Below are 144,179 nucleotides of genomic sequence, written 5' to 3'. Positions count from 1 at the left end.
AATCTCTGGCGGCTCTAGAAACACCAGAGGCACAAACAATCTTCTGCTAAAACCTCGAAGATTCCGGAAGGAAAAAAACTTATAAACGCTCTTTCTCAGGAATGGCACCCAGGATCTGGAACTCACTCCCTCCTGAAACTAGGCTCATCTCCTCCATTACTCTTTTTAAGAAAGAAGTGAAAGCTATTTTTATGGCCAAATACACTTGACCTATTAGCATGGATCTAGAAAGACCCTACACCGATCTGTATTATTATGTTCGAACTCTATGACTATGTATTTCACCTGTATTATTGACGCTACTGACTATCTATGCACACATTTAACTGTAATATTTATATTATTGATTTGTTGTACTAATTTGCTCCCTCACGTACCTACCCTTCCCACCTATTATGTTTTAAATTCACTCTCTTGTTGGTATTCCCGGCTTTGTAAAGCGCTCTGATATCTGCAAAGATCTTGTTCGCGCTATATAAAACTTTCAAAATAAATAAATAACTACCATCAGGATACAGACTCTTTCATCATTGCTACATAATTTTTGCACAAAAGTGCAAATGGAATCGACCAGTGGGGTGAACGCTTTCCCAGGAGGGATATATACATTTACCACATACAGAAATGTTGCACATCCCAGGTTGTCTTGTTCCAATTTTAACTTTGCACAGATACAGCAATTTGAAGGATGAATAAATATCTCAGGGACCCATACTAACTCATAACTTAGCAGAATGGCTAATCCTCCACTTGCATGCCCCTTTATAGATTTTTTTGCTGCACTACAAAACACGTAGTAGTTATCTAACTGGAATTCATCAATTGCCCACGTTTCTTGGAGGCAGATTATTTTGGGGTCTAGGTGTGCTAAGGAAATAAGCTTAGAATGATCTTTTCCTAGCCCCGCCATATTCCAAGACACGATTGTTCCTAGTAGGCTACCTGCGCTCTGTGGGGATAGTGTTAGTAGATTTAGCCCCATTCAAGGCACCTGAAATCCAGTTCCATTTTGACACCTCATCTCAACTATCAATGCCAAAAACCTCATGAGCCTCGGGTGCTACTACCATTATTTTTCTTACACCCGATCCCCTCCCAACTGTAATTTCCAATTCCTCAAATTTTGTGGTCTTATTTTCACCCTCATGGAGATTTAATCCTATCCCTTGACAAAAATGAGAAGTTTCGAAATGCTGCAACGGAGCACCCTGAGGTGCGGGGCAGACAATAACATCTATTCCTCGTTTCCTAAAGCCATCCACACTTGCTAACACGAGGGAAGATACCACCCCTGATGAAAAAATTGCTTTGGTGACAGGAGGTTTGTGCCTCCAATCTAAAAGGACTAGTTTGATATCTTTAGAGGCAATTAACTTTAGATCCTCTATTTCCGATAGGATTCCATGTAGGGCCCTTCTATTTAGTGTCATTGGCTCGGCTTCAAAAAGAGGGATAAAAATTAAAGCATTATTCACATGTCTAGGGGCCTCAATACATCCGTATCGTAAGGGCTCCTCGTGGAATCAGTGGATTTACCCCCTTTATTGTTGTTAACCGATGTAGCCATATTACGACTAACTCCCCCTCCCTTAGTTACATCAGGCTTCATGAAAATCGGAGCGGGACCCACTGAATCACCTGCGGTCCCACTTAATTCTTTACTCGGGGCTGGTACAAAGATTTTTATATTATCCTCCGCTGCTCCTGAGCTGCTACCCAGATTAGAGTCCCTTCTTTTCCTGGCCTCACCCAACCCATTTTCATTCTGGCAGATACTAGACCTACTAGTCAAAATAATTGGCTGGGGTACATTATCTTGCTCCTCATCTGTAGTCGAATTTATCCTCTGTTTAGCTACCGCTGATGTGTTATTTTCATCATCAGGAGCGAAATTAGAATGATCTGATAGTACTAAGCTTTGGAACCGCAGCTTTGTCTGCTTACGTTTTGGGAACCGGTGATTTTTCCCCTTCTTTTTCCTCCTACACTGGTTTTTAACACTTCCCTTGCCTACTAATAAATGTCCCCCCCCCCCCCCGATGCTTCTAAAATTTTTATTTTTTCAGATGATTCATGAGGTTTGGGTTTTTTACACTTGCTCATGTTAAAGATTGGAAAAACACGCACAGCATCTATCACTGGAGAGACTTTCACATTTACACTTTTCCCCTCAGTGGGGACCGTTGTAGAGTCATTAACAGTAGTTTTTGATGGGCTAGGAGTTAGATTTCTTCTAGGCATCAAACATCCAACGTCCACCAACTGCTTATTCGGTTCCTCTAGACCTAAGCTATTAGCAGCTTCATGAATACTGCCATTAATTTGACAAAGATTATTAAGTATAGGGGAGGAACACTTCGTACATACTTGGCTATGTTGTTTAAGGTCTAAAACCCCTCCCAAAATGGGTGTTAAGACTTCGAGGATGTGATCCGAGTTAGAGGCACTCTTCTCCAGCAGGGACAAAATTGCAGCTAAAATTTTTTCCAATGTAGTCAATGTATACGTTAGCCCCCCTGATCCTGCAATCTCATTTTTTGACAATGAAAACGCGGAATTTGCTACCTGGATATCACGGGGCATCGTTAAATCATGGAAATCTGATGTCAAAGAGAATTTAGTAGGAGTACTGCTATACATAATTGGCATGTGTAAGTGAGTTCCTGCTTGGGGAGACAATATTTCCTTATTCGGATGGGGGTCTATAACCAGACATTGAGCACCCGATATTTCTAACTGCTTCAGTCGTTCTGCGTTCTTTTTCAATTGAATGGCAATATCCGGAAGAGTGAGGTCTTCTGATTTTGCCTGCCCATTAAGTTCACTATGGACTTTCTGACGTTCACTTTTAGAAGAAAAATCGCTTCTTTTTATTGATGATGAGCAGTCTGGTAAACTCCTTTGAGATACACTTACATTGTCATGTACTTTTTCAAAAAGGGTTATCAAATCTGCTAGTGGAGAAAGAAGGGTGACGTCTTCACTTTCGCCGCCCTTACTCTGCGTGGGAACTGCCACCTCTTTCCTAGATAGGGCCAATTCCATCTCCAAACCCGAATTTTTCTCCACCCCTTCTTGATATGACACAACAGCTTGACTTACGATAGAAGGGGGTGCTACATTGCCTACGTCCCCATTAGGTTTCTGTATTAATATTACAGGAAAGAGTGCTTCTGGTCTTGTTAAATGGCTATCTACTCCGTTCTTAGCTATTATTTCGGAGTCCATTATCACCTCCATTGAATTATCCTCATTTCCCACAGCTCCAAGATCTTCGTTGTTTTCCGCTGTTACGCTGTTAAACCTTCTTCCCTTTTTAGAGAACATTGATGTAATTGATGGGTATGATTTTAAAAGGGATAGATGAGCACCAATTCTACGTCTAGGGATTAATTTTTGAGGTTTTGGAGGGCTTCACGAATTCTTGTCACTCTTATCACTATGGTTAATGGCTTCTAGAGGGTTTACAGATTTTATTTTAGACTGGGAACTCAGTTTTACCATGGGAAAAGAGGTTATCACCACTTAAACTTGAGGTTCCTCTAGCTAAAGATGTAACAAGGCTAACAGGAGAGAGCAATTCATTCGCTCCAAGAAAAAGGATAACTGAATAATAACTGAAAGAAGAGAAATACTACCTCAGGACAGATTTTACATGGCATTATATCCGACACAGAGTATTCCTCAGATGGCAACCAGATACCTCCGAAGACCCCCACAGCTCTTCACATGACACCTTACCCGAGGCCTGGGCAATTCAGCGGTAGCCCAATCAGTGCTGCACGCCGACCCCCGTCTGGCAATTGGGGCTATGGTGACTATGATGACCGTGGAAGATTTCTCTGGTCGAAGTGACCACTCGGAGATTAGAAATAAAACCAACACACACCAACCTAAATATTATACAGGACTTATATCAAGATTGTATCTGAGATTAGTCAATAATTACTCCCAGTGTCCAAAACAGTCAAGGCAAGAACGCCTGAGCACCAAATTCAAGTTCAAGGTTCAAGGACCAAAATCCAAGGTCCACAGGTCCACGATCCACAATCCACAGACGGATGCAAACCACTGCAGAACCACTGACACAGAACCACAGCAGACCTGAGGTGATCAAGGCAAGTCACCTGCCGCAGCACAATATAGCACAGAGCGGATAGCACTGAGAAGGCGAGCGAGGAATGAGGTCGCTCGGGTCTCTCTTCACTCGACGTGGACCGCAGCCTGCTGGCCAAGCACCGCAGGCTTGCCTCGGGTCACACTTCCCCCGACGCGGTCCACCGACCGCTGGGCAAGCACCCGCCAAGCTTCTGCTGCTGCGATGGGGGGAGGGGTTTAACGTATTTACAGGGGTCGCGGATTGCGGGTTGCGGAGAAACAGATTACGGGCGAAGATATTTTCTTGATGAGCCCGCTACACTCCACACCGCTTCTACTGCCGCTTACAAGCTCCTCCTCCTACTAACCGGGACCCAATACTCGAGTCCAATCATCCAATTACTATCCAATTTTAATCAATAAGTGGTTGAATGACTTCTGAGGAGATGGTGGTTTGCTGTATGCTGTATAGTTGTTAATAGGCTTTTTAAACTGATATTTTACTTTAAGAAGGCTGTTAATGGCTTGTTATCAAATCTAAGCTTTTCTCAGCTCCCAATTCACAGGTCACAACGGTCAGCATTAGAAAAGTGAAGTCAGGAGATAATCTGAGGTCGGGGTCAGGTTACCACGGCATTGCAAGACGACACTCCTGGCACCCACATTACTTACGGCACTCGCGGCCCCCCCGGCAACTCGTTGCAGCTCCTGATCTCCTGATCTCCCGCGGCGCTCCCGAAGGCTATTCTACTCTTCCACGGAGTTTGCAGCGCCGGCACCGCCCGAGGCACTCGCGACCCCCGCCTTCACTTTCCCCTCTGCCTTCGCCTTCACTCGTCGACGCCTACAATCACGGCAAACCACAGCGCTATGACACAAGCACTTTTCACCTTTGAAGCTCGCCCTCACCGCTCTGGGGAACGGCGGAACGGGGGACGGGAGTTAGGTGCTGGGTAGAGCAAAGACCCACTTCGACTTGCCGTGGCACCTCTGCTGACACAGCCGCCGCCGCCGCCTCTTCTCTTTGATCAGCTCGCTCTGACAACTGGTAGGTCAGAAGGACACTGCTCTCAATCAGCCACTCTTGAATCAGCCGCCACCGCCGCTGCCCTGACTTTCACTCCCAGCTGCTCCCAACACAGCGCAGCACAGCACGGTCCTCGGCCCTCAGGCATGCAGGTATCTCCGCGCCATTCCAAAGTTTCCTTAGTTTCCTCAGTTTCTCACAATTTCAGGTCCCGGAGGCTCTCGGCTCGGCACTCGATATTCAGCAATATTCAGCGCCGATTTTAGATAATGTCGGCACTGACGGGCCGCTGCTCCTTCTTGCCTCCCTGCCTCCCTGCCGCTGCCCTGCTGCTGCCTCGGCTGCGGGAGCGGAGTGGTGCGGCCCCGGAGCGATGTAGTATGGTCCAGTGCTGTGGGGGGAACCAGCGGGTCAGTTGCTAACTGCTGGTTGTTAGCTCGTTGTTAGCTGTGGCTGAGACTACCGGTCCCGTTCCCCTGGCCCCTGGCGTTCTACACCCAGCCCTTGGTTCGGCTCTCTGTGAACACTCTCAGCTGCTCAGCGGCCTCTGCGGTCTCTGCCTTGAGGTGTCCTCAATAGTGGCTCATCCAGCGCGTCATCGTTTGGCGGCTACATAAACCAACATTTTGTAGAGAACCAATGCCCCTTTGAACACTTTCCTTTGTGGCAGGAAGAGTGTCAACACAATAGGTGGGATGACTCACTGAGAACCAGTGATATCCCCAGTGCCACCCTCATTTGCAGACACTGAAACACCTGAAGCTGGATCATACAACCAACTGGATCAATCACACTGTTCAACCTCCAGTTTTGTCAATTTCATCAGCGAACACGCTTGAGAGTCTGAAAGACTTACAAGCGACCTCTTGTTCCCCCAGCCCTTATTCTCACGGAGTGCTGAGTCTTTGCTCACATACGTCACTTGAACTGGAGAGGAAAACTTTGACAAATGTTTGGAGAATTTTTTAGGGATTTTGATAAGGATCCAATCATTTATTTCAGATCCATATTTTTCAAACTTTTACCATCATCCAGCCTCAACTTCATGGCATGCTGCTTCTGCATCACCTGAGAAGAAACACGCCTACTCTCACTACACTACTTGCACTCTCGACACGTTTGTTCTGCAACCATTCAGGACATTGGTCTGTGTATACTTTCCTTCCACTTTAGAGAGTGAAAGGTGGCACCCCAGCAGTGGAATGGGTGGAATGTTATATGACCACACTTTGGCATCAACAAATTCTTGATAGAGCTGCCTGTATCCCTTTCTTCACTAATCTGTTTGCCCTATCAACCAATACATTGGAAGATGGGGGATACACGGCAACTTTGAAATGTTTTACATTGTTGGCTGACAAAAAATGTGCACATCTTGTGAGACACAAAGTGTGAGCCATTGTCTGTCCCCTCAGTTGCAAACCCCTTCTTCAAAAACTTGATTGCATTGTCAGTGTTAAGAACATCACAAAAACATATGGCATAACATTTTGGAATGATAATCAATCACCAAAATGAGAAACCTGATGCTATCAGGCAAAATATCGTAAGGACCTGAAAAATCCAACCCAACCTTGCTCCAAGGTTTGTCCAGAAAAAGATTAGGCTGAATAGGAGTATCCAATAACTTCCACCTTTTGTCAGACACAAGACATTCAGCACAAGAGTTAACCCAAAACTTGAATTGAGTTTCTAAAGAAGGCCACCAATAATACAATACGTAGAGATGTCTTCGGAATACCTAAGTGGCCGCGATGCGCCGACCTGATAATGTCTCCTCTGAGACTTTCTGGAGGGACAAACAAGTCATGATGCATTACCATGTCATTGACAAGAAACAATTCTGAAGCCATCATCGAAAAAGCCCATATTTCACTAGGCAACTTTCTACTCTACGGCTATCCCTTTACAATTAGCCTTTGACCTGCATGAGATTGGCGTCCTTGTCATTAGCTGCTAACCAAGATTGATCTGTTACAGCAGCACACTCTTTGACAGCATCCACAGCTGCCACTACGAATTTGATGTCCTCAACATCAACGGCACCAAGCTCGTCAGATAAGGCCATGCGTGATAGGTAGTTCACCCAGGAAATATTTCCTCCAGGTATATGTTTAAGGGAAAATTTAAACTCTTGCAGTTTTGACAACAAACCCACAAGCCTAGCTGAGGCCTTTCCGAAACCGGTTCTACTCAGTATAAGCATAAGAGGTTTGTGGTCGGTAAAAACTTCAAACTCTCAACCCTAGATGTAACTCCTAAACTTGTAAATCTCCCACACACAAGCCAGGGCCTTGCACTCGATTGTGCTATAATGTGTTTCAGACTGCCTAAGCATCCTGGAGGCAAAAGCTATGGTATGTTCCTTACCAGCAACCCACTGCCCCAGAATTGCACCAAATCCATTGAAGCTTGCCTCCACCATGAGGAAGCATTTACAGTTATCCTGAAAGACATGCAAAGCAGGTGCTTCAACAATTAATTTCTTGATTTGGCCTAAGGTCTGAGAAATGTCATCAGACCAAACAATCTTTGAGCCCTTCCGCAGTAAGGCGCACAAGGGTTCAACTGTTTGAACATAACCCTTTACAAACTGTGCATAGTACTCTGCTAATCCCAAAAAGGATCAAATGGCATCCTTATCTTTGGGACATGTAGCATCACTAATTGCCTTAATCAAAGATGTGATGTCCTCTAAGGATACAGTGTGACCCAAATAGTCCATTTGCTGAGTCCCAAAGTTGCACTTATCCATTCTAATGGTCATACCTGCCTTGTCCAGCTCACATAAAATGTTGGTGAGATTCTTCAAGTGTGTTTCCCAATCAGATGCGAACACCAAAAGTCATCCTGATATGGCTGAACCTCCTGGATTTCTCCAAAAAGATTGTCCATCAATTTTTTGAAGACATTGGCCGTGGAAGCCAGACCAAAAGGCAATCTGTGATATTTATATAATTCGTCTCGTCTGTTTTGAATTTGAGGCAGTTGTTTTATCCATCTGTTAACTTCAGACATGTAAGTGGTGACTTTGGTCTGGGTAATCAGTGTTCTGTTGAAGAGGGAGATGATGAGATGGGTGTGGTCTGCATAGGATATAACGGTGTTGAGGGCACAAAGGATGCTGGTGAGTGGTGCCATATTGAACATTGAAGGGCTGGTCTAGGAGTCTTGTGGTACTCTTTAGATGGGGTTGGTGGTGGCTGAGGTGAAAGGAGTCAGGCTGACTGACTGGTTGTGGCCTGTAAGGAAGTAGTAGGTCCAGTGGAGTGTGAGTCCTTGAATGTCAGTTTTGTGTAAGCGTTGAATGAGGATGGGGTGGGAGACTACGTTGAAGGTGGGGGGATAGATCCAGAAGAAAATGGGCAGTGGTGTCTTCTCTTTCCATGATCAATTGGATGTCATCCATGGCAGCAATGAGGGCAGTTTGAGTGTTGTGGTGGGTTCTGAATCTAGATTGAATGGTATCAAGAAGATGTATGTCATTGAGGAGAGAGGCTAGACATTTGTTCATGATCTTCTCCATGACGTTTGCTAGGAAGGGTAGCAGGGAAATGGGCCAATAGCTGGTTAGAGTCTTTATGTGTGCTGAGATTTCTTGAGGAAAGGAGAACAACTGCATGTTTCTAGGCTTCCTGGAAAGTGGCTTTACTGATTGATTAATTTAGGATCAGGTTGAGGGCAGTGCTGATGGAGTCCAGTCCTTTAGTAAAGATGTAAGAAGGACAGGGTTTGGAGATTATTCCGGAGTGTATAGCGGCATGTTTGCTTCGGTTTCTTGAATGATGATGGTGATCCAGGAGTTCAGGGTGGTCCTTTGGATGTTGAAAGGGGCAGGTGAGAGATGCAAGGGTGGAGGGGTCCGGTTTATGCTTGAAGTTGTCTTAGATACTGATAATCTTGCTACTGACGAAGAGGGACAGCTGAGTGAAGAGGACATGTGAGGGAGTAATGTTGGTAGAGATTGCTTACAGAAAGGTGATGTATTTCAGGATGAAGGTCATTTCTTTGGCACAGTTGGTGAAGCTTTGGATAAAGTCAGTGAAGGCAGAACATTTGGTGGCTCTGTATTTTTGGTTGTACACTCTGAGGTCTCCTTGGGAGGTGATTTTTACAGTGTTGTCATGGCGTAGTATCTATTTTTGTTATAGTTGTTTGCAGTGGCATTTGGGGAGATTGGGCTCTTCTATGTACCACTTTGCCTGAGGCCTGATTCTGGGGCCCTTGGTGATCTTGAGATGGCAAAGGGTGTCTGAGCAGGAGGTGATTTGTACTGTGAAGTAGGAGATGGATATGGGGAGATCAAAGAGATGTTGCAGCTGGTGGTTTAGGAGCTTCTAGGACCAAGATTCTTCATAGATCTTGTTCTAGTCATGTTGTGATGATTTGGTGATGGCATTCCTGTGTTGGACAGGTGGTTTTTTTTAGGACAAGGGCTTAGCCAGATCAGGTGATGGGTGTGAGCTTGTCCAATATGATTTCACTCAAGCTGGTTAACATGGTGTCTAGTTGGTACCTGGTTGCATTTGTAGGGTGTTCCACTCACTGGGTGAGCCTGAGGTTTGTCAGGTCCTCCAGGAGGTTGGTAGTGTTGGTGTCAGTGAGCTCCTCCAGGTGGTAGTTGAGGTCACCAAGGAGGATGGAGGTGCTGGAGTCGAGTATCAAGAAGGGGCAACAAAATCCATGTTTGTGTTTACGAAGTCGGCTCATGGTTTGGAGGCTTGGTAGATGAGGGTGAGGCTCACGGTGAAGTTGGCAGCTATTTGGAGTTTCAACGTCAGGTGTTCTATGTTGCTGTTGGTGTTTTCCAAGGTAATGGAGTACAGTATGTGTTCTTTGAAGATATCAGAGAATTATTTATTTTATTTTAAAGGTTTTATATAGCGCTGGCTAGACCCGGAGGTATCAGAGCGCTTTACATGAGCATCAGATCGTAGTTACAGGTTACATCGTTATTAGAGCATGGCAACATAGTTACTTGTAAGGTCAAGGTAAACAATAAGCACAAATACGAAAGGGGAAAAGCAAGCAAGGGGATAGATTCAGGGGAGGGGGAAGGAGATGGGGAAGTAGATAGGTAATGAAGGCAGAAAAGAGGAGGGGAGGGTGAAGTGCATCGCAAGGAAGAGGAGGGGAAGGGCGACGGGACACAAACCGGTAGACGAGTCAAAGCAACGTCCAAAGTCCAGTAAGCTGTGATCCCAGGGGAAGTGGTATCACTTCCCTATCTCTGTTGCAGGAGGCTCCCTTTACGCAGTGGACTCTCTCAGAGGGGTCTCTGAGACTCCAGGCCTACATACTTGATCCTTCCCCAAAAAGGGGAGAGGGAGTGCTTTGGCAAGGGGTGCCACACCATACCTCAGCTTTGAGTGGCTCCCTTGGCGCAGTGGACTCTCTCAGCGGGTACCCTGAGATTCCAGAATATAAATATTGGATAGTTCCCCCACAAGGGGAGAAGGAGTGCTTAGTCAAAGAGCAGAAAGGACAGGGGGCTAGGCAGACTAGCAGGTAAGGTGAGAGATTCAGGGGAAAGAGGATAGGAGCTAGGGAGGTAGACAAAGGGAGAAAGAGTACTAAATTGAACACATTTAATTAATGAGTTATTATATAGCGCTGGCTAGACCCGATGGAATCAGAGCGCTTTAGATGAGGGACAATAATGTTGCAAACTACATCAGTTACAAGTTACATAAGTATCAACAAAAGCATTTAAAGAACATAGGGGAACAAGGTGGATGGAGTAGGAAGGGTAAGGGGATAGGGTAAAAGGGTAGGAGAAAGACAGGACGTAGAGACGAGGGAAAAATAGTTAGAAAAGATACCAGAAAAAACTTTTCAGGAGCATAGAAGAAAAGGAAAATGGGGTGAGGAATGGAAAGGGGGTGAGGGCAAAAGGGGTAGTGTATAGATACAGCGGAGAGACGAAGGGAAAGTTTGTTTAAAGTCCGGCGGGGTAGGTGACGGCCGATGGGGAATCCTCGGTCCATCTCCTCTTCTGCTATCAGGTAGGTCCACCGGGCATCGGTCAAATGACTAGGTCTCAACAGGAAAACATTAAAGGGGAAGAGAGGCGAGAAGAAGGGAGTGTAGAGGGGGAAGGGGGTGGGGTGAAAGGGTAGGAGGGGGAAACGACAGAGAGACGAAGGAAAGTCTGCCCAAAATCCGGCTGGGTAGGTGACGGCGGAGGGGGAATCCACAACCCATCTCCCCTTCAGCTAACAGGTAGCTCCACCGGACATCGATAAACAGCAGGGTCTCTACAGTCGAAGGAAGGTTCAGAGTACATGTCCAGGAGGGAGAGCAGGATCAAGGTCAGGTGAAGGATTTGGTTAAGCTAAGGATGCTGACCAGTTCTATTGTCCAGGAGCATTAGAGCATCATGGAGAGACCGACTGATGCTGCCAACTTGAGGTCAGGCAGGGGGGTTGAGACCTTGGTGTTAAGTTCAGTCGGTCCCCAAAATTCGCAAAGCATAGGGGGTGTTATCTATGCCGTGAAGCGGCAGGAGGACAGGGCCAGTGTCCGCATGTCTTCCGAGAGGGTGAGTGGCAGGTCTGGAGTGGTGTCTCCAGAGTCATTCTACAATCATCAGGGAGCCCTCCCGTTCTGCAGCCCAATCGAGCATACAAGCTCCTCGCATACATAATTACATCAAAGAACAGGAACAGTAGCAAATAAGGCAAGAACTCCATTCAGCACCAACCTCATAAGCCTAAATCTAGTAGACCACAACTCCTAAACATTACTTGCATTCGGAAATAAACTTAAACTTAGTAACATAACCTGCAGTAGGGAATACATTAAACCTAGACCACAGTAGAAAACATAAGACAGTAGGTAAAACCTAGTAAGCATAAAAGCACATCTATAAGCATAAATCAAGGTGCATAAATCACACTACAAACATTACATTTCCTAGCGCCTATAAAAAGTACACTAGGGCCTTGTGCCCTACAAACCTAATAGTCCCCTGGGCCAACTGGCCATCTATAAGGGGCTCAAATGCCCTCTGTCCAAAGAGTCAGGGCGCGCTGCCAATGCAGCGATGGTCACGGGGGCGCACTTGGCGCAAACCTAAACGTGGCAGCTGCCCACTACTAGCTGGGCAGCTGGGAATCTTCAATGAAAGGCCTAAACATTGCAGCTGGCACTAAGTGCTGCGCAGCTGTGCAGGCCAAGGTAGGGATGGGCAAAAGAGTGCGTCTCACTCCTGGAGTAAAAAGACATGTCCCCTGAAATAAAGAACCTAAACGGTGCATTTGCCCACTACTTGCTGGGCAGCTGTGAAAGTGAAAATGCAGCATGGGCTCTCACTGGCCCTCAGGACAAATGTGTCGTCCTTTGATGGAGCCACTCGGGGCTCAGTAAATAATTATTAAAATGCTGGAGCCATCTGGCTCTGACACTAAAGTTGCCAAAGGTTGGAGCCACCTGGGCTCTGTAGAACAAATTATGCCCTCAAGAACGTGGAGTGCACTAGCACTTTTTAAAATGAAGTATACCCGAGGCTGGGGCAATTACAGGAGAAAATCATGGGCCCCTCTGGGCAAGCCATGAGATAATAGTGCCATCGTTGGAGCCACGTGGGCTCGAAAAGCGATTGTACCCCATGTTGGAGCCTCCGGGGGCTCTGTCGCCAACTATGCCCCAATGCACAATGAAAAAATGGGCTCCGCGGGGCCCGGGTAAGCGGGGGCTAACCAACGGTGGATCGGCCCGCTCTCGTGGCAGGCACGCTCAGAATCTGTCCCTTGATCGGAACCACCCCATCCCCTTGAGCCCCACTCACCGGCCCTGGGGGCAGTTTCTCCTTCCCCGGTCTCTTCACCTGCGGCGGCGCTTGCGGGGCTCTCTCTCCTCACGAGAGCCCCGCCTTACCCGAAGGTGTCAGAACGGTTCACAATAGGAACAGTAATGATACATGAGGAGAACATTACAAGTGAACAAATTACAAAAGCAAACATTAAGTTACATGAGGCAAAAGTGACAATTGTGAGCAAACAAAATACAAGAGGTAGCAAACGGTGCATTACAGGAGGAAAAAGTGGCATGTGTGCAGGTCACAAAGGCGTACAAAGTACAAGTAGAAGTGTAGTACTGCAATATATGGCAGACACTCTAACACAAGAACAAACGTTACGTAGGCAATGGTGGCACTTGTGAAAGTATCTAAAGCAAACAAAATTAAGGAGGTAGCAAACAGTGCGTTACAAGATAAAAGTGACGTGTGCATGTTACAAAAGAGAACCAGAGACAGGTAGAAGGGTAATACTGCAATGACTGGCAGAACACACCGGGAAGGCACTTCCATAGTCATGGAGAAAAGGATTCTCTATAAAGAAAGGTCTTCCTTCAGATAGCAGGGAGGGGGTGAATTAAATTTGGAAGTGTCTTTGAAGGAGGAGAGGTTTGAGGTCAGAAGTCGTTCCACCAAAGGTTTCTTTCTTTAGTTCACCAAGGCGGGCTCCCACAGGCCGGGGGCAGTGAGTGGCTCCACCTGTGAGTCATCCGCTGACCGCTCCGTGCCAGTGCAGGTTGGACGGTGTCCGCCCGGGGCCACAGTGAGTGAGATGCAACAACTGCCTCGCGCCATGGCACGCGCAGAGATGTATGTGAGTGCAAAGCTCCTCGGTTCGGCTCCTGAATGGAGAGGGGGGGGGTGGTATTTGGGAATTGTCAAAGCCTCAAGATTGAAGAGGACAACCCAAAGGACAGGACCCAGTGGCTAGAGCTATGGGTCAATCTGAGTTTTTTTCAAAAGAAAACCTTAAATAAAGAGTGGCCAACTGGACAAGCTTAGCTACAGACAGACTAATAGTAGTGGTACAGAGAGTCATAGCAGAGGCAGTTAGAAGGAACTTAAAGGCATGGATAGCCAGAATTTGGAAACAGATAGTCAAGGTCAGAGAAGCATTTGTAAAAAATTGAATTAGGAAGTAGAACCGTAATTAATAGTTCGGAAAAATAAGGTGTAGTAAAAGTTAGGGAAATATTATTGTTAATATAACCACTGGAGGCCTTACTGGGGCCAGCAGCAGGGCCCTCGGTAGAGGAGCGGTTCTCTGGTGGTTGTCCCGCCGACTCGGCCCCCGTCTTCTTGCCCCTGGGTGGTACTTGAACCGAGTAGCCTCTAGGTGTTTAAAACAGGACACGTTTGAAAGCTCTGGAACTGGCCCTGAAGACAGCCTGAGGTTTTCACAGTGCCAGTCACTGGTTAAAAACGGTGTTCAGAATAATGGTCATCCAATCCTTGGCCTCAGTGCAGAGCGCACAGAGCAAAGCTCACACCACCTAAGGCCTGCCTCTGTGGCTCTGTCCGCCCCTTTAACCTTAAACTGTTTTGGCATTTGTCAAGGAGCGTTTTTGTGCTGTGTGTCATCATTTATTTTCCTGTGTCACATTAGGCCTCACTTTCTGTTAATCATCATACCAGTGAGGTTTTTAATTCCTGTATTAGGCTTGTGCGTTATTTTACTGCCTATATACTGTTATACATTGCGCTTCATTTCCTGTGCTAGTTAACCCTGTTACAGTTTTATGTGTTGTTGAATATTTGAGACAGTCAGCCCTTCCATTCTTGTAATAGTTAGCCCAGCATAGCCTTCCCTCCATTTCTTAACTACCCTTGCCCCTCCCTCCCTCAGGCCCTACTTAATGAAGACCACATCGCGGCCCTGCAGTGGACGCATGCAGCGGACGGGGAACATCGTTTACAACGCGGTGTTTACACCGCACTACCTTAACAACGCTGCCGTTACAATGCAAGTCTTGACTACGACTTGCGCTGAATGGCGCTGTTGGTTAAGGAATATTGTAATTTCATATTCCAACACCTTCCCTACTGTTACGTGGGCTGGTGTTGGTATATTAAATTATAATATTCCACAATCTGCATCCTCCAACGCAAGTCGTTGTAACGACTTGCGTTGTAATGGCAGCTTTGTCAAGTACCGCAATCTAAAAGATCGCGTTGTACTGACATACATCCGCAGCGGACACATCATCATTCCCGACTCCAAATCCCCACTCCTGCACACTGCAGATGGAACAAAATCACAGAGACCAATAGACTGTCACCCTCAACACAACGAGACCCGACACGACCAGCAACCTTAGGCCTGCTGTCTAAAACATCTCAGACTGGATCTCCAACTGCGCTGACAAAGTTGCCTCTATGAAAACGGTCAGCAGCAGCAGTTCCAGCAAAAATGCCTGATGGCCCACTCCCGAACTCCAGGCCTTCAAATGTGAGTGCAAGCAACTGGGGAGACAATGGCACTACAGCAGGAACCCCTCAGACCTCACCACCTTAACATTTGCCCTCAGCAAATACCACAACCACCTCAAAGAATCTAAAAAGGACGCCCTAACCATCTGCATCGAGGCAAGTGCCAATCACGCAAAAGAACTCTTCAGCATCATCAGAGAATTCTCCTGCCTGTCTGTGATCGAGACCACGATCCGCCCTTCCCAAGCCCTCTGCGACTCCCTGACGGACTACTTCCACAACAAAACAGCAGACATCTACAGCAACTTCGACTCACAGCCAACCAACTTTGGCCACCTCCTGACACACACCAACATCTCCCACAGCAACCTGCTCAACAATTGGACACTGCTCACCACACCAATCACCCCAGCCACCATGACCTCGATTCACTCTGGAGCACTGACCCCACCACGCCTTCAACCTTGGACAGAAGGAAATTATCAGCTCATTCTCCAACATCCTCAGCTTATCGATCACCACTGTCACCGTCCCTGATGCAAGGAAGGAAACAAAAAGTTTAAACCCCTCTGAAGAAGCCCTTCACGACCCTAGCGAGCTCAGGAACTACCGCCCATCTGGCTGCTCTCCTATCCTGCCAAGGTCCTGGAGAAAGCCATCATTTGCCAGCTCACAGATCACCTGCAAGGGAACAACCTGCTCGATGCCTCCCAGTCCAGCTTCCGCTCCAAGACTGTCTTGATAGCCACAACTGACAACATCAGATCCATCCTCAACTGAGGTGAGACAGCAGCCCTGATCCTTCTCGACATCTCAGCGGCCGTCAACACCATACCCCACCACACCCTCATCACCAGACTCCACCATATCAGCATCAGAGAAAATGCCCTCAAGTGGATCGCCTCCTTCCTCATAGGATGCACACATCTGTCTACTGCCTCTTTGACTGATTTGCATATGGCTGGGTCCAAACTGTGATGGGGAAGTGAGCTACAGAACGATGATGGATTCAACCCAGATATTTGACTAGGAGTGAGTGTCTGAAAAGTTTCAGCTCTCCATCCATCATCTCCTTGTGTTTGCTTTGTTCGCCCTAAGTTGGCGGGGTATGTCCCTTGCTCGCTCAAGATAGCCTGGCTGATGTGGGGTGTTACCCTGAAACTGGTCCCAGGATGCCTATTTCCGATCAAGGGAAGGCCTGGCTTGGCAGTTCAAGCTGGACAGTTCCCATAAGGAACAGGGTCTCGACTGATTTGCATATGACTGTGTCTGAACTGGGGTGGCGAAGTGAGGTAAAAAACGATGATGGATTCAACCCAGATCTGTGACTGGGGGTGAGTGTCTGAAAAGTTTCAGCGCTCCGTCAATAATCTCCTTGTGTTTGCTTCCCTCAAATATGGCTCAACACACCTCTGTTAACAACAGATTGTTAGAGGATGGGACACCATTTCAGCTGATGTCCAGGGGTTGTTTGGCAGTCTGTAAGTAAAATCTGTCATAGATAGCATTTAAAAACTGAGGATTAGTGCTATGTACGTAATAGATCCAATTCAAGGGGCTTGGTGGAGCTGACCTAGAAGTATTTGAATCACATGACGGGGATAGTGGTCTGCTGGGGGTCAGCAGACCACCAAGTCTATGATTGCCTTTTCAATTGAGTAAACAGGGCTTCATTTAACAAAGGAAAGTTTACTTTTCTCCGTTTTGATAGTTGTCAGTGTCCCACTTTTGTTTGAGAGTTCCCATGGGCAACTGCTTGCTCCTTTACAAACTGTTTTTTTACATTTACAAAGAGGAAACCCCTTCTTTTTTTGTGAATTGGGTACCATCCTAACTTGGTGGTCGGTAAAATTCAGATGTTTTGTCACTGGATTTCAGCTGCAAAACATTGATACATACGATACTAATTCTGTATTTGAAAGGGACACCTACAACACACCCCTTCCAGATACTGAAGCAATATCCATTAAGGAACCCAATTTAGGAGGAGTCAGAAAACCTTTTTGGACTCATAAAATGAGATTGGCACATAGTAAAAAGCATTTTAATGGTCACATATGCTGAATCGGAGAATTTGCGACTGTTAAAAAACCCAGTTGTCTAAAGTGCATACATTAACTTGGGAAGATGCAGGTTAATGCATGAACTGCTGGCAGCACAGCTCAGAAACACAGAGAGGCTGCCATGCCCAGAATATGGCACCGTTCATCCAATCCTAGAGCTGGATACTGTAACCCAGTATTACAGGATTGGGGAAGAATGTTTCAAAGCCCAAAGTCTTTCTCATAAGCCTGTGGTCAGTGATGTCGAATGTCCAGGTTGATGAATACCAAGTCATTATTCTACCTCATGTCTATTTCGTCCATCGCCTTGCAGTCCCTAACCCATCACTTACTCTTGCTGGCGCCGTATTATGTGTTGGTATTATTTTCACCCAGAGCTTCTCTGAAAAGGTGCACCAGGCGCAAACAATGCCAATGCGCCCCATTATGGTGAATGCACTGCCCTGGAGGCAGCCGCAAACTCGGCTGCCCCCAGGGCAGCGCATTCATGTGAAAACAGGGAGCAGCGCAGGAGGCACCCGCCTGCACTTTCAACAGGGAATAGAGATCCCATGCAGGCGGGTGCCGTCAGTGCCTGCACCCGACTGCAAGGGGATGTCTGGGGAGTCCATGAGATCCACTTTACCCCCTGCAGAGGGCTGCTCTCTGGGAGTGCACAGACAGTGCGCCACCTTTTAAATGGCGCACTGTCAGTGCGCCTCCTGAGGGCTTCTTTGACTCTGCTCTGCATCTGTAATATTGTATGGGCAAGAGTCAAAGGAATTCCTTCATTTACATAGGGCACGCCCAATGCAAATGAGGGAACGCCCTCTGTTGCTAGCGCTGGCGCTTGAAGTGCGCGAGCTCTATCGGTATTATAGAAGGGGACGCACAAGCATCTGAAACCCTTCTATAATACCAAATTGCCCCGGGGGCGCCCAAAGCGGATGCAAACACTATTTGCGCCACCAGGACACCTTATGTAATAAGGCCCCTGGTTGTTTTTCTCTCTCTTTCTTTTTTTCTGCCCTATTCTCTCTCTTGTTCTGTTTCTAAGTTGGAATGATTAAAAGATAAGTCCCCGTCCTAAAAAAATAGTGCTGTGGGTCACACCGGCAACCACCTCAAATGAAGCGCTGCTTGGGTTGAATAGCCAAAGGGATTTGTCTTTATTGTATGTGAATGAAATAAAAAGCCTGACACTTCATTCTGATTGCGGCCATTCATAATTTTACTCCACTCTACATAGGCAGGACAGCACATTACAATCTGGTGTACATTTTTTTTTAGATAAATGCACCTACTGCAGAGATCTGAGAATATCCTGTGTATCACGGTTTAAAATGCAGAAGCGAATGGCAGAATTTAATTTTTGATTTTTTTTTAAATAACTACTTGTGGAAGTGGGTAATTTTGTGTCTTCACTCCTCTATCACTGGGACAGAGTCAGTCACGTGTCTGTGAATGAGGTACAGTCAATCAGTACATGGCTGGTCTGTTGCCCCAGATAGGCATAACCCCTAGTCGGCCTTACAAAAGCCCTGCTACACTTGGCAGCAATGAAAATATCTGCTCACACGTCATTGTAGTATATACTTTAAAAGAGACATTTGTTTGCTAACTCTGGAAACAAAGAGCTATTTTTTGCTTTTTGTTTGAGTCAAGCTTGCTCAGCAACTGAAACCAATTATCACTGAAGGAAACCTATGATTTACAGTAAATAGCTACAGGGATGATTTTCTGTGACCTTTTGTAACAAAACGAATTGCTAAGTTATGAGAGAGAGAGGTCACAGTCAAGAAGTGAAATGTGACAAAGCTCCACCACGTGCCAGATGTCCATCAGCCAGCAAAGACATTAATACAAAAATAAAAAACACACAAAGTCCCAACTCATAAAGTAATACCTACTCTACGTCTGCCAGTTATCCTACAAATAGTCACAACTCTGTCCTCCCAACACCCTACACAGTTATGTAGACAACACACACATACCCTCATACACAACCTCTAACACACACACACACCCTTTAAATTCCACTCACTTTATATTAATCAAATGTTACTCCTATTTCTTTTATACAGTCACTATTACAAGTAATTTGCTTGGTACAGCTGTGGCAGGAATACTTCACAATGTTGCAGGCTGACATAGAGGGTCTGTCTTCAAATGCACCCCTCGAACAAACACAGGTAAGTTATCATGCTGTTAATGTCACAAGCACAATATGGGGCATGAGTACGACTTTTTTTGTTAGAACATAACTGTGTTTATTTTTCTGGTGTTTCATTTTGAGGAGTGACATTTCTAAACTATATATTAATTTTTTAGCCTAATATGCTCATCCACTTGCTATTTTTATTCACTTTTTTAAGGGCTTTTGTTGTCAACCCACCCACCTCCTGCGACTACCTCTACTTCTGCTCCTACCTGTGCACCAAAATGGCACTGGCCACCCACAACAAACATGGTAGAGGCTTGTACCTATAATATCTGTTCTTTTGGGTTTGGATCAAACATGTCTCTCTCTTTCTATGTGACAGTAAATGTTTATGCCTTATGTCACTCTTCTGTATATTCACTCATGTTCCCATTTTATTTAATGATTTCCTTTGTCATTTTTCTTAATGCTATGACATAGCACTTGAGAGTTAGCACAACACTCTTACTGTTAACCCTGTTAATAACCTCCAGGTGAGGACGATGTATTTCATTTTAGCATGTATCCAAAAGATCACCATACGATCAGTCTACATGTGTGTGGATGTCTTATTAATTTGTATATGCCTTTCTTGTCAGTTACAGTGAAGCAACATCTCCTGGTGTCCGCATTGCAACCAATACCACAGATGACATCAGAAGACATCCTTGTAGCTGCATTTTTCCCTCCAACATTCATCGATCAGGTAAGTCTGTGACCATGTGACATCTATTCCTATATGTTATCATTTGTGGTGTCTCCGCATGTTTTTAATGTTGTTTCAAATGTCTCTTAATTTTATTTGTTATGGATTATTGTTTGTCTTTATGTATATCTCTCTGCATTGTCATCTTCTGGGCCAAATACAACTGGTATTCTTTAAATCGTAATTCTTTAATTCAGATTTTACATTAATTGTCTATCTAGCTGTGGATCAAGAAATATCTTACCATCCTTGTCTTCAAGGACACTGGTTCAGCAGCTGATGCCAAGGACTCCATTCACAGAACAAGCATCCATGACTGTAGAAGGAAAGTTGCCATTGCATACAAGTTGTAATTCTCTGCAGGGATCAACCCCTACCTTCATTTATTTAAGTATGCTCTTAAGTGAGTAAGTTAAAATGTGCCTTCTTTCAGACATCAATTGTGAAAAATGACTGGTGAAGTATTGAGCACAAACTTTTAATGTTTTATATTTCAACGTTTTTCTCCTTCCTTCTGCAGCCAGTGGGAACACTGAGCCTGACAATAATGCTACATCAATCAGAAGCAGAGGATGGCAGGAAATCCTAAGAGAAGAAAATCCAATCTTCCTCCAAGCAGCTACCTCAGTGTCACCAATGTAGAAGTAGAAGAGAAAGAAGAGCAGGATATTGTACAGAAGGAGGAGCAATCATCAACAAAGATCTCCTAATGGTCATCCAGCATTCTTCTTCCAGGTCACTCCTGAGGAGTGTTAGTGACCAGGCCACCAGCCAAGCAGCATTTCCAGACTAAGCAGGACTCACCTTCTCACAGCCCTCTGTCTATAGATACCTTTGTTGACTCCCCTACACACTGCTCCCCTGCAGTTGCATCGCCACTCTTCTCTCGATCATCTCATGTAGAGGACACCTATGGTAAGGACTCAGAGAATAGTTCCCCCTTCATTAGCCTACCCCCACAATCTCCTGGATAGCAACCCTCTCCATGAAGTCAACCTTGTGTGTGGCGGGGTTGGTGAAAAGATACACTTCCGCTGTTGCTGTGCTCATGACGAGCTGAGCTCGTCATGACACGCGTGGCGCTCACATGCGGGGATAATTTCCCAGCTGTGCTGAGCGTTCCATGAAAACGGGCGTGGTCATGAGTACAGCGCCACCCTGCTGCGTGACAAGCTGAGTTCATCACGAGCACCGCGTTGCTGCGCGCGCCCCCCCTCCCCCCAGCACAACGGTGGAATTAGCCCCACGGGGAAGGGGTTAACCTACAAACGACCCTCCCAGACAAGCACAGTCAGCAACTGCTGCCCACAGCTTTCTTCAATACAAGGAAATTGTTATATTCGATAGTCTATTTTCTGTACTTGCCAGCATGCTGCCATAACTACTCATAACACAATACATGACTACTCATAACACAACATTTGGCAGGGCCAATTCCTGTCCTTTGCAAGGATCAATTGTCCAAAAGGTAGTCCATTGTGTTGGGGATTATTATTATATTGGGATGACTCTACATAAGATTGTGATGTACCTTAAATAACTCTCTCAGATGTTTAACAAGCAGACCCATACTGTGGATAATGATTTGAAATGTCACCAAAGCACTGTAAATATGCACAGTGAACATCCTTATTTTCTGAGGGGGGCGTTTGACAATATGTAAAACAAATATGTCATTTTCATTTGCAGGGCAATGGCATACTAAGAAGTCAACTGACGCACCACACCTTTTGAACTCCACACTACCTACCAACCTTGAAGTGAATCCTCCTAAAACACACACAGACCCACCACCTCAATTGCCCCAACCACCACAAGCACATCCACAATCACTGCCAGTAATGTATAGCTTGAGTCTTGGAAAATAAAACCATTTCCTAATTCACTTCATTATGTTTTTTAACACTTCACTCAATGAAATACACAATTAAATGTTATTTTGTCTGCACTGTGCACAAATACAGATTTGGAAAACTCTAACCTCTGAGCCACCTTGAAGATAAAATGTTATGCCTAACCTAAAGTCATGTACACTTTAATGTGGGTTTTGTATTGTAAAGTGTATGTGATAGATATATGAATGGAGTGATTTTATAACATCAAAGAATCTATATACTTCACAATTCTGTGATACAATTGCATACATGTGCATTAATAACTAATTACTCAAAAAATCATCCAATATATAGAAAATTTGGGGGGGCGTCGCCAAGCCGCCGACCAACATGGCCGCGCGGCGTTAAAGCTCCGCTAGCCGTCTTCAGTCCAGCAATATTATCCCCCATTAAAGCAGCACAATCGCACCACTGCTAAACACCGGTGGACAGCTATCATCATGGCGAACACACAGATATGACCAGACCGTGCCCGGATGGTGTCTGAGCAGGGCTCCCTGCTTCGACGACCTGCAGAGAGGAGTTAATATCAGCCGGCGCCACTCCCACCAGCAGCGCGGCACGCCTGGGATGTGGACACAGGCGAAAGAGAGGACGACAAGAGTTGGGGTGAGTTCGCCCAGTGCGGGTTGCGTTCTGCATTCTCCCCCAGTGCACGCCTCATCACCGCTAGTTTGTGGCCCATTTGGCTGCGCAAGGCCTGCACCACCCGACCCCCCCCATAGTCCCTGCGTGGACAGGGCCCGCACTGGGCCTGGGAGGTGCTTACTCAGTCTCTAGAAGGTGCGGGCTGGGGGACATCAGGGGTTGAGCTGTTGTACCCGGCGCCCGGCGGTTCTACTGCAGAAATGACCGCCCTGCCGGCCCACTGCACAGAAATCCAGCGCCTTACCTGCAATTTCGCCGCCTCACATTTCAACGCCTCAGCAGTCCGTCTTTTGGGCCTGTATCACCACCTCACTGGCTGTACTTCACCCTTGGCTTCTACAGGACATTGCCCCATGCATGGAGTGGCCCTGTTTAACCCACATGCGACCTCCAGGGCCTAACATTACTTGTGCAACCAACTCCTGGCTCACTTCTTGAGGTGACCCCCCCAGTCGGGCTACTTTGGGTGGTAGTTTACGAGCTCCACCGGCATCTGGGGGCTCTGCATTCGATCCCCCACCTTTATTCCTCGCCATATCACCACAGGCGCGATCAGGACACCACTGCCACTCTCACAGCTTGGCCCCACAGGGGCATGGGCGGGCAAAGACCCTAAACAAAGGACCCTCCCATTTGAAAAGCCTGCATAGCAAAATCGTGACAACGGCCCTACCATGGCAGAGGGTGCAGATAGTGCAGACGACCCCACAGCTCAGATATCCACGCTGCTTCAAGAGATGAGGGTGGGTTTTTGTGCACTGGATGGGCACTTTGACACATTGGACAAGCGCCTGGGCGACATGGGCATCAAAATCCAAACACACGACAGACGCCTACATGTTGCCGAGGCGCGTATATCCGACACTGAAGACGGAACGGCGCAGCCCCTCAAAAGGCTGGATCACGTGGAACGCACCCTTAAAGACGTGGCGATTAAAAAGAAAGATCTTGAAGTGCGCAGTCGGCCCAACAACATCCGTATTTTAGGGGTACCGGAAACTACTGCAACGGGCAGCCTGGACCTCTTCGTTGAGACCTTGCTTGCGGACATGTTTCGGAGGGAGTCCTTCACCCCATGTTTCGTGCTAGAGCGCGCACACCACACTGTGGGCCCCCGGCCCAATCTGGGCCTCGCCCGCATTATGAACTTTCGCAACCGTGACACAGCATTACACCTCGCCAGAGAGAAAAGAGATACTGTGTGGCAGGGCTCCAAAATACAGTTCTATCTGGACTTCACACTCATGGTGCAAGAAGCCCCCTGTAAACACAAAGGGGTCAAGCCACCCTCAGGAACTTGGGACTGAAATACGGTATGCTTTACCCAGCAAGGCTGCAAGTTGATTTCAACCGCCGGTCACGCATTTTCGACACCCCGACAGAGGTGCAGGAGTTCTGCCACACATACAAACAGAACAACAACCAGGCGATGGTGGACGAGACCAGGTCCTCTCCCCAGGGCAGTGGCTCCAAAGAGAGCATGGATGCAGGCTAACTGCCCCATCCTGTAAGGGGACATGAGGAAGACATAACTAGTTTGGGATACTAACGTTCATCATTTCATAAAGTTTTTAATGACTGATCGACTGATGTAGCGTTGTCAACCCTCGTGGTGTACACCTTTGGTTTATTTCTAGGGATACGGATGTACAGAGTTGGGGTTCTTCCATTCCTGATAAAAGTCTATTGGTATATCATGCTTTATTGTCAGATTTGAGTCATTCCTTGCTTCCTTTTAGGTGAGGTGGGGGGGCGGGTTGTTCTTCTGCAGAACTTTGGTCTTAGTTCTTGTCAGGCTCACTATCCACTTAAATGTTTATCAACGATTGCTTTTTTTGGGTATGATTGTCGAGACTCCTAGCTGGCACAGTTAGGTAATGTCTATGGTCTCTCAAACTTATCCCTGTTATTCTGGAATACCCGAGGTCTGAATGACAACCACAAGAGATGGCAAATTGTTGATTATTTGTTACGCCATAAGGTTGATGTAGCTTTAAAAAAATATATATTTTATTTTATCAATTGGCACATATTGCGCAGAGTTCTGCACACCAGAGTCATCTGCCAAAGCAAACCAAATAGAATCATGACAGCAATCAACTTTTGCAGGAGCATGAATACAAGACATATGGTCATTAAGCAACATGGCACCCGTTCCCCAACTCCCACCCTCCCACTTGCCACTCCCTAAAGATCGCACTAAACCCACACTGCCACATCCACAACTTATAGAAGAGATCCAAATGTCCTAATCCAAATTCCCACACCCACCCTTCTCCCTCCCACTCTCCCCTGATATCGGCCCAAGGTCATCATTCTGGTAGCGGAGGCTCCTCCATCGCCGGGGGCTCCAGCCAAAGGCCTGATACTCCGCCAATCGCAGCCATATTTTATAGTGTTTGTGCGGGCACCCCCTGGCCAAAAATATAGGTTGCTCCAGACCCACAAAAATCTAGGCCTTTTTTCCAGGCAGCCACCGAGGGGGCCCTTGTCGCCTCCCATGCCTTAGCAATATCTCGTTTAGCCAACGTAAGGCCAAGGAGCAGAAGATGAAGTTTGTAGATATTACCACCCACATCCTCCACCACATGAAGCAGTGCCAGCTGTGGTGTTCGTGCAAGCTCCCAGCCCTGTACCTCAGACAGACATGTGAACGGCCCCCTCCAGAAACGACCCAGTGATGTGCACTGCCAAACTGTGTGTAGAAATGTGCCCTCCACCTGACTACAGCGAAGACACTCTGGTGACACAATCAACCCCGCCCGCCACAGACTTGCCCTAGTATAATAGACCCTGTGGAGGTATTTAAACTGGACCAGGAGGAGCCGTGCTGCTATGGCCGCCCCCTGCGGTGCTGCCAGGACCTCCATCTAGTTCTCCTCCTCCAGCCTGCCCCCATCTGCCTCCCAGTCCCCCAGGAATTTCTGGAGTGTAGGGGAGCAGTGTGTAACCAAGGACCGATAAATGCGAGAGATCTTCTTGTACTGCAAATCCCCCATAAAAACTTTTGTCTCAATAGGGCTAAATTCGGGTATCGACTCCAGGCCCTGCAGGCTAGGGGACAGTGCATAGAATTTTGTCCGGGGCATATGAAACTCCTCCTGTAGATCCCGGAAGGATTTGAGTGTCGTCTCCCTCAGGACATCGCCCAAAGTGGAGATGCCTATGGCGTCCCATCCCTGAAACCCCGGCAGGGCCACCAATTGGGGCAGTCGCCCATTGTTTTTATAGTGGGGTCTCCCGGGTCAGAACATTCCACCAGCCCATACGCAATGCCTACCTCCAAACCATGAACTCTACCCGCATGGCTGATGGCAATGTGCTACGGAGCCGCGCCGAGTACAGCAGCGTGTGTGGTTAGTGATGTCCCATCAGGCAGCAATCCAACGCATACGCCGGGTCCCAGCTATTGCCGTACCACCACTTGTTGAGGACCAGCAGGTGTGAGGCCTGGTAGTATAAGAGATTGTCCAGAGAAGCCAGGCCTCTGCAATAAGTGGATAAAAAGCACACGTGTATAGCCACGCGTACCTTCCTCCCTCCCACAAAAACTTCCTCAGCACAGAATTCACCAGCCGGAACCATTTAGGCTGGATCGGGTACGGGTTGTTCTGCAGCTGGTAAAGAAGTCGGGGGAGTGCTACCATTTTGAAGATGGCCAATCTACCGTACAGTGTCAGGGGCATAAGTGACCAGGACTTGCGAACCCGCTCCCATACCGGCGCTAGGTTACACTCCCATGCAATGGCCGGTATATCGGAGAGCAGTACCCCCAGATATTTCAAACCGCCCGCGGCTGACTGGACCATGAATGCCCAGGCGCCAACCCTTGTCTGACCTCTCAGCACCCACAGCGTGGACTTGCGGGGATTCATGTACAGACCCGACGTCTCCCCGAAAATGTGCATGATTCGCAAAAGCCGTGGCCCTGTCCTGTCTATCGCCGTCAGGAAAAAAAGGACATCGTCTGCATACAGCGCAATTCTATCGGACAGGCGGGTGGCCCACTCAAATCCCCGTACCTGGGTGTCTATGCACACCCAGGCCGCCAAGGGCTCCATGGCCAAGGCACAGAGATATGGGGACAGAGGGCACCCCGGCCGTGTGCCCCTCTGAGTGGGGAAGGTGGAGGAGGTAGCGCCAGCGACCCACACCGACGCCGTAAGCCCCGTATAAAGGAGTTTCACATAGGAGAGGAAGCACGGGCCCAAGTTAACTCTATGGAGCAGGGCGAACAGATAGACCCAGCTCATGGAATCAAACGCCCTGTCCATGTCCGTCAAGAGTAGTGCCGCCGGCTCCCCAATTTGTTGGATCGCTGCAACTGCCACCTGAGCCCTCCTAATATTGTTTCGGGTTGCCCGCTGGGGCATAAACCCCGCCTGATCAGGCTGCACGAGCGTTGTGATATGGGGCAGTAGGCGATTGGCCAGCGCCTTTGCCAGGATCTTAGCTTCCACATTGAAGAGTGAAATAGGATGGTAGGAGGCATGCTGTTCCGGGGGGGCACCCGGGCTTGTGAATCACCACCACCTCCGCAAGTCTCCAGTCCGGGGGAAGCTTGCCCACCTCCCGGGCATCCTCCACTACTGCCCCATAGTGCTGGGCCAACTGCACATTATACCGGCGGAAAATCTCGCTTGGAAACCCATTGGGTCTGGGCGCTTTCCCAGGGTTAAGTTCTCCCAGGGCCGATCCCAGTTCTTCGTCCATCAATGTGGCCTCCAGCTGGTCCCTCACCATGTCTGGCAGCGCTTTGGGTGGCAAATCAGTGATGAATTTATCTATCACGTCAGCTGACACACATTTCCGGGGGGCATAGAGATCAGCATAGTAAATGGCAAAACTATCCGCGATGGCCGGAGGGTCCGTGATCGGGGTCACCGCCTAGTCCAAGATTTTTGGCAAGGCCTGAGAGTGAAACCTGCCTTGACAAAGGCGATGCGGCATCTTGCTTGACTTGTCCCCCCATTGGTACACTTTACTGAGCGTCGCCAGCCAGACTTGATGAGCCTTGTCCATCAGCAGCGCGGCGCACTCCTGTTGGGCCAATATTAACTGCTGCACCCCTAGGTCACTCCCTATTTCACAATTCTTTCGCTCAAGCATCTCTACTTTCGCCTCAGCACAAGTCAGTTCCTCCCTGTGCTCGCTGCGGGCTGCCGCATCCCAGGAGTTATCCATTCCTCGCAGAGTGGGCTTTAGTGCCTCCCACAATGGGGCTGCACCAGAAACGGAGCCCACATTGGCCGAGAAATACTGGGCAATAGTTTCACCCAAATAAGCTGTGTATTCCGCGTTCTGAAGGTGCCACATCACCATGCGCCACCAAAATGGTTGTCTACCCCTGCCCATGCTTAGGTCTATAAACACCGGGGAGTGATCCGAAAGGCCCCGGGGCACAATCCCCGCTGCCACCACTCTATTAGCCATCGCTCTGGGAACAAAGATATAATCGCGCCGGGAAAAGGATTTATGAACGGCAGAGAGGTATGTGAATCCCTGATCTGCCCCGTGGGCACATCGCCAGGTGTCAACCCAATCCAAACCACTCACCAGAGAGTACAGTTTTGTAGGGAGACCGCTCCTATGGTCAACCTCGGACCTATCCATGCCTGTGTCCATGACATCATTCCAATCTCCACCCACCACGGACAATTTGTCTGGCATATCAGCCCACAGGGTTTGAAGCCTCTCAATCAGGTTCCACTGCAATTGGGGGGGCATAGACACTGCCCCAAATCAAAGAATCCTCCCCAACCCTACCCTGGAAAAACAAGTGGCGCCTGTGCATGTCGGTCTACTGTTGCTCAAATGTATAGGGGACTCTACGGTGTATTAAAATAGCCACACCTCGCGACCTCCTCGTGAAACCAGCATGGTAAACCTGCTGGAACCAATAGCGCTGTAGACAAAAGGCCTTTGTGCCCATAAGATGTGTCTCCTGTAGCAGGAGGATATCAGCCTTTACCCTCTTTACATGGTGAAGTATGGCCCCCGCTTGATCTTGTTCAGAGCCCCGACGACACTCCAGCTCAGAACCCGGAGGCTGCACTGCGTCCTCCGCCCACAATCAGGAATGCTAGCCATAAGAGGTGGCATTGTAATTCAACACAAGTACTGAGCCTCGGTGGCGTGTATGCAATCGGTGGCGGACCTGCAGTGTAAGTGCGACCTGTAAACAAGAACAATCCCCACCCAACAAACCCCCCTCGCCATACCTCAAAAACACTGAAGTATCTTTCCCGGCAGGGCTAGTCCCCGTCCCCCAACGGGGGGACGAGCACTGCCCCAACCAATGGATCCCCAACTCACAGCCCATGAGTCCCTAGCCGGGCTCCCGCCAGCTCATTCTGACAAGAAGACAAGCCCAGTTCAGAACATCATGGAAGTCAGTAAATGTAAGTCTGTAACACTTCTCCAGCATCTCCCCTCATGGTTCCAGTGTTTGACTCCCCAGGACCTTCTATTTCCCCTCTGCCGTTGGCCACGCAGCCCAATCGCTTAGGGATGAGTCCCACTCTCTACCAGGAGGCGTGTGAGGTTGCACTCGAACAGTCTCATCCGTCCACTTAAAGACTTCTTCTGGAGTATCGAAGAAATGAGTGCGGGACCGAAAAACCTCTCGGAGCCGGGCCGGAAAAAGCAAGGTGTAGGGAAGCTTGAGCTTCTGCAAACGGGCCTTGGCTGCCATAAAAGATTGACGCTGCTGCTGTACCTGCAGCGTGTAATCAGGGAATATCAGTATACAAGCATTTTTGGAAAGCAAGGGTTCTTTGGCTCAGGCCTGTTTCAGGATGGCGTCTCTGTCCAGATAGTTCAGGAGTTTAGCAATTACCGGCCATGGGCAGGCCCCAACCGGGGTTTCTACATAGGGGCCTTATGAGCCCGTTCCACCACAAAACATGTGGACAGAGCCTCAGGGGGAGCCAGCCCTCCAGCCAGGTGGTAAGAAAGTGTTCCTTGTTTCCCTCTTCGCATCCCTCCGGAAACCCAACAAATCGGAGATTGTTGCGTCAGGCCCGTCCTTCCTCATCTTCCGCTCCGAGCGTTGGGCCCATTTGGGTGGTCTCCATTGTTTCCACCTTCTGCTTCAGCTCCGTATCGTCATCCTCCACCCCTGATATGCGGGACTCGGTTTCTGTAATGCTGGACACTGCGTTCCACAGGTCCTGCCACAGCAGCATCACGTCCGACCCCATCGCCCCTATTTTTGCCTCCAACAGGTCACTAGACTGGGTGATAGCGGCCATGAGGGCCGGATTGTCCGGCACCGCTCCTGATCAGTTCCCAGATGCTCCAGCCACTGCTCCTGGGCCGGTAAACTTGTCAATAGTCCCCTGTTTGGTCATTCCGCTACCTCCCTTGATTCTGGTCTTGGCCACTGCACGAGCCTCCCGGGCCAACCACAATATGATCAAGCGATGCCGACACACAGATAGTGTCAGATCCTGCAGTTCGACCCAGCCGCCAATTGTACTTCATCCAATATGATGGCCCTACCCCCAGGCCCACCGGTCGCCCCCAGGGATCCTGTCCGATCTGGTCGCGCCCCCTGGCCCCCGGGACGGCGGTGTCACAGAAAGGCAGGCATCGCCAATTTAACCACCATGTCAGACGCTCCACACTCCGGCCACTGCAAGCCCCCACGGCCCAGGGCACGCTCCTGCGGTCTGAACCAGTGACCGCCGATAGAAATACTCGTCCAGGCCTGATGTGGACAGCAGAATCAGTCACCTCTCCTCGCCTTGCTGCTCGAGAATACCGCTGATCTCTCCCACTCACACACAACGGGCAATTCCTCCCCGGCCACCAAACCCAGGTGTCTGTGTGCCCAGCGGGACACCCCAGGGGCGGAGGCAGCCTGTGCAACCATTGAAGGCTCCCAACGCGGTCCGACTGTACCGCCGATCCCCTGCAGCGGCACCTAGCGGGGGGACAAGGATGACACTCCAATAGGCAGGAGTCCCTGGGCCCCAATGAATTCCAGAGATAAGGGCAGAGCAGCCCAATGATCCCTCTGTAGCCCCAGGCAGGCCGACCGTGCCGCCTATCCCACCCCGGAGCCAGATAGGGGGGCACAAATCACCACCACTGCGCCCCAGTCACAGGAGAGGCAGAACATTACCAGGTGGGGGCCGGCCGGACGTGGGCAGGAGAAGTTGTCACTACCCCGGCCCGGCGGCCTGACTGTGCCGCCGATCTCCCCACCACATGCCGCTCTTTGCTACAGCCCCAAAGGGCACCACCCCCTGTCTCGGCCTCAATTGCAATGTCTTGATGGACCCAGGGGGTCACCACAGGGGAGGAGGCGGCCGAGGATACCTGCACCCTCAAATCTCCACAGTGATAACTAACGCGGGGGAGGGAGACCAGCGTCCAGGTGTGTGGAAGCCCCACGCAGCCCGATGAATACCAGTGACGGGCGGGGCAGTCCAGCAGTCCCACTGCGGCCCCCACGTATCCTGACAGTGCCGCCGATCCCCACCACAGCACAGGGGGGCCTCTACCAATCGTCGCCACCACACCACAACTACCGGCGGCACAGAGCACCGCCAACGGGAGGGCGAGGCAGCCTACCGGTTCCCCGGCAGCCCCTCATGCGGCCCGACTGTGCCGCCGATCCCCCCTATGGCACCAAAGTAAAGGAGGTACCACGTGGATTGGGCCAGCCTCCCCTGTAGACGCCCACCTCCACTCTCGAGCCACACCACCTCTGTCAAGGGGGCGAGCCTCAAACCACTGTGCCTGGGGCAACAGCACCACCCTACCTCTTTGGCCCGATCCGGCCGCCGGATCCCCGCAGCCCTCGCCTGGAGACTCTCTAGCCACACCACAGAGCCGCGACACAGCCCCCCTCCGATTAGGACGTCAGCTGACCTCCTCCGTCAAGGTGATCCGCACACCGCAACCAGGCACACCCGCTGGTCAGGGTGTACTCCCCTCTTGATTCCAATCAGGGACCGCAACACCACATGCGGCGCACTGGGCCTTTTCTCCTCAGCCAGGCCTCACCTCCGCTTTGGCTGCCTCTCAGCGCCCCCAACGTCCAAATTGCAGCAGGGGATCGAGGAGCTGCATCACGGGAGTGTATTTCCCAGCGTCAATCTTCCCAGGATGTCAGGATAAATGTCGGATATAAGTTGGGCTGGACACCCGTCTGCCATGTCGGCTTACCAAGCCACGCCCTGTTGATTTTACTTTTTTACAGGAAACACACCTGCCCAAAACTGACCCTGCACGATTCGCCTCAAGCTGGGGCGCACATAGGTATTTCTCCAATTTCAGTAGCTATTCCCGGGGTACCGCTATTATTATACATAAAAGAGTGCCCTTCAGTCTACATTCCATCATTGGGGCAGATTTACAATAGTCATGGGCCTGTTAAAGGGCCACCGCTTCTCCCTGGTATGCGCCGTCTATGCTCCGAACACTGATTCCCCAGAATTCTTCAATTCTCTACAGGCCCAAATCTCTAAGTTAGACTCCACCCTCTTGCTGATGGGAGGAGATCTCAATCTACTTCTTAACCCCGCTTTAGACAGTACCACTAGCTCCCCTGGCGCTAAGTTACACACACACATAGCCGTATCAGATCTATGCGAACAATTATCGCTATGCAACATATGGAGTGTGTGCAAAGCCTCCAGCACCGAATACACACATTGCTATAGCTACCATAACACTTGGACCAGTATAGACCATTGGCTGCTCTACCCTGGCGTCACCTGCTGGTACCAATCACTCATCACACTTCCGAAAACCTATTCCGATCACTTCCTGTTTAAACTTCTTCTTAATGTGCCCGGACCCAGTGGATACGAACGACAATGGCGCTTTCCCAGACAGGCCCTTACCGATTACCTCTTCCACTCGGAGGTATACAAGGCTATTGAAGAATATTTTACCATCAAAACTGGCTTGGAAGACTCCTGGGCAGAACTGTGGGAAGTTTTTAAGGCATACTTAGGGGTGTTTGCATCGCCAAACATGCCCGGGTTCAATGGACTCTCCGTTACACACAATCTTGCCTTGAGCATGGCTTAAAGGATAAAGATAGGGACACAACTAGCAACCCTATCTCAGACTTGACAAAACCCTGACTAGCCCTCATTGCCCAATACAAAGAGACTGCCGACCAGGAAATACTGTTTCTAGGCATATACTCCACCGCACGGAGATACAGCGAAGGAGAAAGACCAGTCCGAATTCTGGCTCAGCTGCTCCGTCCCCCATACAACAAAGCCTACATCATTGAACTGACCTCACTCATTGGTCAGATGCTTACATCCACCTCACAGATCCGAGATGAATTCCTTGATTATTACACCTCATTATATACTTCAAAACTAGGGCAAGACCCCACAGCGCAAGAAGATTACCTCTCAGAAATTGCTTTGGTGTACTTAGAGAAACATATGCAGGACTTCCTTGCTGAACCAATCTCAAATAAAGACGTCACTAACGCTATTGAGGCCCTTCGTGGGTCCTCGGCCCCTGGCCGGGACTGGGGATTTTTACAAGGAATTTAAAGACCTCCTGACCCCTTGGCTGATCGAGGTATATGCCGAAGCGCTTGAGAGGCAAATCCTACCCCCTACCTTTCGCAAGGCTGTCATTATCCTCCTCCCCAAACAGGGCAGAGACCCTTCCCTATGTGGATTGTATCGCCCCCTGTCTTTATTGAATTTAGACTATAAAATATTAGCAAAATTCTCGCAATGCAATTATCTCTCCTGATGGAATTCATTATATCCCCAGCACAATCCGGCTTTTTTCCACATCGCTCCACCTCCATGAATCTTAGGACGCTGTTTTCGGTGTTTCATAGGATCAATCCTGAGGTCCCAGCAGACGCCATTTTATTAGACATGGGGAAGGCGTTGAATTCTATTGAGTGGCCCTTTTTTGTGTCAATTATGCGTCGAATGGGGATGCCAATGGGTTTCATCGCCCCCCCCCCAGAATTATTGTACAGGTGCCCCACAGCGAGACTGCGCCTAAACGGCACCCTCTCCCAACCCTTTTCTCTATCCCACATCACTCGTCAAGGCTGCCCCTTCCCCAGTATTGTTTATACTTGCAATGGACCCCCTAATCTGGCACTTCCAGGAGATACATTTGCATGGAGGCCTCCAATTTAACACTCACCCCTTGTTGGTCTCCCCCTATGCGGATGACACAATCCTTTATGTTCGGGAGCCAAGCCTTTTCAGGGAAATAACTCGATTTGGACAGCCCTCTGGCCTGGGCATCAACTGGCATAAGTCAGTCATTTTTCCTTTAACTCCTAGCACACTGCATTGGGACTGTGAATTCCCCCTTGAGTGGTGCACAGACTCCGTTAAATATCTGGGCATTCATATACATCTGGACACAACTTACATCAACGGTCTAAATTATGGCCAAGCCATCACCGCCCTGGAGGCACAGGTGGAGCGATGGTTGAGTTTGCCACTCTCGATCGCTGGTAGAGTGGCTCTCATCAAGATGGTTGTGCTCCCCAAATTTTTATATCTCTTCAACAACATCCCCATTCCCCTCCCTAACAACTTCTTTGTTACATTGCGCTTGCATCTTATAAAACTGGTCTGGGGAGGTAAACAGCCCTGAGTGCGCTGGCAGATCTTGACCCTTCCGTATGAGAGAGGGGGGTTCGGGGTGCCTGATCTTCAGCTGTATTATTTAGTGGCCCAATGTAGTTATGCCTTCGCCTGGTTCCACCCCGAAAATCCCATATCTACTCCGGGAGGCAGATCTGGTGCTGCCTGACATGCTCTCAGCGGTATTACCCAGGGACCATCCCAGGGACCTCAATGACATACAAACGGTTTCTACCACCAGTTGGGCATGGGAGAAACTGAAGTGGAATACCAGTACATCTTTGCTTTACTCCGCGGCGTTGCCGCTTCCCAATGCCCACTGGCTTCCGATCACGGGAGAGAAACTGGTACAGCGTACCTTGGCAAAATTTTCCATTACCAAAATGGGAGACTTATACCCCGATGGGCACACCTTTTCTGTCATAGAGGAATACTGATTCCATGATGCCACCTTCATGGATCGCTTTGTTCTGGGGTGAATCCACTCGGAGCTTCGGGCATCCCTGCCTGGTTTTCCCATTGAACCAGATTCATTTACCCTTTTGCCCATAATCATTGAGGATACATCTTATATCCAAACTGTACAAGGCCTGCTCTGAGATCATTCCAGTGCAAGATGACAAAATTTGCAGAGACTGTGGGAGGCTGACTTAGGCCACCAAATCTCAGATGACCAATGAGCCAAATGTTGCGCAGTAACAAGGGAGGTCTCTTTCAATAGTCGGCACAAGCTGCTACATTTTAAGTTTCTGCGCTGAATATACATCACCCTGGCCTGTTCCTATATACTTGATCTTTCCAGACCGCATAACTTCCGCAAATGCAACGCCCCTTACGCTGAGTTTGCCCACCTTTTTGTGGACATATCCCAAAATACTGCCTTTCTGGGAGGTGGTGCACAATACACTGGGAGATATGATTGAGCTGACCCTCATCCCCACTCCGGAAACTGCATTATTGGGTTATGTAGCAAACTTCCCCATGCGCACACGTAGGTTCGCTTCTCCTAGTTTGTTGCTCGCTAAAAGAGAAATTGCAATACATTGGGGTCGAAATACAGGGGCATATTATCAAGGGATTTATCTCTGCTTTTTTCGCTTTAAAAGCCAAGAAAGCGGAGATAAAATTGTCTCCCTATTACCTAGCTGTCGCTAACACCAGTTAGCGACAGCTAGTAGGAGTTAGCGACCATCTTGGGCCCCGCTTTGCATGTCAGAAAAATGTCATGTCAGCCTTCTGTGAATACTGAAAGTCTTAAAATTAGGATTTTTCTCAATTTACTACTACTAAACTGAGAAAAATCCTAATTTTAAGACATTCGGAATTCACAGAAGGCATTTAGGAGTCCTAAAGTTAGGAGTCCTAACTTTACTACTACTAAATTGAGAAAAATCCTAATTTTAAGACTTTCGGTATTCACAGAAGGCATTTAGGAGTTTTAAAGTTAAGACTTCCTAACTTCTGTGGATACCAAAATGAGTAAGTGTCTTCTGTGAATACCAAAATGAGTAAGTGTCTTCTGTGAATACGAAAATGGTAGTAAGTTTAGGATTTTGTCTTAAATTAGTTCTGTGAATCGGGCCCCTTGACGTTATGGCCTAATTGGCCTTACACCTTTGTATTGCTATGCCAAGGTAACAATGACAGTGAGCACTCGGGCTTGTTTTGCAGAATTGTAATAAAACGGTAAATACAACTTTTAAAAAAACTATATAGAAAACGTTCCATTTAAATTTGAAGCTTTTTAAATCAAATATATTTTAGAAATGTTAGATACTTATTCTGTAGACAGTTTTGGAACTTAGTAAATAATAGTGACTTTATTCAGAGGTGAAATTTAAACCGAGGACTTAACAATCCATGCCTGGAGTCTTTTTAAAGATCATCAAATGTAACCGAGAGAGAGCATATTGCACATTTGATGAATAGGACACTGATTCATGCTAAAGCACTTGCAGCACTTTATAACGCAACGAAGCGAAGGCATTTAAACCATTTATTTACAGTTTATAAAATGAAAATCCCTCCGACATTGTTGTATGGGGTAGAAATTATAAAAGCAGGTCATCAGCACTTTAAGCTTAGAGCCGAAGGAAAGACCTTGCGCTCTATTTGCAATTTAAATAGGATGGCACCAATTTAGGCATTACACATAGAAATGGGTCTGGTAAGCACTTGTATAAGGAGATTCGCAGCGAAAATACAATAGGGTAACCATCTATTTCACTCGCAGGAGAATGGTCTTAGGACGTATATAGGCACAGGATGCTTTGACCCTATAAGGAAGGACTGAATATATAGAAACATATTTTTCACGCGCTCAAGCACGTTTGTCTAAATCTAGCAGACCTTAAAAGTTATTTGAAAGCATCAATTAACATTAGCTTTATGGAAGGTGACATCCAATTCGGTGGGGGAATAAAGAGGCTTGATGAAATAACGCCGTCTAGTAGGGTTTGGGCGTGCAGACCTACTTAAGTTGGAATCTAGAACACAGCATCCAGCTGCGTATGCTACTGTTTAAGCTGAATTGTCTTCCTTTAAAACGTGTTACAGATTGTTGGCAGTGAAGAAGATGGGACAGCAGGTTGTGTAATTAATGAATGGTGATGTACGAACGTTAGATCACGCTTTATTTGTCCACCCCCAGATGTATTTTTCTAAAACCTCTCTCTTATTAAATAAATATATATATTAATTCAGCAATAGTAGCAACTCAGATGCTTTACTGTCCAGTAAATGAATTGATGTTTTGCAAAATCTTTCGCTTTTTTGAACATTTAAAAAAAACTTACTAGGCTCTGACTTGTGTATGACGAATTACTGTTGATCTCTTTGTAGATCTTTGGGGCATATTAGCAAGCTGAAGTATTGCCGCTTTTTCGGCGAATTGTGCTGAGAAAGCGGCGATACTTCCAGCGCCCTATTAACAAGGGCATGCTAACGCCTGCCTCAAGCCCACTTTGCATGTCAGCGAGAAACATCGCTAATGACATGCAAAGTGGGCGTTCCCACACGTCCAACCACATGTAAAATGTGGTTAGAAGTGGGAACACCCTATTACCAAGGCAGGCGCTGGGAGAAGAAGACCTGCGATAAACTTGTTTATCGCAGATCTCCCAACGCCTGCTCTGACCAGGTGTTGAGGCATTGATAACATGGGGTTGTGGAACATAACGCTGAATCCACCCCCCCATATTATCAAGGCACACATTAGCACGTTAAAACAACGTTTGTTTTCATGCGCTAATGTTCCATATCGCCGACTATCGCCAAATTTAATTTCACCTATGTGTTGCACATTGATAATTATGCGCTAACACGGCGAAAAAATCCGGCGATAGCCGGCGATATGGAAATGTGCGATTATATAACGCACACCTAGATAATATGCCCCTAAATCTTTAATAAAATCTTGAATCTTGAATAGGAGTGAGTTAGTCTCTGGGCAGGTGCACTATCCCTGCTGGTGCTTAGTTAATCCCCCTTGCTGGTTGTAGAGAGTACATTTGCCTGTCTTGCAGTCCAGGATCTTGTCGATCTTTGTCTATGGTCCTGCTCTGGTGTTGATTGGTTAGCTCTGTCCATTAAAAATGAATGAAGAAAAATAAAAGAATGATGAGAGAAATATCTCTTACTTCGTATATCTACAAATACTTTTCAAGGAAATTACAGCACTAAATAAGTGAAAGATTGACATTGTGAGGCCTTTGACTACCCTTTCCCATGCTAAAGTGGTATGTAATCCTTCTGTTTGTCACAGCGGTTAAGTTGCAGTTCCTCATTTGTTAACTAGTCAGCTAGTCCAAAAACGTTAAACCAGACCTTCAATACAAAACATCATTCTTGGAAGTAAGACACATAGGTAGGATTGGGTAGAATCTCACATATGCAACAGTCAATTCTACATGCTACTGCAGAAATTATTAAGTGGTAGATTTGTCACTTGAGTTTTGTCTCTATATGTATTATGGAGCTACATGCTTAAAGAAATGATTAGAAATACAAAAACCTTGTTACAGTTCACTGGATTTTGAAAAGCAAACCTTTGTATTTGGGATAGCAAACGTTCAATCATAATTAATATTCATATGTGTGTCCTATTGTACCTCTTTTGAGGCTGTGTGGGTGTACATCACCTTTTTTTCTGGATGAACTCAAGTGGTTAAGCTGGATTCCTTTTTTACTCAGAAGCTGGGATTTACCTCCGCAGCTCCTTAGGAGCATTCACGTTCTCCGTATATACTCAACATCTACATCTGGCGGTCTCTCTGGCGATGCAACTGGTGATTCCACATCTGGTGCTGACCTTGTGGGGTGCTTAGAAATCACACAAGGTTTATGAACACCTTCTGCAGAGTTACTTGTGTGTCTAGCGGTTCTTGAGGCAACAATAAAAATGTTAAAATAACTCTTGTGATTAACGTTCCTGCATCAGAGAGATCAACGTTTTGTCTTGTGGCACTTTCCACTCATGATAAGGTAGTGCAAACGATAAATATTCCTGCCGCAAAGAACGTGTACCATGCAAATGGCCGAACTGCATTTTATGTGGATCACTCAGTAAGTCACTGCTTTTGTTACAGACATCCTTCTGCTATTTGCAGTACATACGTTACAATCGTCATATAGCACAGTGAGCTATGAACTAGCATTAAAGAGATGCATGCAAGCTGAATAGTATAGGTTAGATCATTATGTTTTTCCCCAGTCTTTAATTATCCATAGGTTGCTAAAAGGGTTAATTTGCGTAGAAATACATTCTAATCAGTAAAAACCAACCACTGTGGTACATTTTAAATCCTGAGTTTGTGCTTCTTCAGACCAGAACCTTTTAAAATATACTGCCTACTAGAATCAATGAGATATGACTCCTACACCTTGCAATCTTCATTGCCTTATGTGGAGCGTGGTAGTGCGAGAATTTGTGGAGAAGGAGGTTTTGCAGTTGGGCGCCAAAGAAGATTGCTGTACTGGTTGCCACCAGAGCTAAAGCCAACCCTGTCTCTACATTACCCTCTTGTGAAGTCCTCTCAAAGACTACACTATTGCTTGAATTAGACAATAATCTGGTCGTTTCTCTAATTTTTCACTGGATTACGACTTCAATCTAGTAGTGGATGGGCAGCAATAAATGTAGGCTAAACCAGGTAAAACTGAAGGAATAATTATCAACAACAGAAGTAGCTTCTGGCTGGACCCTTATTAGACTTCTGAGATAGGTCCTTAACCTTCCACGTGTCCATCAGTGAAATGTCTTGACTCTCCACTTGTCCATCAGTAAAGGTTCTTGCCGTAAAAATGTACTGTGAGCTCTCTCTGGCTGGTCAGATATCTTTGGTGACTTCTACATGTTCCTAATACCATAAATATCTGAGATAACATTGCCATATTCGACTTATTATAATATCTACTTTTATTGACTCACATTTGGATTATGCTAATTCCCACGCCCTTAGTGTTCCCCATTATCTATTCCACAGGTTACAGATGATTCAGAATACAGTAGCTCGACTTCTTCTAGGAGTGCCACAGTTTACATCAGTCAGTCCCCTCCTTTCTCATTTGCACTGGCTGCTTGTAATGCATTGGCTTCAAAGTCCTTTGCCTCTTTTACAACACTCTCAATGACAAATCCCCTTTAATTATTAAATGCCACTTTCAGGCATTCTGCCCTATAATAATTTGGCATTCTTCTTTGCCCACTCTTCTTGCTATTCCCATATATTATACACAAAAGATCAGTGATGTAGATGTGTTACTCAGGTAACCAGAATTTTGTACATCTTACCAGACTCGCAGCATCAGGAAAAAAAGTACCATAAGACCTGACTAGGTGGCCATTCCTAAGATCTGCTAAATCCTGTTGGTCAGCCTGATTTTACATAGCAGTGGCTCATGTGAGCTAGTGCCAAGCGACCTATTGTGAGTGTATGCCTTAAACATAAGTAACAAGGGTGATGGGAGAAGGGAAAAGAGAGCATAACCCTAACGCCTGCAACAAAGACATGTCATATTTGTAAAGGCATTGTTCCGTTCTATGTACTAGATCTTCTAAACATGCATGTAGTCTGTGTTAGTGTAATGTCTTTCTATTGTGTTGTAGTGAACACTGAGTGAGTATGTATGAGATGCCATTTGGCTTTGAAATATTATCATATAAATAAGTTATTCAAATTACAGATAATACCAGCAATGCTTGACAAAAGTTCTGCGAATGTAGGAACAATGTAGCCATCAGGATGAATACCAACTTCTTAAACTTCAACTGCAAGTGATAAATACTGTGGTTTGTCAACCACTGCCCAACATGGTCGCCACACTGGTGGCTATCAGAGTTAGACCCTCACCTTGCTACGAAATAAAATCAGGGTGTGCTTTTTGATGACAATCATTCGTTTACTGGCTATGTTTATAAAGTGGCTTCTATGCACCTTCACGTCTTGGAAACACAAAGAAAAAAATCTATACTTCTTGCAGGCTTTTGATCCCTTCAGAAGGTGGTACAGGGTTTAATATCCTCCCAGTTAGATTATAGTAGTGTTTTATGTCTGGGCCTTCATAAACCCTTTATACATTGCCTGTATGTGGTGCCCCATTTAGTTCTCAATATCCTTGCATGTTCTCCAACACATCTCATTCAGACAACCTCCACTGGCTTCCAATACAGAAATAGGTGATCTTCAGGGCATTCTGTTTCACACATAAAGCAACTTTAAATATAAGACCTACACAGATTAGAAAAAACCTACTAAATAACTTCCATTTACAGCACTTTGCTCTAGTTCACAGAATCTGATGAATCTTCCTAAAATTAAAAAAAGCCAAGCTGGAGGTAGCTCTTATTCCTACCTAGCACCCGGGATCTGGAATCTTGTTCCAGATCAGATGAGGAATACTACAGATTATCCGAGCTTTTGAAAATTACATGAATATAGTTTTTTTAGGTGAGCTATGTCTCTGTAATCCAACCTGTACGTATTCCGAGAGCAGGGCGTTGATTCCCAGTTGGGTAGCAGTTTGCACTCTCTTAATTCCCATTTAATTTCATCCCCTAGATGCGCATGCACCTGGGTTGCCCTAACGTTCCTTTGAACCTCATGTCACAGAAATCCCCAGTCAACAGTTGATGTGCAAGAGGTGACAGATCGAAGATATAGCTAGCTGCTGGATGTGCTTACAGAAATAGCACATCTTTAAGGTAGCACCTGGCACTACAGCTAGCTTACACATTGATGGAGTGCCAGCGGTGTCTTTTGCAGAAATGGTGGTCCCTGAGGTTTGATGGCTGAAATGTGACATAGGTGCAATCAATGACACCTAATACGTGTGGGAAGTGGGATAAGGCACATAATTCCCTTGCTAACCTTTGCTTTTCTTCCAGTGGCTGTGGGAACAGCGATAAACTGATGTGCTTTGCTGGTGATGGATCTCAGTACCTGGTGCAATCATCAAGACAGGCTTGCCTGTGAGACTCCTACATTTTCTGAACTGCCCCTCTGGAAATGCCCAGTGGGAATGAAATGAAGTGAAGCTAGTTTTTGGTCACGGGCAAGCCTGGTCTGGGAGTGAGTTGTATGTAAATTAAACTCCTGCTCCCAGTATGCAGCCATGTCAATAAACTTCAGGGGGAAAGCAGTATATGGCAATGGATGCTTATCTGAACATACCAAAGATGGTGAACCTTTGATGGTGAAACCCTCTCCCTCATCCTAAACGTATTGTTCCTCATAATGGAGGCAATATCATAGACATTCCCCAACACACTGAGCCAAGAAAGGTTTTTTGCTGTGTGAGTTCATTCCTTTTGTGGTCCCTTAGATGTGAATCTTTGGTGTAATGAGTTTCATCTGTATATAGGAGGTGGAGTTCAAAGTCTTCACTACCTCCCCCTTGCATTAGCTGGTGTGTTCCATGTGCTGTGAGCCTCGCTGTGACATATTTTTAAAGAAATATTTTGATTGTAAACAAAAAATTTCAAAAACATTACATTAGACATCTATTTTTATTTGAGAAAATGGTAAAGCCATAAAAAATAGTTTTCAATTATTTTCCTACGCTTCCCAGTGTTAATTGCTGTCTGCATTGACTTTCATGAGTGTGCCACAGTGATTGGCCATGTATTCAGCTTGACTAACTTCAAGGCATTATTGGAGTATATTTCAGGCTGTTTTATCACCATCACTGTTCTCCCCTCAAAAAAACCAACTCCCCTGTAATCAGGCGTCTGGAGAGCGGCTCTAAGTAGACTTTTTTTCCTGAATTGTGAAGATTTCTTCACATCATTGACGTTTCCATTAGTGGTACCGCCATTTTCAGACCAGCATTGTTACAGTTCGTATCACAGACTTATCAGCTATAGCACCATTATTGAGACACTATAGAGGAGATTCCTCCCTTAGTATTTATACAGAGCTTTGAATCTTCCAGAGAAAATATTTCTTTTGCACTTGTCCTGATGAGGCCGAAACATGTCAACCCTACAACACTGGGAAATCCCACAAACCATGAGTGATATGTAAGAAAATTGATTACACACTTCTTGTATTACGTAAGGTAAATTTATTATGCATTATTAATTAAAACCATTGCATTCAGAACATTACAGGTTAATTTCAGAATTTTTGCATTAATAAAACAATTAAGAATAAAGTACAAAGTTAAAAATGATTTAGTTTTGTGATTAAAAGACATAAAATTGTTTCGAATATGGTAGCACAGCTGGCACAGATTTACGGGCCTGTATGAAGTCAATTATACAAACGTTCTAGTTTTAAACCAGTAGAGTGGTCCAATACAGCATCTACAGCACTCTATAGTGGGTCTTAACTGTTAGCAGCAGGTTTTTTCAGTCTCAATGCTGTCAGATCGAAGAATTTTGTAAGGCGACAGATTAGCTGCACTAAGGTTGGATTAAAGCACAGCATCACTGCCTACCTACAGGACCTCACTCCATGCTGGTTAAATAGTGGTTTTAACAGTAATTTCCGGATGTCATCTAGCTTCTTGCATATGCATATGATATGGATCAAAGTCTCCGTGTCATTTGCACACAGACGGCAAAATTGATTGCCCCCTCTTCTTTCCTACGGTGGCAAAAACTGGTTGATCGGGCTGACTCTTGTATTACGCGGAGGGTTCACTTACCCTTTCTAGTGAGTACTGGACTACTTCTTTTATCCGGATTGCTTTCCAAATGAATTTCCTTTGTTTGTAATTAGCAACCTTATTAAGTAAGAATGGGTAGGAAGGAGTTGTAAATGTATATGTGGGCATATGTTTGTGTAAAACTTTTTGTGTTTTTTTATATAATTTAAAGGATACATTATTTTATGATCTTACACCTGGAGTTGGTATCTGAGTCACAAAGAAAAAAAGAAGGTTTAGAGATTTATTACTCATTGGTAGGGACTAATTTGTTTTTCCCTATGGCAATATATATTCTTTAATTCATTCCTCCTCATTATTTTGTTTGTATGTTTAATTTTTTGCCCAGAGGTGGTAGGAGTATTGGGGCACACCCCGATTCTTTTTCAAGAGTAATCAGGCATCACAACACACCCTGGAAGCATTTGGCGACCAGGGTGGGACCCAATTAGGAAGCATGACTCGTACTAGGTTGGTGAGTGAGGGTTTATTTTAAAAGCCCTATGGGTTCCAAGGCAGTACACCTACAAAAAATTGAATAGGCGGTTATATGTATGCTAGTGAATAAAAAACAGGAGAACTGTTCTCATTGTGTTGTTGTACTAATTATTTGGGAAAAGGAAACAGGCCTAGCCTCCTTGCTTCTCACTCTCTAATTGATGTTTAGAGAGATGGAACAGAGCAGCGATCCCCTTAGATTCATTGTACAAGGATATCAATTTTTAACAGACTGCCAAGCCCACATTTTACCCACCCTAAACGAAGGATCTTAATATTACTGAGTCTTAGTTATTAGATGTTAAACACGTTACAGCTGGGGTTAGTTCAAAGACATTTGAGAATAATGCTCTACAGTCTGGCTAGAGATGAAACATAAGATAGTTAACATGCTAAGCAGATAAGAAAGATGCTAATAAGGTACCCTTGCCCATAGATTCCAAGAAATCTTATTCATGGCCATTACCTTCACCCTTACGAGACACCACATGTTTCGACATCAGCCAAAAACATGGCAGAGGTCCCTCAAGTTTATTAAAAGTGCCTGATACTTGTAATACGGAGGATGGGATAGACGCCATGTTTAGATGGAATATCCCAGCTGCCTACCTCTAAATATTGCACTTAATGTCTAGGGCAGTCAAAGCAACTGAAGAAGGCTTATCAACGGTTCCATGTATGCAGATGAACTCAATAATACTAACTTTAAATGGTATTACTGGGAGGTTGTAGGGAGAAGGGCCACAAAGTCCATGAATTCTGATACAGCTAGAGGTACATCTACCTTTTTCCAACTTCTCTTTCCAGTTGACAAGCGGAGACACAATGATCTGATCAAATTCGCTGGGGCTAATTGTCATGATTCTGCCACATCAGATTCCTGGTTCACCTTGTCTGGCACCTGTTTACTGTTTCCCATTGTCTTTGCCAATGCTTGCTGTGACTTTGTCACTTGTCTGTGCCAATGCTTGTTGCAGACTATGATGTTATCTGTTTACTGTTTTCTATTATTTTTGTCAATGCTTGTTGAGACTTTGCCACTTGTTTGTGCCAATGCTTGTTGCAGATGTTATCAAGGCCTTTTGTCCTTTCTCAGCTCCAGTAAATTACCAGTGAGCTGGAATCAGGAAGCTAATAGGGACCACACCCTGTTCTAGAAGCTTCTTCCAGAGCCCTGTAAATAGGGACCATGCCCTGTTCTCCTTGCTGGTTATTGAGAACCCTGAGGTTGAGCAGCAGCTGTTCCTGTTCTCTTTGCTGAAAGAAGATACCGGTATCAGCAAGAAGAATTCGGTTTTCTTTTCCCAGGTTGTAGATCCTCTCTCAGCTACAATCAGGTAGGATCGTTCCTTTATAACCACGGCATTGTGAATGGAACTTTGTGCTGTGTTTGTTATTTTGTATTTTGAAAGAAAGTTGCATATCGCATTGAAGTGCTTCTGAGCAATTACATGTTTGGTAATTTTGGCACTGTTGTACATTGGGCTGAAGCGCCCTTTAGTCATTTACATGTTTGGTAATTTTGGCACTGTTGTACATGGCGCTGAAGCGCTCTTTAGTCATTTACATGTTCGGTAATTTTGGCACTGTTTTACATGCTTGGTGATTTTGGCATTTTTATACATCGCTCTGAAGCGCTCTTTGGTCATTTACATGTTTGGTGATTTTGGTAACTTGGCACATCACGCTGAAGCGATCTTTGGACATTTACATATTGATGACTTGCATTTTGGGCACATCGCGCTGAAGTGCTCTTGGGGGCATTTGCATACTTGATGACTTTTGCATTGTGTCACATCGCTCTGAAGCGCTTCTTGGACATTTGCAAATTTTGAACTCTGAAGTATAGCCCTGAAGCGATCCCATGGGCGTTTGAATGTTAATCTTCCTCATTAGCATATGTAACATGTGTATTGCAAAAAGGTTGTTGGATGTACCAATGTGATATTTAACAGTGGTTAAATCACATCATTACGGAAACATTGTGTCTAAAAGACAAGTGGCTCTTTATATGAATGCGTGCTTAATTTTGAAACATGGCTGTTTAGCCATAACATTGTATCCTTGAGAATTATAGGAAAAGAAATTGTCATTGAAGCCTGAGAAGACGTACACAATGACTGTTCTATGCATAACCTGCTTTTCTTTTACAGGTATGTTGTCATTGCTTAACCCATGTTAACCCCATCCCTGCTGCCGTCGGCCATTGCGAGCCCTACCTCGCTGGTGCTGCGAACGTCCAACAGCCGACGCCGCCCCGCCCACTCTGCGGAACCGCCGCACTGCCGCGAAATAACAGCCGCGGCTAAGGTGCTAAATATAGTCAAAGAGTTTACGAAGCACGAAAGGAATGTTAATCAAGGATAACGTCTTGTTCCAGGTCTCCCTCCCCGCAGTACACACCCTAATTCCCTTTGCCCCATCTAGCCACTTTGATACTCAGTGCAGTTAAGCTTGAGTCAAGGCTGCTGGAAGGTGGCCTTCTTGAGGGTACTGTTCCTGAGGAACGCAACAAATTTTACCAGTTCTGACACTAATTGTATATTCTCATTCAAAGTATCACAACAGGAATTTGGCCATAGCTATTTAAGAACGGACAAATACAAGCCATTCTAATCTCAATAGTTTAATGATCCTGCTAGTTGGAACTACATCCAAGCTCTACTTTTTTAGCTATATCTTCCCATTATTTGGCTCTACAAGAGAATACACCATCTAATGACCAAAAATAATTAGTATGCAGGCAGAGAAGATTGAGTATTTCTAAACATGATACAGGAATCTTTTAGGAATATAGTTAGTTGAATTAAGCCTGAAACACCGCATGAAAAGCTATTGTACTCTCACAACAATGTATTATTCCCAAGAATGATTATTTTCAAAAAGGCCTCAGTTCAACTTCTGTCACTCTGCTTTGCACTACAATGAGATAATCTGGACACACATCCTGTTTGATGATCAGTGGCAGCTACTGAAATTTGTAATTGGTGAGGAAGAAGGAACAAACATACATTTCTTTGGACAAGCAAGCAAGCATACTTCTTCTGAGGACAGATCGTGGGTTGTGATTAAAACATGACCTACATTTTGGTGAAGAATCACTGATAAAAGGAACAGCTGCTGCTGTTCGCCCAATAAAAGAAATGTTCAATAACAGGGCAAGAACTATTAATATATATTTTCAGATAAAGGGAAGACCACTATTTAATTTAAGTTGAACTTCCCCTTTTTAATAAAAAAATATCCAAGCCACGTGAAGCATAACACTATCCATGAGTGGCAAACGGTAAATTTAGATGTTCTGTGTAATATGCTAAAAAATAACTGAACTAGAGCTTATAAGGCCAGCCGGCTAAAGAGCTGATTCTGAATCTTTCAGCCTGCTTACAGAAGGCTATTAATCTTCAGGCTTCGCTACCAAGTTGCAGACCTATAATTTTCTCTAAACCAGTACCTTGGTTTACTCAGTAGTTGAAAGTAGCCAGCTCAATTTATGTTGTTTTGTGTGATTTTGGCATAAACGCTATACAAATAAAAATAAGATGAAATTCAAAGCTGGGATGGCAGAATGTAAAATGATATTTCTTATAGCTAAATTTACTTACTACTCCCATAAAAAATCAGAGGCCTCCAATAAACAAAAAGAGATTTTTAAAATAATGCACGAGGTATCCTCTCAAATAGAGTTACTTTAGCCAAGGTGCCTTCTGAATACTTTTATGATACCTCGAATTCCTTTTAAATTAATGAAATAGAGTTAATAGGAGCTAGCACTACTAAATATTCTTTTGATCTAACTATTCAGGAGGAGGACAACTTCTTTCACTCTCTTGCTTCCTTAATGTGATTGGATGAATGTGGTCCCCATGAGTTAATGGTAAAAAATAAATAGGATTCAACCACAGATATATGCCCTACTCACATGATGAGAAATATACGGAAATTCATAGAAGACCAATTTTTTAAAACTTTTGGACAGATCTATCACACAAGATTCTGTTCTTAAAACCTTTAAAAAGCATGTGGGTTATTCTGCTTTAAATAAACAGGAGGCTGACCAGAAGATTTTAACCTCATCCATGCTGGTGACGAGCTGTGCTTGTCATGGAGTGAGCTGTACTCATGACGAGCTGAGCTCGTTACGGCCGTTGGAACGTTCGCACGCGGGGGTAATTACCCCGCTGTGCTGAACGCTCTAAAAAAGGGTGCGGCCATGACGAGCTCAGCTCATCATGAGGGCAGCTCCGCTCGTCACCTGCATGGGGGCGCTGCATGCAGTCTACCCCCCCCCCCGCACATTGGGGGGAAAACACCCCGCAGCAAAGGGGTTAAAAAATGCCACCCCATATCATTTCTTCCATACTGAGTAAAAATACTGGAGGCAAATGTACCCGAATTAATCGGTGATCATTTATAAAAGTTGGAATATTTGATACCACAGCAAATAGACTTTTGCCCCGGCATTAGCAAGTAATATGTGAATATGGCTTGATAGGTACAATGTATAGATGACTGGTGCTATGGAACCTATTTGTTGACTATTATACAGTTAAACATAAGATAGACTCCTGTCATCCATTAAGAGGAAGCAGTGCATAAGGACAGCAGCTGGAGCTAGGTGAAATCTTTCCTCCAAGATACATTTGACCATAAGATTTAATTACGTTGGTGACTCTCAGCTTCTTATCCGCTTAGATAACACAATCGCTTCACAGTTGGAATTTCAGAAAAACATTGAGATCCATGTGGTGCTGGATGGGATACAACCATCTAAAGTTTAATTAAAAAAACAGAGTTTGTGATTTTAACCAACATGGTTGATCTTTGGAACAGCCAATATTGGCAAGTGGAGATTGGGGGTACTTCCTCAACCCAAGAATTAGGCTAAGCGATTGGGGTTATTTTTTGATAGTGGACTGACTACTTCATTTCGGATCAGTACTGTGTGCTTGTGTACTCTCCCTAAAACAAGGTGCAATTGGCCTACAGCTAATTGGCACGTGTAATTTACTTGGATGTCCCTAGTATATGGTAGTCCATGTACCCAGTGCTTGTAAATTAAATGGTACTAGTGGGTTTGCAGCACATATTGTGCCGGCCACCAAAGTAGCCTTTTAAAACAAGTCTGAGGGCTGCCACTGCAGCCTCTAGTGCATTTCTAAACTGCTATTTTGACCTTGCAAAATAAAACTTTTAACAGGCCTACCTCTTCAGTTTTAATACATATAAGACCCCTAAGGTAGGCCCTAAAGGCTCATAGGTGAGGTTGCCTTGTATTTAAAAAGTAGCACATGTGGGTTTAAGTTTTATATGTCCTGATAGTGAACAACTAATGTTGTTTTTCACTATTGCAAGGTCTATCTCTCCCATAGGACAACATTTGGTTACCTTATTACTCTTAGTAAGTGATAACTTAAGTTTGTGGGCAGATAGGAAAATTATGTTGCCACTCAATTATTTGTCATTTTAAGCCCTGTTTATTGGTAAAGTCGGATTTTAAGTCACAATTCTGAAAATTCCACTTTTAAACAGTTCTGTCCTGACCATATGTTGCCTGCTGACTGTGTCACATTGTAGGAGAGTAGGGTCTGCTTCATATGGTTACCCCCACTTTTTGCTGTGATTCTCTGGTTTTTCAACTTTAGTGTGGCTGTGGCCCTGCTAATCAGGCCCACAGCCCAGCTGTTTTCTCTCTAAATTGATACAATTTACTTTAGGTACATACCAGATTGGTTACTGGGTCACCCTTGTGAGCCCCTGTATAGTGTACCATAGGTATACAGGGCATAGGTGCATCCTAGGCCTACCCATCGACCACACTGCTGTGACTGCGCGCTACCAGCGCTGTGTTATTTTTTAGCTTCCCCGTTTGGTATTTGTGTTGCTATTTGTTTAGGAAAGTACCCCTGCTTTTAAAACGCGCTATGTGCAGCTAGCGCCCCGCTCCCCTTACCGCAGTTAAAAAGTGCACATCTGTGCCTCAAAGCACCACCACTTTGGTGGGTCCGGGTTCCTGGGCTCCTTTTCTCGCGCCATTTTGGGTTGGGGATTGCTTGCTCGGTGACGGCCGCCATCTTGGATTGGTCGCGCGCGCCAAGGGCTCACTGGAGAGCCTATTTAAGGCGGTCCTTCGAGGGGCGTCGTTCTTGACCATCGACCACACTGCTGTGACTGCGCGCTACCAGCGCTGTGTTATTTTTTAGCTTCCCCGTTTGGTATTTGTGTTGCTATTTGTTTAGGAAAGTACCCCTGCTTTTAAAACGCGCTATGTGCAGCTAGCGCCCCGCTCCCCTTACCGCAGTTAAAAAGTGCACATCTGTGCCTCAAAGCACCACCACTTTGGTGGGTCCGGGTTCCTGGGCTCCTTTTCTCGCGCCATTTTGGGTTGGGGATTGCTTGCTCGGTGACGGCCGCCATCTTGGATTGGTCGCGCGCGCCAAGGGCTCACTGGAGAGCCTATTTAAGGCGGTCCTTCGAGGGGCGTCGTTCTTGACCATCGACCACACTGCTGTGACTGCGCGCTACCAGCGCTGTGTTATTTTTTAGCTTCCCCGTTTGGTATTTGTGTTGCTATTTGTTTAGGAAAGTACCCCTGCTTTTAAAACGCGCTATGTGCAGCTAGCGCCCCGCTCCCCTTACCGCAGTTAAAAAGTGCACATCTGTGCCTCAAAGCACCACCACTTTGGTGGGTCCGGGTTCCTGGGCTCCTTTTCTCGCGCCATTTTGGGTTGGGGATTGCTTGCTCGGTGACGGCCGCCATCTTGGATTGGTCGCGCGCGCCAAGGGCTCACTGGAGAGCCTATTTAAAGTCGCTCCCTTACGCGCAGCGTGACGCGCAGGTAGACGCCTTCGCTTAGCCTGAGTCGTGCCGGAGTCCTGCCCGTCTGCGCCCGTCAGCGTCCCGGAGGCGCCGGGGCGGCGGGGGACTCCGGTCTGACGAAGATGATCCACTATTCTTCGGCGACGCTCCGCGCCTTGCGCACTTCTTCTTGCCTGTGTCACTCTGTCTTCCCTGGTCGGTACAAGGGTAAACGACACTGTCCGGCCTGCGGCTGGTCGCCTGTTAGGACGCTGGGCACCGCCCCTATGGGGGCCAAGGTGCACGCTAAGCATCTGTGTTTGCTACTGAACACTAGGTCGCTTGGAAGACATGCCCTGCATATCTATGATCTCTTGGTCAGGGAGAATCCTCTTTGTCTACTTCTAACCGAAACTTGGCTGGGAGAGGCGTCCAACCCGGACATCTTCACTGCGATCCCTCCAACCTACAACATCTTCCGCCAAGACAGAGCAAAGGGCAGGGGAGGCGGAGTCGCGGTGGTGGTTAGGAAGAACGTGCCTTGCTCTGTTCTTCCCGGGAACCCCATTGGGAGCTCTGAATCCCTCGCTTTTATGCTGAAACTGTCTCCGAGCCAGGCGCTCAAGGGTCTGTTAGTTTACAGGCCTCCTGGTCCGGCGGGCTCCTTTTGGGGGGACTTACAGACAGCCATCTCGGAGCTGGCGCTGTCGGCACAGCACTGTTTGCTGGCAGGCGATTTCAATTTTCATCTAGATGTCTTGGACGATTCGGATAGGGCTAAACTGCTGGACATTACATCACCGCTTGGTCTGGCACCGTTTGTGTCGGGGCCTACACATGAGAAAGGGCATACCCTTGATCAAGTGTTTTCCTCTGTCCCTATTGTCGACATTGAAACGCGGCCTGTGCTCTGGTCGGACCATAAGCTGATTGGGTTCTCTGTGTTAAAGGTAGGACGCTCTGACATTTGCGCGCCTTTGGTGCCCAGACCGGCATCGAGAGCATTACACAGAGTGACGCCAGCCATGTTAGAGCAGGCGCTCACGGAACATCCTTGCTCGCTCTCGGGAGATCTGGAAAGTGACACGGAGGCCTTGCAGCAATGGCTGACTGAGAGGTTGGATGACCTTGCTCCTAGGGTAACCCCCCGCTCCTCGGCGAAAAGGCAATCTGCGCCCTGGTTCACAGAGGCGCTTCGCATGGCTCGCAGCCTATGCAAGGTTGCTGAGCGGGCCTGGCGCCACAAATATGATGGGGAGGCCAAACTCGCTTATCGATCTGCGGTGAAGGCCTATCATCACGACATTCTTGTTGCCAAGCGGGAATATCTCGCCAGGAGGATTGAGGCATCAGTGAACTCCTGCAAGGAGATCTTCACGATTGTGAAGGAGTTCACCTCTCCCTCCTCTTATTCACCCCCGCCTGTGTCACCCGACACGTGGGCACGTGATCTTGCCATCTTTTTCACCGACAAGATTAAGGCTATTCAGGCCTCCTTTTCGGAGAGCACAGTGGAGGCTTGCTGTGATCCTGGAACAGGACTAGGAACATCGGCCACGCCTGTGGCTATCCTGGAGGACTTTCCATCTGTCTCCAGTGATATGTCCCGTACACTGTTAGCCAGCCTTAAATCTGGATCCCCACTGGACCCCTGCCCCGCCAAATTTTTGGCTGGGATGGCGGCAGTGGTGAATCCCCTGGTTAACCCGATCCTCAATGCCTCCCTGAGTGAGGGGAGTGTCCCACGCTCCTGGAAGAGGGCGATGGTGATCCCCCTCCTGAAAAAGCCAGGTCTTGACGCCGAGGTCTTGGCTAATTATAGGCCAATTTCACTTCTTCCGGCTTTGGCCAAGATCACCGAGAAACATGTTCATGGCGTCTTGTCTAACTTCTTGGAGACTAACAATCTGCTCCACCCATCCCAATCCGGTTTCCGTCCGAACTTCAGCACGGAAACGGCGCTGGTGGAGGTCTCTGAAATCATCAGGGAGACCTTGGATGGGGGTGGCAAGGCCATGCTAGTCATGTTGGACCTGTCGGCGGCTTTCGACACCGTCCCCCATAAGGCGCTGCTCGCCAGGCTCTATGACATCGGCCTACGGGGGACGGTGCTCAGATGGTTTACATCTTTCCTGGAGGGCCGCCGCCAGACGGTCTGGGTATCCCAGAGCTCAGCCGAGATGCCGCCTTTGGGTGTTGGGGTTCCACAGGGCTCTGTGTTGAGCCCGACATTATTCAACATCTTTATGTCCCCTCTGGCGGCTATGGTGGAGGCCTACGGAGCCCAGATCGTGTCCTACGCCGATGACACACAACTCCTCTTCACTTGTGAAAAAGATCAGACATTTGATGGGGAGAGAATCCGGGACTGCTTGGACAGGGTCTTCAGCTGGTTCCAGCTCAATTGTCTGAAGGCCAACTCCAGCAAGTCGGAGGTTCTTTTCTTTGGCTGTGCCTCCGATCCCGAGTGGCGGCAGTGGTGGCCAGCTGCCATGTGTCCTCCGGCACAATCATCCTTGGTTGCCAAGAACTTGGGTGTCAAGCTCGACAATCAACTTTCTCTGAGAGCGCACATCCTTGGCCTGTCCGGCACCTGCTTCGGTATCCTCAAAATGCTCCGCAAGTTTCTTCCCCTATTGTCTGCGGAGCACAGACGGATTACGGTGCAGGCGCTCATCGGATCTAGGCTTGATTATGCCAATCCCCTTTTTCTAGGCCTCCCGGATTACTTAGTCCAGCGTCTGCAGGTGGCACAGAACTCGGCAGCCCGGGCAATCTTCGGTCTGCATAGACGGGCACGGGCTTCTGTGCTATTGCAGTCACTCCACTGGCTGCCAATTCGGAAACGGATTGTTTTCAAAGCTATGACCCTGATGCACAAGGCTCTTTTTGGCTCAGGCGCTGGCTATTTGAAAAAAAGACTAGCTTTCTACCGCCCGGCCCGCTCACTGCGTTCTGAATCCCTCTTCACTGCTGTGGTTCCACGCGTGAGGAAGGCTCGCACTGGGGGGCGCTCTTTTAGCCTCAAGGCTTCCCAGATGTGGAATTCGCTCCCTTTGGCACTGCGTAGTACCCCAAACCTGCTTCATTTTAGGAAGAATTTGAAGACATGGCTTTTTAACTCTTCTGTTTAGGTGGTTTTTCTTTCTTTCTTTTCTATTGGGGTCTGTTTTTATCTGTTATGTTGATCAAACACTGCAAGTTGCCTGTGGAAAGCGCCGGGACACTCTTTCCGAGTAGCCGAGCGCTATAAAAATGCAATCTAACATAACATAACATAACTGGGGCTGCAGCATGTATTGTGCCACCCCTGGTTTGCCTTCCAAACTGACACCACAGGTCTGTTCACACAGTCTGGGGAAGGTGGTGTAATCACCCCATACTTAGATGTAGTATACCTATATTTATATATACATATAGACACATATACACCTATAAGTCAAGGCAGGCCTTGACAATCCTGGAGGCAGAGTGCTTGGCTTTATGTGAGAGGGTGCACTAGCATGAGCTGAGCCCTTCTGCAGCTTTCGGAACCATCTCCTGTAGCTGTTCTATGATATAGCCATACCATATACTCTTAAGTGCATTATAACCCTCACGGTTAATGCTAACTTTGGTTTGACTTTATCAAAACATGTTGTGCAAGGTGTCAAACACTTTGGAATACAACCCCCCCCCGCCAGTCCTGGCGGCGGGGGTTTGCATTCCACCCTTCTAGAGGGAGAAGACATATAGTTACAAGTTTACCCGGTTAACGTTAAACAGAGTCTCAGCATCACAAAATGGATGCTGCTGCCACAGACACAAGTCCGCTCTCCTGATGCTGGACGAAACTCCGGCAGGGGAGGCCTGGACAATAGGGTTCCTGCCCACTTCCCCAGACAGGCTCTATGCGTATTGGGGCAGGGAGGGCTGCATTCAGTGAATGCTTTCAAGACACTGCCTAGGGCACACTAGGTGCTCCATGCATTTCCCAGTTCAAACCGGTTGCTGGGGCACGCAGCCCCAGCTCTGGCGTGAAACTGGACCAAGGGGAAGGGGTGTAACCACCCCACCCCAGGTCCACCCATAGGAGTGACCTTAAAGTTAGTCCAACCCCTAAACTTAGTATAAGTATAGGATCCCAGTGCCTAGGACTATAGATTACCCTGGATGAAACTCTGAAACATATATCCTGGACCTTCGACATTCCATTTCGACTGGAAGACGGAAGACATCTCCCTTGTGGTCAAGGAGTGACCACCTTGTTCAAACAGGCACCAAAAGTATCTTTGCCAGTCTGCATTTTTGAGGCTCCCACCAGATCCCGAAGAATCTGTGACACAGGACATAGACTTCCAGACATCTCTGACCTTCGCTCACAGCAAAGCAGAGACCCGTGGCGGACACGAGAGACGTGGGACCGGAACTCCTGGGCATCCTGCATTTGCTACCTGCATCAACTTCCCGAGGTATCCCGAAGTTGTGCATTGGAGTGCTTCAAGCCCCAAATCTGAGCACCTTTTGCACTGAAGCACAGAGCTCCACACTCCACGAGTGGCCTGTGGGCTTGCTTTGTACATTTCCGCTTGACACGTCTTCACAGTTCCTAGTCTGTTGGCTAGTGAGCCCTCAAGAAGACAATCCTTTATTTCAACTTGCCTTTCTAGTTGCTCCAGGCATGCTCCAACTTCCCTGCAAGGGAGAAGTTCCACAGATCTTGCTGGTCTGCACCAAAGTCCATCTTGACATCCTGCATGGGTTGTCGCTGACACCTCCTGGTCCTCATGGCTGAAGAGACAAACTTCACCTTTTCAACTGAAATGACTCGACATCTGGTGGAATCTTTCTATCGCTGCCCTGGTCACTGGCAAGTGACCAGACTCTGTCCTTTCTGCTTTCAGGTTCTTCAGATCTTGGACCCACCCTTGGATCCACCCGGACACTTTTCCTCTGGTTGCCTGCAGCACTTCTTTGCAGATCTCCATTGAAATCGATGACGAAACCCGACACCAAAAGAGACCTATGCACCCGGCTTCCGTGGGTGAGGTAACACGAGTACTCTGGTAGTCTCGAGGGTATTGGCCCTCCTAGTGTCTAAGTCTAAAAGGATTCCATCGTAGTTCATTTAGAAGTGTCCTTTAATGGTAAATTTGTAACTTGTTTGTTTCCCATAAAAAGTCAATAGTAACTCGCGGCTGTTTTTAGACACTGCACGCGTCTCCCGTGGGCCTCCTACATCCTAACCTTTGGTTGTTTAGAGTAGCCCCAGTCATGCTTTCTAATTATCACATGGTTCTTATACCACTATTTTAGTATTTGGTTTGTGAGGCCCCTAGGGCGTCACGTATACTGTGCAACTTATCGTATGCTAATTAAGTAACTTGTATTGCACTTTTACCTCTGACCTCATAAAGAGTGCAGAAGGGTTGTGTTTAGAATAAATACATATATATTTGATTTATACCTTGGGCGGTGTGCTTTCATTTGGTACTCAAGGGATTATAATTTGTAAAACAACTCGCTTAATTCGCTCTCTGAAGTCTTAGCCTGAAGACTGCTCGCCATTGCTACCCCTAGGATAGCTTTCTATAAGGTTGACTTTACAATCACCATCAATAAGGGTCTATTAGACTGGTGCAAGGTGCCCATTCGAACTAGTGGACATCATGTGCCAGGCTAACTTCTCACACACATGACTGTGAATAGTTGGCAGTTGGATTGTGTGTATTTGTCCTAGACAGTGAGACAAAGGAGGACGAGGTGCTGACTGGATCAGTTCTCTGTTCCCATTCCATTTCAAAGGGACACACTCCACACACACTTAGCTATTTGACACCAGCCTATTGTCTCCCCAGACCAATTGGAGCCTGGGCATGGGAAGGATTGAACTTTCTGAAACCAGATGGGGGGATGGCCTAGTAGTTTCCCTCACTTCAAAGGCTGGCACCAGGTATACACATCAGACCTTTTTTAGCTACTCATCATACCACTTCTGGACCTGCGGAAGATTCAGAAGAAAGACTGCCCTGCTGCCTGAGGAAGGAAGCCTTGATCTCCTCCTTGAGCCTAGGACTACCGGGGTGACTCCAAGGGCTAGCTGACTGGCCTCCTGTTCTGAGCTACTGAGGCCCAACAAGCTTCAGAGGCCTCCCTGCAACTTCTCAGCGGACTTGCTGCAACTAGACCTGTCTGTGTCCTGCTTGCCTCTGCTAGAATGAGTCCTTGATCCTCAAGAGGACCTCCCCAAGTCCTGGACCTTTGGGTGGCATCAGAGTGCACTACTCTGCCAAAATAAGGAGAAATCCCTGAGTTTTGAGCTCTTTGCGTCAATAATCTGCTACTGCGATGACTGCCAATGCACAGCTCTAGCAATGTCCGACTACAATGCCGGACAGGATCTTCTCATTGCACGGGGTGCATCTGCAATGCCCTATCTGCTCTTTACATTACAGTGACAGCAATGATTGACGCTCTCCCTTCTCCTCCAGCTTCCTCTACCGGGAACTGGACTCTTTTCACTTAACTTTGAGAAGGTAATTTTTGCAGTGGGACTAATCTGGTGTCTTTATCTGGCATTGCTCCATCGTGGTCAGCCTGAACATGTGAACTTTCAACTGGTCTAGCACAACCAGATCACCGCAAGTGCTGCTTTCTGTTTTTAGTAAGGTTGGGTGTAACTCATGTACATTCAGGATGCATAATTCCACAAAAATATTTTGTGAATTTATGCATAATTACATGAAATGCATCTTGCACTGAAAATATTACACAAACGTTTGGTTAAAAATACAATTCAAAAATGTAATTTCTATTTGATTTCCAGTTGCTCACGTTCGGATTTGCTGCTTTGCATTTGAAAATTAGTTGAACGGTCCGCTCGGGTAACAAAGTCTACCTGAAATGTGTGTTGACCACTCATGCTGAAAGAACTGCCACTTGCATTCAGAATACTGCAGTTTGTGTTAAGATATGTTTCTTTGAGCTAAAACATTAGGATGCAGTCTGCTTGGGTAACAAATATACATAAAATGCTGCTTGGATTCAAAAATTACCCGAACGATACATCTCAAGTTAAAATTTCTCTCCAAAATAATGCAGTGTGGAGTAATGTTGTAATCTTGGTAATTTTGTGTAGCTTTTGGTACGTGAAATTATGCCAATTACTCCTGTGTAATTAAATTTCCCAGGCCAAGTTTTTAGACTCCATACTTACCTAAAGCTTTGAAATTTCATACCTTCAGTTCTACTGATTGGATTGTTGTTTTATGGTAATCATTGTCTTTATTAAATGTTTCTCTATTTTCCAAAATTGGGTACTTCATAAATACTTTACACCTTGCTTCTGAATTTAACCAACTTCTTTTGTGCCAAACTACCAGACGGCTAATCCCAGGTTAGTTTATTGGCATTTTGTGGGTAACCCAGAAAGGGATTATGGTTGTTCTTTGAGAAGAGCCTTCACCCCCTCAACCAAATCCCAGTTTACTATATTGGTACCCAAGGTGAGATACAGTACCAGTGTTTGTGCATTGCCACTCAATGATTTTGTGTAACACTAAAAATCACTATAACTGATTGGACATGAGACTCAGCCTCTTTTAAATTCATCTTGATTAGACTCTTTTGCTTTATCCAAATTCACTTCAATTCCACATGACTTTGTGCACCTGTGACTCTGCCTGCAGAAAGAGAAGCAGTGGTGTCATTAGCTAATCTTTCAATTTGTGCCCACTTGTTCCACGGACTATGACTCTCTCCACGGGTACTGCCACAGTAATCTTCCTCTTAGCCTCTGGCCTCAAGAAGAGTTCCTTCTGCTCCTGTCATAGAAGCTGGACTCAGATGCAAATTAAGATGGAATCTGGAATTTGAGTAATCTGCCAGAATTAAAATTTAGCTTTCAATTTTGAGGAATTGAAAAGTCCTTCATTACAATGGTACCTTGAGCCAAGGTTTACTGTGTAGGTGTCATAGTTCCCACCAGGTAGGGAGTGACTACTGTCATTGCGACAAATTAGTCCATGCTGTAAATACAAAAGAAACATGTTTTAGTGCACACAAAAATGTAACAATTATACAAAGAGTTGACAAAACTGCAGTTATTTAGATTAAATTAGACATTACTGAAAAATGATTCAAGGTTTTGGTGTTAAACTACTTCAGTACAATAGTAGGTATATCTGATCTAAATTACCAAGAGAGACACAGTAATTACTTGCCAAATGTAGCATATGAGTGACTGTATAGACTGCCACTGAATCCATAAATGTGGTTATTCAAAGAAAAGGCATGTATAATCTTTGGACGTAAAACACAAGGGCCACCTTGTCATTCAATGGGGCTGTACTCAAAGTTAGAAACACCATCATAATTTAAGGAGCACTTGCTAGTAGCTACTTTGCAATGTCCTTGTTATTTGATGCACACCCAAAGTCCTTGTCAGGTAAATCCTGTGCTGTTAGTCGATTAATTGAAAGAGGAGAGAAGGAATACGTATGAAACTCTTTGATTGGCCCCTGTTAGTAGTTGCATTTACAAGTTGCAGCAGATTAGTTAGCGGGAACAAAGCCTCTGTTTTCCTTTAAACTTGTACCATACTAACGACTTGCCTCAGCCCTATTAAAAAAACATTTAGCAAACAGAACTCTTTCATAAACCCTATTAGAAGACAGACGTCAAATCTTTTCGCCAATAGTTTGAATTCACTTGACAGTGCTTGATTTGTAAATATGCAAATGTCAGGGCCCAGGGGCCCAATGGTGGCACATGCCAGTACCAATGTAAATACTAACCATCAAGCTCCTGCGATTGCAACAAGTTGGCCTAGACATGATAGTATTATTCATTTTTCATGTATATTTATTGTTCAACATGCTTGCATATATGTTCACCTCAAACTGAGACAAACAGTGCCATCATGTGGTAAACTGTCACAAGAGCCATTGTTGAGAAATAAGTGCCATTGCAGAGCAACCCAAGACACCAGTTCAAATTAAGCACTGCTTACCAGGCACACCAAGAGGAGTTTGATGTTTTGTAAACTGTTGAAAATGGGGGTTTTCCGGATCATTTTTACATTTCAGTAATATTTTATGACAGTTTCAAAATAATTGACATTTAACAAGAATGTAAACTTTATCTTGCCTCCATTCCCCCAGTCTTGTGTCTTTGTAATTTCATGAACAGATCCACTCTGAAGCGTATGTCAGGAATATACCTTAAAGCTATGCTGAGGGCATACAGATCATTAACATACAGATAAAATGTGCAGTTCCCTTTATATACTAGGGCACATCATCTTTTGTCAAAATACTCGAAAAGAGGGAAACATAATGTGGAGAATAGGCCTTATTACTTTTGAGTTATTGTTTCCAACCTTATTACAATTTGTGTTAAATTGCATCAGTATAAAGGTATTACAAATGTCACACATAGATCAACTGTAGATAGTTGTCGTGTTTGCAGGTTGTCAGAAACTGAGGCAACCTGAATCTCCCTGTTTCCTGTCAAGGTATGCACGTCATGCCCTAACTTGGTTAACACCTCTAATCCAGGACTCCCATATTGTGTGATGTTTTGCTGGACATCCTCTTACCATGTAGATGGCATCTTCCATTTGAGAGCAATGGGCCATCCACTTCACACAGACTTCCAGAGGTGGTGCCTCATGGACCTTTCTACAGCAGACAATATCTTATTTGGATAAGATCAGACCAGTACCACTAGTATTGTTGCATCTTCCATGCCCCCTCTAACTTCCTATGTGATTTCAGGAATACCTAAATTAGGTGTAAGATTTATGTGGTTGCCCATCCTCCATCCAAGAATGGACCAAATTTGTCACCGGTATGTTCAGTTTAGCAGTCAGTTCCATGCCATGTGAAAATATTGTTGTCACAAAATCACATCTCTGGAAGGCAGCATCATTGATTTTACTCATCTACCAGAATCCCTCTGGGCTATACTATGCCACACTTAGATATTTAAATTGCATCAGTCAGAAGCAGGCCGAAATAGCCAGCTCACAATCTTGCCTTGACTCCTGCTCCAATCTGCCTGCATCTGCCTCCCATTGAGACTGAAAGTCTTCAAAGTGGTCTGACGAACTGATCAATAATGAATGTTATATTTCTATTGGTATTTATATATTTGTTATGTGAACAAATCAGCAAGTCAATTTTACAGGCACAAAAATTACGAGATCAAGATTTATAGGAAGAGCCAGAGCTCAACAGCTGATACAAGAGTCACTCAACACAGTTTGTTAATTATGTTGCATGGATAAGTGGGAGACAGATAGAGAGGGTAAATTATGCTGACTACACATAACCTAGAGGTATGGTAGCTGCTGTCTGTTCGTCTTGGCCCTTCTTGCAGGGTTATCCCCAGACTTTTTGACTTCTTCCTCCTGATATTCTGACCTTACTTTGTAGGGGTTAGGACTCTGGACACTTTACCACTGCTAATTAAAGTTAAAGTGCATGTGCTCTCTCCACTAAACATGGTATGTTTGGTTTATTCATGATTGGCATATGTGATTTGCTAGTAAGTCCCTAGTACAGTGCACCAGGGGTGCCCAGGGCCTGTAAATCAGAGGCTACTAGTGGGCCTGCAGCACTGATTGTGCCACAGACATGGGAAGCCCTGCAAATCTGTCTCAGGTCACCACTGCAGAGCCTCAGTGCAGTTTTTAATTGCCATATTGACCTCCAAACCTTCCCTTTTATTACATGCAAATCACCCCTAAGGTAGGTCACATGCAGCTCCATCGGCAGGGTGCAGTGTATTTAAAAGGTAAGACATGTACTGTTGTGTTTTACATGTCCTGGTAGTGAAACATTGCTAATTACGTTTTTCACTACATCAAGACCTATCTCTCCCATAGGTTAGCACTGGAGATGCCTTGTAACATCTTACAAGTGTATCTTCCAATTGGCAGCTGATAGAAACTTGGAGTTTGGAGTCTCTGGACTCACAATTTAAAAATACATCTTTTAGTAAAGGTGTTTTTTAAATTGCAGGTCTGAAAATGTCACATTTAGAAACTTGACATTTTCTTACTTTACCAATTCTGTGCCTCTGCCTGTTTCTGAGTACATATTTGGGTCAGGATGACAGTTGGCCTTTTTGTGCATTCACTCTAGGTAGTCACACAAAGGGAGCTGAGGTGTGCCCCACATATACTGATGGTCCATCAGCAGGCTAATGGGCCTTCCTCAGCAAAAGTGGTGGGAGGAGTTGAGATTGACATTGCCACCTGAATAGGACTGTGGATACCCTCAAACAAAGATGCCTCCACCTCCTGTAGTGTGTCTGGAGCCAGGAAAAGGAAAGGCAGTGTCTTGTGTGCTTTTCTTTGAAGTTTGCCTACTTCAAAGACTGAAGTGGGTATAAGTACTGAACCTCTTACACCATATACTCAGAACACTTCTGGGTTGAAGAGATTCTACTACGAAAAAGAGCTGGATAGCTGTTAGGAAGGACTGCCATTTTGCTCTTTGCTTTGCTCGGTTGGCTTGCCACTTGCTGCTTCTGTCCTGGGAGTGAAAGGACTGGACTTTGGCTTTGACATCCTACTTGCAATGTTCTCCAAGGGCTTGATTTGAGTGTGCGTCCCTTTAAGAAGTCTCGGGCCATCAAAGACTTTACCTGCAATCACCTGGACTCTGCTCATGTGAGTTCTACTCTGCCGAATGGTGCCAGAACCATTTCCTGGGCTCTTGGAAGTGAGTTCTGGTGATACAAAGTTAAAAATCCATGTATCAACTCCAAGCATCATTCGGAATTGGCGCATCATCACAGAAACTCGAAGCATCACCGCTGTCTGTACCGGAGCACGGTCTTGCATGATGATATGCCCGCAGTTTACAATGCAGGCCGCAGCGTTTCATTGCAGCACATCTGAAGAACTGCCACTGAATAAGTCTCGAGCACTGCATCACTGAAGTACGCAACATATCGTCCCAACCAGAATGCAGCGTGTGCTTCAATGCTGTGAAATCAGTGCACAGTGACTCGACTTTTGACGCATTGTCCCTGGATGCCGATTTCTTCATCGACACCCCAGTGAGGAACAGAAGCTGCATGCCCAAAAATGATGTATCACCTCCCCTGCAAGAGTAAGGAACCAACAAATCTCCTCCCTTGCCAGCAGTAAGGAATTGACTTATCACCTCCCCTGTAGCAGTAAGGAACCGATGCATTGATTTGTGTATTTCGGCTTTTTGTCATTTTGGTCTCGTTTTATTCAGGTAAATAGTGGCTTTTTTAAACTGGTGTGGACTTCTTTTGTAGTGTTTTCACTATGTACTGTAGGTGGGTAGACATACATTACGGTTTGCCCCTAGGATAAGCCTGACTGCCCTGTGCCAAGCTATGAAGGGGGTGAGCAAGGGTTATCTTAGGTGTGAAAACATACTTACCCTGACTAGAGTGAGGGTCCCTATTTGGACAAGATGTTAACCACTGCCAATTAGAGACCCAATTTCTAACATTGGTGATCAGCAGTGAGGATATGACTTGTATTTGTTCATTATTAACACTACTTCCATATCACAGCCCATTGAGTACCAGCATACTGTTATCTCCTTTTCTCTTAATTGGCGTTTTTCAAAATTTACTCCTGCTTCATCTTGATCAACTTGGAACTCTGTTTGGTTTCTACACCTGTGAGGCCTTGTCAGAATGGAAGTTAACTTCTGGCACCTATCAGTTTACATGATGAAGGAGCTGAAGGGTTTTTGCATAGAGAGGGGGCTGGATATGAGGAGGAGACCCTTAAGACGTGATCTGAAGACAGCCCTTTATTGTTAAAAGGAAACACATTGTGTAGCAATATTATCAGATGACCCTGGGGAGGACCATGAGGTGGAAGACCCTCTGGATGTACAACGGATGTAAGGCCTTGGAATATCCGTTGGGATCACAAACCAGAATCCCAAGAGGGCAGCGGCCCCACGAAGGTAGCAGAGGAGGAGAGAAATGATTTTGCAGAGGCTCCAGAGGAGAGGGGGGAACTCACAGAGAGGGAGTCCCCTACTGGAACTACTGTGGGGAGCAGTGATGTCTCCCACCACCTGTCCCCTGAGGAGTTCAAGGACTGACAGGATGAGAGGGACCAACAGCTGGCTCAACTGGATGCAGAGGAGGGAAGAGCTGAGGTTGTCAAAGCCCTAGCAGAGGAGAGGAGGGCTGAGGCAGACTGAGCCTTAGCCAAGGGAAAGGAAATGAGTTTAGCTCAGGAGCTGAGCTTGAGAGATCTGTATTTAGTAGCCAGGAGGCCTGGGTCCAGCACACTTGGTGGCAGTGAAAGAATTATGTCCAGTACTGAAGAATAAGTCCACATATCTAAGTGGAAAGTGTATGTCCACAGGTGTGTCCCATGCTCACTGCACTACTAGATTCAAGCTAGCGGGGCTGATGAGGGGGAATGCCCCAAAACCGGTCCCAGGATGCTTTTTTCTTGGCGATTCGAGCTGGACTGTTCCCATGAGGATCAAGGTCAATGCTGACTTGCATATGGCTGGGTCCACACTGGGGTGGTGAGCTAAAGAACAATGGATTAAACCCAGATCCTTGTGAATGAGGGGGAATATTTGCATTGTTCAGCATTCCATCCATCAATTGCTCCTTGTACATTTAGTAAGTTGGCAAGTTCTTACTTTAACCATTCTGCACCTCTGTCTCTCTCTGAATACACGTCTGGGACAGGATGACAGTTGGGCTATTTGTGTATTCACTCTAAACAGTCACACAAAGGGAGCTGGGGTGTGCCCCGTATATCCTGAAGGTCCATCACCAGGCTGATGCGCCTTCTTGAGCTAGAGTGGTGGGAGGAGTTGACACTGCACCTGAATTCTCCACCCCCTTTAGGGTGTCTAGACCCAGGACATGGAAAGGAAGGGGATTGTTCACTACAATTACTTTTTATTAGCCTTTCATACGGCTGAAATAGGTATAATTACTAGACTTCTGCCACCATATACTCAGAGCACTTCTGGGTGGAGGACAGTCTGCTAGGAAGAAGAGCTGGAATGCTGTCAGTAAGGACTGCCACTTTGTGTTGCTTTGCTGTGTTCGCTTGTTGTTTGCTGCTTCTGTCCTGGGAGTGAAAGGACTGGACTTTGCTTTCTACATCCTGCTTCCAAGGTACTCCAAGGGTTTGATTTGAGTTTGCCTCAACTTAGGATATCTCAGGGCCATCAACGACTTCAGCTGCAATCACCTGGACCTGCTCTTCCAAGTAGTGCCAAATCCACTTCCTGGGCCCTTGGAAGTGAGCTCTGGTGATATAAAGTAGAAAATCCACGCATTGACTTCAAGCATAGTTCACAACCGACGCATCATCATTGAAACTCAATGCATCGCCGCTGCTTGTCCCGGATCATTGTCCCCACTTGATACAATGACCGCAGCTTACAATGCAGGCCCCAGCTTTTCATCCCAGTGCATCTGGAAAACTGCTGCTGCATGAGTCTCGAGCACCGCACCACTGAAGTTCATGACCCATCACCCTACTCCAACGCAACACCTACTTCAAGGCTATGGAATCAACACACTGTGACCTGAATTTGACGCATCGTCTTTCTGTAGCAATTTTTTCATCGACATGGCACAGCAGTAAGGAACAAAGGCAGTGTGCCCGAAAATGACCCATCACCTCCCCAGCAACGGTAAGAAGTCGACACATCACTTTCCCTGCCTTGCAGTAAGAAATTGATGCATTACCTACCCTGTAGCAGTAAAGAACCTACGTATCATCTGAATTTCCGGTGCCTCCCCTCCCCTGTGCCTCGCATGGTCTTTGATTTTTAACGCATCTAAGGTACTTTTTTTCTGATCAAGCACAATCATTGATTTTTATGAACTACACCTTTATTAGATCTCTGACAATTCATATCCTGAGTTGTATATGTTGGATGTTTGTCATTTTGGTCTTGTTTGATTCAGATAAATATTGGCTATTTTTCTAAACTGGTGTGGAGTCCTTCTGTAGTGTTTTCACTGTGTGTGTGTTTGTGTACACAGATACTTTACACATTGTCTCTGAGATAAACCAGGCTGCTTTGTGCCAAGCTACCAAGGGAATGACCAGGGGTTATCTTAGGTGTGTAGCTTACTTACCTTGACTAGATTGAGGGTCCTTACTTGGACAGGGTGCACACCACTGCAAATTAGAGATCTCATGTCTGACACTGCACTTAAGATGGATATTAATTTAAGGAAAACATAATGCAAACTGATATGAGGGTCACAGGTAGCAGATAGATGTTGTTCATTAACTACTTTTTCAGATTGGCTTTGAAGGTCTTGAGGGATGGGACATTTTTGCAAGAAGGAGAAAGTGCATCCTGTAGTTCTTTCCTGCTGTGGTGAGTTGTTTATCCTCTGAGACATCTCCTTCTCCATTTGGGTACAGAGAACTTGGGGGCATATTATCAAGAAGGGCTTTAACATTATCGCTGCATTAGCGGCAGGAAACAGCCGCTAAAGCAGTGATAATGGGCTTGATAATATGCCGTAGAGAATTCCCGTAGAAGCCCATGTTCACACCATAACATGGGCTTCTATGGGAATTCACAAGGGCCTGTTATCAAGCCCATTATCGCCGCTTTAGCAGCAGTTTCCTGCAGCAAAAGCGGCGATAATGTTAACACCGTTTCTTGATAAAAGGCCCCTAGGTGTCTTTGTAGAACTTCATTTTGGCTTCCAGGGGGTTATATTGAATCAAGTCAGTAGCAACTGCCCACTATAGGATATCTGTAAAACTGTGTTTTGCGGAAATTCAATTCCCTTGAGAGGGCCTTAAATGACTTCATGTGACCTTCTTCTAAGACATCTCCTAGCTTTGAGATTCAAAATTCCAGATTCTAATAAGGCTCTATGGTTTGAAACCAGAAGCCTTGCTGAAATTCACCAGCTAATTAACTTTCCATAGGGGGTCTCGTGCAGCAATTTAACTTCCCATACAAACCATCAAAGAGCCTTCTGCTAGCAACCAAGGGACATATTTACAAACCCCTATCGCCACAGGAATATCACTTTTATCGACGTTACTGTGGCGATAGGAGCTACGCCTTATTCGGAAGGCGATGTTAATAACGTGGCTTAACGCTGTTTTGTGAATAAGACACCCTTTCACGCTATACTATGAGTGAAAGGGGAGGACAATGGGTGTTGCGGTGGGCGTTCCACCGCAACACCCATTGATTTCTGACGCTACCCCCTATTTACAAGGGTGCCGTAAATAGGAAGCAGCGCCAAAATTAAGACCAGGGAAAAACTGGTCTTAACATTGCAAAACGAGGAGAAATGTTTAATTTCTCCTTGTTTTTGCTGTTTCTATGTGTGCTGCACCTTCCTGCACAATGCAGCACACATAGAAACCGCAAAATGCCGTCTATGATTGTTTATGTGCAAGAATGTGTCCCTTCCTACACAAAGACAGTCATTTTAAAAATTACTAGTGGCAACTTCTATCTGTGCTGCACTAGCAGCACATATACGGTGCAGCCCTCATTTCTAAACTGGCGGAAGGCGGTGTTAGCCTTCTTGACGTAACGCTGCGCTCCTCCACTTTAGTTGTAAATATGCCCCCAAGTGTCACTGAAGTCACGAAGGAATTAAAGCAGATATCAGGGGGCCATTCATCAGGCTTCTTGGGGTGTACCCATCAAATTCGTCTATTTCCCAATCAAAAAAAAGACTCTTCTCTGAATTTAAATAGGCGGTCATTCTTTATGGTTATTTGTCACCCAATCAGCCGAAATAAACTATATTCAACCTTTTGCTGTAGATGGATTGTGTATGTTTGCTTTCCATTATTTATGATAATATTTTCAACGGATACAATTGTAAGAATCAGTGTCAGATATGTGGATGCATGTATTCTTGTATTGGTGATTTGTTTGGCCCCCAACTGCATTTTGCAGGTATCACTTCGTTTTTTCATATTTACTTTGAGTGTACCTTCTGAGTCATAACTGCACTGTTATGAAGTCAGTGATTAGTCATAAACCTTTCCTAAAAACTCATGTGAATGAAGGACAGTGATATACACGTTCGCTTTTGTTCTGTTAAGTTTAACATCGGAATGTAAAGACTTTTTACAGGAATTAATCCAATTCACACTGCACACCCATCTCTTCTGAAGGAGCATGGATTCGCTCAGAACAAAGAGCAGATGACCCTTTGACCAACCACTGGACAGCTTGTACACCATTCAGAGCTCCCTCCCAGCTCGAATCTAACCCATGGGTTTTTGGCTAATGACTGTGTTTACTACGCCACAAACCACACTCGGCATCAAGACTGGCAATTCCTAGAACGATTTCCTGTTAGACACTAAAACACTGCCAGAAACGGCTCTGGAAAATGAAAGAACGACGCTTTCAATGTCTAGTTGTTATACGCTGAAGGACACCACAGTCAAGACAGGGGGTCACAATTCAAAGAAAGTGAGACGGGAAAAGAAATAATGGGAGATGATCTATAGAGACCACTCAAATATGGCGACTTCAGCTCCTGCCCTTTTATAATTAGAACATAGTTAGAAAATATGGGCCTCATTTATGAGGCTGTGCGTCACTTTTACGCCACCGGTGCGTCATTTTTTGTGAGGCACCAGTGGCGTAAAAAATGTGCCTTGTTGCGCCATATTTACAAAATGACGCATCTAGGTAGATGCGTCACTTTGTAAACCCCTGCTCCACATTATACCTGCGCCAGGTATAATGTATGCAAGGGAGGCGTATTGACGCAAGGAAGGGTCGTAGAAGTGATGCAATGAAATCTATGAGATTTCACTGCGTCACTTTTAGGACGCCGTTGCGTCAAAATCTTGCGCCTGCCTCACAGCAGGCGTAAGACTGACGCAGGCGCTTTCACATGTGGCTTGCCCCATGTGAAAGGACGCATTGCTGGAGTTGCGTCACTTTTGTGACACACTACAGCAATGCGTCACTTTTGCGCTTACAGATACATCAGAAATACTGACGTATCTGTAACTCCTTGCAACATGATGCTTCATACATTAAATATGACGCATCAGGAATGTCGCAAGGAGTGCGCACTGAGAAGTGACGCATCGCTGCTTTCACGCAGCGATGCGTCATTTCTCATAAATGAGGCCCCTATGAGTCTACGTATGATACACTTTCAGTATTATTTCAAATGGTCGAAGAACCTAGTTGGTCAGCACTGCTCAAGACAAAGTAATTCACTCAGTACATGAATTATTATTTAATGATTTGAAATAGATACTTTGCATGAAATGTGGAACAAGAGCATTTGAAAATAGATCGTGCTATAGTTCACCCATGCACTGATTCATGCCACCTCACTCACTGGATGTACTACCTTCAAGCTGTGTTTTACTACATTGTAGATTTAATGTCAAAGTAAGTAGACATAAGGCATCAATGTACTATCCTTAACTCCACACCTAGGGACTTTGATCATTTGTTGGTAGCCAATATCATGAACTTATATTATGGCAAGTCGATATTAAGACCACGATATTGTGATATGACATCCCTTACAATCACAACTGCTGATTTTTAGTAGTCACCACAACCATTTATTTGGCGCATCCCTCCTCAAGCACCTGGTTGAACATTGCTGTTCACAAACCCGAAACTGAAACGCCACTGCCAGCGCAAGTGCCCGTTTGTACACATATGACAAAGCATCATTTCTTTGAATGGTGCCCTTGAAGTTATATTAGAGTGCCTACTGCTGCATCCCTCACTATCTGGATGCAGCCCCCTACCTAACCAGCCAGAGGCACAGTTTAGAGCAAGGTGACTGTGTGGGGAGTTATAGGACGGCTATTCCACTAGCCACAGCCACTTATATTCCCAATTCACCTCAACAGATCTCTATTAAGCAGAAAGTGGGGGAAGGGATGTGAAGTTCTCTGCGCTCAATTAAAAATGTGGTTATGTGCTATATTAAAAATAAAACTTCCTAAGTGATATTAATTAACTCTTAGTCAAAAATGTTTTTCATATTAGTACAGCTCCAGGGCTTAATCTGTGAAGGTGATCGACTGCAGCTTCTATTTCAATATTTCAGCAGCTTTATACTCCACCAGTAATAAAAATTGAAAACTGAAATATTCAAAGAGATTTACTGAGCTTCCGTTGCAGCTCTGAACTAGTTTCCTCCATTGGCACCTTTGGTATCTGTTTAAAGTGTAATATCAGCAATATTGAATGTTCATATCTTGTTTCCAGGTCGATGGAGTACATCAGGGATGACCAAAATTGTGAAAGTTTACCTCCATAATTTTTTTTAGTGTTTCTAAGCTCTGCAATCTTTGTAAAATTAATGAAAATTGCCATTAGAATTAAAAAAGAAAATTAAAATCATTTGACAGAAGTATTCTCTCTCAACAAAAGGAGTTTGCAGAAAAAATCTCCTGCTAAAGGTTTTTTGCAAACATGCTCACTAGTGAGTGAGGTTTTGTCAAGGAGCCAGATTCATAAAATTGCGAACGGGACAGAAAATAAAGAATTTTACACCTTTAGATAACACCTAAAGCATCAATAGATCATATCCAAAGGACAAAGTAATGAAAACTGATGAGAGACTATGTCTTGCTTTGTTATACATCAAAGATTTTGCAAGTTAACCATTCAAAATGGTCTCTTCTCCCATCACTTTTAAGAGAAGAGACACATGAACACATTACCCATACCTTACAGAACACTGAACTGCCCAGTCTATTTGTTATACCTAGCAATTTCTGGCAGGCTGGGACGCATCAAAGCCAGACAAAATCCACTGTCCTAGATAGGTTCAGTAGGATATACTTGTCTGATAACCTGTGCTCACCCTTGGGTAGCGTGGCACAGAGCAGTCAGACTTATCCTCAGGGTTAAAGTATAAGGTATTGGCACAACAACGCCCTCGCAACACACTGAATACACTACAACAAGTCGCCACACTGCATGTATAAAACACTGGTCTTTGTATTACACACACATTGAAATCAAAATGACATACACATTGGATATATATTTTACAGTTGTATGCAATTGTCGAACTCTCCCATTAGCAGAGAACATCATGAACATATATGCACTAGTCATAGGTATTTACTTGCCATGTTATCCCCTCAGCCTTGTAAGTCACATAAACCCATGTGCGTACTTCTTTGAGGTGTTCATGATCAAAGCAATCCCTCCTACATCAAAAGCGACAGAAACATATATGTAGTCTGTTTAAAGATAATCCACTTTTTAACAGAAAACACAACAGTCCCAATATTGCATACCATGTACAGTGTAATGGTCAAGAAATCAGAGGTTTTGACTACGCCTCGTGTCCCAGCCCTTCAGCCACTCAAAATACACCAGTCAACGCTATGCGTTACACCCGCTGGTGACACTTTGATTAAATTGTCTGGATCACCTAAAGTTGAATTAAACAGTAACTTGGTTTCGTCCCTCCATATTAGGACTTCAGGCATCCAGTGGCACCTTCACAAGTGTGGGATCACTATCTCTCCTAAAGGCAAAAGACTGAGACACAAGTAGCTGCTAGGCTTCCAAATTGGAGAAAGATTTCCCGTCAGGTGGAGGTGCAGGCTTCAGTTGCTCTAGGTAGACAGCTGTGGCTGCACACAAGGCACAACGAGACCCCTCGGGTCCAGTCATGATATTTTCAATAACAAAGTACCTTGTGGCGTGGGTCCGGGGTGAGGAAACCAGTGACCTCGGTTGAAGGCCTCAATGTCAAGCACTGTTGTCCTCTCGAAATGGAGTTCAGAGACAGTCTAGGCTTCCAGCTCGAGCCCCACAGACTTGGCAAACGTCCCCCAACACCCCTCGGACACCACACGCTACGGCGCATGAGTTAGCACATTTCCAGTTGCAAGCATGGGTTACTTGGACTTGGCAAACTTCTTCAGCACTCCACAAACTTTTCATATTCCGGCACCCCAGTTGGCCCGCTGGTCTTTATGAGCACACTCCTTTACACAGTGTGATTATGGCACATATCAGGAAGGTCTTGTCCCAATCAACAATCTCTTCCACCCATTCCGCTGCACCCTGTGCAGTCCTTACAATCTCATGTAAATGGAGAGATCTTTTCTGTCTCTGGGATCTCATGGACAGGAGGCCAGCCAACCGGCCATTGAAGAATGCTTAGGGACCCACGATGCGACAGTTGGCAGTTAGCAGCAGGCCAACGACATCCAGGCAACATCCACCAAGTGATAGTCCCCTCCCTGGAACATGACAAGCAGCAGACCACCAAAACGTTATGAATAGCCCATCTGCTGTCCCTACGGCCCCAAAGGCTCCTCTTGACAATGTCCCAGCGTCGAGCCAACATAGTATGGTTCCAATCCCATAAGCATCCCAAACTCCTGAGGGCTGAGTCCCAGTAGTTATACACACCATGGCCTTATGAAGATGATATCAGTTCAAAGGGCCACCTTTAAAATGTACAGGCTCTCTCTAAATGTTGTCCTGTCTGTCATGCTACCCTGGGAGGCTTGATCAATATCTTTTGTGGGTCCAATACCCTTCAACTTGCAATGCAGGTTCCAATTCCATCCCCACGTATCCATCCCAGGAAGGTCCTTCAGAGGTCAGCAGTTTTCAATGAGTCCCAAATTTCTAGCCTTCTATCAGAAACACACAGATATAGCTGTCTCCCCAGCACCCAGATGTGGATTGGAGACAGGCTGACAGGCACACAGAGTCAAGAGCACAGAAATGCTCACTCTCCCAAAGTTGCAGTTCCACATTAGTAATGTCAAGTCCACTTGCGCAACCAGAGAGGATTTGCCATTGCCAACTCAATATTTAACACTATACTGCTCCTCTCCTGCATGTATGAAATACTGCTCGATAGCATTTCCACTGGCCCCCCATGTGAATCAATGTGAGAAACAGGCCCCACTGTAACGAGCACACCATCCGGTGCCATTTACTACCAGTTCACGTAGTGCCCCTGCGTCCATGCCCTCCCTCTTCCCGACACCGCACTCTGCCCCCAGGGAGTACTCCGATGTAGTGAGAGAGATGCAGAACCTTGGCAAGCAGCTTTTTTAAATGCCAAGCTGAGTAACAGTAACCTGTACATACATACAGGCCCCACTATGGCAGACCTGTGGCATGTTCAAAGAGCTACTTCCGTGGGTGACACAACCAGCGCTGCAGGACCACGGAGGAGCATTTGACTTACATGCCCTAGGTATATGTCTCACCCCTAGACAAGGGACTTACAGTTAACTCCTCAAATCAGCCTATCATGTATACTTTAATCACCAGTATGGATATGACAAGCACAACACTTTGTCACTGAATGGCAGAGTCAAAAGCACACAGATTCCTAAGGCTAGATCAGAGAGCAGCTGACAACCGGAAGGGACAAAAGCAACAGGTCAAGGGAAAGCATCTTGGAAAGTGCAATTTGCAGCACTCTCCGATCGATCTAATCAGTTTAGGTTTATTTGGTTTCATATGTTTTTATAATTTCAAATTAAAATAGAGCAAATCATAAGGTGTACAGGATTACACAAATGTTTCTGTTTGAAATATGGTTTCTAGAAACAGGGATGTCAGCAACTGTTACATAAAATGCAAAGCAGAACAGTGGATATAGGATGAAAGCGATGTGCATACGTTGTATGTAGTATGCGTGGAAGCCAACAGTGCATTGGTGTAGCCAAAGGAATATGGGCCCTACTGATAACAAAGGAAAAGGCCCCAGTATCTTCTAACTTGGTTGTAAGACATCCACATTTGGGGTCCATTGTTTCCTTCACACCTCTGGGCTCTTTGTCCTTCCTGTTATAGCGATAGCTACGTCATGCAGAGATTCAGTGCTACGTGTATTCTGTGCTGATAGCTAATATACGATGGCATTCTCTTATAAGCCTTGAACTCCCAAATATTTTACAATATTATTTTTAATGAAGAATATGGAAACAAAGTGACATCTTTTTCAAGTTTTACATCCACGATTCGTACATACCCATTACAGTTTGCTGTACACGAGGGCTGAGTCGCCAATTGACATATAATGCCCAGCTGACAAAGGGCGTGAGCAACATACAGAGCTGCTCCTTCTATAGATAACCATAAAGCAAACACTTAACAACAGCAAACAGTCAGATTTCAATCCCAGTCGGTTCTGGGAAACATATACAAGGATGTTGCCTGATTTGAGGTTTTTGTTCACTTGAAACAAGCTCCAGTAACCGAGCCTTTCAACCGAGCCCAGGCCTTCAATTAGAAGTAAGGAAACACACTTGTTGGCAGCACAAATATACCGTAGGTAAATCATGTGGCCAGGGAAAGTGTTTAGGTTTCATGGTTTGGTGGTCGGAGTCCACTCAGTGACATCATCCCGAGAGCGTTCTGATTGGCTGGAGCTGAACAAAGCACAGTTTATATTGCACAGGGCAAGAGGAATGTCGCAGAAGGAAGAAATCAGTGCCTCTTCACTCCCAGGCTGCCAACCCACGCTGTCAGGAGTCGAGCTGCAGACAGGTACCCGTGCGATTCTTTCATTTATTCACAGCTTATTTTGCTTCAGTATATATATATTTCCATTTAATTCTAAACTAAAACGGGAAAGTCGTGTTATTTTGGTGTTAACTTTTATCAATTTGTTTAATATGAAGTGTGATGAAATGTGCAATTTCTGAATTTTTAAAATCCAGTACTGTGGCTCATCCAGGCACCCAACCATGGTCGGGGGGCTCTTGCTAAATAGTTCAGATCATGCTGGAACATTAAATACAATTCTTATAATTTTTTTTTTTTTTTTTTTACCCAATGTGCCTATTTCGAGAAGTACACTTCCTTGTCCCTCCTTCCTCCACCACCATCCCAAATGTAAAAGTTGTTGATGCTATTCAGGCCACAGTACTCTAAATGCTGATGCGATGCGTACATTTCACAATGTGATTTGTGAGGCGTAGAAAAAGTACTTTTCAGAGAGCGCACACCTTTCAGTTCAGGAAACCATGTTGGAGGTGACACCCAATCAAACGCTGCTCTTGAAGCGCTTTTCCGAAGGCTCCTGTGTGGGAACTATAGCTGCTTCGGGAAGCCATCCCTATTCGGTGTCCTCTTTTCAATAGCCTGCTTTCAGCCCAGTGAAAACAATTCAAGTGACTTGTGAAAGGTTCCAAGGCAAAGCACTCAATTCAGATAGAAATCTCCCCTTCCACAGCTGTGTCTGGGAAGTGGATGCTCCCTGGAGGTTGAACCATCTAAAGGTGGAGCCACCCAGGGTCAGGACAAGCGTCCAAATATGGGCAGCGGCGTGAACGTCACTTCGGTGTTCATGTCCGTGATGAAAAGGGGCATTCCCTCAGCTACTCAGCATAGTGATCTTGGGCATTTCCTTAGTCCAGAGTACAGCAAAAGTGCCACAGACAAGGCGAACAGATGGGAAATTGATATCACTCTTCAAAATGAGCCGATTGTATTGGAGAACCAAGCAGTTGAGATATGATTTAGGAGGCGTGGCTACCATTGGTACAGCAGGTGCAGTAACACCGCAGCCCAGGGCCTTGAGGATCCCATTGAATCATGATAATGCGCTTTACTACCCCAACAGCTGTCAAAGGTGTAATTTTCCTTCTTTTGCACCAGGGCCTATGCCATCTTTGCTATGCCACTGGTATGATTTCTACAGGATCTAATTTAATAACACATTTTCGTCACCCGCTAAGGTTGTCTCAGTTAATCAGATTGCTTAAAATGTTGGCATTAATGCCCTGTGCAGATGCCAGTAAACCATGTAAAAGCCTGAGCAGTAGGCACTAGCGCTTAGTTATTCAAAAATACCTAGAAGCACATTAAATTGTGCCTAGTGTTTCTGACATGAAGAAACACAGTTGTTCGTTTAATGTTTAAAAGTGTGATTTTTTGTGGTAAAATAAGACATTGCGACCTTGCAAAATTGTTTGGACGGGCTGCCATCAGTTGATAGAACACTTCAGCTATCCTTAAATGGACACTTCTCACAATTAGAAACCTTGACATATTCGAACAGTATTTGCATTTTCCTCACCATAAACTTTTGCATTGCCTTCATGAAAATAAAGAGTTTTTAGTACACTTGAACCAGAAAAACATAATGCAAATCAGCATTCATAGTTTGCACAAATTATTTAAATATGTACATGAAAATGAGAAAAGAAGCAACTGAAGCTTGTGAGCAAAGACTAAACTAGTGGCCCCTTTTTAACTCTCCCAGTTACCATCTTCTCTAAGCAGGTGAGAGCTTGGGGATTGGTGCAGTGGGTTAGGATTTTAAAGACAAGAGTACGGAGGGTGGTAGAAGGAAGGGGAGAATACGGCTGGGGATCTTAGGATGTTAAAGGAGTTGTGAACAACTCAGATAGAAAGACCATGGGCAAGGCCAGACTGGTAACCAAAACCAGCTCTTGAAAACAGCTCAGCTGGCCCCCAGGGGCGATGGTGCTAGTTGGAAGCACAACTCCAATCTCACCGCTATCACTTTTGTTACAGGGTAGCCCCGAGGGTACAAAACCGGCCTCCACTCTGGTGGCCCACCGGGGACATGTCCGGTGGCCGCTCCTGCCAGTCCGGCCCTGGCTGTGGGTCTGATGTAGATTTGGGTGGTAATGGAAAACCATTTGATTTCTGGAGTAAGTGCCAAATTCAGATGAACATTCAATGGAATCTCCTTTACCATGAGGACAAAATGATGGCAGCTGTTCGCATCATAGATTGACCTCTGGATTTATCATTTCCTCCAGAAAACGTCGGATTTCTGGTTACTTCTGAACTCTATGTCAAGCTATGAGAGATGGATAGGTGGGTTCGGAATTCCGTAAGATCCAGATACTAATATAAATATTGTTAACTCATTCTTAATCTTCCTTTGAATAGTAAATCACAGCAGTGTTCTCCTCTAGGATCCAACATCCTAGCTTGTCTGCACGTTTCCACCATGATTGGTCAGTTGTTAGGAAATAAATTACAATAGGAACATGGATTCCGGATTGAATTTAGGAACAATCATTTTGCCTAAAATGGAATCTTAGATATTGTGAAGTTCATACCATCCTTCAGAAGAGGGGTAGATGGCAATCAACAATTTCAGCATTAAGAAGCAAATTGTCTCAATTGTTCCATCGTGATTGGGTTGAAACTAGATTCATTGAATTGGATTTGTACGGTGGGGCAAAACATTTCTTAGAACAATATTTAATCCAAGATATTCTGGTACTGTACCCCAGAAAGATGGGTGATAACCTTGTCCAGAACACTGTGTTTGGGTGTATGAGATATAAGTCACTAAAGAACTGGGCTGCCTCACATAAAAAGAGTTACACAAGAGCCATGAGAGCTGACTTCCAAAGCAAGCGTGAAGTGACTGACTTAGTATATTGTGAATACAATTATAATACCAATGGTTTTTGGCTCTTGAGAAACAAAAGATCACTCAGAAGTGAATTTAAATGGTGTGGACAACAAGTTTGTTAAGTGAATCTTCAATGTTCCATCCTATTCTGAATAAAATAAACCTTTCCTTTGATTTTCAATCAATTGTTTGCAAAGAATGTTAAAGAAGGCCCCTTGTAGATTTCCTAACCAGATCATGAACAATGGCAATGAAAATAAACAAATAGTATTTGACTTGACTACGTTCTGAAGAATCGACAGGCGTGATGTTCAGGGTGAAGACAAGAGTGACAATGGTGCTATTCATTTTGAAAAAGATAGCGATTAGGCCAGAATTGAGGCCTAGTAAACACAGATTTAGAAAAACACACTTCTACACATGATAGAAAATGTATTATAAAGTAATGAAACAGTGCTATGTCAGTGTGCTCGTGTGTAATCAAGTATGAAAATACATTCTACATGTTGTTGATGATGCATAAAAATAAAAAAACATAAAAAAAAATCCTTAATGACAGTGATCACTCTTTGGTAGCCTGGCACACAGCAGTCAGGCTTAACTTTAGAGGTAATGTCTAAAGTATTTTTGCAACACTTCAAACCAGTGAAACACCACACAAAAAGATTCCACTTCAGGTTAGGAAGACAGAGTTTAATTTAATGAACAAAAGAGGCCCAAAATGACAAAAAGGCAATATGTAGAACAGGAGTTATGAATTTTTAAAGAATAAACTTTTATGTAGTGCCTAAAAGAATAAAGGGCCAACCGGAGATATTTAGTCACACTAGACTGTGCCAATTCCAAAAGTTCAAGCCGACTGCAATAGAGTGCGGGTCAAATAAAGTCCCAGATAAGTCCAGCTGAAGTTTTACCTTCTCAAGAATTGTGCTGAGAGTCACGTTCACGGAGAAGAAGTTTGCCAGAAGTAAAAAGAGATTTGCTGGCCGTGGTCTGCGGGGCCTGAAGAGCCACCGCGTGTCGCGGACAGATGGAATGGAGCCTTGCAGTTGGGAGCAGTAATACATTCTAAGCAAAGGGACGAACTTGCGTCCGCTTGCGTTGAAATTCAGGGCAAGGAATGAGGTTCCAAAGCAATAGGGCCTGTTCGAGCTCTCCAAGAGCCCAAAAGCTTGACTTGAAGAGCAAAAAGACAACTTCCAATGGCCAAGGATTGAAGAAGTGCCTCTTGGGGTCACAAACTCATAAAAGACGGGTCCAGGAGCTGTGGGGAGGCTGTTATGTCCCTGAGGCTCAGATCAGGAGGCAAGCAGATTACCCCTTGTAGTCACTCTGGGGTCCTGGGTTCAAGACGGGTTCCAGGTCCAGTACTTCCTCTCCAGGCAAAACGGCAGCAGGAAGAAGGTAAACACAGCAAGGCAGCAGTTCTTCCAGAGCAGCAGATCGGCAGAGTGACAGTACTTTAGCAGAACAGCAGTCCTTCTTCTTGGCAGAGTATCCACAGGTCCAGATGTGTACTGTAGTGGTGATGTCATTGGTCCAGTTCTTTTACCCAGTGGTGCCTTTGAAGTGGGGGAGACTTCAAAGAAGGTTCTTTGAAGTGCACAGAGGTCCTTCTTTCCTACCCTTGCTCCAGAGTCACTAGAGGTTGTATGCAACCCTTTGTGTGTCCACACCCTATTCAGGTGCCGGTGTGCAGCTGTTCCCAGATTCTCCCTCCCCGGATGGCCCATCTAGTCACACCTAAGCTCCCAAGGTATGTGGCTGTCTAGGAGGAATACACAAAGCCTAGTTGTTACCCACCCCAGACAAATTTCATAGACAGACAGAAGATACCAAATGGCTAAAGTAAGAAAATGCAAACTTTCTAAAAGTGACATTTCCTGAATTACAATGTAAAATCCGACTTCACCATAAGTTGTAATCTTCCCATTTGGAAATTACAGTAATAAAAATGAAATAAGGTAATCCCAATGTTAACCTATGAGATGGGTAGGCCTCACAGTAGAGAAAAATTAATTTAAGAGTTTTTCACTACCAGGACATTTCCTGCCTTTCACTTACATAGCACCCTGCCCTATGGGCTACCTAGGGCCTACCTTAGGGTTGAATTATAGGTAATGAAAAGGGAGTTTAAGGCTTGGCACAGGGATTTCGATGCCAAGTTGATATGGCAATGCAAACTACATATACAGGCTTTGCAGTGGCAGGCCTGAGACATATTGAAAGGGCTTTGTAGGTGGGTGGTACAATCAGTGTTGAAAGCAAACTAGTAGCATTTAATTTACACGCCCATGGCACATGTAGTGCACTATACTAGGGACGTATAAGTAAATTAAATATGCCAATTGTGGGTAAGTCAATGTTACCATGTTTTAGAGAGAGAGCACAAGCCCATCAGCACTGGTTAGCGATGGCAAATTGCTCAGAGTTCTGAAACCAACAAAAACAAATTCAGCATAAAGGGGAGGAGAAAGGCAAAATGTTTGGGGGTGACCCTGCAGAAAGGGCCATTTAATACCACAACACCCCTCCAGCTTAAAGTCAGGGTAGACTAATCAATACCTTGATGGACTTCCCTGCTTAAGTGATAGAACTTGGTCAATTGCCCTCTACTGCAGGGGCACTTGTCAGTTCTACAGGTCACTGCAGAAAGCACCATTTACAATACAGGTTAGAAATATTAATGAGTCCCACACCCTGTGAGAAAACTTCCAGGGTGACAGGGGTCATTAATTTTATTTTATTTTAAAAAGAAAATCACAACATTTAGGAGTTTTCTCCCAGCCTTTTGGAGTCATTATTGTTTTTGTACTGTCCCTCACTGTCAGTTTTTTTTATATTTGACCAAAAATAAATAATAAAAATTGGGTGTAGGCCTTCAAAACTGACCGAAGCCATACACCAAACATTGAGGGGCAATTTTATGTTGCCTGATGCATCTCTGCAAGTCGGCAGAGATGCGCCAGGAAAGATACGGCACGCAAGTTTATCCTTGCGCCACCCATGATGCGCCGCATTTACAATACGGCGCACCATGGCGCAGGAATAAACAGATGCGTGTCGCATCTAGGGCGTGAAGTTGGCGCAGTGCTGAAGTTGTGTTGCGTGCGGCACGCAACTCCAGCACTATTCCAACTTGCCCTATCTCTAACGTGGTGCGTCAAGCCTTACGCCTGCTTCAAGCAGCCGCAGGGTTTTGACGCATCAGCTTTGGGAAAGTGACTCAGTAAAATCTTGTAGAAATCATGGAGTCACTTTTCAGGAGTGTTCCTGCGACGGAACGCCCGCCCCCCCCCCCCGCGTGGAAACGCCCACATGAAACCTGACGCAGGTTTCATGTGGCGCAGGGCCTTACACCGTGACGCATCTCCATAGATGCGTCACGATGTAAGTATGTTGCAACGTGGCGCAGGGTTTACGCCGCCGCTGCGTCACAGAAGTGACGCAACGGCGGCGCAAAAGTGACACAAATCCGACATAAATCTGCCCCTCAGTACTTTGAAAGGAACCACCAAGAAAGAAAATGTTTTAGTAAGAGTGTGAGGTAGTATAAAAACAAGTTCCTCGCCACCAAATCCTCTTTCTATTCTAACTGCATTAACTTATTGAATAAGTAAAAAAACTTTTAAGATATTAAACAAACACACTTGTTCCAAGTGAGTAGCCTGGGAGATTGAACCCTCCCAATCTCTGTGTGATGCACTCAACACTTTTTTCAGTGACAACAATAAATCATTTAGGGAGAGCAAGGCAACCACTTATCTGCCTCAACAACATAGGGAGAATGTGGACTGTGGTGCCATTATTTCTCACTCCTTGGTACAGTTTCTCCAGCTCCAGCATGAGACCCTTATTTCTTTCATGCAAAAGGTGAAGTCCTGCCCCCTTACCAGTAACAGCTAGCATGGATCGGGGGCCGGGATGAGTAAGGTGGGGTAAGGGGGTTTAAAAAAGCAAAGAAACACACCTGATTGCCGCGCCTCTCCTCAGTCTCTTCTCCACCGTCTCTCACCGGGGGCCAGAACAGGGGCTCCCATGCTTCCCTGAGCCAATCACTACACTGCAATGCAGTGTTGTGATTGGTCTGAGCGCCATGGTTCAGCGGTCAGCCGGAGAATGGGAGCCTGCGCATGTTCTTGATGCAAGCTGTAATGCAGCCTGTGTGGAGAACATGCAAAGTGCACATGAATGTTAGGCCGGTCCGAGAGGGCTGGCCAAACATTCATGCACACTTGGAGTGGTCAAACCAGACCTTCCCCTGCTACTCAGCCATCGGAACAGCCCTGCCCGAAAAGCTGCCATAGCAGGAAGACATAAAATGATAATATCCTCAAGTTATTTTCATTTTATGTTTCCTTTAATTCACTTGCTGCAAAGCAGCAGGGCGACGCTCCTCGGCCTTAGCGGAGGAACCGCTGCTGCCCCTTACCATTATGCAAGCTCTGTTTGTCAAAACATCAAACCCTCTGTTTGACCTTTTGAGTAAGTGACTCACTCAGGGCATTATCCCTGACATATTTAAAGCTGCTTTGATACTTGCTGAAGAGGCTGGGCGACGATTTTGAGCTGCTGAGAAATTAATGCTCCTTTTTACTTCTCCTTTACGCAGTGTTACCTAGGAGCTAAGCAGATGAATTTATTCATCCAACTTTCTTCATCGACTGCAGGCTGGTTTCCATCTAGCCCAATGTACAGAAGCAGCGATGGTTTCTATCATGATGTACTATGATGGGAATTGGATTTGAGACAACTGTCTAAAATAGTTCTCCTAGATTAATCATCTGCCTTCAAAACTATCGGCCTCATACGTCTGCTGAATAGTCTGAAGGTGGCTGGTCTAAGTCAGTCTCTAAGTTGGATATCCGCCTTTCAAGAAGTACAGACACAGGAAGTGCATGTTGGCCCATTTTCTTTTCTAAGACCTATGTCAGCTGTGGGGTCGTCCAGGACGCATTATCTCCTTTGCTTTTTAATGTTTTTATCGACCCATTGATCTTAGCCCTAGCTGTACATGGTTGTAGATTCTACAACAATGCTGATGACTCTCAATTCATCTTCTGGCTTGAGAATACTGGCCAATCCCACCAGGAATTTCAATCTATTTTAACACAGATAAGAGTAAGCTGGTTATTCTTAATCACATATCAGATCCCTAGGCCAACACCTAGTAGCCCTCTGAGCTCGGTGAACCTCCTGTTCCAAAAGCATCTGTTAAGAGCCCGGGCCTCATGGTAGCCAACCAATTGTCCATCATCCCCCAGATTCAAGCAGTCATAACAAAGTGCTTTAGCCCATTGAAATCCATTAGGAATGTTGCTCCTCTTTTGTTACCAGAGACTTTGAAATATGCTATTACAGTGGTAATGGAGCAGCTCTTGAACTATGCAAACTCCCTGTATGTGGGTCACCCTGCAACTTATTTACACAAATTACAAACCATTCAAAATGCAGCAGTGAGGATAATCTGTGAATTTCACAGATATGCCCAAATCCCTCCATGTCCTTAATAAAGCATCACAGTGACTCCCCCTCTAACAGAGAAATGTTTTTAAAACAGCTTGTAATATTTACACATCCATTCATGACCGGGCCTTAGTCTTTGTAGCAAGCAGAATTATGAATTATGTTCCTCCTTGACCTCGCAGATCCTCTCTTGCAAATTAGTTGAGAATTTATTGATTCACGCAACAGAAAGCAAGGGGCAGGAGCTTCTCTGTCCTGACACCCATCTTATGGAACTCTCTCCCTTCCTCGATCAGAGTGGAACCTAACAGGAAGTTTTCGAAAGCCTGGCCATTTAAGCTATGTCTTGATTAGCCTGAGCCCTCTCTCCTCTCCCTCCTGATTGTCATAGCCCTAAGAAAAACCTTGGTTGTACGAGCGCTCTATATGTTTTCCTAACATAACATAACATTGCATAAGGCTGGTTCATTTCAATGTACAGAAATAACCGCAGGGCTGGCAGCTAGCCTATCTCTAGATTTGGTGAGCTGAGTACCCTTGGAATGGCATTTTTGCCATCCTAACAGACCTTACTCCAGCCGCTAACCTTTAAACCAGGGTATATATCTTCCTCGCATAGGTCCACAGAGGATTCCAATTGCCAAATTTGCTAATAGGTTCCAAGTATGAGACAATTATTCAGCAGCTTTAGCTTTCCTTTGAAATGTGCCACTTAGGGTGACATGAGACCGCTACCATGATTGATTATAAAGGTACTCATTTTAAAATGCGCTGTGGAGTAGAGTTGAGCTAAAACATATTTGTTCAAGGTCTCACCAAAGTCTTTGACAGCACTAGCAATCACTATTGAGAAACAACCTTAGAAGCATTGTTTTACAAAACTATAACATAAACAGTTCCCATTAATAAAATGTAAGCAACTGAAATAAAGTTAATGGATTTTGAAACGTAATTTATTCTAAGAGACAATAAAGCTTGCGATTTAGTCAGTTGAGCTTTCAACCTGATGTGTGAAATGATTTCAAGTAGTTCATAGGGATTTAAAATATTTTCCATTTAATACATATTTAAAACATATGTATTAAAGGTCATTCACACTGCCCATGGGCAAATAAGGGCCCCTGAGAAAATAAGTACAGGGATGCCTGAGGATTCTTTCTATTTATAAGCTTTATTGAGCATTTATTTAAAAAAAACACATTCATAGCCACAATGCAAACCCAGTAAATGTAATAAAAATACACAAAGTGTTGGGACAGGAAGACCATCAGTAAGACCTAAAATATTGAGCCCTATTCACAGAACTAACTTAAGACAAAATCCTAAACTTACTACCATTTTGGTATTCACAGAAGGCTCTTACTCATTTTGGTATTCACAGAAGACACTTACTCATTTCGGTATTTACAGAAGGCATTTAGGAGTCCTAAAGTTAGGACTCCTAACTACCTTCTGTGAATACCGAAAGTCTTAATATTAGGATTTTTCTCATTTTAGGAGTAGTAAAGTTAGGACTCCTAACTTTAGGACTCCTAAATGCCTTTAGTGAATACCGAAAATCTTAAAGTTAGGATTTTTCTCAGTTTAGGAGTAGTATAGTTAGGAGTCCTAACTTTAGGACTCCTAAATGCCTTCTGTGAATACTGAAAATCTTAAATTTAGGATTTTTCTCAGTTTAGGAGAAGTGAAGTTAGGACTCCTAACTTTAGGACTCGGAAATGACTTCTGTGAATACCAAAATGAGTAAATGCCTTCTGTGAATACTGAAATGAGTAAGTGCCTTCTGTGAATACCAAAATGGGTAAGTGCCTTCTGTGAATACCAAAATGGTAGTAACTTTAGGATTTTGTCTTAAGTTAGTTCTGTGAATCGGGCCCACTATCTCTAAGGTACCAAACTTAAATTAATCCATGCTGATTTATGGTATCATTAATGAAGCAACAAACCTCCTCAGCACATACATTTGTAAAGATGAAACTTTCAACGACAGAGAGGTAAACAAAGAAGGAAACACTAGAGGTGCATACATTCCTGAGGGTAATAAAATACCGATTGCACCACACCCTTAGACGTAGTGGCTCTAATTGTATTGCTCTAGAAAAAAGAACCCTTGGTCTTTGAAATGTTTCTTCGTTGTCCCAGATGGTGATTGTAAAGTTATCAGATCTAAAACTAAATACTGAACCATAAGGCAGAAACCCTTTTTGTATTTTATAGAAGAATCCTCTCTGCAACCACAGGTCCAGGTATGGCCTTTATAATATGTATTCAACACATGCCAAACTGGAAGGTCTTGAATCAATGTAGATTACTATGTTCACTTCAGTTTTGCTGATGTAGCCTATTTGATTCGTTTGGGAATCTGCACCCACCAGCTCTGAACATTGTATTGGAGGTCACCTGAAGGATTATTTCAGTCCTGGGTTTACTTCATGCGTAACAATATAGATATTGGAAAATGTGTTATATGTTTCTGAGATCAAGTTAGTCAATGTTTTAATACACTTTACCCCACCCAAAATATCTGATGAATCCATAGGTGTTCACTGCATGTCTGAAATCACGATTAGAAATCCAATGTACTGCAAGCAAAACACCTGATAGGTCTATAAACACTGCTGAAAAAGAATCTCACCTCACTCACACTTTAAATATAGTCTCAACAGATCCTACAGATACAGTTCAAAAGTCTAATGACTTAACTTTATTGAACTCTCGTGCAAATGCTTAATGAGGAAGCCATGCCTTACGTAACCAATGTACACATGCTAATGCCTAAGTCAACTTTCTATAGCTAGTACACAGGGACATGTGTCGTGTTCAGTATATACTTTGCATGACTTTACTTACTTGAAAAGATGGTCTACTGCACCCACAGCAGCTTTAGCCTCATTTGAGCACCCTTCTACCACAAGTATTGCAAAACTCAATGCACATCCCATCTGTTACCCAGCAGGTCTCTTAAGCTCAATCTTTGATGGCGTTGTGAAATCATAACTCCTCCACTACACTCATAATTTTAGGTGACCTCAAAGATAACCCCAAAACCACCAACAGAATAACTTATTTCCCCAAATCCCATCTAATCACACAGTCAGTCACACTCACATGGTAATCACTCAATCTACCCACTACCAACCCATCACTCTCTGGCCATGCTATCACTTAGAAGAACAAATCTCATCCCCTGCTAATTACTTGGACAGCATTCCATTGCATCATTTTTGCCCACTATCTCCCTCTTGACAGAGACCAGCCAAATGCAAACGAGTCTTGGTACAAATGGAACAGTCCAACCAAAACACGTCTGGTAGATTTCAATTTCTCAAAGAAAATGAAAGCCTTCATAAAAAAGACAATGTGGGCAGCCCCATTTCAATTACTGAACATACAGAAGATATGATCAAACTGTGGCTTTCACAGAAGAAAGACACTGAACGTTGTTCTTTGGCTAACCAACTTAGCTACTGTACCTCCCTCCTTATGGGTCTCCTTCAGTTTACTTTTAAACCACTCAACAAAGTTAAACCTTTATCTACATGAACGTTTCAATCTCTCAGAGACACCATCACTTCACAATACTGCAATCGAATTGACTGGTTGCTGGTAAAAAGCAAAGCAAGATTGAAGCCACTAGTCGTGCAAAGCCATTAATTGATCCTCTCCATATTCCCTCTTTTACAATCATAAGTCGTGAGACTTCATCTAAAAATCTACACTTAGCCAACAAAAACCTACTAGCATCAACCAATACTCCCTATGCAGCAGCAATATTTCATTTAGCTGTAATTTTCTTGGGCCAATACAGTGGAACACTCTCCTGGCACACATTTGCCTGTGGCCTGTGATGATGTTATTCAAAACCTCTCATAGAAACACCCCATTTTACAGGATTCATCTTATCTAACTTTACCAATACTACTCTGCCACTATACATTTTTAATCATGTATTAGCGGTCAAATATGTAAATGGCTGTATTTTCATCCATATTTTTTCTTCCAACACCCACTATAGTCCACCCAAATCTATATGCCTCCATTCAAACCCTCTAGGTTTCTAAGTACTGTCTTACTGTTGCTATGTACAGCATTAGTTCCTCAACTAAATATACATAAAATAAATAATAAATATGGTAATTTAAAAAAGGTTCCCATTATTTGTCTAATAACATTGAAGAAGTGAGTCTGGATCTAATTCACAGAACACAAGGTCAATATGCATGCTCAAAGTTCCCCATAAGAATGCTGTTCTTGGTTCAAACAGGTCTTGTTTTTTAATCATAAGATTTTCCACTGTCTGCAAACCTGTCATTGTTGAATGCATTTGCTCCATCCTACTGAGGACTTTCTCCTGTCACAGCATGTCATCATCATATGGCATTTCCCAAGCGTTAATGTCATTTTAGGACACCCAGCACAGAATGCACCATATTTTTTATGCTAGTGCATATATTTAATTAATTTATATGTCTAAGCGGTTGTGTAGATTGCAGCTGATCTGGCTATTGAGAAGATTCACATACGCTAAACAAATAAAAAGAAAAACAAGGGGTCTGCAATGAGAAGCATTTATTTACAACATATTAGATTAAATACTAGGCGTGAAGTAGTAGGTGCACTTGATAAAGTTCTTATTAAAAGGTAAGCTAGTGACAGTCCATTGTCACAAACCCCCCAGCAATGCACACTTAGCTTGTGGGATACATTGGCACAACAGACACAGGTGTCTTGGAGTGGAAGGACATCTAAAAGGAAAGTGTTAGGAAGAGGGTGGTCAAGTTGAACAGGTTAGTAAGGAGTGATGTGAGCTGGGTAGGGTTCACTTTGACCTATCACAGCTTGTTTTGTCTACTAAATAAATGCCCTGACTTGAAGATGAATGGATAGTTCTATACACTTTGATTTAAACTAGACTTAAACATGTACTGTAATTAAGTGAGGTGACCACTGCAAAACTAGTGCGTCAAGCCAATAATGAGTCATTCGGCACAGCAAACTTTAGAACTAGGAAAATAATGGTGTCTATGAACTTGAGATATATCATAGTGTTACCTAAGTGCCAAAATATTGACCAGACATCAATATGTCCCTCTGATATGTTAAAATCTCTAAAGTCTTAAATCTCGTACAATCCACATTCAAAATAATACCGGATAGGGTTAATTTTCTGTTCTAACTCCAGTCGCTGCATGCATTGCTTTAACGTGGGATTAGGAGCATTTTCATTTTTTAATAAGAACATATTTAGTTATGGTTGATACTTTGGCAATCAACTACTTTGAGTCTATGTTTTTGCCCTTTTCTATGCATATTCCTCTTAGTTCCATTTAGTGATTATTTTGCAATGTACGAGGGACTACTTAATATCTGAAGGTTACTCAATCATCACACTTTTCAATACAGTCAAATCATTGGATCATAAGTACATTACATGCATCCCTTTTTTCAGTGCAGCTGACATTCTATTGTCAGAACTCAAGTGCGAGACTGACCTCAAAATGGCCATATTTTTGGGTGTCCTTTTACAGATTGGGACCACTAGACACCAAAATGGATGACCCAAAGTCTTGCAAGATCAACAACAAAGCCACAATCTTGCAAAACGTCAGGGTGCTATCTTGGGTTAGACTCCCGAAATCCCCACCAATACTTGCTAAATACTCTAATTAATTTTGGGGCCCATGCTTGCTGGAAGGTAGATCATTGCATTTACCATGGGTCTCCATCCTGCCTCCCATGACCACTTTGAAAGTTTAATCTACCCTGTAGCGTCCCATCACATTGCTGGATACATACATTAAAATAATATGCTTATTCATCCTTCTCTTTGCTTTCTTTTTTTTCTCACATGAGCTGTTGCATTAATTCCCTCAGTTAAAAACAAACAAAATGCAAGAAAGACAACTCCCCTTAAGTGTCTGTTTGACAATGTACCCTACTTCAATTGGAAAACGAAGCCTCAAAGTGAGGTAGAGATGTCTCCAGGCTTCCCATTGTCAATGTTTCACACATAGTGTGCAAAAACCTTAAACTCTTGTGGGGAGCATGTGGCCTTATGGCTAGCACATCTGAACTTTGTACCTGGGAACAAGGTACTAATCCAAAACTCAGATCAATGCCTTGTGATTCAGGATGAATTGTTTAATCTCCTAAAAAAAATGTTAAATCCGTATTTGTAAAGCTCAAACTACTCACCCTTAGGGGACTCAAGGCACTGGGGGCCGTCGTGGAAGTTAAGTGAAATATTGCCCAGAGTCACATGGTGCTGAGCTGAACTGCCACTGGAGCAGGGGATTGAATCGTGAACCCTGTGCTCCAAAGTCAGCTACCCTGGCCGCTGCACAACGCCTCTCCACCTCATACCTAAAAATGTGTAATGTCTGATCCTCTTGTAAGCACACAAATGCTCAGTCCAATTTCACACCTAGTAAACAACAAAGCCACTTACCTAGCAACAGGCATACAATCAATACATCTGCTAATTTAGTTTTCACATAGGGAGAGACCACAGAAAAAATGTAATGTGTCACTAAGCTCATAAATAATTTGGCCAGAACTACTCCGGGAACCTTTAAAATGAAGTGTACCGACAATATCTTTAACTATATATGTAGCCAATTAGCATTGGTAAATTTAATTTGTCTGGCTTTAATATGCTTTTCAGGCATCCTAAGAAAGGCATGCATAAATGGGGGAGTAGTATCATCACCATTGCAGAGTCTATGCACTCTTGGTGGAGAGTCCTCACATAAAAAGTTCGGGAGTTGTATACATACAAGTCTAGAAATTGCTTTGTAAGTTGCAAATAATCGGAAACATACTAAAGTGTAAGTTTACCTTTGTGAATCAGGGCCATTCTCTGTACCTCTTAGCACATTAAAGACAGACCCATTGGCTTTGCAAATGCTACCTGCACCATTTCTGTGTCATTACCCCCTGTTTCTCAATTTTTCATGTCTTTCAATCAGGAAACTATTTGGACTTCTGGCAACGCATCTCACCTCTGTGTACAATTCTGCCCCAATACATTTCTCTGATTATGCTCTACAACTCTCTTCTTACCCCAAGCTGAGTCGCAGTTTCTCCTTACAGTGTGTCATAGAAATCTGCATAAGACATAGTATTAGCATTGTTTCTACAGCCCTTAAATAATCACAAAGTATACATAAGCATACCTTACTGTCTTGTTTGAAAAAATGCTATTTATGTGACTACAAGTATTGAACCAATAAGTCCAACCTACCATGCTGCAATTGCTGTGGAGCTTACAAACTGTAGACCCTAAGCAGGTTGTTAGTACAAGATCCTGCTTTTATATAGTTTATGCTTGAAACACTTATTGATGTTGTCCAATCAATAGCACCCAAACATGTTTTATGGGATACAATGACAGCCGCAACTATTTTGTAGGGGTGTGGGCTTGTATAAGTTACACTTACACTGCACATCAAGCTAGATAAGAAAATCTGAAACTTTTAAAACTAAAAAGAATATTTCACATTTATCACGACACAAGGATCTGTTGTGTCAATCAATCTTGTAAAAAGGGGAAAACAATGTAAGGTTGCACATCTACAAATGCCCTTGTAAATCGCTTTGCATGTGCATGCTTACAATAACACACACCTGCATTTGGGACCTTCACAAGGAAATCAAACGTATTGTACATAATTCTGTCCCACTTTCACACTCACTTAAAGAACAATGGGAATGTTACAATAGTACAGTAATCAGATTGGTAAGGATGATAGCATTTGCTCATGCACTCATCTTTGGGATGTCTTCAATTTTTCTGATTCATTTTGAGGTCAGTATCCAAAGTTAGCTTCAGCATTTAAGGCTCCGCTCTTTTTATTGGATGTTCATTTGGATAATATGGACACTAATTCTGTAACTTTCAATCAATACACCTACACTCTTAAACCTTCTACTATATATAAATGGTTGATAATGAATAACACTCATCATATAAAGCAGGAATTACTATGACATAATGAATTGAATATTTTGTGTTTGTATCAGATTTGGAATGGTATTTGGAACAATTCAGAGTACATCTTGTGCTGTCAACACTTCTTAAACACTATTATCTACATACAACAGGATGTTATTGACACCTAGTCCTGCATAAAATGGAACTTTTTAATAGTAAATGTTGTTGGACATGCTCTTTATCTGAAGGTAATCTAATACAATTTAATATCCCATGCCCTTCTGTTACCAATTCTAGTTTTAAGTTTGGTCAATGAAGAATAAAACAAATATTTCTTCTTATTTTTTAAATATATTTTGTGTAGTTTTTTTAGAGGGCTGGGCTGGTTTAGCTATGAGTAGGAACGTTAGAGATTTGTTATTAGTAAATGTTTTTAGGAAAATTACTTTAATTGGAAAAAATGCTAATATTTCATCATACTTAGCATTGTGGAATAGTGCGTGTTATCACAACCCTATACTTGACGGAGCACACGTTTCTTCCATAAATTCAGCAGTTAAATTAAAGTTATTATTTTCCACCTAAATGTCATTTTCTTTCCAAACCTTGTAATACAGGTATCATCAGTAACAAACTTTAGCTGGATTTTCCTTGATTAGAAATTATAATTTTTTCCAACTTTTTATTCCTGAGCACTAAGATTATGTATTATATTAATCTACATGAATGTTTACATTCTATTAATTATTTCCTTGAGTATTCTTTATAATGTGCAAATTGGTGATGTATGTTTTTTTTGTTTGTATTACTTTTATTTTGAAAACCTTTGTTATCCTATCCCTTTTCAGTTTTCTATTTTTTTAGCATAAACATCTTTATTTTTTAAAATTAACTTGTTAGCCCTTTGATTAACGTGTTATTCATTACACTTTGTACCTTAGGATGTTTAGGGGAACATTATGATAGACTGCTTTAATATATTAATGTTATTTATGCATCTATTATGCTGATAATATTTCTGGTCAAATATTGTATTTAGTAGTATACAGAATAAACGTTTTAAAAAAAATTGTTTACTTAGTACTATGCATTTCTAACATTCAAACTGACCTTGAGCATGGTGCAGCTACCACTTTGCAACAATTATATTATCGCAAGCAAGAGGCTGGTTGTAATAAAGCATAAATAACATGCAGTACAACTGATGCAGTATTAGCGCATAGGCTACCGCACACTTTACCTCCTGAGTTGACCTTGGACGCAAAAGTTAAAACAATCAGCTTTAAACAATTTCAAATTCATTTTACAATTCTTATGTGCATCTAAAAGTTTGCAATTGAAAACGAAGTTACAGTATTCTTATTGTGAACAGACCGCTCTTAACTCTGTCTTCTGTTTTATTTTTTCAGGAATCTTGGCAACATGAGGGCTATCATTGTTCTGATCCTCTTTATTGGGGCAGTAAGCGCTTTCTCAGTAAGTAAAGCAATGTATATATTATTATATCACATCCCCTTGTTGTGTGTTCCAGTCCAAGGAAATCATTTTAGACAGATTCATTAACAATTTGCCCAATCATGAATATTATATGTGTCTCTTGCAGCATCTGTTGCCAATGTACCAGGCACTACTCTTAGGTCCTGATTACAAGTGGCCAGTTATATTTCGATCCCTACATTAACATAAACACCTGTTCGCACGGGGATTGTAATTATATAAGTGGTGCAGTGTTTATTGCACCCTGTACTTACTGTGTGTAGCTAAGTCTGCACCCTCCATTAAATTTCGTAAGGTCAGACCCACTGGAATGTAAAAGACGCAGAGTTAAGCGCAGTAAACACCGAAATCTGCATGGCATCTACCACAAATTCAGAAAAGAAATATTGCATCCGATACATTCGAAACATATCAATGTCGTATTTTATTGGCTGTGATAATTCTCGTAACCAACAAAGGGGACTCCTTTTAAGTGGCATTAACTTTTGGCGCTAAAACCTGTCTACAATTGTTCGTTGATAGGATTTTGCTTCAAGAGGCATGGGTGGTTGCATGAGAAAGCCCATGTACCCACCATGTAACGCCCCCTTGGCACTAAGTAACGCAAAGCAGTGCTTTGCCCTGCTTTTGCGCTACTTTTAGGGTACTTTCCAGCACAAAACAAGTTTTGAGCTGGATATCAAATCACCCAAAAACATTTTGTGCTGGTTAGTATCACTTTTGCTTGCTAACCAGCCCAACATGTTTGAAAATCTACCCCTTAGTCCCCAAGCTGAGGCAGACGCGTATTTGTTGTTTTTGACGCTCAGCACTAGAATCAGCTTCCTGCGCAGTTGAGGTCCTGAGATCAGCAACAACTTTCATAAAAGCTTTGAAGACCTGGCTCCAGTGGCGGCTCACAGTGGGAGTGCTGCGGGGCGGTGAGGCGGGGTGGGGAGGGGCAGGGTTGGGGGTAGTGGAGTCAGACATACAGCGTCCACGAGTAAAGCAAGGAAATAAATGAATAAAACTATTTACCTTGCACTCGCTGCATCGCCTGTGCACAATTTTAATTTCCCAATCTAACATTATAGACACCCATGTTCGATTGGTAAAATGCTCATGAAGCATAGATATGGTTGCGAATGTCTTGGCAATGCTTTGCAGCTGCTGAGCAAGCTTACAAAAAAATGTAATAATTCCCCCTAGGAGTGAGGAAGAGCATGACAGGCGGCCAGCATATAGAGGGAGGGTGAGAGGGATGATAAGAGAATGTGAATAGAGGGGGTCATTAAAAAGAGAGAAAGGCTTGAGGTGGGAAATAATACAGGGAGAGCGAGAAGAGTGTGGGGGAAAGTTTGAGGAGAAATAAGCCAAAGGGAGAGAGAAACACATTGACTCCCATGATGTGCTTACAGAAAAAGAAAAAATAAGTTCCCTGAATGCAAGCAAAGTCTGCAGTGGAATGTTACAATTCAACCAATGAGAACCCTCTGAAACTGGAATTCTCTTGAGTGCCACATACACATGAATAGTGATTAAAGCAATTGAATTAGTAGCAGGGAAAGGTGATAGCAACAAAGCCACCCCATCATGATCACGGGGCTGACCAAAAGCCCACTAATGTAAACTGGAAACTATGGATCAGGCCAACAGACAGCTTAAATCTGTCTGTGCCCAAAACACAAATAAAAAAAGAAATCAATACAAATTCTCATTCATTTAGGCCTTCTTTACAAGCCCCTCGGTTAATTGTGAATTGTTCAGTAATGTCTATCACCACACATATTGCAATTAGAGGCTGTCTTTCCTCACTAAATTTCAGTAGGTCAAATCTGCCAAAATGCATTGCAAGAAAAATACCTGACAGTTCTTGGGACAATCCTATTTTGGTGCTTAACACACTAAAATCCACTTGTCCTTGTAATTATCTGGAGTTTATCTGGCGACGTCCCCATTATCGAGAGCAAATTTTTAATTGGGAGTAATTAAATAGACTTCATTACTTTTGGTCCTGCAGGTTCAGATTTTTTTGGATCTGATCAATTGTGTCCAAAAACAGTACTGTAATGAAGCCAGGGAACAGTAACTTTCGGCATGGGCAACTATGCATATTTAAACGGAAAATCCTTTGAATTCGTCAAACTGTTGCAGGTACCAACAATTGTTTGGCTAATAAAGTACAGCTAAAACTTGTATTTGATAATTTACAAAGATTTTTGTGAATCAACACATGCCAGTCTGAGAGAGGTACAGAGAGGTAGATACAGAGATTCTTCTGCATTGAGAGGAAGCTGAGACTGGTGTATCTTTACCCACCAAAATAAAGTTAGAGTTGGACTGGCCTATAGGACAATCTGGCAGTGCCTGACGGGCTGGTCTCACAGATCAATGTATGGACTTGTGTTTTTGGCTATTTATGGGCCTTATAATCTGATGAGCCTATTTGTATTGTTGATTTCTCTGACATTACCACAAACATTGCCTGCAGCAGGCACAATTGAATGTAGTCTCCCATACCTTGCAGGCACTTACACAGGCCACTTTTTTAACTAATGGGGGCCACTTTTAATTTGGTACCCGGGCCTATTTTCTGTTACAGTCCGACCATGAACCAAATTACTTATTGCGCTCAATCTCATTATGAACTGCTTAGCAGGATGTGGTGTGCAGTGCTTTAAAACTATATTGTGCCTACAGTCTAACATTTTCTCACACACAGGCGAGGCGCTTCAACAGAGGAAGAGGCTGGGACTCAGATGAATCTGACGAAAGAAGGGTAAGCAGTAATTGGACACGGCTTTCACTTTGGCGAACAGGGCTCTTTGGTGCAGCTAAGTTTTACTCCCACAAATGTAAGGCATTGCATGCCCCCATAACGGGAGAGCACTGTGCAAGAGATGGGCCGCCAGGCAATGCGGAAAGAGTTAGAGAGATACATAGGGTGAAGGTGTGCGTTAAAGAGACTGTGAGAGTGGGTTTCCCTGGGACAAGTATTAGTTATGGACTGCACACTTCACAAAATGATTTAGGCACCACACTTTACTTTATAAAAAAGAAAGTATGCTCTACTCGCTTGTATATGTTTCATCATCCTAATTCTATACTATGCTTAAAAAAATCAACACATTATTTTTATTATTTATTTAGGTCTACAGGCCGAGACAACACTATTATTTTTCAAAACAAGCATATGGACGTGCACCAGTAAAGCAACCAGTTAAGGTAAGAACATCTACTGCTGTGAAGAAATATTTTTTCCACTGTTCAAAATCTTTAAACGTATTAGAAAATATACTTAACTTGTATTTAATCTCTTATATTTCATAGTAATCAGAAGAGTGCTTAGGATTAGTTGGGAATTTATATTGAGGACACGTGAAAGTCTCTGCTCGGGCTTAACATTCAACTGAATTGCCCAAAAATTCTGCAGAATTCCAATTTAGCTGGCAAGCACCAACTTTTTGATGCATCAAGACACAATTCAGTTTGTGTACCACACACATATAAATATTCTCAGGCAATGCTCAGTATTCATTGATGTTGTGGGTTGTTTGTATATGCCTTTTGAAGGGAAACTTTGGCAGTAGAGCAGTGTACATTGTGTCCCATTGTTTATTTTAATGTTGACCCCATAAAATAGCGAAAGACTATTATGACTCATTAGACTGGCTGTAGACAGATCAGCTCCCTGGATTGCCACATCTAGTGAAAAGACGTGGCCTTCCTGTGTAGCTGGTTTACTCAGGAATTAAGTGCCCCACAAGCATTCTACTGAATGACAATGGGGACAGAATTACAATCCAACTATTAGATTAAAATGGAGGAAACTTGACTATACTTTTACACGTGCAGTTAGGAGTGCTACATTCATGTTTTACTTCTTCAAAATATTCAGTGCGCAGAATTTTAAGGCAACAGTTTGTAAATGTAAATGTATTTGAGCTTATATAGCGCACAGCTTCCCACAAAGGGTTTCCCGGCGCTTGCTTAGGAAACCCGTCCTGGTATTCCCCTGTGAGATAACCCCGGCAGGGTATCCACAAGGTGAAAGCCAGGCATCCCACCACGAGGGGCTGTTGTGGAGATTAAGCAAGCTATTGCCCAGAGTCGCAGAGTGTGAACCCGTGAGTCGAGAAGGCACCGGAGCGAGAATTATCAAGTCCGTGGAATTTTTGAGCCCAAGACCCGCCGAGGCGGGGAATTGAACCCTGGTCCAGGGCCGATCTCAGCTTCCGGGTCTGCCGCCTCTAACCCCTGAGCCACACTTCTCCAGTTGTTTCTGTCATTGAAGAGCTATCTGATCCACTAAAACATGCACACTCAGCACATTTTAGAAACAGGGGTAATCCTAATGCAGATTGGCAGGGAATGACATCTCTACTATTAAAGTTTCCTTTTAACAAGTGATCTCATTCCATGTTTCCTACCTTCTCATTCAGATGTCCACTAGACTCTCTTGCTCACTTCTATCAAGTAAAATATAAAGGATTTTACTACTTTCATTCTCTAGCAATTCTGGAGCAAAACTGCCTCCTCAGATATATGAAAGAAACTTGCTGTTGGATTACAGCTGACCAGGAGCAATTGTCAATGCTTACCTTTCTTGTGGCTGAATATTTTGAAACTGTGTCACCCCTTGCAAAACAAACCTCCCTTCCATTGAGGCACTGGAAATGGTAAGGTTGTCAGTCAGATAAGTGGCAGTGCCAGTTTTGATTGCTTGATTTTGAAGGTGTGTGCTGGCCACAGGAGCCAGTGGAGCTCGATCAGAGTAAGGGTAATATTGTGATATTTCTTGAGGCTCTTGATAGTTGTGTAGTATGCCCTTCATAGAGGTCTGTGTGGAGTCTGGAGGCCCACCGAGAGGGTTGCCACCACTCCACTGCAAAAGTGTTAAGGCTTGAACAGCATTTCTGAAGTCACCTTAGGGGAGGAAGGGTTTCACTTTCTTCAGTAGAAAGATCTTAGAGCTCTTGGCAATGTGTTTTTGAGAGTGAGTTTGGTGTGCACGATAAATCTGAATAGCTTGGCATTGGTTCAAAGTTGAGATTCCAATCTGTGGAGAGTAAAGTCATTCAGCCAGGTTCGCATAGCTGTTGCTATTTGTTTTTGGCGAATAATATCAATTCTGTCTTCTTGGGGTTGAGCTCCAGATGGACCACAAATGCAAATGAGGTGTTTGCTGCAGTGTGCTCCTTAAGAAATTTGGAATCTTGTATGTTTGGAATCCAGTGCTAAGGTTGACTATATGCCTTTGAGGCAGCCTATGTAGACGAGAGTGAAGAAACCAAAAATGGCAAGATTGAGATTCCTGTACAGAGATTGTAGTTTGAATGGAACGCAGACCAGATACGCCAACTAGCATGCCCCATATATGATCAGAATGTCACCCCTGAGGATCTTAAAACACATTGGGACTGCAATGTCAAGGTAAGGTCCTGAGTTATTCTTCAGCTAAGTTTGAGTCAGAAATGCAACATCTATTTAATGGTCAATCATTAGATCATGAAACTCAATGCTATGTGTACCAAGCAAGCATGCATTTATTAGCTAACCTTCAGTGAATGATAGTCTGCATTAGAGCAGTCTAAAGGTGTCCACTGTCTTGTGTGGTAAATATATGCATCAAAAGGTGATGTATAGTATCGAAATTAAGGTTCCATGTGGAGGGTGAATTGAGGGAGAGACCAGCTGTGTGGCGTATTGTAGAGGAGTAGGCATACTCGAGCAGAGTCATGTGCCTTAAGTTGAGCCGGTGTGCAGACAGGCGCAGACAACCTTGCCTTTGGTTTGCATTCAATGTTGTTTACTGTTGCTTCTCACTATCTGTGAATGTGATTTCTTGCCTGCCTTTGATAGCCCAAATTCACAAAGACAGAGCAGTTATCTATTGTTCCAGAACTCAGAAGACTAATAGGTGATGATCTGGTGGCAAAAGCAGAGCTTCCTTTAAACTGAATGCCCCTTTCCATGATTTTCCCCCTTAATCCTTTCATTCTGAGGCTGGTTCTATACCCGGATTCTGGAACAAAGAGGGTTTGTGTCCAAATTTAAATTTCAAACTGTGTGCAAATGTTGGACATTTTACATGAACCTGCTGTCCATCGACACCCATTCTGCAGGGTATTTCAGTGGAAGAATTTGTGTGGGGGAAAACTCTTTGAATGAGGAAATGCCCATGCTACCTGATATTCCCTGTTGTGAATGGTCTGTATGAATAACTTTGCTTTCTACTTATTTTATGAAATGAGCAGTTCTCGAAGCAGACTAACATCAAATGATAGAGCCTGAAGAGGCAAACAAACATTGTCTAGGAATTCTGGTATTAAATGTAAATTGATACTTGTATAGCGCACTACTCTCCCGCAAGGGTCTCAAGGCGCTTGTACGAATACCGCTGTGGAACCCATCCTGGCTTTCCCTGTGAGGCGTCCACTCCTGGGCACCCCCAAGGTGGAGGCCAGGCATCCTCAGCGTTGTGGGGGCCGTTGTGGAGATTAAGCAAGCTATTGCCCAGAGTTGCAGAGTGGAACTCCATGATTGGAATAGGCACCGAGGCGAGAATTATCAGGTCCGTGGAATTTTGAGCCCCAGACCCACCGAGGCGGGGAATTGAACCCTGGTCCCGGGCTAGACCTTTGCATCAGGGTCTGCCGCTCTAATCATTGAGCCACACTTCTCCACTCTCCACTCATTCAACAGGATGTGGAACATACTATTTTTTGATCTCCATTTGCATCTGATGCTCTTTCATTTTTGGACTCCACCATATTCTGCCAAAGTTGTTCTTCTTCACTAACATCCAGGCCTCAAGTTCTCACATTGCCCTTGTTCGTTTACAGATGCTAACTACACAAACATAATCATTTCATATTTTGTTATATTTTGTTTAGGCCAGAGCTGACTCTTCAGAAGAAAACGAGGATAGCTCTGAGGAGGTAGGTAACATGCATCATAGTTGTTTTGAAAATGTATGAATGCCAGTTTATTTTAATACACAACTTTCCTATTTATTTTTTCTCAGTTTTAGTTAGTGCCTCTGGGTGACACTTTAGCCAATTTGGAGTTTTATGCAAAAAACATGTTAAAAAATACAAATCTTGTTACACTGTGCTGTATGTTTGGGTTAGTAAAGCATGTGTTAAGGACAGTTCTTAGTCAACGGTCAGATGTACTGTGTTATACTACTGGATATAATGTTGTTATTTGTGAGGAGTGTAGGGGTCTCGTTAGAAGGAGTAGTTCTATTGAAGCTTCATACTTAATATTTAACTAAAAACTAAAGAAAGCATTAAAAGGCTAGATCGGGATCAATTTTAAATCCTGCCAATTTCCTAAATCGTGGTAAGGCTTTAGGGGCCCGCTACTGGTGGCACCCATTTACTGCAATAGACCTGAATACTGAGGGCCCAATTCACAAAGTTAAACTTAAATCTGGGATCTAAGTATAGCCCTGAAGTCTAAGTGTAAAAAAGTCCAAGGGCCCAATTCTAAAAGGAAAGCTTAGACCAAAGTTTACCTTTATTAATCTGGCCCTTACTGTTTTTGAGTATTGAGAGTGTTTCCAGAGACAACATTCTATTTTGCCTGGAGCCCTCAAAATCATTGAAGAGCTCCTATATACATTCTTGTAAGACTCCCCTGTGTTATTACGTTTACTGTTTTGTCATTCCTTGAGCCCTAGGCACTCACCCCAAAGACAAGGTTTTATAACTAGCTGAAGCAGTGATCTGCATTACAAATCCCAAATACAGAAGTCACTCTGTGTATACGAACCAGTCTGCACATCTCCACCTCTGCTGAAGAATAGGGCCTGGACATCCTTTGCATGGAGCCTGGGAATCCCAGCACCCCATGACCTCAACATTATAATGTGAATAGGCAACAGAAGGGCAGTTTGTCCAGGTAGAGTGCTCCATAAGCAATCACCTCCTGTGTGACTAACAAGCATTCATTGTCCCGGTAAAGAAGTAGAAGGGACAATTTCAAAGAAGCTTCTGGAAAGTAATAAACAATACATTTTGGATGCCACGGCCAGCACTTTTATAAACAAGAGTGCCTTTTGACGTACCTTGATGTTTCTGTCTACTCATGTGTCATTCGAAATGGTCTTTTAATGTGGTCTATAATATGGCTGTTAGCAAATTGCCAGCAGTCGCCTACTGTCAGCTGAAAATAATGAACTTGCTAGAAGTTTGTTGACGTAAGCAGCGGGAGAGATCTGGTTATGGTATAAAGTTGCTGACGTTGGGATTTGGTAGTCAAGGTTTGAATCCCGGCCTCGGTTCAGCTATCTGTGAAACTAGGCAAATCACTTAATCTCCTTTTGCCAAACAAAAGTGTAATGTTGTAAAATGCTCAGTCGCGTAGCAAGGCGAGGGGCAGGGCGGGATGGGCCGCCCCAGGCGTCATGAGTTTTGGGGGCGGCCTCCCCCTGCTCTTACATGCACCCGCCAGAATAACAGTGCAGCAAAGACAGAGACCGCCACGGGCGGCAAAGTGTGTAGCTACACCACTGAAAACACTCCAATGCCCTTTGGCCAGGTTTGCACTACAAAACATAGTAGATTATCAGCTGGATTTGTATAGAACTGTCACTAAACAGCGATGGGCTCTGTTACATGAATGAGTAGGCAAACAGCAAAAAAACAGAGAGCAGGTTTAACCATTCACTCCCCTACCTGGTAAGTACGGAAACTTTCTTTGGGCACATCATAGCGCCTCAATGTGAATTTTACAATGATAGGTCAAGGCAGTCGTAGATTATGGGGGACTTTTTTGTTTCGTGATTTGTGTTGCACTGATGCCTGTTTGATGGGAAAGATGTTCCCTATTTTCCTAAGTGTCTGCAAAAGCTGAGTTGTTTTGATGCCTGATGAAACAGGTGCAGGGCCTAATTTGAGCCAGCAGTTCCAGGGGATGGGTCCGGCACTCATTTTTGGGGATCAGGACATACTTTTCTCCATTAGACTTTGGCCCAGAGCAAAAAAGAGAAAGAAAGAAAGAAAGAAAGACAGAAAATGGAGAAAGAGGATGGAAAAATCGTGAAAATGAACCTGCAAGAGTGAGATAAAAGAGAAGACGGGTAGGGTGGTGGAAGGCAGGGCCTAACAAAATCCTCTGCAGAGCAGGAGGGCCCCCACCCTTTCAGGGGGGTCAACAAACCTTCAGAGGAGCCTGCATTGAGCCCAAAATCACGTAATATCTGTGAGATATAGGAGCTTAAGGGGCCCATCATTACATTGTATAGAGAGGCCCCATCATTTTGTATTACACCACTGGTGGAAGAAAGAGACATGAGGTGGAATCGAGGCTAGTGATACATGAAATTAATAAATTCTGGTAGCAGTGTGTCCCTAATGGATCTATGGTGGCTACCTTGGACCTTAACCTTTTCCTGTGCAGATTCAACTTGTTAGAAGAATACGTTTTTTGTGTGCAGTGCATTTTGGACCATGCATAAATATTGAATACTCAAAACATTTACATTGTATTGGCAATTATAAATATATTAAATTGTAATTACTATTAGTGAAATGTAACATCAGAATTAAATAAATCTTTAAAAATCTAAGATATATATAACAAAAAAGCATGTAAACAGTTTTAGTAGGGGGTAAGATTTAGCATTCTAACTCCATTCCAGGATACTCGGGGGAAAGTGCATACATTGCGGCCTATTCACAAACGTATTGAATAGTACTTTAATTGTACTACAGTATCCTTACTAATGTACATCAAAATGCTCTTCAATTACCTACTTGCAGAGGACTACACCATTGCCTCTCCTACCTTTCACACGAGGAGATCTCTACCCTGACTGCAGAGATTTCTGCACATGTAGGTATACATCTTAGTAGTAAATGTGGGAGGGGGGTGCCTGCAAAATGGGGAATATTTACAACTAAACGGGAGGGGTGTTAGGAAGGGTAAGGAGGAGTTAAAGCAGGGATCTGGTGGGATATAGCGAGAGCCATGTACCCATCCAGAAAAAGTAAGCCCTTTTCTATTCTCAAGCTGCACTTCTAAAGTTAATACAGTCAAAAAGTACCCAAAACATTTGCTCCAGCTCATAGCAGTAGGGAGTTCAGAACCAGCCATAGCCATTCATAGGTACTATCACACCCTTCAATAGAAAATAATGGTGCTATGGACATAAAACCCCATTGGAAATAATGGTAAAATAACTTAACTATTTTTCTTTTTTTTTCAAATATGTATATAACATTATTTTAATTATCCAATTAAATGTAAAATTGTAATATTTTTTTATTATTTTTAAAAAGAAACATTTTCAATGTAAAAATGAACAGACCTTATTTTTTTTTAAAAGAACTGAATTACATTAATTTGATATTAACTTTTAGTAACTTCTAATACATAATATATACCTATAAACCTTTCTTTACGGTGGGTTTAATTTTTTAAATGTAATTAATAGTGCAGTAAAATTTAAAAGAAATATTCTGCTCTTATTATATATACACATATATATCAATATCTAAGAAAAATGCAGGATCAAGACCGCAAGGTCAAAACGCGCTGGCTGTTGCTTCTTTACCGTTATGCTGATTAAACAAACAATCTAAGAATACTCTAGAGTGCTGCTATTTTCTTGGATATTGATTTGAGTGAGCACCAGTGGAGGAGTGTGCCACATCACAGACCAAGTTGATGCAATACACATATATATGTGTATTGATGTATACGATGATTTATCATTAAAAGTTAACATACAAGCATTTCTTTACACTTTAGTAAATGGTTAATAATTTCCCTAAACCTTACCATAGGGAGATCTCCACCTCTATTGCAAAGGGATCCGCCAAGTGCACAGGACATCAAATAATGTTGTAAATTCACTAGTAATTTTACATGCATAAATTGTGGAAATCCAACAGTAAAGTTACTTTAAAGGGTAAAGTAACTTTACATCATGTGTAGATTTACTCATCAGTAAAGTTACCTTTGCGAATAGCCCCTATTATGCCAGATTGTGGGATCTATAAACAAAAGTAAACTTTCTTATGTGTACGTCAACACGTATAAGTTTGCTCTTACACTTTTGAGTAATGTTACTACTTTTGGCTGTTAATCATTTACACTTTATATGTATTGTAAATGTAGAATACTTTTTAAATAACTGCTGCAGCCTTATTATTTAAATTTTATTATGCTTATATTTATTCAATCTGAAATAAAAGTAACTACACATTATAACATTTTTTTATTTTAAACAAAATATATTTCTTTTTAAATTATATTTATATTTAATTTGAAAAATTCTTTTTTTGTTTTTAAATATTCATTTTTAATATTTATTTTTGATTTTTTATTAACATAAATAGATTTATATTTTTTAAAAGTTTAAATGTGTTAATTAATTTTACCGATATTGCCTATGGTCTTTTATTTTAACTTCATACCTGCCTTATGTTCTATGGTAGGGTGTTGCAGTACTTGTGAGTGGCTATTGTTGGTGCTGAACTTAGTTCAGCTCTGAGCTGGAACACATTTCCATCAGTTTTGGGTCCTTTTTGGCTGCAGAAAATGTAAAGGTGCAGTTTGGGAAAAAGAAGGGGCAGGTGGATGCATATTCCTTTCTAAACCTCTCCCTAACCCTTACTTAACTCCTTTTTACTCCACCTATTACTCCTCCACGTTAGTAATAACTATCCCCCTTTTTCCAGCTACTGGCCCTTGTCCCTCCCACATTTACTTCTAAAGCATACACCTATGTATGTGGGCAGCTCCACCTTTGGAGCAGGGATCTACTCACATAACTGATAATAGGAGGGGGGATAAACACAGAGGCAGAAACCTAAACACATACGTTTGTGAATGGCATTTGTGAGTACCTTAGTAGTACTATAATAGTACTACTACATGTACCACAAAATAGTTTGTGACTAGGCTCCATTCTTCTATAACTTCAGTCCAACAATCTTTGGGATACAGTGTATTTAATGGGAGAAATGTATTGTTCAAACTCCATTTGCGGGAAAGCCCAGATTTTGGAAGGGTCAGACATACTATTTCAACTCTAATATAATAAACATTGGGGAAAGGGCATACATAAAGAAGTGGGGGTAAAATGTACTCTTCTGCCACTAGGATAATAAACATTAGGGAAAGTTAATATGCTGGGCGGTGAGCTCAAGTAGTATTGGTACTATTTATTTCAGAAATGTGAATGAACATGTAAAATTTCAATTGAATATATTAAACTTTAAGCAATTCATTGAATAATTTTGAAACATTAACACATATATAAAAAATAAAAATATATATATTTGAAATAAACTGTATCCCTCAAGTCTCTAATAATATACACACATATTTGAAAGAAACCAATACAAACTTTTATAATAATGAGAATTTATTTACACAACCCAAATATTAAATGGAATATTTTAAAATTTTACATAGTTTACTTTTTACTGAAGTATAATATATGTTTTGTTAAAATAACAATATACACCTACTCCTTCAATATACCCCACAGTCTGCAATAAACATTACATAAAGAATTAAAAAAAACTAATCTATTAAGAAACTTGTGTCAAAAAACATGCAGGCTAAAATAGAAAATACAGTTCAAAATTAAATTAATTAAAAGATTAACCAATTACAATGCATTTGAATTAAAAAAGTCCCCCAAACTCCCCCAAACAATTGCCTATCAAACCACATATCCCAAAAATAGAAAACAACAATTATATTGTTATACAACATGGTAACAATAAAACAAATAATGTCAAATTTCCCAAATATTGGCAAAAGATAATTAAGAATAATTAATATATTCTATGAAAAGAATATTACTCACCCAAACACCAATAGACCTACAACCTGCAAATAAATGAATTCCATTGGTTTAAAAATATTCAATCAAAGATTGCATATTTTCAAATGAATTAAGCATATTAAAAATCCAATTTCTGATGTGCACGATATATGCTTTCATCAATTTCTGTCAAACTATATATCTTTTATTTAAAACACTACACATTCAATCACTCAATGAACCCCTCAACCCAAAACTAAAATATAATACAGAATTAAACAATTTATTAAACATGAACACAAATAAATACAGTTTACAAAAAATAATTAACCTATAAGTCAAGTAAAATTACCTGGGAAATCGTTTTTTAAAACAGTACCCACTCATTTCCCCAATAAACTCAACAAAAAGTTTTGCATTACTGTAGTCTACTTGTTATGAATTCAAAATAAAGTAATTAAATTAAATTAGGTTGAGTAAACTAAAATAATTTAATAAAAATGATATAGAATATTTCAAACTTTAATATTATTGTAAAAAAGTAAAAGAAACAATATATTTATCTTCAACATTTTTGTCCACAATATTTTTGTCATAATATTTTGACCACAATATTATAGTCATATGACATTTTGTATTAAATATTTATATAGAATGCCTTTATTGTTACCCACTTAGCTAAGCAAATTCAGAAAATATTATACATAGGTATGCTATTGCTAGGGTTTGCTCGAAGCAGGTGTTTAACTTCACCAAATCTCAGCAGTCTTATGTCCTGTACAACACTGGTGGGAAGTCAGGCTAGAGGATTTTTTTAGCCAAGCCGTCCTCCTCCTTTGCTCCCATTAGCCGTAGAACTGATGAAGATCCAGAGTAATTTCCTTCATCATGGAATTTCTTCTAGTTAGCTGTGCGGCATCAAGAATGAATCACTGTGTAGCCAAAGTAAGGTAAAAGGGTGCCTTTGGGACCTTGTGTAGCAACAGGAAAGTACTATCTGTAGTGCTCTGCCCTTTTTTGGGAGTTTTTTCGCTTTAAAAATTCTTGGCAGTCTTTGATTTTCATGCGGTAAGGCATCAAGTTTCACAACTTTACATAGACCTACCAAAATATTTTGGGTATTCACAGAAATTCATAACACCTTTGCTTCAATTTCTGTACTTCTAAACCATGCTTTACTGAGTGTTTATGTTTCAATACATGGAAAATGTTCACAATAAAAAACACTCTGCCTCGGTCTGGAAACGTATATACTTTTCTGTGACCCATGCACAAACAGTAACCCCCTATATCTCTTGGAGCAGTAGCATCTTTGATAGTGATAAAGGCTGTAACTGCATTATTCTTCAAAATCAGGGGGCATATTTACTAAGATATCAAGCAGCTCAGCCAGTCACCTTGTGGCCTTGCACTGTACTCAACAATATACAGCGCATTCCTGTCATTTTCCAGCTGTGGAGAACAATGTGCTGCCTAGCAACAACACAGGCACCTTTGTGCAAGGGTGCCTGCATTGTAAGCAGGATTGGTTTTGTGCAGGAAGGAACTCCTTCCTGCACAAAAACAATCCCCTGATGCAGCACACACAGAAAGAAGAAATAACGAGGGGAAATACAGATATTTCTACTCATTATGCCTCATCTGGGAAGGTGTCGCGTTCTGACGCATTTCCAGGTCTATCTGTATTGGTAAATCTGGGAATGTTTCATAATCCATGGGTGGATGCATGGGATCACCCACACTCCACCCATTGAACGATTTCTCAGGGCAGAGTAACACATCCCACGGATTTGTGCTGCATTGCGTTACTCTGGATTTATCAAGCCACTCAGCCCATGCAAAATGGCCTTGCATGGCATGATAAATTCTTCTTAGGTTTTGCATCAGCCTTCCTTGGCACAAGTGCACCACAAAATATACATTCATATTCCCACCCCACTCCGTAGGCTGTTCATCTGAGGAGTTACAGAGTTACTGGAACTCTAAGAAAAGAAAAGCTAAGCTTACAAAAACCACAATCAGAATACTTGTGGACCTTGACAGTGCACGTTTACGTAAATACCAGCTGCAACAGAATGTGCCTTATTAAGATCTGCCTTTTCGTTTAGATTAGAATAGAGACATGAAGCCCAACATTTGTGTTTCATGGAGGTATTTAAAAGATGGTAGCAGCAAGTTATAATTAACAAACTATGAAACAAAAACTTGGTATTGTTATGTCTCTGGAGGTTCTCCAGACAGCAGCTTCAAAAATACTGTGCGGAAGGGGAAGTCTGACACATGACTTTCCAGACAAATGTACTGGTCTATCCCACTGGTCGTTTGGTAAAAGTGGAACATGCCATCTTCTGTGTTATTTTTAAAGAGTGGTTTTAAGACTCATCAGTCTTTCTTTCAGAAGTGTCTCTTCCTCACCGCAGTGGCCATTCCACACCCATAATTTGAAACACAATGGAGGGTAGTGTTTATTCAGAAAGAAAATAGTTTTACCATGAACAAAGATCTATGTATGCAGTTTGCTTGCTGGAGATATTATTTAGACAGCTCATTAGGGCCAAACATGTTTGTGGATGCTTGTTATAACTGTTTGGGCAAGACCGTCCACTTCAGGACAAAGGCAAAACTTAATTGTGTAAGGTTGAAGGCCTGCAGTACAACTCTGAGTAGAACAAGTTCCCTAGAATGCTGCCCAGAGTAACTAGGTCGGTTCAATTAAAGTATTTGCATCCATCACTGTTTTTGTTTTATTCATTAGAAATTATGGGCCAGATGTACTAACGTTTTTGAGAGCGCAAATAGGTTTTAGACCCATTTGCGACCGCAAAATACTTGTGGCCCATGTACTAATCCTATTTTGAGAGTCGCAAAATTGGAATAGCGACTCGCTATTAGGAAGGGGCGTTCCAAAGGCGTTCGATCCTAATAGCGACTCCTGAAGCTATGTATGACTGTTTGCGACTGCAATTGCGGTCGCAAAACAGACGCAGTTTACCATCCTTCAAAGAAGGGTGGTTAACCACTTACAAACGGTAAGGGGTCCCCAGGGGACCCTTCCCCTTTGTGAGTGGCTGTCAAAATAATTTTTTTAAGAAAACGCAGTGAACTGAAAAGTTTCATTTTTATTTTTTAAATGCATCACGTTTCCTTTAAGGCAAACGGGATGCATTTTAAACAAAACTGCTTTATTTAAAAGCAGTCCCAGAAATGCTGGTTTGCTGACCCCAACAGGCCACCATCCCTGGGAGTGCAAGCCATTCCCAATGGGGTCCCAAATTGCGACAGCCTCATTAATATGCATGAGGAATGCAATTTGCTACCCTATTGGGAATCGCAAACAGTGTCTCAGAAACTGTTGTGTATCCCAATTTGCGAGTCGCAAAAGAGACGCAATTTGCGACTCGCAAATTGGTGGGGTCGTACGTCTATCCCAATGTGCTCACTCTCTAGGAACTACATAGTTATAAATCGATGGGACCATCCATGCCACGTCCAAATTTTGATTATCTTAAATATTTGTGGAAAATAGAAGCTTAACCTTTGGGAAATGTGAATTAGACGTGGATGAGCCAACAGCCGCGGCCCGTGCAGGTGAGAGCGGTAGGGCCGTTGGGCCGGGTAAGGGGGGATTTTGAATGAGGGAAAATTAATTATTTCTTTTATTTTCACTTGTCGTTGTCTGTCAAAATCCCCCTCCCCCCCCCCACCCCCGGCCTCACCGCTCTTACCTGCATGAGCCGTGGCTGTGAGCCAACAAATGAACATGGAGAGCCAAGCCAAAACTGATACTGTAGTAAGTTCTGGATATAATAGCCTGTGTTTGAGCTGAACCTTGAAAATATTTGTCATGTAAATCATGCAACAAACACCATGTGAGAATACGGTAACATGAATTACATTATCAAACAGACATGGGCAAGTTTCAGTAAAAAAGTTTTGACCTTGACCAAAAAAGGACAGTCTTGCCCAAACTGCTAATACAAGTGGTTTTCTGTCAAATATGGTTCCTCAAATCCAAGTTCAGGATTTATCATGGCAAAATCAGATTAGAACACACACCAATTCCTGAAATTAGTATGGAAACACTAGCAAATATTTTCTATTCTGAATAAAATCTTCCATCACCTTTTATATGTGAAGCCAGCAAAACAGGGGGCCCATCGGGCCCCCAACATGCCTCTTAGGGCGAAGTGTTCTCACCCTGACTATATATATATATATATCTTTTTTACAGACTTTTATATAGCGCGAACTAGACCCAAATCGGGTTTCAGAGCGATTTACATAGCACCAGTTGCGTTACATGAGGACACATTGATTTATTTTTTTGAGGCACGGAGAGATTAAGTGATTTGCCCAGAATCACAGGATGTTCAGCGTCATTGCCGAGACTCGAACCCAGTTCCCCAGATTCAAGGTCGACCACCCTAGCCGTTAGGCCAACTCCTCTCCTCTAAAAAAAATTTACATTCATTTTCAGGACGAAGGGGCAATATTTATGATTCTTGTAATGGCTGTCACAACCTATTGTTCAGATTGTGGCCATCCAATCAGGATTGACGATTCCCCTTTAAAGTAGCCAATCAGATCATATTTAGATGCCAACAGTGTAGATACCTCTATCTTTTTAACCACTATATTAACACATGAGCACCTCTTACAATGTGAGTTTCTCCAGAACAGCTGTATGGATTTACACAACGTAATGAAAAGCACTCTTTCTGAGTAAAGTTCTAACTTTGTGCCACATTTTTCGAAATTACAATCAGCCATGTTTTCTGTATCCCTTCCCAAATTTTCCTATGGAATTAACATGAGAAACCAATGTTTTGGAACCCCTTATTTCCTTGGCTCCCACTTGGCAGATCAGCAACAAGCTTTTCAGGTAGAGTGCATGAACATTTTTTGGCTAGTTTCATGAACATTTGTTAATCTGCACCAAAGTTATTAGTGAAACAAGCAACACCCTTCCTCTAGAAATTCGGACCCACTAAACCTACATGTTGGCGACTACCACGGTATAATACAGCACTGGTTAAGAGCCACTAGTGTGAATAACTGGATTAATATTCAGTAACTCACTGCTATGATGTACAACAGTGGTTAACAAAACCTGTTACCTAGTCCTGTGCACACGTATCAAAATTCTTGGTTCTTCTGTCAGAACTAGATAAGTTAGACAAAGTTCAAGTAAATGAGGTTGAGATCCAGCGATGTTAAATATAAGTTTATAGTTCAATCTAATTTATAATCGTACCCGCTAGAGCGCCATTTCTTCCTGTCCTTTACCCAAACCCAAACTTTCTTCAAAACCTGTTACCTACTCTTCCTATGTCCTAAAGGAAGTCCAGGCTGCTTTGGCTAGGCCCTAAAAGAGCCTAGCCAGAGCCGCCTGAAAACCAGGGAGCACAGCCTCTGGATGTGAGGGCACAAAGAGTGGTGAGGTGGGTGGCGAGAGGGGGTGCAGGGTTTTCTTCCATTTTGGAAATGGAACAAAGGCTATTGCAAGGTACGACTCCCTCATTATCCCCCTGCCCCTGCATAGGAGTTGAAGGCAGGGGCAGGAGCAGATGATTTTGTGGCCTGTAAATAAAACATTATAGATGTGGAAAAAGTGAATTACTGGGATGTTTTTCACCTTGGGGTGCTGAATGACATTATTCACAGTAAGAGACCATCATTATTGAAGCGTCTTCAAACCCAATGTCACGTGACCTACACCAGTGTGATAAAGATCATAAAAATACTATATACATATTGTTACATATCAGTATGTACCATAATGGCAAAAGAAATGCATGTAAATACTATTTTTTTATCTTTATCAGACACATGACATGGTGTTTAGAGACACTGCACTAGTGATTATCTCTCACCACGAACTAGCCCACGATTGAACGAAATGTGTAGGGTTTTTTCTGACAAAACAAACTATTGAGCACAAGATACAGTCCTCATGAGTGCAAGCAGGTCTCCTCTTTTTTGCTATGGCTGATTTGATGTCAAATGTGTTTGCACACACATGTACTCACATTCACATTGAAGTTTTAGATAAAAAACAAACTTAAAAATCATTGCAATTCACCAGTTATGGTTGGCATTGCAATAGATAACGAGCACAACGGCCATACAACCCATAACTTGCACATCAAATGCAATGTTTATGACCTCAACAGATTTATACTAATATACCAAAAAGCACATAATTAAGTAATAGAAAATACCCAAACTAGTAAATATTACTAACTTCACAGACACCTCACTCACATTGGTAATATCTCATCTGTAAGAAGTACTATGCCATTGATAATTCCATATTTTGCTTCAAGGGTGACGTCATTGGATTACATTTGGTGTACATTCTACTGTGCCTTTTAAGTGAATTTGCATTTGTCGTTTTAAACATATGTTAAGGTATCATGATCAGTCCAAATCAACAGCGTTTTTTTTTCAGTCAATGCCCATTTTTTTTTTCATTTGATAGTACATTTTTTCCAACTTCTCTGAACGCAAAAGCTGTCCCAGTGCACAGCTTTTGGCCTTGTACTTTGGAGTTTGACGCGGGGTCTGACCATAGTCCTAGGGAGTAAGGGGCAGATTTATGTTAACTGGCGCATCCCGAGGGATGCGTCAGTTAACGTGCGCCACAGTGCGCCACAGCTACGCCACCCATGGTGCGCCGCATTTATAATGCGGCGCACCATGGTGCAAAAACGGCACAGATGCGTGACGCATCAGTGCCGGAAATGTGGCGCATTGCTGGAGTTGCGTCGCAAGCGCGACGCAGCTCCAGCAAGGCTCGGGGGTACACATTCTGCGCAATGCTGCGTCAAGACCTACGCCTGCTTCAAGCAGGCGCAGGGTTTTGACGCAGCATTGCCCTGAAAGTGACTGAGTGAAATCTCATAGATTTCACTCAGCCACTTTCAGGAGGCGTTCCTGCGCCGGAACGCCCCCCCCTGCACAGGAACGCCTCCTTATGGTGCAGTGCTTTACAACGTGATGCATCTCCTAGATGCGTCACGTTGTAAATAGGGCGCATTGTTTGCGCCGCAGTTGCGTCAAATAAAGTGACGCAATTGCGGTGCAAAGAGGCGCAACGGCCTCATAAATCTGCGCCAACGTCTATAGCAAATGTCATCAAAATCACTTCTGGAACAAGGACCTCAGGGATGTCAGTTTGTTTTAATGGCCCAAGTATAATCTCTATCACAGAGACATTGGGAGGAATAACCAGTGAAAGGAGGAGTCATTAATTGATCAGTGGCTTAGAAGAACGAGTTAGTAACCTCAAACTGTGAAAATATTATTTTGTGGTTTACTGATAAAATAAAGATTGAGAGGTTCCCAGAGTTCTGCAGTGTGCACCACGTGTGTGTAGCATTAACATGCAGAAGTTGTATTTTATCAAACAGGACAATGTCATTGCCTACTTTGGGTTACTGCCAATTTCTCTTGTCTCAAAAATTATTTTCGCTGTAAAGATGGCATTTTTTATAGCTTGTATACTTTGACTATTTTTTTCTGCTTGTTTATGTTTCCTCCATCCAGTTTCTATTTTCCTAGTTTGTTGTTTCAACAACTTAAGATCTTCATTGAACCATCCGGCTGCATGTAGTTTTATTCTGTATTTCTTTTAATATAGAGTTAAAAAATTAGATGCTGCTAAAATGCTACATATTTTAACGTGTAATATGCTGTTTTAGCCTGCTGCTGCCCCTGCGTTTGGAGGCTCTCAAGGACATGGTGGTGGACGGGCACCAGTTAGGCAACCTGTGAAACAGGAACCAACAAACACCGTCAATGTTGGTGAACATGCACCAATAAGGCAAGCTGTGAAACAGGAAACAACAAACAACAAAAAGGAAGTAGCAAAAGTAAGTTAAAACATCAAATTATTTTCCCTTTAAGCTGAAGATCATTTGGGTGATCTTGGTACATGAGATATTTGCCTACATAGACATGGGCGATTTCTGCCACAGGTGTTATTTTTTAATTGAAAAAGAGGTTAAATAGCTGGTTCATATGGGGGAAATGGTCTCATGCAATAATGAAAGAGCTGAGGTGGAAGGAAGCATGCCCCTGGGATCTCACAGTCCACCACCACAAAGCTTGAGATTACCTTCTCTGGTGAAACTAGATGATTGCATTAAGAGTGAAATGACAAGAGGTCTCCAGTAGACTCTGGCTGCCATGATAAATTGTGAAGCAAAATGGAATTGTGAATTAATGCGAATTGAGTATGCCCTTTGCTGGCCATTGCTAGTACATTTTATCACTTTGAGGCCATCATCAGGCCTACACCATTCCATGCCACCTTGCCCTGGAGGATATGCATATTTTCAAAACTTGTATATTTGTAGTTGTTTTGCAAACAAGTAAAATGAAACATTGTAGACTCAGTATTCCTCTCAGAGATAACAATTATGCTTACATTCTCATGCCTTGAGTAAACAGTCAGCACAGAAGTTTGAGCAACCACATCTATCCACTCTTCCCTTCATAAGCAAAGCTAACGTGGTTTGTCACAAGGATGTCGAGAACCTCACATCCAAAGTATACAAGGAAATAACTCTCCCTTCTCGCCCCAACCCACACATTCCTGGAGGATGTGCACAGCTGCTTGGTCAGAATCCATGGATCCATTATTCCAAGTACATATTCTTCCACTCAGCATGTAAATGGAACGTCGGCTTATGGTAAAGGTGGATCAGTTTACATTCCACCGGCACTTAAAGCTCTCTTTAAAATGCATTTTTAAAAGACATGTCTGCCTGCCGGCAAGTTGTACGATTTCAGGCTAAATGAAAGTCAAATAAAACATATTATGACTACTGGGAATGTACTGAATATTGTGTTTAAGTTTAGTTAAAGGAATTATCTTTCTTAGAGACAACTTTAGTGGTGAGATGGAAATCAGAGTAGAATATCTTTCCAAGCTTCCCATTGGTTTGATTACATAAGCCTCATGAATGTTGAAATTCCTTTTGAAAAAAGAGACCCTCCCTAAGGCATGACCAAATTCTGGACTTGGCATGAAACAGCATTTTTGCAATTAAAAATCGAAATTTGATTTTCAATATCACAAGCTCACATTTATTTTACAATTTCATTTCTTACCAATCTTGACACAGGTCACAGAAAATGAAGTCACTGAAGAAGAGGAAGAGGAGGACGAAGGAGAAGAAGGTGAAGAAGGAGAAGAAGGAGAAGAAACGGAGGAGGTTGAGGAAACTGGCGAGAACCAGAATGCCACAGACACCAATGGGGAAATTGAAAATGAGGAAGAGAGCCTGAATGGTACTGAGACTGGCGCAAACAGCACCAATGAAATAGAAGGAGCCGAAGCACATGCAAACACTACCAGTGATGAGAGTGATCAAGGACTTAATGGCACGGCTCAAACCACTCTTGCAAGTGACGGAAATAATGGAAATATTGTCGAGCAGCCTACCACTCCTGCCAGTGATTCTAACAATGGGGATATTGGGGTAGAAGAGGCAACCAATCCAAGCGAGGTGAATATAGTTTTAGAACCAGAGGTCACCACAACAGGAGGAAGCGAGGGTCCTGCGAATATTGCTACTGAAGCCCCAATCACAGTAGAAAACAGCAGTGTGGACCTCATCAATACCACCCCCAGCCAAACAGAAACTGAAGGATACACAGTACATGGAAATCAGGGTGAACACGATACTGACAGTTCAACACCTGACTACGAGCACGGAAATGAATATGATCACGTGATCACCCGTGGGGACAATTATGCACCATATCATCCATATGAAGATGAATATAACTATAAAGGCTACCATGGGTATGATGAGTATGCGGTCCAGGAGTACTATAATGAAGCATGAGAGGCTGGGCCTTGAATATCCCTATTTAATGTTAATAACAAACATAGAAGCTCAGTATTAGGTCTGGCTACTTAACCTCTTAAGAAGCCAATTATGAAGGGGAGTAAGGGCACGGGAATGGAAACAGAGATAATGGGAAGGTTCATTGCTTTCCCAGCTACCGTCTTCAAGTCAGCAAACAGAACGCAATGGTTTTCAGTGGTAGTCAAATGTGTGGGTTAACTGTGAGATTTTATATATGTAAAAAAAATATTTAAGGCATAAAAATGCATTCATTAGTCACAATTCAGTGTATCTGTGTACAGTTTGCGTAGCGGGCTTCATGTTTGGATACTTCAACATGAGTGATTGCTCGTGTCCCAAAGAGACCCTTTCAGAGAGATATTTGAGTAAAAGGGCAAAATGTAGTGTAATAAGAGTATATTTGTAGTTGAGATTTAGTCTCGTAAAAATTGTCAAAATTCGCAGACTGGATGGACCTTATGATCATTATCTGCTGTATATATCTATAGTTTTCTATTACAGCCATTCAGGACATGGTTTAAATGTTAACTATGAGGTAAGCACCACATGTTAAGGTTCTATGGATGTGTGTTTGAAATACTAAAATCAGATATGAAAACATATTGTTGATGTCAGTTTACAAATGTTTCACTAATTGCATATGTTACCTCAGGAGCATTGTCTGATGAGACACTTTGTGTTAGCAATTTCAGTTACAATCCCCAGGATGAAAATGTATGTATTTTCATTTACGTTTTACTGTGATATTTTGCATCAAATTATCAAAAATTCCTGCCCCATGTAACATTAAAACCTAATATTGTTGCAACCAAAATCAGCTGACATGAGGTTTTCTTTCTTCGATACTTATCAGTTGCCCATAACAAGACTCAATGGGACCGATTTATAAAGACATTTGTACAAATGACTACATGCACAACTCAAGGGTATTCACAAAAGGTGAGTTTGAAATTATAAATCATTGTACTAATGGGCAGGATTACCTTTTCATGGAGTAATTTTGCGATGAGTAATTCTGACTGTAAGGAGCCGATTACGACGTCGGTCGGTAAGGCTCTGAATGGGATTCGGTTTCTCTGAATCCGATTTAGAACCTATGTTTCCGACCGAATCAGTTACATTCCCGAACGACCAATTATGATGCAAGGAAACCTTTTGGGCTGTCTAATTTGTTCCGATCGGCATTCCGATAGCCGGAGTCTTTCGGAGTCAAATTGTACAGCTCTAGCGACACGGTTTCTGATCGAGCGATTACTATGTCCGATTCTGACAGCCGTTCCGAATTGTTCTGCCCGACACAAAATGGTTGTCAGACTCTGACTTTGGGGGGCTGTAGTAGGCCCCTCTTCATCCATAGGCCTCTGGTTGGGACCTGTGGGGGTACCAAGGAATACTTATTTCCAACCATGCACAGTGTGGCAGGTACAACAAGGCGCCCGCCAAGGGTGCAGGGTTTTCCCCAACCACCCCTTTTTTCAATGTGAGCCCGTGTTCTCGTTTGGAACACAGGCTCCCATTGAATTCAATGTGAATCCGACCATACGATGTTCGGAAGCACTGTAATCGGTTGGTTGGACTCGCAGAACCCGATTCGGTTGGAAACGATTCCGAAACCTATTCAGTCGGAAGAGTTTCAGACCGGCATCATAATTGGTCCCTAAGGGTGAGAAGTGTAAACACACATAAACGAGAGATTTGAAGGGGCTCCTAAAAGTCATCTCTAATCTTCCCCCATCCTGGATAAGGTCAGAAATGTATTCCTGTCAAGGATTTCCACTTGGGAAAAACATTTCTCCTATACAGAAAAAAATTTCCTTTTACAAAGGTGCATGGTTTTTCTCCCTTTTTAATAGTACAATGCATTCAATTCCATGAAATATCTTAATGGAAGGTTAAAAATAGATTCACAAAGCCTTTCCAGTTATACGTCTCACATGTTGTGAATAGTGCAGTTTTCATGGTGCAGTCTAGAAAATGTTAGTAATTTCCAGAAAGTCATACGTCTCTATCCTCAGGAGGCTGCCCGGTTAGGACTTCCTCTGTGAACGGGCACCACTCTTCCTTCATGATGACTCACATAAAGCATCCAAGGCCAGTGTAAAAAGAGCCAATAGTGACAATTATTTTGGGTAGAAGAGATGCAGTGACACTCAAAGAAAGTCTTTTGACAATTAGAGGATTGCGCTTAAACTGTAAGGGACTTGTATATGTGGATACTGAGGACAACAAGCCTCAGATTCAGATAAGTATTGTTGTACTGTCACAAACCCCCACCCTGCATTTGTGTCACCTGTGAAAAAATCATTACGAAAGGTATTAAAGAGACCAAAGGGAAAATTATTGATAGAGACAATGATGCCTTTTAATGTTCCTTTCAGATCCATCTGATTCCATTCTGGCTCCACACCAGTCAATGAAACCATATTCAAAGGTATTCATGGGCTACTCTCTCAACAAGACTGTGACTGTCACTTTGCTCACTATCTCTTAGCATTTGACCAGGGAAGTAGCTATCAACAGTGCATAAGGTGCAGTTGCACCAGGACCCAGGAGTTTGAGAGGCCTAATGCATCTCAGTGTAAGATGTTTTTCCCTACCCAATGATTGTTAGGGCGCATGTTCCTTGTTTGCTTTAGGGCCCAATCCACCCTTGCTAAGGCTCTGCATCTGACGTTGGAGAACCATTTCCCAAGGCCCAATCACATCACGCCACCAAAAAAACAGCATTCGAGCCCCGCATAAACAATACGAAAAACGTGCACTCTATTGAGTTTTTTATAGTGCCACCATGCCTTCAGATGATAACTCACAATGCTTTTTGGTGCACACAGTACGGATTTATATCTGACCTGACAGAGGTTGGAATGAACAACATTACACAGACAACTATGTTTGTAGGTAAATTACATTGTACGTGATATGCAGTTAGGTTGATTTTCAGATGTGTGCGTATGGAATGTAGGGGCAGTGTAGCATGAAGAAGCATTACAAAGATATTTAAAGCAAAAAAGAAACAAAATTCACCTTCTCTTTCCAATGTCGACATTGTGGTGGTGCTGGGTTTCAAAAGGTTAATTCTGGTTGTCAATGTAAAGAGACACAGCTCAAATCGTTAGTTAAGCAGCAAACTAACATTTGCAGTAATAAAAACGTAGTAAATGACCAAGCAGACCACTGGGCTTCATATCATGTAGAGTGAGCAGTCTACAATTTAAAACAAGCATTTGCAATGCAATAGGTCTCTCATTAGCGAGAGTTTAAGCTACTGGCATTGTAGATTACAATGCCTTTTATTTATCTGTTTTGATCATTAAACCATAAATAAAAGTCATTGTCATTTACAACGCCAATAGCTCAAACTCTTGTAAATGAGAGACCTATTTCATTTCAAATAAGCAGCCGCCATCGTCCTGAGCTGCTTTGAAAGTGAAAGGGTGCATGACACGCTGAATGCTACAGGAAAGCATGTCATGCCTGCAGTAGGAGAAACTCATTAAAGAAAAGAGTGCTTACAGACTAAATAAGACAAACCGTGTCACAACCGAAGCAAAAGGGCCAGTCCTCATCTGAGGTTACAAATGAAGACAAGGTGGTACTAAGGAAGGACTAACAAGCCTGTTAACGAATCAGAAGTCAGCACTTCCAAAGGACAATGAAAAAAGCCAATGGAAAATAAGGGCGAAGAGTAGGCGGGGCTTTAAGTCTATAGTGGAATACAGCATGCCTCGCAGAGCAGCATATGCTGCTGCCCAGGCTCGACCTAAAAATGGCTGTATCAGCCTTTTAGTAAGGCTATGCATGATAATGAGTAGAACGTGTATTGTTATCGGGGTGAAGAGGTGTTGAATGTCAGTCCTGATATCCTTAAAATTTTAATGAATAGATTCAAATGTGAGAAAAGCACATTTGAGGAAACAAACAGACAAGAAAACCATAATCTTGGGACCAGAAAGGCTGACACAAGGACTAGCAGACAAACTCAAGCACAAGAGCCAGGTGCACACCAGCAGGAAAATAGTGAATACGGCTGCACAGGTTAAAAGAAAAACGGTATTTGTAAAGCTTGAACTAATCAACCCTAAGGGTCTAAAGACACTTGGGGCTGTCGGGGAGATTAAGTGAGCTATTTCCCAGAGTCACATGATACTGAGCTGATCTGCCTCCTGCGCTGGGGATCGAACCATGAACACTGCTCTGCCCAGGCCGCTGTGCCACACCTATCCTGGTACAAGTTACTGTCACACTGACCACATGTGCTGGGACATGATATAGACCTGCAGCCTCAAGGATACTCCTTTTTTATGTCATGGAGACATCCATACTAGTAGAGAGAGACAGGCATTGATATGTTCACATAAACACTTCGTCACGCTCCCAGATGGGAGTCAGTGGGACTGGGAGGAACGAAAAGCATGAAAGGATAACTCTGAGCATGGCACACTTAGGTAATGCTATACACTCAGCCGCTGGCACAGATTTAAAATAATCTGCAACTGAAAAGGACCCGAGAACAGAGTGTACAGGCATCCACATAGTAACCTACACTATCAGCACTACTGAGGTACAAGAAGAGGGCCACGAGGCACAACTAGGCTTTTAAATTAAGCAGGATGGCCCTGCCTGAGCATCCCCCAACAGCCCTCCAGCAGCATGTACCAGAGACAGACTCCTGAGGGTCAGCACAGGTTACCTTTTAGTGTGTACTTAGTTTACCCTTAGTAGAGTGGTGATTTATACCTGGCCTGGGTGCATGCCTCGGCCAACCAGGAATCTAATTTCGAACACAAGCCATTTGAAGTGTAAGTGGGGCATATAACAGCTCTGACCCCAGCCATACTGGCAGGATGGGCCATCCGGCCCACACACCTAGTCCCCTTTTGTGTATTTGTCTAGAAGGAATACACAAACCTTGCAAGCACAGCCATTCACAATCATGTGGCCCAGTGTTAGCAATTGGAAGAGATAGGCCTTGCAACAGCGAAATACGACTTTGGTAGTTTTTCATTATAAGGACATGTAAAACTTAAGTCCCCCAATCCTACTTTATAAATACAATGCACCAGGCATGCATCCTGCTCTATAACCTTGACTTTTAAGTATTAAAAAAGAAGATTTAAGCCTGGCAAAAGTTTTATTTTGCCATGTCGAGATAGCAGTTAAAAACATGTTAAAATACATGTTTTAAACGGCTTCTTCAGTGTGTGGCACAATGTGTGCTGCAGGCCCACTAGTTGTATTTAATGTTCATGTCCTGGGCACATGTAGTACTATTTACTAGGAATTTGCAATTAAATTAATGATGCCAATTAGGTGTGGGCCTGTATTACAGTGCTTTAGGGAGCGAGCGCAAGAACTTTAGCACTGGTTAGTATTGGTAAAGTGCATAAGGGCCTAATGGCAACAAAACTGAATTCAGCAAAATAGGAGGGGTGAAGGCAAAGAGTTATGGGTAACACCATGCCAAGGATGTCAGGTCTAACAGTAAGGCAACTGAACAAGATGATAAGTAGCTTTAAAATCTCAAGTGTATGACTTTGGAATTCACAAGTATGGATAAATCATGTAACATGCTTATTAGAAAGATGTGTGAGTTTCTATGAAGCAATTCTAATGACTTTAAATAAGATCATTTGGACATTAGAATGCTAAACTCATAACTTACTGCTCGTGAGCAGTAAAGCCACACCAAGACACCAACCATTTTACTGTCTATTCACACATCTTTCATCCACCCCACATAAAATCATTCACACCCCCAAATGAGAGCCCAATACATCCCAACACTCACATCAACACACCACCATTCAGGGGACTATCACATTCATATGCCCACAGGAGTGAAAAACCAATCACAAAGCCACTGACATAGTCATCAGTCAACTTATAAAAAAAATGCCTCAGGCAATCCCCTGTACACAACCGTCCAGACAGCAGTCACACACACACTGTCAGATAGCAGCAACTCATATCACCAGCCTATATAAGAAGTGGTGAGTGTAGCAATCGGTGACCAGGGTTAAGCTTTGACTATCTGTCTTTCTCAGAGTGCTGACTAATACTGCGTGGGTGCCAGGACCACCTTTAATAATACCCACCAATGGCAGCCTGCTTAGACTCAGGAGGACTTGTTTTTCATGCACCTTTACTGCACTCACTGTCTAAATGCAGATCCTTGAACTGCATAGTAGTATGTTGTTGGGTGTTCGAGGATGCCCTGTTGCCCATTCCTTTGACAGTTTCAGCATATCTACATTTGAAAAGTGGAGAAAACATGCTGGGGTAGACTCTCCTAAGTTTCCTTAAGAGCACTTCTAGAAAGACCAGGGGCCTTAGAGTTTAGTGGACAGGGTACTCTGTCAAACCATGGCAGATGTCCCAACCACTGTTATGGGAAATACATTGACTATAATGCACTTGTAGTATTGTAGACTGAATATATGCTATGATTTGATGGAAGATGAAGAAAGCAAGCAAGCCTCAAGAAAGGCCGTTGTATGCCTACTTACTGGAGTCAGTAAAAGCACACTGGCTCAAATCAAATTCACAAGAAAAAAACTATTTTGGATGATGGTACTATTTTAGTTGAGTATAATATTAAGATTTTACCCATTTGAAACTCTGTTTATCTAGTTGAAGGAATGTGCCATTAAAGGGATATACACATGCAAAGCCTCTCTCTTTCCTGTTGAAGCACAAACACTGCATCAGCAGTATGAATTGTTCTTTTACTCTGTGGCAGGATTGCAGTTGGCAAAGTCCTCTAAAACCTATGAAGTAGAGTACTGCTTCTACAGCAGTAAGACTTTCAATACCGACCAGCTGAAAGTCAAGGAAGGATGTCAGTCTTCCCATGGTGGTCTGCTGATACGCTGGTCCTTGCAGCGTATTTAAGGTAAAATCGACCCCTCCACTATGGATAAAACTTTATGACCCTTGATACACCCAGTCGGGTTTTAGTACCAGATTTAACCCTTGTTTTTGCATAACGTGTCCAACGGTAAAACAACTATTTGACCTCTTAATATTTTTCAATATACTTTAACTTGTTTAGTACTTATCAAGTGATCATACAACATGTCTGACAGTAGAATGGTACTTTTGTCTTAGTATGTACTCTGTGCACCAATATTCGAGAATCACACCCGGTGGGGCGTTCACTGTTAAGTGCACATGGAGATATTCCACCTGACCCTCTCCCTAATCCTGTTTTTTAATTACTCTTAGGACCCTTGCCCACCCTAACCCTCGTCCTGATGAAGACCCGTTTCGTAAGGGGAACTGTCCCTACTTTCTTTAGGGTCGAAACGTAGACCATACATACCACAACACCAGCTTCTGCCCACAAGCAGGATCAATTCAGCTATTACAGAAGACTGGTTTCCTTTAATTTTCTCTGACTTGCCAGAGCAGCTTATTGTGGCCCCTGAAGGGGGAGCCACGTGAAATAATGTGTATATGCTTATAGAATGAAATGCAATTCTATATGACTTTTGATTAATAAAATGTTCCCTGCACTGTTCACTGAATTCCTTCACATCACCAGCACTTCCCCCCCCCCCTTTCTCCCCTTTTTGCACGCGTGGGCACAACTGTGTTACAACAACATTAGACTGTTTGGATTTGTAATGCATAAACCAATTGTAGGTTTTTTGGTATGTTGTGAATTAAAACAACCTACCTGTTGAAATGTAATGCCTGTACATTGATTGTTCAAGACTTTAACTTTCTATGAATCTATCTTCTCTCCCAGTCTGGGACCCCTCTATCTTTAACTCTCAATTACCCAGGTCCCTGTGACTTTGTCTGGGTCAACCCTTTTATATATACTGACTTCGAGCAGGTGCTGACCTGCGAGGTTTTCCTTTCCCTTTTAATCAGGATCACTGAGACTCCTGTGATTTCTCATTATCTACCTGATCATGGTAGACAAAGAAGTCCTCACGTACACAGAGGATTGCATACATCAACTTTGGCATGACCCTGCAAATAATTTTCTTTCATCGAATACTCCTGTTATTGACATCACTCTTAATGACAAAATTACCCAGTTAGAACGTCTTGAAAAGAAATTGATTAGAACTCGCCTACATGGCCATTTTCTTGAACAGTGCCTACAATCAAACATTATACCAGTAGGCCTTCAGATCAAAATTGAACCTGCTATCTTCGTGGACATTCCGAAGTTCAGGGAGGGATTCAGTTTCGTCGCCAACAACTTTTCCCGGCACTGGATGGTGCTGGGGATTGAGACGGCGGCGGAACAGGTCCTCATCCTCACCAAGCAAATAGCTTTCCCCAAGGCTGAGATTACAGGGGATAGCGCCCTAACAAACTCTAAGGAAGCTTTGACCAAACGAGTAGCGACACTGCAAGATTTCGAGACAACCACTATCAAAAAGAAACTAGAGAAGCTTGCTTGCGATTTACGCTTTTACGATAAGAAAAAAACCTATCCCTATTTACAGGAGGACTATTACCGACAAGATCCCCAAGGACAGGTCTCGAACCAGGGTTACAGGGGCCGAAGAGGGAGACGACCCTTCACAACCTTCTCCGGACTTATCATATAGCTCTGGAGAAGATACAGAACCAGCAGGCCCGAGTACATCGTATGGGTACCAGGACACATACCGCCCAACATACCAACCGAATCCTTTTTTAGGACAGCGTTCATGGAGACCACCCAGAGGTCGGGGAAACAACTGGAACAGAGGTACCCACCGGGGCCAGCAGGGCCCCCCCATGGAATGGGAAGGCAATGGGAGAGGGAGAGGAGTGAAGGAGGTCCGTTTCCCCCCAGAGGAGCACGGGGAGAGATCAACCCGACGCAAGAACTACAGATGGTAAGACCTGCCACGAGCCCGGTGATAAACCTCTCAGCCTATGCCCTGAAGAATGAAGAAATTAGCGTACTAAGTAAAGGCTTATCATATGTTCCAACAGCTTTGCCAAATGAATTCAACACCTTGGCTGAACTCCATAGGTTCTTCAGAAAAATACGTCTACGATATTTCTTCAGAGATAGACCTTCACAGTTAAAATCATCGGCCACAGGTCTAAAAATACCTTCTACCTTTGTTCCACCCAGACACACAGTGACACATAGAATCTTGGCACACAAAGGCATTGTACTCAGTGATGTCAGAAAATGTTTAAATGAGAGAACTTACGTCAAATTTAATATCAAGAAATCTGAAAAGATGGCTTTGGTTTCTCTCAAAGATAATAAAGATGTGGTAATCAAGCAGGCAGACAAAGGCGGTGCCATCGGCGTCCGGGATGTAACTAAATACAAGGAGGAAATCTTGAGACAATTAAACGATGGTATTAGCTACAAGAAACTGGCTGGTGATCCATCAAAGGAGCTTGCATCCGAGATCCAGAGGGTGACGCAAGAGGGATTGGACCAGGGTTTCTTATCAGAACAGGAATACCAATACCTAAATCAAAAGAATTCCCGTTTGCCCACGATTTACACCTTACCAAAAGTTCATAAGGATATGCAGAACCCACCGGGCCGCCCCATTGCTTCTGGGTGTGGATCTCTTTTGGAGCCTTTATGCCGCTACATTGACTTTTTTCTTAAACCTTTGGCAGAAAACACCCCCACTTATCTACGCGATACCACACATACTATTAATATTGTAGAGGGTAGACCTTTCAAGTCAGGAGAAGATCTTTTGGCCACATGTAACATTGTGTCACTGTACACGAGTATCCCCCAAGAGGAGGCACTGGTCGTGATGGAAATGGCACTTGAACAACGTGAAGCACCAACGCGTGTCCCTACTACATTCATCATCCTTCTTCTGAAAATTGCCATGATGAGGAACTTTTTTATTTTTCAGAATTGATTCTACTTACAAATGAAGGGAGTCGCCATGGGGGCAGCATTTGCCCCTGATCTAGCTATAATATTCATGTCCATATTCGAAAACACATTCATTTTCAATTACTCTAATCCTTTCAGATCCAGCATCCAACTTTGGATGCGTTACATCGATGATATCCTGCTGATTTGGTCAGGAACTGAATCTGAAATTACAAAGTTCCACTCTTGGCTAAAATTGAAGTCTCCAGATATTCAGTTTACTATACAATCAGACAAAAAAAGGATAGACTTTCTCGATCTAACGATCATAGCGGAGAATGATGTGCTGCACACGACCCTTTCAGGAAACCTGCGGAACGCAATTCTCTACTCCAGTACTCCAGCCACCATCCTAGGGGCCTATGTGACAACTTGCCCTTTGGACAGTTTTTAAGAATTAGGAGAAACTGCAGTAAAAAAGAAGACCACATGGTGGAGTCAGCTAATATTATGGAACGCCTGATTGAACGAGGATACCCAAAGAGGCTCACCAAAAAGGCAAGAAAACGAGCGTGGTTCAACCATCGAGAATCACTTCTGGAACCCAATGTCCGCCCTTCAAATGTAGAGGAATGGATAATAAGCGTGACAACATACACAACAAAGAGCAATGCTGTAAAAAAGACAATTAATAAACATTGGCCTCTGGTAGCTGAGGAACTGGGTAACAACACTCTTCCCATGCATTCGTTCAAAAAAGCCAGGAGTATCCGGGACCATGTGGTTTGCTCTTTCTTGGATACCCCTCCAGTACCTACTATAACATCTATCTGGAATCTTACACCTATTGTGGGCCATTACAAGTGCGGGAAATGCAAAGCTTGTCTACACCATCCAGACCAAAGAATTTGTGTTGAAACATCACCGTATAAAACTCAAGTCCCAAACCAATTGCAACACTGCAAAGTTTATCTATTGCATTACCTGCCCATGCGATTTGACCTATGTGGGACAGACGCAACAAAAGGCTAAAGTATGTTTCTTACAACACTGCAGTCGTGTCAGGTGTAAGGTCGTGGGGGCTCCGTTGGTGGAACATTGTGAGATCAATAACCCCACTCCTGAAAGTTTAAAATGGATCATTCTAGAACATGTGACACTGGGACCAAGAGGAGGTGACATAACACCAATTCTCAATGTCAAGGAGTTGAAATGGATTTCACTTTTTGATTCTGTCCAGAACGGCCTCAACGAGGCGGAGAACAACTTTTCCCAATTAGCCAACCTATAAATTCTTTTGAGACATCCTTTCCCTTTTTCAAACTATTCCACTGTCTGTCAAGATTCTTCCTTGTAATTGAATGAAGGTTGATTTGGTATCTAGACGGGTTAGCAGTCTCCACGACCCTATGTTGGTACATGCACTGCAATATGTGATTTCACAGAATATCCGTTTCAATTCAGTAATATGCAAATTGTTGCCGGGTCTCTTACCCTACAATACCCTGTGAGGTGAGTGCATTATGATTCAGACGCAAAACATGTGTTACAAATTGTAAATATGCCTTTCGCTTTCACCATGACTATTTATTCCTAACCTGGGACATTTTTAAATGAACATAGACTGGGCTGATAATTTTTTAACTCACTTAGGACCCTTGCCCACCCTAACCCTTGTCCTGATGAAGACCCGTTTCGTAAGGGGAACTGTCCCTACTTTCTTTAGGGTCGAAACGTAGACCATACCTACCACAACACCAGCTTCTGCCCACAAGCAGGATCAATTCAGTTATTACAGAAGACTGGTTTCCTTTAATTTTCTCTGACTTGCTAGAGCAGCTTATTGTGGCCCCTGAAGGGGGAGCCACTTGAAATAATGTGTATATGCTTATAGAATGAAATGCAATTCTATGTGACTTTTGATTAATAAAATTTTCCCTGCACTGTTCACCAAATTCCTTCACATCACCGGCACCCCCCCCCCCTCTCCCCTTTTTGTGCGCGTGGACACAACTGTGTTACAACAACATTAGACTGTTTGGATTTGTAATGCATAAACCAATTGTATGTATTAAAATAACCTACCTGTTGAAATTTAATGCCTGTACGTTGATTATTCAAGACTTTAACTTACCATTATCATCTCCATCAGACACTATCTCAGCATCACAACCTGCTATGGAGCACTTCTTCATAATTTAAGTTAGACCTGGTCAGCAGTAGTCTAATGAGATGCCATCTCTGGTAACTTTCTAAAGTTTTCTTCTTCAAATTCTGTGTGCTAGGTGGAATGCAGAGGTGCTCATAAATATGGTAATACACTGAGAATGATGCAAGTGTGATATAAACTGAAAGTGAAAATGCAATGCAATGCTGTGCAGATGGCAATGTACAGCAAAGGTCAAAGACAAGAAAAATTGGCTAAAAAAATTAAGATTTTAGCGTTGATCATTCTGCTGTGCGAAGAGCTTCTTAAAAGAGTCTAAAAGAGAAAAAAAATATTACTTCAACTTGCAACATGCACAATAAGGCAAAACAAATTTCATTTTTTACTATCAAAAACCACATACTGTTATACTAGCCTCTGGCAATGAAGGGAACTACTTTGTGTGTGGATGTTCCCAGTGAAAAGACATAATGCCCTTACTCACAGTGAAGTTATCCAATGGTTGAAGTGGGTGGCCCATTTTCATATGATGTGTGCTGTGGAGAGTGGACGCAACATGTGAATGACATAATGACAGATCAATGGCTGGAGTGGTTTGACCCAAAGCACATCCTGTATGATGTGGTGGGCAGAAGCAACATATAAATGGTACAATAAAAGCCAATGGCTGAAGAGGACTGACAAATAACCCTATACTGTGGAGGACAGAAGTCAAATGTGAAAGACACAATAACTGACCAGTGGTTGAAGTGGCCAAATATAAATGTGCCCCCTGGGGACTGGTTTCACTGCAAAGGGGACCAATCCCCCCCAAAAAGCCTCTGACAGCCTACTGGGATTTCTTCTCAGGGTATTGTGATCCCAGCCAAGATCCCCAGGCAGCCTAGCAGAAATCCATGGCAAAGGGGTGCCAAATGGAAGGGAAGATTCTTCTCTTTCCAATGGTTCCACTGATGACAAGTTTGCTGCCTGGGAGCAGCATAATGCTGCCGGAAAACTCCCTTACCAAAAATAAAATGTTCACTGCATTTTCTGCTCTCTGGGTGCTTATCATGCCCTCCTAGGCTTCCCGATTGGCCCCACTAGGGGAGGGAAAACACCAGAATTAATTACATGCTTACATTGGGGCTCAACCAATTCCAGGGGGTCGACATCTGCTAAACAAACTTTCTTGTTGTCGGTAGACATCATTTACAACGAATGCACTACACCTCATTCCATTACAACGTGGTCGTTACAACAAACGCGTTGTTACCTTGCAAACCATTACAACGCAAGTCGCTACAATGACTTGCTGTAGGGGGCAGAAGGTCTTGGATTTTAAATCCAACACCTTCCCTACTGTTGCACAGACTGGAGTTGGAATAGTATATTCTACTATTCTAACTTCCAGCGCCCCCTACAGCAAGTCGTTGTAACAACTTGTGTTGTAATGGTATACGATGTAACAACGCAGTCTCTGTAATGAAAGCGTTGTAATGGTATGCGATGTATCACATGCATTGTAACGTCACATATTCCCTGATGTCTAGTGGCAACTTCTGCTTATTGGTTGTACCACATCTGAGATCCATGAGTAAGAATCTTTTTGAGAGAGGCATCGCTGTAATGGGAGAATCTACTCTTTTCAACGATGTGTCGTTCAAAATAAAAAGATGGCCGCTACGGGAAGAAGTCCTACCATACTCTTGTGGAGCTGTGCGTTCCTGCTCCTCAATGCGCCATCTATTGGGATCAATGTTTCAAACTGATGTCATTGATAAGCGCGGAGAAATGCAGAGCTGAAGCAGGGGAAGCCTCCAGTGCAAGCATTGGAGGTGCACCTATATACTTGAAGGGTTGAACAACAGAGGTAGTGAGATGAACATGAACAGTTCTTCCACCTCAACCATGCAATGATGTTCGGCTGATTTCACTAAGGAGGGATACATTTCTTGCAGGAGGGAAATTCCAGCTTTCAGTCGAAATAGAAGTGCAAGGACCCTCTGCCTTTTAATGCAAGTCCTTTACCATTCAAGGAAATTGTCCACAATATTAAATCAAAACACAACACAATGAATAAAATATCTCACCAAATTAGCCATACAAAAGGTAAGAATGTCCAAATATAGGAATAACAAGGAGGACTAGGAAAGGGAAGAAAACTGGAACCTAGAACAGAAGAGTAATCATCTATCAAGAAAGGGAGACTAGACTGCTTGAATAAAATAAAATACCTATGAACTACAAGTGGTGAGAACCACATGGTGATGAATCAATCAAGCTCCAAGAGCTTCAGATTGGGATGGCCAGAGTAGCACAGGAAGATGGCAACCAAGACATCGCACCAAGAATGCTATAGATAAAGAAAAGACAAAGAAAATAAAAACTGGTAAAATTGATCTATCTAAAAAGAGCATTAGTTTCAGCTACAAATATAGAAGGGGACATGTAAAGAGACAATGCCATCCTGCTAGATAAAAATATGTCCCCTTGGCTTAAAATGATCAGAATAAGTAATCAGTGGTTCTCCATGAGTAACCTTTGAATAACAAGGATATTAACGGCCAAAGCTGACATTCATGTTTCTCAATCCAGCTGTGAGATCAAAAGAATATTTTCTACTTGCAGCAGTGGACATAGCAAAGTCTTTTGTAGCAACTTCTTTTTTTTTCTTATAATATTTTTATTGGCATTTGAATGAAAACAACTTTTCCTGTAAACAGGTATATCACACAAATTACATTGTTATCAGTGAGAGGTAATCAGAATATATGAACAATCGACATAGAGTGTTAACAGTGTTGTACATATTGCTACCCCCACCTGCATGTTCACTGTCATATTTCCTTCTTCAATTATAGAAAATTAAGATCAATAATTATAAATAGTACCCCCCCCCGCCCCGCTCTGGTCATGGGTGGAATAGTCCTTCTACAACTTTGGAGTCCATCTGTCCTATCAATTCCCTCCATCACCTACGCTAGCCCCCTGTTCATGAGAGGCGTCAGGAATGGAAAGTGGGCCAAGCCATTCCTGAGTGGAGCCCGAGGCAGGTGACTCCCCTCTCTGGGAATCTTTATGTTTAGTTAAATCTGTAATCATTAAGCGCCAGGCCCTCAAGTCTTCTTCATGTTTATCATCTCTCCTGACCATATTCATTTGTAACGACTCTGCTGTGGCCCACTCCAGCAAGTCTTTGAGCCACCTTCCGACCCTGGGTGCAGTAGGACTAAGCCAGTGTACTCTCATTCTCCTCTTTGCAAGTACGAGCCCCAGCTGTACAAACCTTCTAGTGAGCTTCTTGCCTTTTGGTGAAGGCAGAAGACCTAATACCACTTCCTCTATAGTGGGTGGAATAACCCATCCCTTGATGGTCTGCAGAGTATAGATGACCACCCCCCAATAGCATGTTAGTTCAGGACAGTCCCACAGCATATAACTAAAAGGAGCACCTGAGGTTTTACATCTCTGTGTTCCGTATCCGGATACATTTGATGGAGTGTGCAAGGAGTGGGGTATACCTGATTCACCACACTGTATTGAATCAATTTAAAATGTGTGTTGGAGCTTATTTGTTTGACCCCCTCATGCACCTTCTGCCATTGTGTTTCCGTGAGAGGCTCCCCCATTGCATTGTTCCATTTCCTGTGTGGTGGGAGGGGAGCTGAGGGGGTATCCACCTGTAATGCTCCACAGATTGTGAAACTAGCCTAAGCCCCCCCTCCAGAGTAGTTATCATGCGCAGCACCAATGAGGTCAGGGGCTTTTGTGGGATAGTCAGCCACAGTTCCCTGGCCACCGCAGAGATCTTGGCATACTACAAGAGCAGCCCCATGCCTAATTGGAAGGCAGTATCTGATTTCTCTTGTGTCATAAACTGCTCTGCGATATATAAATCCCCCATCAATAGGCAGCCTCTCTTCTTCCATTTATTAATATTCATCACTTGCCCTATCCAGTTAAAGAGTACCACCGCCCACAGCGGGGTTTCCGGAGCATATGGTGCTCTCTTACGCACCATCTGCACTACTGTGCCCCATACCGAAGCTACCTGACCAATTATATAAGGAAGGGATCCTGGCACCATGCAGCCCATCATAAAAAGCTTCGGGAGGGAGCTCTCACTGTGCGTTCTCGCCAGCAGTCTCTTCTACCAATTATCGTGCCCATCAAACCAATGTACCGCATGCTGCAGTTGTGCTGCCATATAATAAAAATTCAAATAGGGAACCTCCAGAACCCCTGCCCCCTCCATCGCCTCTGCAGGGTATTTAACTTTAGACGTTTGCGTTTGTCACCCCATAGTAACTCCACTATAAGCCTGTCCAACTGCAGGAAATTAATTCTGAGGAACCATATATAATGAATTCTGTAGGGTGTACAGGTATCTCTGTAGGATAACCATTTTGGTCAGTGCCACCCTTCCCATCAATGACAGCGGGAGTTCCTTCCAGAAGTCTACCGATCTTCTGATACCATCTATTCTCTTCCCGATATTGTGGGCCAAATAGGCCATTCTAGAGTGTGTCAGTGTAACCACCAAGTATCGCACCCCCTCCGATACCCAACGCATCCCGACAGCAGGCAACTCCGTGTCAGATTTCCCTATCAGTCTCCTCATGGGAAACAGCTTAGATTTTCCGGGGTTAAGATGTAAACCAGACCACCTACCAAATCTCTCCAATTCAGCAATGAGTCCCGGACCGCCTCCTCTGGACTTTTAGCAACTTCTTTGTAACCCAGCTATTTAATCTTTTTTGGTCATTAGCAAATTAGTATATTCCAAGAAGAGAACAATAATATCTCTAGGTTTAGCCTCTTTTCTTAATTCATCAATTCATTGGGGGTCCCCTCCCCGATGGCAAAGTGCACAAGATGATATAGGTGTGTCATAGCAACAACTCATAAAGTAGCATAATATTCGCCAGGAAAAGTACCAATGTGGTCCTTAAATAAAGGCCCAATGGGCCAAAATAGGAGCGCCATTGATAGATGGCGACCATTCTCATACACAGCTCACTGACACAGAACAACCCTATCATTCAGATGGGAGGCAGGTATCAAATTGACCTTTTGTTCACAATCAGTCAACATTCATGGATATAGGAATTAGGGTAGGATTTCCACTGCGTCTTCTCTGAAATCAATGCATGCTGAACCTCATTGCAATGAACTCTGATCCGACCAGTCCTCTACATGTATGTTAACTTCTCAAGATTTATTGCCATATAGTGTTGGTGAGGATTTAGTGCTCCTGTTTTTCCCTATTAAGCCCTTATGAAAGGACCCAATTAGTATATTTTCTGGCAATTTACATGCTACATATTACTATATGGGTTGTGGCTTTGAAACACTATTTTCATCTTGTACACTTTCGCATTGGGGACCGCTGACACGTGTGCTGTATGCTTTTCTAGGCATGTACAGTAAATTTGTGTGTGCTTCAATTGTGCCACAATATATATATATTTATTTATATGTAGTGTTTTTTGTCTTTTATCTGTTATTTTACAGGTCAAATGGCTTATTGAAACCTTCTTTCTTTTATATCTTCTGACACACAGTTTAATTTATTGAGTATATTAGGGTCTATTTCATGAGTGTAATAATTGCACTCATCTTCCATATCCCTCTTTTTTTACCACCCTCCCACAAAATCCCTACTCTGCTCAATCTTCTCTAAGCCCTCTGCTTACCATCGGGTCCCCAAAATTATGCCTTTTTCTGCTGCCCAGACCCACTAGAAGCTGTTCCCTGTGTCATTGTGCATAAATGTCCTCAGCTCACACTTCTTTCTCCATCTGTCTCTGTTCACTCCTGCTTGTGCTCCACCATATCTCTCCATCAGGCACTTTGCACTTTGCAATGAATGTATGGATCCTCTGATCCCATCTTGTACCCTCTGTCTTCTACCAGTCATGCCTTGCTCTCACATCCTTCCCCCGTTCCTTTTGCCTTATTACACTTCCTATTGCCTCTGTTCCTAACTCTAATCCAGCACTTCCCATTGCTTTGTTTCAGAGTCTGGATGTGTGGGAGCTCTGGTGATTGCAGGGAAGTTGGGAGCTTCAGGAGGTGGCATTCATGTCCAATTATTCCCCAGCAGTTTCCCACTGATGACAATGTGTTGCTACAAAAACTCCTAGTAAACACTCAAGCCCAGATTTAGGAATCTCTTCTGTTGCCATTGCATCACGCAAGGTGGCCCAAGGCAATGTAGGGCTTCAGTGAGACTTTCTAAGCTTGAGTGGCTTAATAAAAGTGTAGTAACGTAAGGCAGCACAAGTCTATGGGGCATATTACCAAGCAATAGCGATAATTATAGCTATTGCTTGGTTAGAGACAAAAATTTATCGCTGAGCTGCGGCGATTTTTATCGCAGATAAACCTTGGTATTACCAGGGTTTATCGCAAATGCGATGAAAATCGGCCGCAATGCATGAATATCGCTGAAAATTTAGCGATATTCATGCATTACCGAGCTAATGCTCTTAGCCATGTTATCCACCTCCCAATGGATAACATGGCTAAGTACTGCTCAGGGCAGGTGTTAGCTTTTGGAGATATTCGCGCTTAGCGCGAATATCTCCAAAAGTTGGTAATAGGAGATAGCGATGTTAGCGACTGTTTCCAGTCGCTAACATCTTGGCACGCCCACTTTGCATGTCATTAGTGTTAAATATCACTGACATGCAAAGTGGGGCCCAAGAGGGTCGCTATCTCCTACTAGCTGTCGCTAACTGGTGTTAGCGGCAGCTAGGTAATAGGGAGATAATTTTATCTCCGCTTTCTTGGCTTTTAAAGCCAAAAAAGCGGAGATAACCCCCCTTGATAATATGCCCCACTGTCTTTCAATACTCTGCACCGGGAGGGCGTTCCATGGGTCTTCTCACAAATCCGCCCATTGTTTTTGGTGCATTCCCAACTAAGACTAGTAAACCTAGGAATGCGTCAGAACTGTATGCCTTTGCAGGTGAGGCATGGTGAGAAGAAATGTGTTTATTTCTCATTATTTCCTCTTTCTGTGTGCGCTGCATGCAGCACACATTGAAAAAGGAAAATTCCTCTGAGTATTGTTTTTGCTCAGGAATCCCTTCCTGCACCAAAATATTCCTTCCTGAAATGCAGGCACACTTAAACCATGGTGTAAGGGTGCCTGTGTTGGTGCTTGCCAGCCACAAGCGCACCAGCACAGAGGGAGATTAGGAATGCTTATATATTAGTAATTTTGGTGCATCCAGCCCTCTCCATTGATGGAGTTGTCTTGCTGCGTTCCGCCAAAAGTTAGTAAATCCGCCCCTCAGTGACAGCGCAGTTCTGGGGTTGCTGTGTGGTGTTCACTGTTCCGGGCAGGAAGCTCCACTAACTATTTAGCAACAGATTGGTGGCCAACAACGCAGAAGCAACATCCCCGGCAAACTGCAGCCTAGACAGTGGCACACAGAGTGCAGTCTAAAACCAGGAAGGCAGCAGGAGTTTAAAGTCAAGACTGGAAGCAGGTGCTGAGGTCATGGACTAGCAGGGTTTAGCTTTAAACCCACACCCCATGGAATAGACCCAGAAACTCACTGCTATACAGATCTAGCGGTGGCTAAAAGTGCAGTAAATCCAGCGCCTTCGTCATATGCACTCCAAGATTCTTCCTGGAAAGACGCAATTTGCACAATGAAGGCTGGATACACCTATGTCAATGGCAAATGTAGCACACTCTTTCTTCATATATATGATTGAGCCAGACTTGCTGAAGGAGCCATCTGTACCCTTAGGTAAATATTGTATTTATTTTTCATTTTTCTACAAATCATCATCATCAGGGCTTTTTTAGCTTGACAGTCACTTATGCACTGCCGTCTTCATCAATTTCAGTGAAGTGAGAACTAATGCAGGTAACTTGTTCATAAAAGAACAGTTTTTTCTTAATGGTAGATAGATTAGAGATAGATCCGTGCATCTACCCAGCCCCCACAGTAGCATTTCCAAGTATTGACCTTGGTCTCTCTAAAGGTCAGGATCAGAGCAATAGTCAGTAGAGGTAATGGTTAGACAATGTATCCACACAACGCTTGAAGCGATGACATATCTGGTATTCATAGTGCTTCAAACTTGATTTATATGTTCATCACAGGTATTTATATAATAGAGACTGACATACGGGCAACTTTGTGGTTCACAAGTAATGTAAACAAAAGTTCAGTAATTGTATAATTAATGCAGTCAATGGATACGGGAATAGCAACAGTTTTAGGTTGCTCATTGCTTTCTACACAGGCAAGTTTTTACATCCTTTCGAAATGCTGGCACATTTGGGCTGATTTTGAGGTGTTCTGTTACATATAGCCACAATCTCATTGCCTGGCATGAGAACGTCTGTTCAATTGTCTTGGGACCTAATTTAGAGTTGGGCAGAATCAGAACATATGCAAAACAAGCATTTGCAATGCAATAGGTCTCGCATTAGGAAAGTTTGAGCTATTGGTATTGTAAATGACATTTTTTTTATTTATGTGTTGTTTTTGAAAATAGCGAAATGAATAGCTTTGTCATTTACAATGCCAATAGTTTTAACTTTCGTAAATGTGACACCTATAGCATTTGTAATGCAATATGTGTTGTATTTACGTGACTTAGATGTATTGATATTACAAATAACAATGGCAGAGCACATTAAACGAGATATTGGCCTTTCAAGCTCTAACACCGCAGTCAACCACTAATTTGGATAGAATACAAAACCTGCCCAGGCAAGTTTCCAGCAATATTCGGTTATGTACAGTAGTCTGGGTCTACACCTTCACTATTAAGCGGAATGAACGTTCGCTATAAGTCTTAACATACAGATCACTTAAAGCAAACGTTAATGCAGCTCCGGTTGCAGCAGAGCAGCTAACAACGCGCAGAAATGGATTTAGTACGGTGAGTTAAGTTACTGCAAAATGCATATCGTCGCTAACACTTAAATGTCTCGTACGGAGAAGTCGTAATTCTAGTGCATATTGAGGAGGCTATACTTACAGCTACTGCTCCAGGACTTAAGCAAAGACTTTATGCTCATCTCAAAAAACAGAGGGGCATATTATCAAGGGGGTTTATCTCTGCTTTTTTGGCTTTAAAAGCCAAGAAAGCGGAGATAAAATTATCTCCCTATTACCTAGCTGTCGCTAACACCAGTTAGCGACAGCTAGTAGGAGATAGCGACCATCTTGGGCCCCACTTTGCATGTCAGAGAAATTTATCACTAATGACATGCAAAGTGGGCGTGCCAAGATGTTAGCGACTGGAAACAGTCGCTAACATTGCTATCTCCTATTACCAACTTTTAGAGATAGTCGCGCTAAGAGCGAATATCTCCACAAGCTAACACCTGCCCTGAGCCGTTCTTAGCCATGTTATCCAATGGGAGGTGGATAACATGGCTAAGAGCATTAGCTCGGTAATGCCTGAATATCGCTGACTTTTCGGCGATATTCATGCATTGTGGTCGATTTTTATCGCATTTGCGATAAACCTTGGTAATACCAAGGTTTATCTGCGATAAAAATCGCCGCAGGTCGGCGATACATTTTTGTCTCTAACCAAGCAATAGCGATAATTATCGCTATTGCTTGGTAATATGCCCCAGAGAATCCTGGAAGCTCAACATGATGCTTCTGGCAGCCAGAGCGGCGGTGGCAGGGGCCCCTGCTTGGTGTGGTGGGAATGCCTCGTCAAACGATGGCCTCTCCTCACAGACGGCAGAAGCAGAGCTTTAGCCTCTGATGTTGCTGCTTTATTGCCATGCAGTAGCAGAGTGACGCACAAGTAGAGTAACAAGCCAGTTATCATGAGGAACCCTCTGGATGCTCTGGGTAATTAAAGATGGACAACATTTTAGTTTAATAAATCAAACACACCAGACAGTTTTATACAGCATACATCTCGACCACATGTATTTCAAGATGCTCGTATATGAAAAATGAAGAAAAAGGAGGCAAAGTGAAATTAGACAATTGCCTAAGATCGTGCAATTTAGTCAAGTGGGGAAGTCATGATTAATACAAGGTTTTATGGTTTCACATTGTACAATTCCAATTCATTCCAGTTCAATAATTAAGATTACTTCTGTTTTATGCTTGATTCTGCCAAGGTAGTGATAGAAAGCAGAGAAGGCTTACCCCAAGGTGCAGAAGAGGGATTGTGACTCAGATACAGCATAACAAAATGATCCACTACCACCGTGCTGGTATAAATGCGGCCCTTGGGTAAACCATAGCCCATACTTTGTAGCCCCTGGGAAAAATGTTGTGAGTACCCTTGATGTAGTTCTTCCAAAACAGGGATTTTCTGTGCATTCTGGGACTTGAAGTTCTGGTTTTCAGGGTTTATTGGGACTAAAATTCCGCTCAGCAGGTAACGAAAAGTACCTGGACTTGAGCTATTCATCTATGGAACTGGGTAACCTGAACGCTAGTCACTGGCACAATCCTAGACCCGTTGGCACCTCGAGCACAACTCTGGTTTTTATGAAAATCCCCCCTTTGCAGGATACATTTACACCACCACCTGGGAATAAATTAGCACAACACTAAAAATGTACACATTAGTGCCTAGGAGTGTTAACGTTTTTATGACCTTCAGCCAACAGTTCGAATCCGGGCAATATCAGTTCGGCAGATAAATGGAGTACATTAAATTGGGCAACAGGCACTACTGGTATTTACAGCGCCTAGAGCCAGTATTGACTTGTGTATGAAGCTCTAAATTAAACTAAGGTATAAATATGTTGGACAGGACTCATCTGAACCAACCAGGGACTTATGGGCTCTAATGCAATAAAGCCGCCCCCCCCACCCACACACAGCTGTTTGAATTGTAAACTACAGCAATAATCAGGGATCAGTGGGCCCCTCAAGTCTCTGTGACCCGGTACCACTGCCCCTGCTGCACGAATGGATGCACTACGCTGCCGCTTTCACCATGAGCTGAACTAAGTTTCCAATTTAGTCTTCATTTTCTGAAGCTTACATACACTGCTGCTCCCCGAGAGGGTGAGACTAGCTCACACAAACTTGGGAAAAGCTTTTCTCGCTGTAAAATGTCAACCAATCGGCTTTGTCAATTAGGCAATGCAGAAACAGCGTCCTCGAAGCGAGTTTTCAGGGCAAATGAACCACTGCATTCCATGGCGTTTTCCCTTCAGAAATGAGCACAGAAAGACATTATTTAAGGCGTTTTATGTGGTTTCATAATTACTGTTTAGAGTATACGTATTCCCTTAAAAAGATGTGTGCGGTACTTTGGTTTTCCATATGAATATGTGATGCACGGACCTTTATATTTCAGGTTAGGTCCCGGGGCTCTCAGATTACATGGTGGAATAGCTCAAGTCTAGGTATTTTCCGTATGAGTAATAAAGGGGTGGGCCCTTAGAACTCAAGGACCTGGGTCCATGGAACAGTACAAAGAAGAGGTCCGAGTTGCGATGTGACTAATATACTAAATCATTTCTGTATCATATCATACAGACATGCACCACAGATTCATTTGCAACAATTTAAACAGAATCATTAAAGAAAAAATAGTATTCCAAATGAAAATTGCATTTATTTATGCAATATTGGTATTTGCGTACGTTTTTCAACCAGTTGTATATCAAATATTCAAAAACAATACTTCAATGTAATTGCAAAATCATTACATTCGGAGTGCTCTCAGTGAGAAGGGGAAGGGAAGTGCAAAAGTTGTGAGGGACCGGGTAAAGGTGGTGTGACTTTTTTGAGGACATCACGTTAAAATCAAAGCACGCCTTTACAATCGAAATGAACAAGAGGTTCCAAAATTACATCACACATAGGTTAAATAAATATATTCCTTTGTGTCCTATGGTGTGTTCAGATGGCGTAGTCTACGTTTCGACCCCCGTGTACGCTAAAGGGTTATTATTGCCTCATGTTGGGGTCTTCATCAGGACAGTAAAATGGAGAGCCTATAAAGATAATACGGAGGCTAAGGTTAGATTGTAATAGTGAACTGTCTCTGTGGTGAACAAACTGATTATGAAAAGGTGTTACATACATCAATGGACGGTCGTCATCTGTACCGTCAAAAAGTGGGCCTGGGCGTGCTCCTGTGTATTCTGTAATACATAAATTATGGGAAAGAGGTCTCAAAGGACTGTATAGCTGTGAGGCCAGAATGAATCAAAAAAGATATTTAGAGGGGAGGACTTACTTGGACACTATTCCTTATTGATGAATGGACATCCTTGTGTCGGTTGCCGTATCAGGGTTCACTCCTGGTATTCAAAAACTCAGCGCGCCGTTCTGGGAAAGTGAACAAGAGCCGCCATTAAGTATACAGCGGGACTGGGGCTGTTGTTGCAGTCCCGTCATCAGTAATCTATGCGGGCAAGTTTTTACAAATCATTAATGGCGATGAAAAGCGCTAAGCGCGCCGTTCTAAAAAAACTTAAAAAAGATCGTCAATTAACACTCGACGGGACTAATGGTGGGATTAAAGTCCCGTGAATTATAAGTACACATTACGGTAGTCAGAGAGCTCAAGGATCACATGGGAAATGCTGTAAGCACGGGTCTGAGGAAATTAACATGAACGCCATATAAAATTAAACTCGAGCGGGGACTGAAGATCGTATTAAAGTCCCATAATGGATATTGCATAAGGGTACTCTTCACATTAAACAACTCCTGGTATGGTCGCTTACCTCATCGTAGTGAGGCTGTGGCCGTCAATGCTTCTAGCTGCCTTGATGCATCTGTCTGCTCGCGGTGCAGCCGCTGGGTGCTAGTTGTAAAAAATGGGCTCGTCAGTGACGGACCAATCACGATAGACGGCTGTGGACCTGCTCTGTTAACGCGCGAAGCGTGAGCAAGGGAACGTCTAATAAAGATTTGGATACTTCGGAAAAGCTAAGGGAGTGAGTGAAAATGATAATATCACTCGGTGGTGGAGAGTTCTTTGCTGTAGGTCATATGCATGGATAAGACACATGGTCGATAGGGTCAGAAGAATGGTATATAACATGTAATATAAGAATTTCACAAAGCACATTATCGTTATCAAGTATCATACACATCACAATGTTATATCAAGATAACATGCAGCATAAAAATGTAGGTGTCATTCAATAATCGGTATGCATATTTACCAAAGGTAGGACAATACCTTCTCACATCTGGTGGAAATGTTGGAAACGAGTTGGGGACTAAGGCAACATAAGGATTCATTCTGATTGGAGACCCTGTACTATAATGATTCAAGTTTGGAAGGAAACAATCCTTAATGCAGGGTGCTCATTCTGGGTTTATGCCAGCCATTTGGGCAAAATTAGCATCTAGTTCATTAAGCCCTCGGTTGATAGTTTTGAATATGTGCATCCATTTGCATTCTCTGATATTTAAAATGGAATTCAAATTGCCTCCACGTGGTCCCAGGGAGATCTTTTCCAGTACCAACCATCTAATGGACTCTGGAGTGTGGTTCTTGTCTTTAAAGTGGTCCACTAGTGGTGCCCCCGCCGTTAAGAAGCGGATTCTGCTACAATGTTGGAATATTCGATTTTTTACTTTTTGTTTTGTTTGCCCAACATACATCAGATCGCATGGGCACAGGATAGCATAAATCACACCACTCGTGTTGCAATTTGTGAAAGATTTCAACTCTATGGTGAGGTTGTTGTGAACTATTTGCTTGGTTTCCCAGCATGTGGGGCATGCTTTACATTTTGTGCATTTAAAATGGCCCACCACCTCAGGTAGATTCCATAATCTTTGAATGGTTGGTGCCTGCGGCGTGTCCAGCAGTGATCGTACCACATGGTCCCTTACACTTTTTGCCTTTTTAAAGGCCTACATCGGTGGATCAGGGCTCTCTAGAGTATCCGCAATCAGTCCCCAATGTTTGTTGACAATTTTTCGTATTTCATTGCTTTTAGTGCAAAATGTTGTTACACAGATCATACGTTCTTGATCTGTCTTGGAACCATGCTCGTTTTCGCGATCTTTTTACGAGTCGCTTGGGGTATCCTCTGTCTATTAAGCAATTAATCAGGTCTTCGGATTCTTGAAAGAAGTCTTCTTTGAGGGAACAATTTCTCTGTATGCGGAGAAATTGACCAAAGGGTAGGTTGTCCCTTAGTCCTCTGGTGTGGTGGCTCGTGTATCTCAGAAGGGAGTTTCTTTCTGAAGGTTTCCTAAAGAGGGTGGTGTAGAGGTGTCCTTCACCTACTTTTATGCTGATATCAAGAAAGTCGATGGACTCTTTACTCATGTGCATTGTGAAGTTTATATTGTCTGATTGATTGTTTAGCCATTCCATGAAGGCGTGTAGGGCGTGTTCGTCACCTGTCCATGTCATGAGGACGTCATCTATATATCGATGCCAGGTGGAAATCATGTCACGGTATGGATTCTCTTGTGATGGAATGCAATAGTGTTCGTATTCCGACATGTATAGGATAGCCAGGTCCGGGGCGAATGCAGCGCCCATGGCAACTCCTTTGCTTTGGATGTAAAATTTGTTCTGGAACATGAAGACATTTTTAATCATTGCAATTTCTAGTAAGTCAACAAGGAATTCTGTTGGGACTCCAACTGGTTGTTCACGTCTGTTGAGAACTCTTTTGATACATTCCAATGCCGGTCTCTGGGGGATGCTGGTGTATAGCGAGACAATGCCCATTGTTACCAGGATTTGGCTATTTTGGTTGAAAGGTGTCTGGTCTATAAGATTGATGACTTGCATGGTATCTCTGAGGTACGTCGGGGTTGCTTCTGCTAGCGGTTTTAGGAAGACATCCACATATTTACAGAGTGGTTCTAGGAGTGATCCACAGCCTGAAATGATCGGGCGTCCTGGTGGTTTCACTGGATTCTTATGTACCTTAGGCAGTACGTATATGGTAGGTGTCCTTGGTTGTTCTACATTGAGGTATTGGAGTTCCTTCTTCGTCAGGAATCCCATCTCAAGGGCTTTGTTGGTAAGGGCCACAATCTCCTTCCGTGTCTCCTGCGTGGGGTCTCGTGCTACTGGTCTGTAGCTGATGCCGTCAGTCAATTGCGAGTAGATCTCTGTCTTATAATCCTCTACATTCAGCATGACAATGGATCCCCCTTTGTCCGTTGGTTTAATCACCACTGACTTGTTGTTTTTAAGTGAATCCAATGCTGCCCTCTCTCCTGCTGTAATGTTATGTTTCACATAGGATCTGTTTCCAAGTGTTTTGAGAACGTCCCTCAACACCACGCTTTCATACGTCAATATTTTGTGAGAGACTGATGCCATAGTGGGCATGAAGGTAGAGGGGGGGTCGTAGATTTGTGAAAGCCGTCATGGCTGTCGATGGTTTGTTAGTGAAAGTTTTTCAATCTCAATTTTCTGAAGAACCTGGTGAGTTCTGCTTGTATATTGAATCTGTTTGGATGAGAAGTGGGTACGAACGATAATCCTTTGCAGAGTATGCTGGTCTCCTCCGGCGTGAGTGTGTGATTAGACAGATTTATGATTGGGCTGGAGCTAGGCCTTGTCCTAGGAGGTCCACCAGTTACCATCTGTAGGTCTTCCTCCTGGTGCTTCTCTCCCCGTGATCTTCTGGTTGGAATCGGACCTGTTTGGTGTTCTGGCCTTGCTGTCACCCCCCATCCCAGTTCTGCTGGTTCTGACCCCGGTTGGGGCGGCTGTTCCAAGATCCTCCTCTGCCTCTCCCTCTCGGTGGTCTCCATTGGGTATCCCCTAAAAAAGGCGATTGGGGTCCGCTCATATGTTGGTGGGATGGTTGGTACCATTGGTCTTGTTGTTGATAGCTTCCGCCTGGTGTGGTTTGTTCGTTCTCACTTTCTCCACTGTATGAGGAATCCGAGAAGTTGGTGAATCTCCGTGTTCCTCTGTAGCCTCCTCTCCCTCTGTTAAAGAGACGGCCCTGGTGATCTTGCCTGTAGTAATCTGGCTGTAGGTAGGGGTATGTCTTCTTCCTATCGTAATACTGAATGTCTCTAGCTAGTTTATCCAGTTTTTTCGTTTGTGTTTCCACATCAAAGTCTTTTAGAGTTTTTTTCAGTTTTTCCAAGGTGTCTTTGGCATCTGCAAAGGCCGAATGACTGGCAATTTCTTATCTTTATAGGCTCTCCATTTTACTGTCCTGATGAAGACCCCAACATGAGGCAATAATAACCCTTTAGCGTACACGGGGGGGGGGGGTCGAAACGTAGACTACGCCATCTGAACACACCATAGGACACAAAGGAATATATTGATTTAACCTATGTGTGATGTAATTTTGGAACCTCTTGTTCATTTTGATTGTAAAGGCGTGCTTTGATTTTAACGTGATGTCCTCAAAAAAGTCACACCACCTTTACCCGGTCCCTCACAACTTTTGCACTTCCCTTCCCCTTCTCACTGAGAGCACTCCGAATGTAATGATTTTGCAATTACATTGAAGTATTGTTTTTGAATATTTGATATACAACTGGTTGAAAAACGTATGCAAATACCAATATTGCATAAATAAATGCAATTTTCATTTGGAATACTATTTTTTCTTTAATGATTCTGTTTAAATTGTTGCAAATGAATCTGTGGTGCATGTCTGTATGATATGATACAGAATTGATTTAGTATATTAGTCACATCGCAACTCGGACCTCTTCTTCTTTGTACTGTAGGTATTTTCTGTGGCATTCTGGGAGGAATTATAGTCCTGAAGAACCCATACTCAGTGGTTTAAATGGGCCGGTACTCATCGGTACTGAGTACTAGCACTTCTTATTTCTATCCCTTCAAGTACCGGCACTGCAACCCCTGCCAAGGGGAGTACCGGTACGGTATTCATGTCTGATGTACTATTTATTGCTAATTCTGCGGAGGCAGGGTGGAGCCTGCCTCCCGGATACTCTGACAGGTAAAGTGCCCCTTGAGCCCTGTGCTGAGCCCCTGCTGAACCCTTCAACAGCAGCTCAGTTACGTGGGTGTTGAAAATGTCACCTTCACGCTGAGCTTGACAGAGCAGTGTCTGTACGATTCAGACACTGCTCAGTAATCATATTTACACTATGGTGTGCATTGGTGCACACCCTGGAATGCAGGTGACCCACTAAGAGCAGCACTTAAGGAAGCCATGGGAGGTAAGGAGTTGAAAGCGTCCTTCATTCTGCATGAGCCTTTTGTGTGAGTGTTTGATTGTGAGTGTTTAATAAGGGTGGGCGGGCAGCTACGCTCCGTGCACGGAGCGTGCGTAGTGCCGTCTACTACGCATTTTGCGTAGCATGCATAGTATACAGCACTACGCATGCTCCGCAGACGGGGCGTAGCTGGCCCATTTGCATCCTGGTTATTGCCCCCTCTTTATGTTCGCTGCTCACAGGTGCCTACCCTGCACTATACTTTAATAAGGAGGGAGCCTACCCCTTGTGGCACCCAAGAGGAGATTCACCGCCGCAAGCC

At 43.7% G+C, this 144,179-nt stretch overlaps 1 protein-coding gene across 1 annotated transcript; it reads left to right on the top strand.

The window, feature by feature from the left end:
• The first annotated feature begins 74,322 nt into the window (after positions 1 to 74,322).
• On the top strand, positions 74,323 to 115,597 carry IBSP (integrin binding sialoprotein). Its single transcript, XM_086961626.1, has 7 exons — positions 74,323 to 74,383; positions 92,046 to 92,112; positions 94,835 to 94,891; positions 95,263 to 95,337; positions 99,009 to 99,053; positions 112,606 to 112,776; positions 114,034 to 115,597. The coding sequence occupies exons 2-7, from the start codon at positions 92,059 to 92,061 to the stop codon at positions 114,757 to 114,759; spliced, it is 1,128 nt and encodes a 375-aa protein (XP_086817752.1). The 5' UTR covers positions 74,323 to 74,383; positions 92,046 to 92,058; the 3' UTR covers positions 114,760 to 115,597.
• The last annotated feature ends 28,582 nt before the right edge of the window (positions 115,598 to 144,179 follow it).

This window comes from Lissotriton vulgaris, chromosome 3_1 (genome assembly GCF_964263255.1).
Source record: "Lissotriton vulgaris chromosome 3_1, aLisVul1.2, whole genome shotgun sequence".
NCBI classification, from domain to species: Eukaryota; Metazoa; Chordata; class Amphibia; order Caudata; family Salamandridae; genus Lissotriton; species Lissotriton vulgaris.
The sequence above is the reverse complement of the archived record's forward strand: the minus strand, read 5'-3'. Positions and strand labels throughout refer to the sequence as shown.

Excerpts from the sequence above, each read along its gene's own strand:
- IBSP (XM_086961626.1), top strand. The coding sequence starts at position 92,059 with ATGAGGGCTATCATTGTTCTGATCCTCTTTATTGGGGCAGTAAGCGCT. Across the intron at positions 99,054-112,605 it reads ACGAGGATAGCTCTGAGGAG|CCTGCTGCTGCCCCTGCGTT; the intron begins GTAGGTAACATG and ends ATGCTGTTTTAG. Across the intron at positions 112,777-114,033 it reads ACAAAAAGGAAGTAGCAAAA|GTCACAGAAAATGAAGTCAC; the intron begins GTAAGTTAAAAC and ends ATCTTGACACAG.